The sequence below is a fragment of the Pelophylax lessonae genome (assembly GCF_965119305.1).
Source record: "Pelophylax lessonae genome assembly, chromosome: 10".
Taxonomy (NCBI): Eukaryota; Metazoa; Chordata; class Amphibia; order Anura; family Ranidae; genus Pelophylax; species Pelophylax lessonae.
Genome location: NC_138777.1, coordinates 170,443,769 through 170,587,947, shown reverse-complemented (window position 1 = coordinate 170,587,947; position 144,179 = coordinate 170,443,769). Strand labels below are relative to the sequence as shown.

Genomic DNA, 144,179 nt, shown 5'->3' with positions numbered 1-144,179 from the left:
ATGTGTGCTCCTGATCAGAAGGTGTGAGTACTTGAGGCATACATGAAGAGACAGAATTAATTACATTGGTGGATGTGTCCTTTACTGGGTGAGTGAAGTGTGCTATCAATCCAACCTTTGTTATTTAAAGGCTTTCACTAGTGCGGTTTGCTTTGCCTGACAAGAGACCAGATTATTTGCGGGTAGGGTGCTATAGTGTGCATAATGACCCACACTGACTGTGCTTTTATGAATGTTTTGTCTGTTTGCTGTAATTGTTTTGCATTCTGGCCCTCAAAAGTGGATTTTTTGTGTGTCTTTGTCCAGTGTGACCATGCGTTTCTTGTTTGTGAGCATCAGCTGACCCTTCTCTTTTGATTGTTACTTACAAATCTCACGTGTTAGACAACTCCTAATGTTGATCTAGTTTCCTAAATCGTTTTAATAAAAATGAAGCTTCCTGCTAAAGTGGGGTACACACTAGTAGAAAATCTGCCGAAAATTCCAGTCCGAGGTAAAATCGTACGATTTTCGGCTAGTGTGTACACAACTTTCAGCAGCCGATGCCGACATTTTCAACAAAAAAAAAATGGAGGGACAAACACCAAAATTTTTATCGTCCGTCCCCAGGCGACCAATTTTCATTTAATGTGTATGCAGTACGTCCGTGAAAAATCGGATACGAAAGACCGCGCATGATCTGAAGTTGCTGACGACCCGGAAGTCTAGGAACAAATGTCCCAAAAAAAAAATAACAAATCGTACGAGAAATTTCGTGAACATTATGCACTTGTCAACTAAAAATGGTTATGACCGCTGAGCATGAGAGAGAAAAATCGGAGGATATTTTGTCCGATTTTCGTCAAGTATGTACGAGCCTTAACCCTAACCAGAAATGTATGTGTGTGAATTTGGAGGTGTGTAGTTATTGCGCTGCCTTTTATTTTGCAAATGTTATATCTTGTCTGTTTTGTTTGTTTAATCCTGCACTTAAACTTTTGATGAGGGTGGGATGGTGAGAGCTGTCATGTTATGTTTGACCTAGTTAGTGCTCACCTTATTTTTGTCCCTGCTGTACACTGAAATTTACGGTGTGTCCAATTTAAGTGTTTCTTTTTTGATTGTAAGCTCTTTAGAGCAGGGCCCTTCTAACAATTTTTAAGGTTTATTAAAATATTTTAGAAGTGGAATGTCTTGTTAACACACCTTCCGATCTCTATTAAATCCACTTTGCTACAAAATAATTTTATTCTACACACAAGCAAGTCATTAAATAGAGAAAGTATAAATCCAAAACTAAGAGAGCAAGCTTTTAACAGCTCCAATGCTGATTTTCAGGTTCCAATGATTTTTGCTATGGCCAAGGTAAACTATTGAACATGTCAATTTAAGTATTCATTTTCTCTAATCACCAGTTGCCCATCCCATAAATACCATTTTTTAAAAAATTATTTAGCGCAATAGGCATATTGAACACATTTTCGCAATGGCACACAACTGGTTGCCCGAGCCTGTTCTTGGCCTGGAAATGCATCCTCATGTGTGTGTGAGGACGTTCGGATGCACTTGCAAGCGTTAGTGCTGCTCAGAGTTGTCAGCAAGTTAACATATCATGAGATGTTGCTGATTTGCAAGGTAAGTGTGGAAGATGTCTTGGTGTTCCCAGGGGTTAGGGGAATGTAGTGTTGTTGGAATTTTGTGTTTAGTGATCCTCAGAACACACATCACTTCCTGATTCTATGCACAGTAGACTTCCTGCATTTGTACATGTAAATACAGTATGGAATGTGTGTATGCATTTTAGCAAGTGCTCCACATACTGTTGGCTACAATCAAATCCTGTATAGTCATAATGAACTCTATGCATATGTAACTTAGCTAGCAATTTTCGCCACACCATACATACGTGTCTTGTTTTTGGCTGCCTCGTCCTGGTGATGTTCACATGTCACCCAATCAAAAGTTCACCATTCATAGAAAATGCCACAGATGAGTTATCTCTGGTCACATTTTACCAGTTTTCTTTGACAGCTGTGTGTGTCTACATATGCCTTACTTAAAGGCTAAGTTCACTTTTCATTTTGCTAATTTCCAGCTCCTCTATGTATCAGTATACTATTAATGTACCTCAGTTGCAAAACAATACACAATTTCTCTAATTGAGAGAAGGTCTTACCTGTGCTTTTGCTATATTTCCTTAGAACGCTTCATCTCTTGCTGGTATGTAGATATTAGACATAGAAGCCAGTAATGCTGGCCATGCACTATATGAAAATAGTCCAAACTAATTTTCTAAAAACTAACACTCGGCCGTGAGAGCAGATGATTGTGCCATCATGTAATGACTGATAAATTGTTCAATGGACATAAATGACTCTGTTTTTTCACATATACCTAGTGCAAACAGTTTGGACGAGAAACACATTAACCTTTCAATTTATCGTTCATTTGGTAGAAATTTTCCAAACTTGTCCTTCATTTTTTTGGCTCAAAAACAAATTCACAGCCAATTACCGATTTGTGCTCATTAACTGGCTGAAAAGCAAACGAACTGTCCAAATGACAGAATTTCGGCCAATTTTTCATATAGTGTATGGGCACCATAAGACACATTAATAACCACTTAAGCCCCGGAAGATTTTACCCCCATTCCGACCAGGGGGTATTTTGCGATTCGGCACTGCGTGAATTTAACGCACAATTGCGCGGTCGTGCGACGCTGTACCTAAACGAATTTGACGTCCTTTTTTTCCCACAAACAGAGCTTTCTTTTGGTGGTATTTGATCACCTGTGCGATTTTTTGATCACGCGCTATAAACAAAAAAAGTGCGTCAATTTTGCAAAAATAGCAATATTTTTCACATTTTTTTATATGAAATTCCCCCAAAAAAAAATGTAAAAATCAAAATTTTTAAAAATTTTCGGCCAATTTATTTTATGCTACCTATGTTTGGTAAAAAAAATCGCAAAAAGCGTATTTTGATTGGTTTGCGCAAAAGTTATCGCGTTTACTAACAAAGGGAAAGATTTTTGTCATTTTTGTTGTTTTTTTTTTTTAACGCGTAATGGCGGCGATCTGCGATTTTTTTTGCGGTACTGCGACATTGCGGCGGACAGATCGGACCCTTGACTGACATTTTTGACACTTTTGGGGTTACCAGTGACATTTCTACAGTAATCAGTGCTATACATATGCACTGTTACTGTAAAAATACACTGGTAGTGAAGGGGTTAACTTTATTTGGAAGGGAGGGGCTGTGTGTGTCCCTAGGGGCGTGGTTTCTACTGTGATTGGCTGTGGCTCTAGCTGTAAGGACACTGATCAACGGATCTACATACCAGATCCGTTTTATCAGTGTCTTTGCAGCGAGGAGAATGACAGGCAGTTTGTTTACACAAGCTGCCTGACATTCTCCCTCTCCCCCGCCGATCACCGAGTGACCGGCGGACATCGGGTCCGCTGGTCACACGCGCGGGGGGGTCCGTGACCACGCGGGAGCGGGAGCGCGCCCCGGGGGGCGCGCGCTCGCTCCCTAGACCCTCACAAGCAAGCAACGTAGCCCTACGTTAGTTTGCCTGTGAGGGGCTGACCGCCGACGTAGATAGTCGTGCGGCGATCGGCAAGTGGTTAAGGAATTCATCCACTGACCTCATTAGCACACACCTGTGTCTGCGTTTCCTCCTTCCAGCAGATTCCAACCACCCCCAGCTAGGTGCACGCTTTTCTAATACAAACCCTATTCCAATAAATTTGGGACACTGTACAAATTGTGAGTAAAAAAGGAATGGACTAATTTACAAATCTCATAAACTTATATTTTATTCACATTATAATATAGATAACATATCAAATGTTGAAAGTGAGATGTTTTGAAATGTAATGCCAAATATCGACTCATTGGATTTCACGAGAGCATTCCAGAAAAGTTGGGACAGGTAGCAATAAGAGGCCAGAAAAGTTAAATGTACATATAAGGAACAGCTGGAGGACCAATCTGCAACTTATTAGGTCAATTTGCAACATGATTGGGTATAAAAAGAACCTCTCAGAGTGGCAGTGTATCTCAGAAGTCAAGATCACCAATTCCCCCAATGCTGCGGCGAAAAATAGTGGAGCAATATCAGAAATGAGTTTCTCAGAGAAAAATTGCAAAGAGTTTAAAGTTATCATCATCTACAGTGCATAATATCATCCAAAGATTCAGAGAGTCTGGAACAATCTCTGTGCGTAAGGGTCAAGGCCGGAAAACCGTACTGGATGTCCGTGATCTTCAGGCCCTTAGATGGCACTGCATCACATACAGGAATGCTACTGTAATGGAAATAACACCATGGGCTCAGGAATACTTCCAGAAAACATTGTCGGTGAACACAATCCACCGTCCCATTCGCCTTTGCCAGCTAAAACTCTATAGGCAAAAAAAGAAGCCATATCTAAACATGATCCAGAAGCGCAGGTGTTTTCTCTGGGCCAAGGCTCATTTAAAATAGACTGTGGCAAAGTGGAAAACTGTTCTGTGGTCTGAAGAATCAAAATTTTAAGTTCTTTTTGGAAAACTGGGACGCCCTGTCATCCGGACTAAAGAGGACAAGGACAACCCAAGTTGTTATCAGCGCTCAGTTCAGAAGCTGGCATCTCTGATGGTATGGGGTTGCATGAGTGCATGTGGAATGGGCAGCTTACACATCTGGAAAGGCACCATCAATGCTGAAAGGTATATCCAAGTTCTAGAACAACATATGCTCCCATCCAGACGTCATCTCTTTCAGGGAAGACCTTGCATTTTTCAACATTACAATGCCAGACCACATACTGCATCAATTACAACATCATGGCTGCATAGAGGAAGGATCCGGGTACTGAAATGGCCAGCCTGCAGTCCAGATCTTTCACCCATAGAAAACATTTGGGGCATCATAAAGAAGAAGATGCGACAAAGAAGACCTAAGACAATTGAGCAACTTGAAGACTGTATTAGACAAGAATGGGACAACATTCCTATTACTAAACCTGGGCATTTACCTCTGAAGAAATCAGTTGTGATTAAACTAGTCAGCACTTAGCCTTATGCAGCTAGGATTATGTCACAGATTGCCTGATCTTTATACCTGTATTCACTGCTTTCTTGATCCCGGATGTTTGTAAGTGTACTTTCATTAATTTATTAAAACGTTCAAATAAGAATTACACTATGTTTGTTTTGTCTGGGATTGTCATTTTTATATGATCTGCAGGGAAAGAGGAGACTCGTCTCAACTTGACCCCTTGACTACAAACTTGAATATCCGGTGTTACAGCTTGAAGAATCGCAGGATATACATGAGCCTTCCTGACCCTCTTATCATATGATAAGTTGGGTCCACATGTTCTGGTGAGCGCTTAACCATTACCTCTCCTGTTGGTGTTGGGATCAGATGTCCTATATATATATGAACTCGTGACCTAAGTGCTGCTAGCTAAGATTGCTAAAGAAAGATTAAGCCACTGTGCTGAGTACACTTATACCTAGAATATTTTTCCCCACAAACAGGGCTTTCTTTTGGTGGTATTTGATCACCTCTTCGTTTTTTTTTTGATTATGCGCGATAATTTTGAAAATAAAGCAATATTTTTTACTTTCTGCTATATAACATTACCAATAAAAAAAATTCAAAAATCTAATTTTTTCATCATTTTTGGCCAATTTGTATTTTGACACATATTTTTGGTAAAAAAAAAATCCCAATAAGTGTATTTTGATTGGTTTGCGCAAAAGTTATCGCGTCTACAAACTAGGGGAAAGATTTATGTCATTTTTATTTATTTATGTTTTTTTACTAGTAATTGGGGTCGATCTGCGATTTTTCAACTGCGACATTGTGGCAGACAGATCGGACCCCTAACTGACATTTTTGACACTTTTGGGGGAACCAGTGACATTACTACAGTAATCAGTGCTAAAAATATGCACTGTTATTGAAATAATGTGACTGGCAGGGAAGGGGTTAACACCAGGGGCGATCAAAGGGTTAAATATGTACCTAGGGGTTGATTCGAACTATGTGGGGGCCAGACTTGGTGGATCTAAACAGGGCTCCTGTGTTCTGAGATAACAGGAACACGGGAGCCCTGTTTCAATCAGTGACAAATAAGTGGTGTGCCGTGTTTACTGCCCCTACTGTCCCTGCAGCGATTGCCTTGTTCCCCGCAGCCATCGGGGCCACCGGACCCATTGCTTAGCTACAGGGCTAAAGAGCAGGCACGCGATTGTGCCGCCGGCTGCGCACGTGTGCCCGAGTCCCGCTCCTGCGAGCCACCGTACAGGTATGGTGGTTTGCACAGGAGAGCCAGCCTGCTGCAATATACATTGAATGTCATATTAACTTAACGATTGCCCAAATATACCTCAGAAATACACCAGTCAGAAGTAGCAGTTCACAGTCTGAGTTCACTGAGACTCCTCTACCTTGTAGGTGAACTACTACTGGTCTATGCCATAGTGGAAAATAGGTCACCTTGAATAATAAGTCTAACTAGTAACAAAATGTCTAACTAATATCGCTTATACTCTCTTTCCTAATTGTGATTTTGTGTGAGCGATTTTCACATAATTAAATAATTCTGCGTAACAAACAAACAAACAAAGAGCTGGGGGGAACATGCATTTCTAAAGCTGGTGCAGCTATGAACCAAGCAGCATGCATATTTACAGAGAATAGCGCACACATGCAAAATAAATGACTATCAAATATAAAGGCAATCAATAAAAAAAAATGGGGATTTAGTCCCACCATATGGCCATATCGTGCTCAAGTCCACCACTACGTCAAGGTATCCCATTGTCAGTGGGTCCTACACTATCCATAAAAAGAAGGATGAATCCAGCCTCTCTAAACCATTGGAGATACTTACTCCTTACTGGGAGAGATGTGCAACTGCACTATAAGGGACTCCTTCTATATCTACTTGCTAGTGGACAACGATATAATTCTGCGTGTTGTGCATAGGGCAGCCCATTCACTCTATGCGCATTTGTTGTTGCAAAGAAGCTCAAGGACCAAATTTTGGCCCTTAACCAAGTGGATTTTTACATGCATGTATTATCACACGACAATTGTGGCAAAATTGGAAAGTGTCTGGGGTGCCATTAAGGATGAATGGCATCCAAGCACGCATTGCGCATTTTGGCATGATTTTGGCGCAATTCTACCCGAGATTCCAAAACGCCTTAGTCCATAGGCAAAGTGGGGACAATATCGACATGCAGGCAAATGGCACTGGTAAAGCTGGGTAGAAAGCTGAAACCCCTTTACTGCGAATGAGAACATGTCACTGATCATTAACAGCATGATATATGGGTGGCTGGGTGGTGTCCCTGTTGGCTCTACCACCTTGGACCATGGCCAGTGTTAGCCATGCTAAAATCTGACACTTGATGCCAGATCTGCAAGCCTGACATGACAGTTTCAAAGGCATCACACTTTTCCTGTTGGGTTTTCAACTAAACTTATATCATGAAGAAAGCAAAATGAGTGCCAACACTACAAATGGCACATGAACCCTCAAAACTCTTAGGTTTGCAACCTTGTCTGCTGTAAACGCTTTAAAATATACAATAACAAATTTTCTGTGTACATTACTTTGCATACACTTCTACAAAAAAAACATTGACATTAAAAACTCTGGGGTAGACTGGACCAGAGCCAGGAACTATATAAGCAAGATCTCATTGGTGGAATCCCCAAAGGATAAAGGAAGCAAGTTGATGACTCAGACCACCAGACTCTACCCAGAACTTATTTAGGGTACAGGCCCTTTAAGGTATACTTAAAGGCAAAATTTATTTTTCCCATTTTGGATAGAGTGGAGAGGGACTAGTACACCTGTCAGCTTTTTAATTTTTGTCTATGTTCTCATTAGGGAGATTTACCCTCTATATTTGTCCTGTTTCCAGTTATAACCAAAAGTGAAAGTGGAAGAAAATCCCAAATTTTGGGTTGTCATCAAAACAGGAAACGAGGGAGAATCTTTCAGTGGGCACACTAGTTCGGGTGAACCTGGTGACAACCAGAAATTCTCTTACTTTGGAGAGATTTCAATGCACGTGTGAACATGTGCGAACCAGGGATGTGCAAATTTCTCAAATTGCTAAAACCACTGATCACAAAAAATATATAAATAAATAATCATCGAACATGACCATCAAAGTGCTGGTGACTATATTGTGCAAAAAGCAATTCATAAATGTCCAATCAAGTGCTGATAAATCCTCTGTGTTGATCACTCAGGGTGTACTCCCCCTTGTGGTAATGTACTCACCACAAAACGCTAGGTCATCAGCAGTTTAATAATCCATGGCAGCTTGCCTCACCAATCCTGTTGGAACAGATCCCTTCTGTGGTCCTACTTGCTTCATATGTCCTCAGATAGAAAATAGAGGCCAAACATGATGGTAGGAGCTACAGAGGATGCCGTGATTGGACGGCGAAACGCGTCTAGCGATTGGCTGAGCGGACCTGACGTCACTTCCGGCTGGTGAGGCGCACGCTGCGAGAGCAGCAACCACCGAGCCGAGTCTCCATGTTGCTTTTATTACATGTTTGTTTGTAAGTATCAGTCCCTATGCTAAATAAAACCTAGTGAAACGTACTTCACCATGTTTGGCCTCTATTTTCTATCTGAGGACATATGAAGCAAGAGATCTGTTCCAACAGGATTGGCGAGGCAAGCTGCCATGGATTATTAAACTGCTGATGACCTAGCGTTTTGTGGTGAGTACATTACCACAAGGGGGAGTACACCCTGAGTGATCAACACGTACTTCACTATGTTTGGCCTCTATTTTCTATCTGAGGACATATGAAGCAAGGGATCTGTTCCAACAGGATTGGCGAGGCAAGCTGCCATGGATAATTAGACTGCTGATGACCTAGCGTTTTGTGGTGAGTACATTACCACAAGGGGGAGTACACCCTGAGTGATCAACACGTACTTCACCATGTTTGGCCTCTATTTTCTATCTGAGGACATATGAAGCAAGAGATCTGTTCCAACAGGATTGGCGAGGCAAGCTGCCATGGATTATTAAACTGCTGATGACCTAGCATTTTGTGGTGAGTACATTACCACAAGGGGGAATACACCCTGAGTGATCAACACAGAGGATTTATCAACACTTGATTGGACATTTATGAATTGCTTTTTGCACAATATAGTCACCAGCACTTTGATGGTCATGTTCGATGAGTATTTATTTATATATTTTTTGTGATCAGTGGTTTTAGCAATTTGAGAAATTTGCACATCCCTGGTTCGCACATGTTCACACATGCATTGATATATTTGCACATAATTTGTTATTAATTGTTATTAATTGTTATCAATTGATTTTAAGCAGCGCTGCAGCACTGGTTTCACATTTTAAAGGCACATGCACTTTATTTGCAGCTAGCAGCTTATGATATATTTTGTACTCATATTTTGATTTTATCATTATTTCTTCACAGATTGTTTATAATTTATCTAGACACACCAAAAGCGCGGGGGGTTTTTCCGTTATACATTTGGAGGGATTTTCCCTCACTTTCTGTTTTGGCCATGGGACAGTGAAGAGAAATCTAAAGTGTCCAAGGAACATAGATAGCAAAAATAGAGACGGATGAAGAGGAGGACCTTCTCGCCAAAATGCATTTCCCATGATTCCTTGCAGTTTGGACACAAGCAGGGGGTGATCTGGATGTTTACTTGATGTCGAGGAGCTCATCCCTGCTACAGTATCAGTGGTTCCCTGTGCACTTGCGATGATCAATACTCCTACAGCGGCTTCAGCTTGAGGCTTCAGCTATGTGGCTGTCCACACAGTTACATGCTGATTTTTTTCACCTGGACATGTAAGTATATATTATTGTTTTATTGTTGCTACACCAGATAAAGCTTACTATGCTAAGAGGTTGCTTGGTTTCCTTCTTTTTTCTTTTGTTTTTTAGATAGCAAAAATAAAAATGACAGGAGTTATAATCTTCCCTTACTCTATCTGAAATTGGAGAATGAGTTTGATTTTCCACTTTAAATTACCATAAAAACTGAAAGAGTTATACTCTAAATAAACATTTGCGTTCTGCAATTGCGTCTATCTGAAATTAATTGTTTTTTTTATTTTTTTTAGTAGCACATTTTGCACAAGTTATATTATCAATTTCGCTTGCACCTCTTTTTTTTACCATCGTCTCTTCTACCTTCTTTTCTACTGACTCTCTTTCCTCTCTTCACAAGACGCTGACTTTGTTGTTATTTAATGACACAAAGACAGAGATTAATCTAGCAGATACATTCAGACAGATACTGCACAGTAGTAGACCATTGGTAATGTACGCAGAAGACAGTTGGATTTGTTTCTTATATTTGCAGCTAATTGGGGATTTCACAAAGGTTTTCAAAGCAACTGATAACGTGATATACTGTATCTATAGGCTGAATGTTTAGTAAGTAAAGTGTTATATCATAAAAATGAAATTCATTTCTTAATGCTATTTCATAATATTGGAGAAAAAAGTTAATATCTTCAAAAGTCATACTCGATCATATGTCGGGTACTACAGTGTGTGGGGCCCAAAGTCATAGTACTAGAATCCAATTGTGCTACTGACAAATTTGGATTTATTCTTACTGTGCTTCTGGGAATACCGTCTTATGCCAGCCCCCTCCTTCATCAGTCGACTGGCTAGACTTAGTATCACACTAACAAGATGAGATATTATACCCAAACAAGGCATGCTGAGACCTGGGCATTGATTTAGTATACCAAAAACCAACTACTAGAAAAGAAGAACCCAGCTAGCACAAACAGGCAGTGCAGTAGTCTGGGACATTTTATTATACACAGAAATGCGTTATTGTCTCTGAGAAATACGATGTATGGACGGCTGTGCTTTGGTAGCCCTGCCACTCTTGGCCATGACCAATGCTGTCTGTGCAGAAATTTAGTTTGTATTGTTAGTAGTTCTTTAAAGTATAAGTTTCCTTTTAGCTAAATTTACATCTGGAAAGCAAAAGATGTTACTGTACTGTTTTTTTTTCAATTCTTTATTTAACACGAATAGGTCACATCTGCCAATGGCAATGTTAAATACAAGTTGAAAGTTCCATATGTAGTAACAGCTATTGGATTAGTTAACAAGTAAACATCCGCACAATCCTTCAAAGAGGAAATATGCCAAGCTATCACTAAGGTTATCAAGAACAGGCTGACCAGCTCAATAGGAGACTGCCACTCTGTACACCATAGCATTTGTCTTTTGTGCTCTTTTCTGTTGTGACCAAGTCCTCTATCTCATTGATTTCTTTGAATTCTTGCTAGCCAAATGGTGATCGAGGACGCTTTTTTTGTTTCCAGAACTTTGGGATGCTGCATTAACCAACAGCAGCACAATGGAGCGATGATAGGTCTTAGCGGGGATGGTGATGAAGCAAGAAGAAGGCAGGGTACCAAGGGATTACGTAATCAGTAAATTTCTGTGTTATACAACAGACTTTAGTCCACAAGTCCTGTAGTCTGTGACAGAAACAGAAGATATGAAACAAAGTTCCAGTTTTCTCTCCATACCTCCACCAGGTCTCTGTGTAATGGGGAAACATCATATGCACCTTATTGGGCATATAGTACCATGGCTTCAGAAGCTTGAATCAGGGTTCCTGATACCTGGAGCAAATGGATGTCTTTTAAGTGAAAAGGATGATCCACTTGATTTGTTTGTAAGAGAGAATAATGAGTAGATCAGTTTCCCAATTAGAGTTGTAAGGCAGCTTGAATTACACCAGAGGGGAAATAAGTAGTCGATAAAGGAGTTTTTCTGAGAGGAGCTCAAAGGGAGTGAGCCAAAGAGTGAAAGAAGAGGCTAGTGGTTAGGAAGACAAGTCCGTAAGTAGGAGTTTATGCCAGAATGAAAGTGTGGTGTAGGTCAGATCATCAAGTTGCTGAGCTCTTGAGGGCCAATGACTTCCAGTCAAAATATTCCATTTCTTTTCAAGGCTTGAAAGCTTTTTTCTAGAAGGCCCAGGCTGTTGGATTCCCTATGATAGGGAAGAGTGGAGAAGGGCCGGGGGGAGATTGGTGTTTTCTGAAATATCCAGGAACATATGCACCAGTCGCTATGCTGTTTTACCAGTTTCTGAAATGCAAAATATTGAAAAATCATTTGAAAGGTAAGACACTAAAAAAACATCAACTCTCTTCTTATTAATCACCTTTTATACATATTTGTATAAGTCTTGAAACTATCTGTATGTCAAATGGTAAATGTTCAAATTTGCCAATTAAGGATTACACACAGTTATCTTCAGCTGTCAGTAGCTCCTCAAAACAATCCATGTGTCTGTAATTCCCCCATGGCAATAAGGAATATGCAATATGAGTACATTTCCCACTTTCAGTCAGTGAAGTTCAAGAGCCTGTAAAAATATAACATATTAAACACTTTTTTAGAAAATAAATTATGTTACTCTCTTAGTTAACATTTTTTATTCTGTAGAAAGACTGAATTGCACTTTGATTTGTTGGACACCTTAATGAAAATATTGGTTCACTCTCAACATTTTTAAAAATAAATAATGTGGTTTGATTTTAGAGAATTCTACCAGCTGGAGACACATTTGCAGGCAATATTGAATACAGAAATATAGAATTTTCCAACCTAAACTATATGTTGTCCAGATAAGTCTCTAAGTTCTAGAGAAAATCTATCTTGAACCTCTGAGAAAAACAATTCCCTCTGAGTGATCAATGTACATTGCAAGGAGTTTACAAACTTTGTTACAGATTCCTTCCTGTTTCTGCTCTGAAGAAGAAGCTTTGTTCCACTTTGTATCTTAAATACTGATTCTGAATAGGAGTGACTTTTACATTATTAATCAGCTAAAGCACTTGCAGTGTTCTAATGAGGAAATTTGCCTTGTCAACATCCCTTTAAAAGTGATTTGGGAGTATCTCACCAAAAATTACATTTTTGTTGCAGAGGATGCCTAAAATCTGACTTGTATGTTTGTTCAGACTTCTGGGAAAATCAGTAAGCCAATCACACTAGAAAATTACATTTATGAGGGCATTCCATGGACCAATGGTGCATGGAACACCTTCAGGTTGCCAAATTACATTGAATTTTACATAAAATTACAGTGCTTTAGATTGAAAAGGAAAGGTAATTTTTAAGAATGGTCAATTACAAGTTACCCTTTAATAATGCTGTCATCCTGAGAATATTTAATGCAAGAACACCAGTTTGGCAATTCTTGCTGATGGGCTCAAGCATGTAAGAATAATTGTGAGCTTGCTTAATCACTAGATGGTTTAGCTTTAACCAGCTCAAAAAAAATAAAAAATACGGTACACCTAAAGTTTATACATTTTGCACTAGACCGTCAGTAAGTCACTACAGTAGCATTTGCATCATGATTAAGGCTCCATTTACACTTGGCGGCTCTGAAAATGCTGGCAGAAATGCACATTTCTGCCTGCATTTTCAGAAACACTGCAAAACACCTAACGTGATTTCAGTGCCTATATTTCTTAAAAAAAAAAAAAAAAAATTAAAATAGGGAACTTCACCAGAACACCTTGGAATAGTGATAATCTTTTCCTTTATTTCCATAAAGCAACAGACATCAAAAGTTCAATGTCCAATTACAGCGCAAATGGGTATTAATTAGTGAATAAATAATTATATATATATATATATGAAATTACTATGAATAAATAACTAATAAAGTGCAACGTGCAATTAATGTGCAAAAATCTTGTGGTGCCCCCACTTCGGGGTTAAATAACATGAATACAACTACTATAAATATATAAATAGTGCCAATCCAAGATAAATGCAATATTACTCCTCCAATAAATAATAGCATCAAAAAGTCCAAGTAAGTCCCAAAAAATGCTTGAGTGCCAAAAGAAAGGTGCAAAATCATGCCATCAATCCAGTGCAGTAAATAGTGCCGATCCTCCCCCTTTGGGTGTTCACTTACCAGACAGAGAGGACCCCTAAGCTGTATAGCTGAAAGGGGTCAGCAGAGCTTGTGTCCCAGTAAGGAACCTGATGCAGCAATCCTTAAGGGCAAGGTATCTGTAACCTTCAGTGGCTCTCAATGACCCGATGCACATACGTGGAGAGAAGGAAGCTCACAATAGTGTAACTCCGACTTACAATTTTATTGTATAAAAGCAAGAATAAAACTCACAATTGGCAGCATAAATTCAGGCAGACAATAACTGTAGGCTCCTGTTGAATCCTTCCTGGTCACGGCATACGCTCGGGATGGCTCCGTGGTCCCGGCGTGCATTCCACCACACCGGAAGTGACATACCGCTAGACGTAGACTGGAAATTGTATCGACGAGTTTCACCCTCCTCTTTGGGCGTTATCACAGACGTATTTGACATCAAAAGTTGCCATTTGAACCTTGCAGGATCCCTTTCTCCTCCAGCTCTCTGCAGCACACACTTTCCCCTTGCAGGCATCTCAGCACACTCCCAGCAGTCACAGGACCTTTAGACATAACACCTTTCTCCCCTCAACATAAAAATGACTCTTGCAGATTTCCAGACCTCTCCTTCTGCTTTATGGAACAGTTTTTCTGTGACTTGTAGTCCAACATGATCTTTCTCTGACTTGGGCTACTTTCCTGGGGACTACATCCCCCAAGAGTTCTTGCAGCTTCCACAGTTTCTGTGCAGACCTCCCAGGGCTGCAATCTATGACAGTGTCTTTCTCTCCTTCTGAGTGGTTGGTGGGGCTGCTACCCAATAGGATTCCTCCTACACCCAATCACCCAGTTTTTAGTCCTGAACTCTAACTATTAGATCATAATTCCTTTTGGTATGCTGGCCTTGAACACCCAAAACAGCTTCTGCCCTCTCATGTGTAGTCTTCAGACTCTTCCTGAATCAATCCACATATCCTCTGTAAGTCACAACAGACATCTGGTTGATGGACATACAAAAAGCCAAGCCCACTGGCAGTCAGACCTTTTTCATGTATGGTGAGTAACCAGTAGCATCATTCTCAGAGATGTGCCTTCTCCAATGTGGGTCCCACTGTGGATGATAGTGGGTCGTTCTATACTTCTGAATGCCTAACAGATCTGGCAACACACAGTTTGGTGAGTCAGCTCTTAAAGTATCTGCCTTGATCTGGTAGATTTTTTGGAACAGTCCATAGTGAACAAAGAAATTTGCTACCAGAACCTTTGGCACAGTTAATACTTCTTTAAAAAAATATTTTTTTGGGAATGCCTGGGCATAGCAGGTGAAATGGTCTGTCACCACCAGGACATTTTTCTGTGCACTTATATCGGTTTGACACAGGAAATCAATGTACACCAACTCAATGGGTCCTTGGCTTTAGGGGTGGCCCATTAGGGCAGTTCTGGAGGGTGTGATTTTCTTCTGGATGCAGCATAGACTGTAACCTTCAACTTTGGCCCTCATGTATGGTCACGCCCAATTTTTCAGTTTTTTATTTGTTAAAAAAGTTTGAAATATCCATTAAATTTCGTTCCACTTCATGATTGTGTCCCACTTGTTGATTCTTCAAAAAAAATGACAGTTTTATATCTTTATGTTTGAAGCCTGAAATGTGGCAAAAGGTTGAAAAGTTCAAGGGGGCCGAATACTTTCGCAAGGCACTGTACATGAACAGGTTGCTATCTGACCTAAAAATCTGCACCATACAGACAGTCCTTCAGCTTCATTCAGTTTTTATATCAGCACACAGGCAAGGTTTAAAGATGTCCCACGAGCAGCTGGAATCATATCGCCATTCTAGGCAAGTTCAAATATGTACCAACATAAACTAGCTCTAACATTTTATAAAGTGTTGCAACATTTTCTGAGAATTTTAGCAAATGTTGTAACATTTTATAAAATTTTAGCACTGGTTTATGTTGGTACAGGTCCTTCAACTTGTCCACCACTGCCTGCTTCATAGCAAGGAATTCTAACCTGTGGAAGTGGGATAGGAGTAAGACTCACATAGAGGTTACCTATAGCGCTTGCTGTGGGTGTGCAGTATTGACAATAATAAAGCGCTAACAGTGCACCAAACCATGAATATTTTTGCAAAAAAAGATATGATAGCAAATTGGATGGGTACACCTGTAATGCTTATTGGATAATTGAAAAGTTAAAGTGCTAACAGTGCATCAAGATAATAAATAATATATGCAAAATTAATTATAATGGGCACACCTATAGTGATTACTTTTCTTTCCAAATCCCCTCTCCTTGCGTAAATTCTCCCCGAAAATCCCCACAGAGCCCCGGCAAGGCACCCCAATTTCTGTGGAACTAACTCTATTTTCTGTGAGTCTCCAACAATGGAAGCACATGCATTTAGATGAACAGGTGTAGGGCCGATAAAACTGAAGGGAGCCCACCCCTTCTTAAAGGCACAGGGGCACACTGAACACCCAGCCCATAGCACTATGGCAGCAAAGGTGTCAGTGTGTTGCCTGGCCAATATAATTCATAGTACAAACATGTGGGTACTACCCTCACCTGTAACTGGTCACTGCAGCAAGGAGCATTGGAAATGCAAAGCATATGAAAAAAACAAAGAAATTTCCAAGCTCAACTTACCGACCAGCCTGTGACCAACCAAATTGACCTGTTCAACAGTATGCATTAACAACTTAAGCCCCGGAAGATTTTACCCCCTTCCTGACCAGGGCCTATTTTGCGATTCAGCACTGCGTGAATTTAACGGACAATTGCGCGGTCGTGCAAAGCTGTACCCAAATTAAATTGACGTCCTTTTTTTCCCACAAACAGAGCTTTCTTTTGGTGGTATTTGATCACCTGTGCGATTTTTTGATCATGCGCTATTAACAAAAAAAGAGCGACAATTTTGCAAAAATAACAATATTTTTCACTTTTTTTAATATGAAATTCCCCCCGAAAAAATGTAAAAATCAAAATTTTTTAACATTTTAGGCCAATTTGTTTTTTGCTACATTTGTTTGGTAAAAAAAATCGCAAAAAGCGTATTTTAATTGGTTTGCGCAAAAGTTATTGCTTTTACTAACTAAGGGAAAGATTTTTGTCATTTTTATTGTTTTTTTTTTAACGAGTAATGGTGGCGATCTGCGTTTTTTTTTTTTTGCGGGACTGCGACATTGCGGCGGACAGATCGGACCCTTTACTGACATTCTTGACACTTTTGGGGGTACCAGTGACATTACTACAGTAATCAGTGCTATACATATGCACTGTTACTGTAAAAATGACACTGGCAGGGAAGGGGTTAACTTTATTTGAGAAGGAGGGGTTAAGTGTGTCCCTAGGGGCATGCTTCTAACTGTGATTGGATGTGGCTTGTGATGTAACAGCAGAGATCAACGGTCCTACATAGCAGGACCGTATGATCTCTGCTGTTACACAGGGTAGAATGACAGGCGGCTTTGTTTACATTAGCCGCCTGCCTTTCTCCCGGTGTAACCGACGATTGCGAGTGACCGGCGAACATCTGGTCCGCCGGTCACTCGCGCAGGGGGGTCTGTGAGCGCGCTCGCTCCCTAGAGCCTCACAGGCTAGCGACGTAGACCTACGTCACTTTGCCTGTGAGGGGCTGACTGCCGACGTAACTCGTCGTTAGGCATTCGGCAAGTGGTTAAAAACAGGGGTTTTGTTGTGTTAAAAACAGGGGTTTAATTCCTACTTTTGCAAATACATACATAAGCCACAGAGCCCCGGCAAGGCACCCCATTTTCTGTGGACCTAACTCTGAATTCTGGGAGTCTCCAACAATGGAAGTGCATGCATTTAGATGGACAGGTGTAGTGCAGATAAACCTAAATGGAGCCCACCCCATGGTACAATGTTTATGGGGGGAGGCCTGGGGGGCACAACTGAAATCTCGGGGATTGCAGCCCACCCCAGTACCCCCCTAGATCTGGCTATGTACAGATAGACGACCCCTAGGAAGTGCACCTGTAGGCACATGCCTGGAGTGCCTAATGAGAAATCTGACCCTGCCTATATTGATTTTCTAAACTTTTTGGACCCATTAGCTTGACAGGCCTGCCTGAACAAGTCATCTTCCTTGTCTTTGCTTCTCAGCAATTTATTGAGGGGTTAGGCTATTTGCAGATGAGCCATTTTTCTTCCAGACCACCGTTATAGGGAAAACATAAGGACTCTGGGACACTTGGATGATTCCTGTCCTCTTCAACTCCACTAACTGCTCTTCAACATCACTCAGTGAATCTGGTGAGATCTCTAAAAAGCTCACCTTCTTGCAGGTGGATTCAGTGCTGGACACTCTTTGCACACTCCACATCAAATTCATTCCTTTAAAGCAGTCTCCACAATCTCATGAGTTGAGTTTGGTTCCCCTCCTTCCATTTGGTGTAATTGGGGTGTTCTTTAGGGAAAAATTTAGTGTCATTTGCAGCATTATGAATAGTTATCACAAAACCATAAAGCCAACAAAAATTGTCCCTTTTTTGCAAAAAAAGACTAAGGTGTTAGCATTTGAAAGAATCCATGCTGTGCAAGTCCACGTGAAAGGACCAATGCATACATATTGCATACATGCATGCATGTGCAACAGCCGCCACTGCAACACTCAGAATGTACACATACCAGATGGTGAGACCTAACAAGCCCAGAGGTCTATATGTACTTGTTTCCAGCTGTGAATAAGAGAGGTTTTCCCTATACAGGTCTTCTCTATACCCAGTCCCTCAGGATGGTCTTCAAAAAATGGCTAAAACCATAGGAAACAAAATATAGAAAATCTGGATAGCATATTACTGTACATAAAGTCATTAAAATGTTTGGACAATAAACTAAACCGGCATAAGGCTTACAATGAACGCTGTCAGGTAGCTGACACCTGTAAAATAGCCAATCTATGCATTTTGTCCTACAGGAGATCTTCAGGAGCTGATTGGACGGACTTCCTAATCTAATTAAACCCCCCCCCCCCCTCATAGCCCGCCCATCATCATATTAAGGCCACCAATCAAATCCGCTGTCTAGATCTTGGTGTATCATCCCTCCACAGGCAGATATATTGCCAATCCAGCAGGTTTTAAAACAACTGATATGACAGATTAAAACAATTTAAACTGGTGACCAAAAATTATAAGCATCCACCTACACTATCTGATACTGGGCCAATCAAATATACAAAATCATGCAAAAATGAAAAAAAAAAAAAAAGTGGAACCTTATTCAGAAAATAAGTCCTGTTAGATTTCTTCAGGCTGGCCCTTTTTGAAGGTATAGCTATATAAAACATTAAAAATAGGTGCCTAAACACTGTAAAATTCAGTAATGCACGGTCTCACCCTGCTCTGCTTAGTTGCTCTCTATTCTCTGCACTGTGCCTAAAATCAGAGCCCGTAGAGAATGATCTGCTGACAGCTTTAAGATTTACCATTGCTGAAGGGGAAAGAAAGCTACAGGAATGACACAGGCTGTGCAGAGAGAACTCAGAATATGGAGGTAGAAATAAAAAGCAGGAGAGGTGAATCAGGACAAACTCTGTGCTGCCTGGGAGACACAAAAGTGGTAAAGAGGAAGTAAAGTCTGCTTTTTTTTTTTACCTGCAAAGTAAGGCATGATGTGCTAGTAAGCATCGCATACTAGCACATTATGTGACACTTAACTACAAACGAAGCCCTCGTCATCCCCGATGGAGGCCGCATCCATCTTCACCCGCTTTCCTTCTGGGTCTGTGGACTCTGGCTGTGCTACTGGCCGGAGCCACGTGACATCATAACACATGCGCTCTGAAGGAACAGCTGTCCGTGCCGTTTCTTCAGAGCCCTGTGCCGTGACTGGCGGCTCCCTTCCCTGCAAGAGTCAACATCTGGATGGGAGCATATGTTGTTCTAGAACTTGGATATACCTTTCAGCATTGATGGTGTCTTTCCAGATGTGTAAGCTGCCCATGCCACACGCACTCATGCAACCCCATACCATCAGAGATGCAGTCCCAAATAGGAAATTAGGGATTTCAAAGGCATTGTGCTTTACAGGCCATGCCCCATACATAAAATCCCTTCCTATCTTTATACTGCATCCACCATGGGGATGGAGGTGTAATGCTTTTCAGCTGGTCTCTTCCAGTTTGTACCATCGTTATAACCTAATTATTTGAGTCTTTGAGACAACAGCCAGTCATGGATGAGGGTGGGTTGGGGGAGGTTGGGCTGTCTAACTCTCACCTGTTCCCCCATCCATCCATTAGCAGCCACGTGCCTCCAGTGTGAGGACACTAAATTAGGAGTGTTAGGACTGCAAATTTAATAGGGTGCCGTGAAGTGGCTCTGCAGCTTTCACATGCGTTTGCAAATTGTGTCAACTAAACCCCTGTTCTTTGTACCAAGAGACAGGTCTATTTGGTTAGTGACAGACTGTAGGGTGAGTACATCAGACTGGGGGCTGGCTGACTTTCATGTACCTCTTACAATCCTTCAACCTCATTTTTTTTTCTTGTTATAGGGATGGAGACGCTGGGCAACACCAGCTTGGGTCTCACTTAAAATCCCACCTAGTCCAATATGTTTAAGCAACCAGGGATGGAGACGCCTTGCTTACAGCTTGGTGCCTCATACAAAGTCCCACCGTGCGATTTTCGTGCGTTTTTGGTGGATGCAGTTTTGATTAGACCTTAGTGTTTTCCGTATACAGGGATGGAGACCAATAGCATGACCTGCTTGTCTCACACAAAGTCCCAAAATAGGAAATTAGGGATTTCAAAGGCATTGTGCTTTACAGGCCATGCCCCATACATAAAATCCCTTCCTATCTTTATACTGCATCCACCAAGGGGATGGAGGTGGAATGCTTTTCAGCTGGTCTCTTCCAGTTTGTACCATCGTTATAACCTAATTATTTGAGTCTTTGAGACAACAGCCAGTCATGGATGAGGGTGGGTTGGGGGAGGTTGGGCGGCTCCCTCTCACCTGTTCCCCCATCCATCCATTAGCAGCCATGTGCCTCCAGTGTGAGGACACTAAATTAGGAGTGTTAGGACTGCAGATTTAACAGGGTGCCGTGAAGTGGCTCTGCAGCTTTCACATGCGTTTGCAAATGTGTGTCAACTAAACCCCTGTTCTTTGTACCAAGAGACAGGTCTATTTGGTTAGTGACAGACTGGGGAGTGAGTACATCAGACTGGGGGCTGGCTGACTTTCATGTACCTCTTACAATCCTTTAACCTCATTTTTTTTTTCTTGTTATAGGGATGGAGACGCTGGGCAACACCAGCTTGGGTCTCACTTAAAGTCCCACCTAGTCCAATATGTTTAAGCAACCAGGGATGGAGACGCCTTGCTTACAGCTTGGTGCCTCATACAAAGTCCCACCGTGCGATTTTCGTGCGTTTTTGGTGGATGCAGTTTTGATTTGACCTTAGTGTTTTCCGTATACAGGGATGGAGACCAATAGCATGACCTGCTTGTCTCACACAAAGTCCCAAATAGGAAATTAGGGATTTCAAAGGCATTGTGTTTTACAGGCCATGCCCCATACATAAAATCCCTTCCTATGTTTATACTGCATCCACCAAGGGGATGGAGGTGTAATGCTTTTCAGCTGGTCTCTTCCAGTTTGTACCATCGTTATATCCTAATTATTTGAGTCTTTGAGACAACAGCCAGTCATGGATGAGGGTGGGTTGGGGGAGGTTGGGCTGTCTCCCTCTCACCTGTTCCCCCATCTATCCATTAGCAGCCATGTGCCTCCAGTGTGAGGACACTAAATTAGGAGTGTTAGGACTGCAGATTTAACAGGGTGCCGTGAAGTGGCTCTGCAGCTTTCACATGCGTTTGCAAATGTGTGTCAACTAAACCCCTGTTCTTTGTACCAAGAGACAGGTCTATTTGGTTAGTGACAGACTGGAGGGTGAGTACATCAGACTGGGGGCTGGCTGACTTTCATGCACCTCTTACAATCCTTCAACCTCATTTTTTTTTTCTTGTTATAGGGATGGAGACGCCGGGCAACACCAGCTTGGGTCTCACTTAAAGTCCCACCTAGTCCAATATGTTTAAGCAACCAGGGATGGAGACGCCTTGCTTACAGCTTGGTGCCTCATACAAAGTCCCACCGTGCGATTTTCGTGCGTTTTTGGTGGAAGCAGTTTTGATTTGACCTTAGTGTTTTCCGTATACAGGGATGGAGACCAATAGCATGACCTGCTTGTCTCACACAAAGTCCCAAATAGGAAATTAGGGATTTCAAAGGCATTGTGCTTTACAGGCCATGCCCCATACATAAAATCCATTCCTATCTTTATACTGCATCCACCAAGGGGATGGAGGTGTAATGCTTTTCAGCTGGTCTCTTCCAGTTTGTACCATCGTTATAACCTAATTATTTGAGTCTTTGAGACAACAGCCAGTCATGGATGAGGGTGGGTTGGGGGAGGTTGGGCTGTCTCCCTCTCACCTGTTCCCCCATCCATCCATTAGCAGCCATGTGCCTCCAGTTTTAGGACACTAAATTAGGAGTGTTAGGACTGCAGATTTAACAGGGTGCCGTGAAGTGGCTCTGCAGCTTTCACATGCATTTGCAAATGTGTGTCAACTAAACCCCTGTTCTTTGTACCAAGAGACAGGTCTATTTGGTTAGTGACAGACTGGAGGGTGAGTACATCAGACTGGGGGCTGGCTGACTTTCATGTACCTCTTACAATCCTTCAACCTAATTTTTTTTTTCTTGTTATAGGGATGGAGACGCCGGGCAGCACCAGCTTGGGTCTCACTTAAAGTCCCACCTAGTCCAATATGTTTAAACTTCAAACTCTTTGCAATTTATCTCTGAGAAACCCATTTCTGATATTGCTCCACTATTTTTCGCCGTAGCATTGGGGGAATTGGTGATCCTCTGCCCATCTTGACTTCTGAGAGACACTGCCATTCTGAGAGGCTCTTTTTATACCCAATCATGTTGCCAATTGACCGAATAAGTTGCAAATTGGTCCTCCAGCTGTTCAATATATGTACATTTAACTTTTCCAGCCTCTTATTGCTACCTGTCCCAACTTTTTTGGAATGTGTAGCTCTCATGAAATCCAAAATGAGCCAATATTTGGCATGACATTTCAAAATGTCTCACTTTCAACATTTGATATGTTATCTATATTATATTGTGAATAAAATATACGTTTATGAGATTTGTAAATTAGTACATTTCTTTTTTACTCACAATTTGTACAGTGTCCCAACTTTTTTGGAATTGGGTTTGTATATATATATATATGTGTGTATACCCCTAACCCAAAATTGGCATAGTTGGGTAGTTGGGTCACACTGGCATGGCAGAGTTACGTCACCCTGGCATGGCAGAGTCAGATCACCCTAAACTCCGGTCACCCTGAATAAAAACAAATTTATGCAGCGCTAGCAACTAAATAGTGAACAAATGAAATGAAAACAAATCTATACCGTATAGATTCAATATATGTAAAGTGCTATAGTGCTAAAATCTAAATAGATCAAATTATATAAAGTGCATATAAATTTCTGTAATAATAATATAAGGTGCATTGAATTTTTAGCAAATAAATATAAAGTCCTTAAGTGAAAAGGTATTATAGTGCATTAACTTAATATTCAATAAATATGGTGAAATAAAGTCCTTAAATTGTGATCCGATAGGTGCCAAAGTGCCAAGTGAATAAAGGTGCTTGTAAGGTGGAAGGTGCCCTCTTGGTTCCCCACTCACCGGATTGAGATTGAAAAAAGGCCCTTGATTTTATTGCACAGTAGCCCGGGATCTGGTATAGGACTCCTTCAATGTGACCTCCGAATTAGGTTCGTCTGGTAGCATGTGACCTTACAACTACCGTAAGTATACTCAAATAACGCTTTTGTCCTTCCAGGACTCAATGGATAAATTCCTCAAACTCTCCTTCCCCCGTGCTGCCGCTGAGTTGATTTCCTTAGGTTAGGATCAGCTTATAAGAGGGACATGAGAAATCCTTAAGGAGAGAAGTTTTGTGGCTCAGACTATTCCTGAGTGTGTGAGTCCCAGGCAGAGACTCCTCACAGGACAGCTGCAGCTGATGTCAGATGATCATGCCTGAAATCTGAGCATCTAACAAACTCTTCAGGTAAAACTTGCCTCTCTCGGGTCACCCTGACATTGCATATTGGGGTCACCCTGGCATGGCAGAGTCAGGTCACCCTAAACTCCGGTCACCCTGATATGGCAGAGTGGGGTCACCCTGGCATGGCAGAGTCAGGTCACCCTAAACTCCGGTCACCCTGACATGGCAGAGTGGGGTCACCCTGGCATGGCAGAATCAGGTCACCCTTACATGGCAGCTGCATGACCCCACTCTGCCATGTCAGGGTGACCGGAGTTTGCAGCTGCCATGTCAGGGTAACCTGACTCTGCCATGCCAGGGTGACCCAACTCTGTAGATTTTGGGTTTGGGTTGTTGTTGGTTTGACGACACTCCCCCCCCCCCCCATCGCACATACCCCCCCCCCCCTCAGAATTATCAAGCCAAAACAATATTTTTTTGGGGGTTAAAGAAATAATCCTTTATTTGTAAAGTAGTGTTCACAAACATAACTATTCAAATTCAAACATTATATAACTTTTATTAAAATTTAAACATAACAATACTGAAAAATAGATAAGAGATACCAAATTAGATGTGTGCATCCTGCCAGGGCAAGCTACCATCTGGGGAAACAAAATAATCAGCAAACTGATTTCTAATTGACAGAACTCGAAACAGTGGAGTTCAGGTCCAGGAACTGAATGTTCTGGGCAGGGTTTGGAGGTGCAGGCTCAGTGGATCCTCTCTCTTTGTCAATCACAAAGTTATGTAGAACACAGCAGGCGAGAACTACGTTAATAGCGTTTTCCACATCCAATTGCATTACAGATAGAAGTACCCTCCACTTAGCTGCACATATTCCAAATGCGCACTCGACAACTCGTCTTGCGCGGCAGAGTCTATAGTTAAAAATCTTTTCCTTATGACTAAGTCCTTGTCCACTATAGGGCCTCATTATGTTTTCAGCAAGGCCAAACGCCTCATCGGCTACAATAACCAATGGAAGGCTAGGCTCTGTTGTACATGGAAGAGGCCTCCATCCAGGAATCGCAAAACGGCCTTCATATAGGCGAATTCACGAAAAATTCTTGAATCCCCCTGACGCCCATAGGCTCCAACATCCACACATATGAAGCGTGAATGAGCATCCACCAATCCCAGGAGTACAATTGAAAAATATTTTTTATAATTAAAATATAGTGAACCAGATTTGGGTGGCTTCTTAACTCTAACGTGCTTGCCGTACAGAGCTCCGATGCAATTTGGAAAGTCTGTTTTGATCCAAAATTAATTAATTACTTCTTCCCACATCTCTTCTGTTGGCACTGGCATTACATCTCTATGTAGCTCCTCCCACATTGCAAAGCAGGTTTCACGTGCCACTTTTGCAACTGTTGCAACACCCATCATGAAGTAATAGTGTAGGGATGTGAATGATTGGCCTGTGGCCAGAAACCTTAAAATTAGAAAATAAATAATCATTACATATACAGCATTTACATATACAGCATATATACAGCATATATATAGTAGATGGATGGGGAGGGAGAGATGGAGAGAGCGAGGAATGGAGAGAGAGAGAGATAGAGAGAGAGAGAGAGAGAGAGAGAGAGAGAGAGAGAGAGGGGAAATATATACACATACCTGAGAGTCACCAAGAGACGTTCCTCTGGTGACACTCTCTTCCTCATGTTGTTGTCCATGCAATTAAGACGGGATCACAGCCTTTCCAGGAGATCACCAAACGTGCCAGTAGACATCCTTGTAAAATTGAGGAATTTATTGGGATAATGACGCAGCTGGACATACATATTAACAAAATATCCCGTAGACATGCGTTGAGCCATCAATGGATGAGTCCAGTAGCGGCGAACTCTGCTCCTCCTCTCACGCAATTTCCTACGTCTTTGTAGCCTCAGCAACAGCAACATCAGGAGCATTTCCTCACACATGCTCATGCTCGGATCCATAATTAAAACACCCCAAAAAAATTCAGCTTTCTCCAAACACACTGCTCTCTCTGCCACTGCTCACTCTTCTCTCACTTGAAAATGGCTGAAAAACATATATTTCTGTTGCATTGTGGGTATTTGGGAGGGTCTCCAGTTGTGTTCTGCAAAAAATGCCTCTGAACGCAAACGCCGCTAAACGCGTCTAAACGCGTCCAAACGCGGCACAACAGGCGTTTTTAACGTCGTTCAAGTTCCAGTGTTCAAAGGACTTTTTACAAACATCCCGTGTACATGTAGCCTTACTGTTATCAAACTGTTATGGGTAAAGTTATGTTTTAAGTTAGATTAAATAGAACTAAACCAAATACATAATGTGGACTACCCACAGAAGATATAAAGCATTCTAACAAACCCATGACACATATACTTTACATTTCAAACAATTTGATAATGTGAGCCTAAGCTATTTAATGCTTTTTTTAGATATGATGATAAATTAATACAAATATACATCATCCTCTGTGAGTAAACTATTAAAAGTTTATATAAGTGGCTCTCCAAGAGTTGGAATATACTGCTTACCCTTCCTAAATAACAACATGGGAACAAGATGTCCATTACAATCTCTCAGAAGATACTTCAAATGGCACATGTGTCTTCACTATCCTGTAAAACTGCTGAGATGAACTTTAAGTTGCTAACCCAATGGCACTCTATCCCTGTCCGACTACAGAAATTATTGCCTGACTACCAGCCTACATTTTGGCGACTCCAAAACAATATTCTGTATGGAACACCTTTCTCCTGCGCTCACAATCCAAACCCCCCCTGCCACTCTTCCCACGGGTCTCACATGTGGTGTCTTGGGTGGCTAAGGTCTTGCTGCCGTAAAGAACTGTGGTAGTCCGAAAATACTGCAAACAAAAAACAAAGAAGGGCGCATCAACCTAGTGCATTATCCTCAATAATGGCTTTATTAATAAAACATAAAAATGGCTACTCACAAACAGAGGTGAAAATCGGTCATATCAAAACCAAATGTTTGAGTGTCAGGAGTAGTCCATGCAAGTGTCCATTGTCCTAATCGGATGACGGCTGACACGTTTCGAGGCTTCGCCTCTTCCTCCGAGCCACTGTGTCATGACCAACTCACAAGTTTCACTGGACACTTGCATGGACTACTCCTGCGCCCTTCTTTGTTTTTTGTTTACATTTTGGCAAGGCTGTGGCTTGGAGGCCAACCATGATCATACCTAGTGGACATGCCCTAATTTATGACCATGCTGGTCAAATGCCCGATCTCTTATCTATCTTGATCTCTGGTGTCCCAATACCTGATGAACCCTGGGTCATACTTTCTCATTGCTCTGAAGATACAACTAGGGCCTACAAACAGTCTATAGTCCCTCTCAAATAACAAAAAACAATCCGCGCTAAGGTATAAAGTGAATACATTTGAAGCAGCTAGCTATACATTGTGATACCAATTCAAGTAAATATTAAAACAAAAGCAGCCTTACAAAAATAAAGCAATATAAACATCAAAAATTATCACCAATATAAGATACCAATAATATTAAATGTCACAGAAATTGGTATAGCACCCAAATTGTGAAGAGTGCAAATAATGTTAGAAGGTGCAGAATGTGCAAAAAAGTGCATACAAACAATTATGAAACATTGTCCATAACAGGAAAACATATCATGAAGAATACAAAAAATGGGAGCAGGGTAAATCAAAGGGAACCCACTCACCCGGTGCTCAAGGAAAAGAACCCCAATAAATAGTCTAAAATGTATACAATATAAAACGTAACATAAGCTGCTGCTATTAAACAATAAATGGCAAAGAAGGTGTATTATAAAAGGTGATAAGAGCATAAACAGCTCCACCTCAAAACAGTACACTAGCAGCGCTAATAATTCATGCACAAAAACATAAATCAATGCATAGAGTCTCTGTAATGGGTAAATATGTGAAGAGTTCATGCACACAATCCAAAGAGAAATATACAGGGTGACAGTCCAAGGATGCAGATCATCCACAGTGGTACATCCGAACCACAGAAAAAAGCCTCCACCTCACCGCTGTGCACGCCTTATGGTAATAGACTCACCAGAGGGCAATAGGTATAAGCCAATAATGCCACAACAAACTCGGAGATGGTAGATCCTCAGATCCTTTGGACCCTGGATGGGAGATTATCCTCACTCCAACAACACCTAGTACACTTCCGGAGCCTTGCAAACCCTGGATGGGACACTCTCCTCACATTGATGTACAGGAGCCAATCAGCATACCATGGTGCATGTAAGCAGAGTAATTAAACCACATAGCGTGATACTGTATAACTCCAACTTTATTAACCCAAGCAGACAGACCCCTCAAATATTGTACTCACATAAATCACATAAATTAAAGCGTAGATTAGAAGGGTAAACCTGTGTCCTGCAGCCGTTCCCCGCTGTTTCAGCTCGCCGCTCGGTACCTAGCCGGCCAACTTCCGGGTGTGACGTAGGACGTAGGTAACCCTGGTGACCGCGTGACCACGCCCTTAGGATCTGTGGATCTACCATCTCCGAGTTTGTTGTGGCATTATTGGCTCATACCTATTGCCCTCTGGTGAGTCTATTACCATAAGGCGTGCACAGCGATGAGGTGGAGGCTTTTTTCTGTGTTTTTCGGATGTACCACTGTGGATGATCTGCATCCTTGGACTGTCACCCTGTATATTTCTCCTTGGATTGTGTGCATGAACTCTTCACATATTTAGACATTACAGAGACTCTATGCATTGATTTATGTTTTTGTGCATGAATAATTAGCGCTGCTAGTGTACTGTTTTGAGGTGGAGCTGTTTATGCTCTTATCACCTTTTATAATACACCTTCTTTGCCATATCATGAAGAATCCCTTGTGCAAAATGCTCCAGAAGATGTCATCTGTATGTGGGAAAAGTGAACTTCACCACCAGACAGCAGTAATTATTACCTCTATCCCTCATTACACCCTACAATATGAAGAGGTGGAGGATCTTGTGTAGATATGTAATGAAAGTTGACAACATCTCTCCCTCTGCTTGAAAGATGTGCAAGATAAATAAGCTAAGCACAATTTCCCACTGTTCTGTTTCTAGAAGAGCTTCCAACACTTTGCAGAAGTGCAATCCAGCTCATCTCACTTTAGGTTACAAATGACATCCAAAGAAAGGGTTTAAACTTTTGATTATTCCCTGTGTTTTTAAGCTGTCTGCCACCTCTCATTCTTCCATGGCCTGTACTGCTTGGTCAATTCAGGTGTCAAAGTCCTTGTCCTCCAAGGGTACAGGGATCTTCCCAGAGTAAAACTGCAGCTTTCTGTACCTATAGTAGATGGGCACAGAGGAGTTTTTCAAGAAGCTCTCCATCAACCTTCCACATCCATGAAGGGGGAGGTTGGCAGGAGTCCAGAGGATGGTGCAGAGGTTATAGCAAACACCTCTGGGTCTGGTGCCACCTGACTGGGATTCTCTGAGGAACTTGCTGAAGGGCTTAAATGGATCAGTTTTGACTTAAAATCATCTGTTAATTTAAGGCTCCATGGTAACTCTTCTCTCATCTCCATCATCCTCCACTAGCAGGACAAGGGAAGTCCTAGAGGAGTCTCCACTTTTAGTGCTTATCCACTATGGTGCTGCAGATGTTTGAGTTCCCCTGTTACTGGTGTTAACAACCCACTAGGCAGTACTGCACTCTCTGACACACTGGTGCTGAAAGAAGGGTTGTTTATTTGGTGTCTAACCTAAGAGGTTGCCCTAAAATATTGGAGATACAAACAGGACTTAAAAAACACAACCCTCCTTACCAGTGGAACATAACTGTCAGTGTCCAGCATTGGTGTCCTTAGGTCTACATGGAGTGTTCTAAACATAGTTTTGAAACCCCAGCAGGACCCAGAAAGGGGTAGTGCTGTTCCCTTAAGCATGAATGTAAAAAAGATGATGGCCAAAGCCCTCTCACCACTCTGGCATTTAACACTGAGATCAGTTCTTGGACAGCAGCTTTGAATTCAACTGTAAGCAATTCCCCCAGTCCCTGACATGATGGAAGCAGAATTTGCATGTTGCAGCAGCGCCCTGCTCAATAGGAGGACAGCAGGGTGGATTTAGGTTAACACTCAGATCTCCACAGATTGGCAGTAGCAGTCCCAGAGACTGCTCATTTTTGCTCAACACTCATTATGCAGCAGCAGGAGGAGGGGTCTAAAAGCATAGTCTTGTAGGCTATATGGCAGTCTAGCCTACAATACACACAGGGAGAACATAGGGCCCCCTTCTCCTTCAGCAGTGCAGTGTTGGTTCTGCATTCTCCCAGCATTAATCTGTGTCCTTTTCCACACACTGGGGTTGATTTACTAAAACTCGAGGGTGGAAAATCTGGTACAGCTCTGCGTGGTAGCCAATCAGCTTCTAACTTCTGCTTGTTCAATTAGGCTTTGACAAAAAACTGGAAGCTGATTGGTTTCCATAAACAGCTACACCAGATTTTCCACTCTTCAGTTTTAGTAAATCAACCCCACAGTCCCCTTGCAGGCAGCTCAGCACTCTGCCAGCAGTCAAAGGAGACTCAGCCAGTGCACCTTTTCTTCCTAACTCCGAGTCCCCACCAGACTGACTTCCACTTGCAGCTTTCCACACCTCTCTTTCTGCCTTCCAGCAGACTTCTCCTGCGATTTGTAGTCCCTCACTGTCTTTTTCTGATTTGGACCACCTTCCTGGGGATCCCCAAGGAGTCCTTGCAACTCCAATCAGTTCGGGGTGACCATCCCAGCCAATGACAGTGTCCTCCTCTCATTCTAGGTGATGGGAGTTCTCCTACTCTAACTAGCTCCCTGTGATGTTCTAGCAAACTCTATTAAAGTCTATGGGACATGAACACGAATAATCAAAAGTCCTTATTTTAAAGGTTTATATGCAAGTTATTGCCATAAAAAGTGTATCGGGACCTGGGAACGGCCCTGGGGGACATGTATCGATGCAAAGATTTTTTTTAAAAACAATAGTTTTTACATGAGCAGTGATTTTAATGATGCATAAAGTGAAACAATAAAAATTAAAAATTCCTTTAAATATCATGCCTGGTGTGTGTCCAGTCTGACTTCCTTCTCGGTTCCGATGACGGTGGGGGTCTGTCTTCTTGGCCTGGTCGACCAGTTGGCGACGGCCAGGGCGACGAGGACCCTTATTGGAATATTACTGTTTTATGCCAGAAAGGCTATAGTCCTCAAGTGGAAGTCTCCCCATTCTCCGATCTTAGTCTTTTGGAAAGGGTTGGTTAATGCGGTGGTTCCGCTATACAAGGCGACCTATATCTCCAGGAATTGCCCTAAAAAATATGAAAAGGTCTGGCGAGCATGGGTGGATTCTAAATCCACTGTCGACGAGCGAGACTCTGAGTCTGACGCGGCTTAATCTCTGGTGGGACCTTGGGGAGAGAGAACAGAGACTAGGTGTTCCTGTATAAGTATTGGTTTATTTTGCTACTGTTGATTCCTGACTGAGGGTGCTGAGCAGTGTGGTTGCGGGTTGTTTTGGGTGGTTTTCTTGGGTTATGTTGTTGTCTGTTGGCCGGGGTATGCCCCCTTCTGGCCTTGTCTTTTTATGTGTTTAAACTCAATAAACAGAATTTTCAAAAAAAAAATATCATGCCTGGTGGGTCCCCTTAATATGCCTGAAAAGTGGCGCATCTGTATGATGTATGGAGCCTGCTGCAGCAATACTGACATTTCTAAAGGAAACAATGTAATTTAAATTTGTTCGCATCTGTAATGTATTGCTGGCTGCCGGCAATACAGATTAAAAAAATAAAAAAAAAACAGTGCCAAAATTTAAAAAAAACCTGGTGTGGTGTCCTCCCCAAAATCCATACCAGACCCTTATCCGAGCATGCAGCATGCAGGTCAGGAAGAGGGGGGGCGAGTGAGCGCCCCCCATTCTGAACCATAACAGGTCACATGCCCTCAACATGGGGGTGGGTGCTTTGGGGCAGGGGTTGACAAGGGCCTTTTCCCGACAACCCTGGGCTGTAGTTGTTGGAGTCTGCGGGTGGGGAGCACACTATAGACGACTGCAGTGTAAGCAGCAGCCTTATATAGTGTGGGGTGTGGACATAGCCCCTGAGCCATGATTGGCCATAGGCACCTTGCCTTTGGCCAATCATGGCTCTGACAGTACATTGTGCTGTGATTGGCCAAAGCATACAGGTCAGGCGCATGCTTTGGCCAATCATCAGCAATCAATGCACTGCAAAAGTGCGAACACATGAATACAGAGCCCATCCCTACTGAGCAACACATGTCTTCTCTTAAAGGACCAAAATTGAGTACCTACCTATATAAGTGCATTCATTTTTATTTTTAGATATTTGCTTCGAGTTTTGCTTTAAAACATTGTTTAATACACAAATTTGTACTCATGTACAAAAGGGCTTTTCTACAGTCACACTCTAGTTCTGCAATCAGCTCAGAATGGAACTTTTGCCTTTAGGGTGGTAGTTGTTGGTTAGCCTGCATAGAGAAAAACAAACTTGTACACAATTATGTATATTTTATTAAAAAAACTAAATATAGATAATAAAACTGTAAGAAAAGCAAACCTGTCTGTATGCAAAAGGTTCTTTATAGACAGCACTAGGGATGATTGAACTTTTCAAAAGTTTGGTTCGACCAGAACACCCGAACTTCCCGAAAGTTCGGCCCGGATTTCAGAACCCCATTGAAATCAATGGGACCCGAACTTCGGTAATCAAAAAACACAATTTTGAAGCCCTAAAACCCAATAAATGCCCCTAAAAAGTGCCTAGGGTTCTGGGTCATGCCCCAGGGACTATTAATCACACAAAAAAAGTTCTTAAAAATTGTCATTTTTGATAGAGAGACAATTATTGAAAAAATTATTGAAAAAAAAATGAGATTTCTTTGGATTTAGTGTCTGGGGGGTCTAAAAAGTGTACCTGTGAAGTTTCAGCTCTGTAGCATGTCCAGAACCAGAAAAAAAGTTTGTTTGTATTAGAATTGCAATAGAACAGGATAGTGGCTCCGCTATTTTCACACCTTGCCGGTTTTGTAGCAGGCGTTTTTTTGGGCATTTTTTGGGGGTCTTTGGAGGCAGGCATAACATCAGAACTTCTGTGTAGGGGTATATATACACACACACACACATGTATATATACACATACACATATATAGGTGTTAAAGTAGCAGAAACCTATGCTTGCATTAATGAAATAATTAACACCTATATGGCTTCTCTCCTTTCACACCTATATGTGTGTATGGGTATAAATACATATAAGTGTGTGTGTATATATACCCCTATACAGAATTTCAGATGTTTTGCCTGCCTCCAAAGACCCCCAAAAAATGCCCAAAAAAAACGCCTGCTGCAAAAACACACCTGGGTGTTTTTGTAGCTGGCGTTTTTTTGGGCATTTTTTGGGCACCTTTGCAGGCAGGCATAACATCTGTACTTCTGTGTAGGGGTATATACACACACACACATGTATGTATATATACACATACACATATATAGGTGTGAAAGTAGCAGAAGCCTATGCTTGCGCTAATGAAATAATTAACACCCATATGGCTTCTCTGCTATAACACCTATATATGTGTATGTGTATAAATACATATAAGTGTGTGTGTATATATACTCCTATACAGAATTTCAGATGTTTTGCCTGCCTCCAAAGACCCCCAAAAAATGCCCCAAAAAAAACGCCTGCGCCAAAAAAAAACGCCCAGGTGTGTTGTTGCAAGCGTTTTTTTGGGCATTTATTGGGGGTCTTTGGAGGCAGGCATCACATCTGAACTTCTGTATAGGGGTATATATACACACACACTTATATGTATTTATACACATACACATATATAGGTGTTATAGCAGAGAAGCCATATGGGTGTTAATTATTTCATTAGCACAAGCATCGGTTTCTGCTACTTTCACACCTATATATGTGTATGTGTATATATACATACATGTGTGTGTGTATATATACCCCTACACAGAAGTACAGATGTTATGCCTGCCTCCAAAGACCCCCAAAAAAACACCTGCACCAAAAAAAAATGCCCAGGTGTGTTGTTGCAGGCGTTTTTTTGGGGCATTTTTTGGCGGTCTTTGAAGGCAGGCATAACATCTGAACTTCTGTATAGGGGTATATATACACACACACTTATATGTATTTATACACATACACATAAATAGGTGTTATAGCAGAGAAGCCATATGGGTGTTAATTATTTCATTAATGCAAGCATAGGTTTCTGCTATTTTCACACCTATATATGTGTATGTGTATATATACATACATGTGTGTGTGTATATATACCCCTACACAGAAGTACAGATGTTATACCTGCCTCCAAAGACCCCCAAAAAATGCCCAAAAAAACGCCTGCGCCAAAAAAAGTCCAGGTGTGTTGTTGCAGGCGTTTTTTTGGGGCATTTTTTGGGGGTCTTTGGAGGCAGGCATAACATATGAACTTCTGTATAGGGGTATATATACACACACACTTATATGTATTTATACACATACACATATATAGGTGTTATAGCAGAGAAGCCATATGGGTGCTAATTATTTCATTAGCGCAAGCATAGGTTTCTGCTACTTTCACACCTATATATGTGTATGTGTATATATGCATACATGTGTGTGTGTGTATATACCCCTACACAGAAGTTCTGATGTCATGCCTGACTCCAAACATGTCCTCAAAAAAGCCCTATAAACGCCTGCAACAAAAAGCAGGGTGACAGGGGCGACACCACTATCCGGTTCTATAAGTGTTCTAAGAGAAACGATCTTTTCTCTATAGCAGTCACCCTGACATGGAAGGGTTTTGTCACCCTGCCATAGCAGTCAGAGTCAGTTAACTCTACACTACACTACGGTCCCCTTACACTTAACACTTTCCCTACAGAAACTAGATTATTAAATCTAACCAGACTTGTATAAAGTACTCAAAATTTCTACTTGAGTAAAAGTACAAGTGCTCGATCAAAAAGTGACTTGAGTAGAAGTGGAAGTGCTCGCAGAAAAAGTTACTTAAGTGGAAGTACTAAAGTATTCAACATTTTTTTTACTTAAGTATTGCAAGTAGTTTTTTCAAAAAATTTGCTACTTAAGTACTAAAAGTAAAAAGTACCAGTAGTTTTGAAAAAAAAATTCTACTCAAGTACTGAAAGTAGAAGTACAAGTACTGTGTTATGTAGTTATTAAAGAAAGAAGTCAAAAGTTTGAACATCATATTGTTTTTTATTAATTCAAATGATTAACCTGTGTTTGTTAGTAGTTTCTTGATGCACTTTAAGCGCAGTAGCACCATTTATTTGTTTGTTTCATATTTTCTTTTTATTGGAAAGATTTGGTATAGCAGCTTTTATTATACACAGCCTTTATTTTCGTATGCGCTGATTTACAAATGACATTATACGCATTTTTTTGAGCTTTATGCAACCTGTCATCTACTGTTCTGGCAGTGGTAATTTTTTTTAAAGTAACGAGTAACTAAGCAGCACAAAAAAAAAATATTGGAGTAGAAGTATTGAAATCATCGAAAAAATGTAGTGAAGTAAAAGTAGAATTAGGAGAAAAAAATTCTACTCTAGGAAAGTACAGATACCGCATTTCGGTACTTAAGTACAGTACTTAAGTAGTTCTACTTCGTTACTATACATCTCTGAATCTAACTATAGTGGAAAATAGTACCCTAACTACACTAGATATCCCTTTCCTCACACTAATAATTGCTAAATGACACTTTGAGAGCAGAAGTAACAGAACTGCTTCCACTCTCTTCCACAGCCCTGTATTAAAATGGTATAGATTTGGTGGGGCTATCTTATATACTGGGGGGCGTATTCACTAATCATTGGCCTCTGGACCCCCTAGTCACTCCAATCACATTCCTAGCATTCTCCTGCCCCCTCAATTGGCTTTTACTGATGGATCTGGTCCAATCACTGGCTTTTAAAGCCCAGTTCCTGTCCCATTGCATTTTGGTCGGTTCTGGTGGCCGAATTCCGAACTTTTTCAGCAAAAAGTTCGGAATTCGGCCGAACCTCGAACAGTCAATGTTCGGGTCGAACCGATGGTCGACCCGAACCGTTCGATCATCCCTAGACAGCACTAGAATTTGGGTAATTTTTGGTTTGGATGGTTTTAACAGCTTTTGAGTATTCTGAAAACACTTGCTAAGAGAACTGAGTGCTGGACTGGCTGAACTACATTCTGCACATCCTAATAGCTACTTTAGCCGGCTCTCAAAGTAATGGCCCAAAAGAAAAGTAGGGAATGCAAGGAGGGTGGACTAGCACATAACACTTTAAAACTGCTTCAAAATTGAAACTCTCTAAGATTAAAGGCACCCATCGTTTTAGAGCAGTGGTCCCCAACCTTTTTGGCACCGGGGACCGGCTGCATGGAAGAAAATCATGCCAAGACAGCTTGTCACTTGCCACGTCACCTGCCTCCAGATGCAGCTTGTCACTTGCCACGTCACCTGCCTCCAGATGCAGCTTGTCCATTGCCACGTCACCTGCCACCAGATGCAGCTTGTCACTTGCCACATCATCTGCCTCCAGATGCAGCTTGTCACTTGCCACATAACCTGCCACCAGATGCAGCTTTTCACTTGCCACGTCACCTGCCACCAGATGCAGCTTGTCACTTGCCACGTCATCTGCCTCCAGATGCAGCTTGTCACTTGCCACATAACCTGCCACCAGATGCAGCTTGTCACTTGCCACGTCACCTGCCACCAGATGCAGCTTGTCACTTGTCACATCACCTGCCACCAGATGCAGCTTGTCACTTGTCATATCACCTGCCACCAGATGCAGCTTGTCACTTGTCACGTCACCTGCCACCAGATGCAGCCTGTCACTTGTCACGTCACCTGCCACCAGATGCAGCTTGTCACTTGTTACGTCACCTGCCACCAGATGCAACTTGTCACTTGTTATGTCACCTGCCACCAGATGCAGCTTGTCACGTCACCTGCCACCAGATGCAGCTTGTCAATTGTCACGTCACCTGCCACCAGATGCAGCCTGTCACTTGTCACGTCACCTGCCACCAGATGCAGCTTGTCACTTGTTACGTCACCTGCCACCAGATGCAACTTGTCACTTGTTATGTCACCTGCCACCAGATGCAGCTTGTCACGTCACCTGCCACCAGATGCAGCTTGTTACTTGTCACGTCACCTGCCACCAGATGCAGCTTGTCACTTGTCATGTCACCTGCCACCAGATGCAGCTTGTCACATCACCTGCTGCCAGATGCAGATTATAACTTACCACGTCGCCTGCCACCAGATGGGGACCCCTGTTTTGGAGTATACATCTAGGAATATGTGCAGAGAGTGCTAACTGCATGAACTGTATTGCTATTTCCTGTGCATTACCTTTTTTTTGAAAGGTGTTTATTTAAATTTTTGCATAACAGTAACAAAAAGAAAACACAAGGGCAACATTGCCCATAAAACAAGTGTAAGGCAAGCATGTATATTACACAAGGGTTTCAGAAGACATCTTAACCTAACACCACAGAAGGGGGGGAAGGGGGGGGGGGAATAGAGAGGGGCCAAACGGCCCAAATCAAGGGGGGAAAGGGGAAAAAATGGGATGCGTACCACAAAGAGCCAGGAGGGCCAAGCAACTGCGAGGCTACACTCCCAACCGGTTGTCACAGAGATGGGGGGGGGAGGAGAAAGGAACACACCAACAAGACTAACCACACCATACACACCCACACATCCACAATCACACACCGTCCCCTACCTCCAGGTACCCACCCCCCAAGATAAGGGGGGGGGGGTATAGAACATACAACTCATGTAATGAAACAAATATAAACCGCATGACATCCGGGGCTACTCAGACTCAGTCAAGAGATAAGCTGGAGGGCAAAGGGGCATCTGCCCAATACGAGTCTTCCACATCAAGCCAGGGCTGCCAAACATTAGTGAACTTTTTAGGACACCCTCTACTCTTATAAATTAGCTTATAAAGCGGAACATCACTGCGCCCCAAAGTATAGAACTCCTGTATGGTAGGCGGTTCAGCCCTCTTCCAATGTAACAAAACAAGTTTCCTGGCATAGAACAGTAAGATGCGGAGCAGGATCCTAGGGCGTACACGATGTACAATGTCATTCAACACACCCAGCAGGCCTACCTCAGGAGTAAGAGGGACCGACAGGTGCAGTTTATTAGTAAAAAAGGCAAAAATAGATGTCCAGTAACCTTTAACATGGGGACAGGACCAGAACATGTGGAGCAAGTCCGCAGCAGGACAGCCGCACCTAGGGCAAGCAGCTCCCGGGGCTACCCCCATACGGACCAACTTCTGGGGTGTATAATGCAGATGATGGATAAATTTAAACTGTATTAACCTATTGTTTGAACTAATAAGATCCTGAAAGCAAACCTCCGTGGCCTCCTCCCATGTCTCCTCTGTCAGGTCGGGCAAGAGCGAGACCCACCGGCCCATGGCCGTTTTAAACGGGTCAGCACCCGCCGCCTGCAGCCTCATATAAAACGTAGTGACCATTTTATTTATCCCTTCAATAGACAATAACAGCTCCATCGGGGATTCCCCGAGCTCCAGGGTCAGTCCCGCAAACTGCGCACGGGCGGCGTGGCGTAATAACAGGTATTTAAAGAAAAAACGGTTGCTCACACCATGGTGGGCCTTCAGGTCATCAAAGGAAACAAAATGAGACGACCGAAAGACGTGAGAGACATGGGTCACCCCAAGTCCAGACCACCAGCCCGAATCCGGATGACCATAGAGCTCGGGGAAGTTGTGATTATCCCATAATGGGGCATTGGGAGATACAGCAGGCGTCTCCACTAACAACCCATTACCAGCATGCCAGGCCAACCACCCTACCTCCATAGGAGAGTTACGGGAGCAGCGTCTAGGGACAGATCTGTGTAGGGCATCCGTAGCCTGTGCCTGCGAGCCATGCATGGCCAATACGAGAATGGTGGAGGAGTTACCAGGAGAATCGCCAAGGCCATCATACAAGTACGTAAGCTGGGACGCAATGAAGTACTTATAAAGGTCTGGACACGCCAGGCCCCCCTGGAATTTGGAGGCCTGGAGAGAGGACCTGGCTATGCGAGGGCGGGAGCCCTGCCAAAAAAAGGAGGTAAGGGCAGAGTCAATTTTGTTGAACAACCGCCTAGGTAGAAAAACTGGGGAAGCCCGAAAAACATAAAGGAATTTAGGTAAGTAAATCATCTTAAAAATGTTAATCCTGCCAATGAGATTCAGTGGCAGCGAAGACCAGGTACGCAACCGAACCTCCATGTGGGCGATAATAGGCTGTACATTCAAAGAGCTATAGACCTGGAGATCCGTGTGTACCTGTATCCCTAAGTATTTAAACGCTGTAGAGAGGGAAACGCCAAAACGCTGCAAAAAACTATAATCCGCGGGTGGGCCAAGCGGAAAAGCCACCGATTTATCCCATCCCACTCTAAGGCCGGACACCCCGCCGAACTCCTCCACCACTCCCAGCAAGGCTTCAAAGGAGGACTCGGTGCCATCCAGATATATGAGGGCATCATCCGCGTACAGCGAAATTTTCTCCTCCAGGCCACCACAAAGGATACCACCCACCGTCACCGTCTGTCGCACCGCCAGAGCCAATGGCTCAATGGCAAGGGCAAACAGTAGCGGCGACAGAGGGCAGCCCTGCCTAGTACCACGGTGGAGGGAAAAGGTCGCAGACACATCCTTATTCGTACAAATTCTGGCTAGCGGCCGTGAGTAGAGCAGACGCACCCATCTGATAAACTGGAGGCCAAACCCCATCTTCGACATAACCTGCCAGAGGAAGTCCCATCTCACAGTATCAAAGGCCTTCCGAATATCGAGAGACAACACCAGGCCACTCCTCGCCTCCTTAGTTGCAGTGTATTGGTGTATATGGAGCCTGCGAATATTATCATACGTGCTCTTCCCAGGCATGAACCCATTCTGATCGGGATGGATAAGGGTAGTTATAGCTTTAGCGAGGCGGGTAGCCAAAAGTTTTGCCAGAATCTTCACATCACTGTTAAGCAGCGAAATAGGTCGATATGAGTCACACAGTAAGCCGTCTTTGTCCGGTTTGGGCAGTACCACGATGAGTGCCTCCCGCATAGATGCCGGGAGTTCACCCTCATCCAGGGCCACCTTATAAAGGTCCCGCAATCTACTGGCAAGATCCCCGGGGTACTCCTGGTACCATTCCGCGGGCAAGCCATCGAGTCCTGGTGTCTTATTAGATGGCAGGGAGCCAATAGCCGTCTCGATCTCCTCAGTTGTCAAAGGAGCGTCCAACATCAGCCTGTGGGCATCGGACAACACCGGAAAGACCAACGAGTCCAAAAACCCCACAAGCTCGGTCTCGTCAACCGCCCCCCGCTCCGAATACAAATCGGAGTAAAAGGAGCGGAATGTCTCATTAATTCGCAGTGGGTCCGCCACTACCGAACCATCAGTCGTTCTAATCTGGGCAATCGATCGGTCCACGTAATCCGCCCTGGAGAGAAAGGCCAGAAGTTTACCATTCTTCCCACTATGTTCATGCAGTCTAGCAGCAAGATACAGTTGCTGTTTACGAGTCATGTCAATCAAGTGTAGTTTAAGGGCCGTATGAGCCCCAACCAGGGCATCCCGGAGCACCGGAGTAGGGTCGGCAGCGTAACGAGCACGCGCAGTAGCCAGGGAGTCTTCCAGCTCACGCAAAGCAGCCCGGCTGGAACAGCGATGGGCCGCGATGCGGGAGATGTAGGCGCCCCGAGTAGAGGCCTTAAAGGCATCCCAGCGGGACCCCGCGGTAGAGGAGTGAGCATTAAATTCCCAGTAGGAATTCATATCCTGGAGGACCAAGTCCCGCAGTTCAGGCGCAGAGACCCATAAAGGGCTGAGCCTCCACGTTCGAAAAGCGACCCTGTGGCCCAACATCAATTCAACCGTAAGTATAGAATGGTCCGAAAGCGTCTGAGCAACGTAGTCCACAGAGTGAACCAAAGGTGTCATGTCAGAGGAAGTCAGGGCATAGTCAAGCCTGGAAAGAGCATTGTACGTTCTAGATTGGCAGGAATAAACCCTCGCCACCGGGTGGCGCAGGCGCCAGACATCAACATAGTTACACGAGGCACACCACTGACTGAACAGCCTAGACTCATGTTGGAGGGGCCGCAAGCGGTCCAGGACAGGGTCCAGAACCGAATTAAAGTCCCCCAACAGGAGAGTAGGAACACAGGGAAATTCAGCCAACCCCACACTCAGGTCCGAGAAGAAGGCAGCCGTAACAGGAGGAGACACGTATACCACCACCAGGAGGAGCTGTACCGCATGTATTTGGCAATGTAAAAATATGTAGCGGCCAAACGGGTCCGTGAGCACCCTGGAACACACAAAGGGCAACCCCTTACGGATCAGTATGGAGACCCCCCTAGCGTAATTAGAGTAAGTGGAGTGGTAGGAACTGGAGACCCAATATTTGTGTAGCGCACGGATGCGAGAGCCAGTCAGGTGCGTCTCCTGCAAACACAGGACATGCGGCTTATGGCTCTTCAGGAGATCAAACAACATGGCCCTCTTAAATTTTGAGTTCAGACCCCTCACGTTCCAGGAGACACACGTGACCCGTGACATAGATAAATTATCAGATAAGCAATGAAGGGCTGTAAAACCCAACAAACCATATCCCCAGATACTGCAGCGTGATCCCGGAGGCAGAGGAAGGCCACAGAAAAACAGTCACACACATACACCTCATACACACAGACACACACCGAGCCAAACAGAAAAGACATAAGACAAGAGGGGGGGCAGGGCTCACAAAAAGAACAGCCCCAGCCCCCCAGCACACAAACAATCAGGGAGAAAAAAGGAGGGGGGAGGGGGGAAAAAACAAAATAACCCCTCAGAATTCCCTGCCCGGACGCCCAAAAGAAAAAGAACAAAAAAAACAAACTAGGCGCGGGCTTTATCCCAAAAACTTGTACTGGAAGCGAGAGAACGTGGCCAGCCAGGGTCAGTCGGCTAAGACCAACCTGGGCAGTGTCCCCAGCATGTAACCAAAGGAAAGTACACAACTGTTATGTTCAACAAGTCAAGGGGAAAAAAGATGTAGAACAAGGGGGAATCAAAACAAGGCAGCCCCTAGCTCTAGGAGGGGGAGCTCCCCTCACCAGAAGGGCTGTAAGGCATCCTAACACTCCCGGAAAAAAGAGTCCAAGTGGTCCTGGGCGGGAGACGGCCATCACCAAACTGAACCATAACAGCATCCGAGAAGACAGATCAGGTATCAGGGGCTCGGTGTCCAGACCCCCGGTCTTGGCGAGGCAGAGACTCCAACCAGGAAACAACAGCAGCAGGAGACTGGAAAAAATGTGCTTTATCTTGATAGGTGACTCGAAGGGTAGCAGGAAACATCATGGAGTATTGCATAGCCCTTTCCCGGAGCATCTGCTTGGCTTGTTGATACTTAGCCCGCAGAGTGCGGACCACAGGAGAGTAATCCGGGTAAAGAGAGACCACCGCATTGTTAATCTTCAGGTTCCCTTTAATTCTGGCAGAACGAAGGATAGAGTCCCTGTCCCTGTAGTTCAGGAAGCGAATTATCACTGTGCGGGGGGGGGCTGCCCACAGGGAGAGGCCTACCTGGAACCCTGTGAGCCCGCTCAATCACAAAGCATGTGGACAGGGAATTTTGGCCAAATTCCTCCTGGAACCAGCTTTCCAGGAAGGACACAGGGTCAGACCCCTCAACCCACTCTGGCAGCCCCACCAGCCGTACGTTATTACGGCGTAGACGGTTTTCCAAATCGTTCATCTTGTCCTCCACACTTTTAAGCCTCTTCCCGCACTGTCTCAAATCAGGGACCAGAGGGTGTACAGTGTCCTCCAAGTCACTAATGCGACGTTCCGTTTCAGTAACCTGGTCCCGGACTTTGCTCATGTTCTGGCGCATGATAGTAATGTCCAGCTTGAGCTCTGCCACCTTCCCCATAAGATCGGAGTGATTTACCTTGAGGGCCTGCAGAACGTCCTTCAGGGTGGGTTCCCGCACCGGATCGTCATCCATCCCATCCGCGCTGGGGGACGTCTGGGAGAGAAGCTCCGGAGGAGCCGAGGCACCCGGTGAATGCAGTGGAGAGGCTCCGGATGCCTCCCCAAACAGATCCGGAGTGGAGGCCGGGGAAGGCAGAGGCATGGTGGAGCGGCGGCCATCTTGGCAGGACCGGGTGGTAACGCTCATCCTGGCCGGAGGCTGCTTTTTCCTCTTGCCCATCCACCGAAATGGCAACCGGAGGCACCCAGAACACTGCACCGAACTCCCGCAGCAAGAAAAAACGAAAAAGGAGCGTAGGATTCCAAGGGTGGAGCAGGATTACAGCGAGGGGAGCTCAGAGCCGCCGAAAGCACGTCCGCTCACATGTCCCGCTAGCCACGCCCCCCCCTCCTGTGCATTACCTTTAGTGTACTGACAGGTTTACATTCAAGCTGTACTATATTTTTTATTTTTTTAATCTATTGACCAGCATTAAAAAGCAGATTTTTCTGCAATTCTCGTGTTCTTTCAGAGCTGTCATCTTCTTTGGTCCCCCGCCAGCATTCTCCGCTCCTCCTGTTCTCTAAGTCCAAATTATGCTCCTGAGCTGGGCTGTGTGCGTCCATAGACACACAGCATTGTTCGCCCCACCCCCCTCTCCCTCCTCACAGGATTTGATTAACAGCAGCAGGAGTTGATGGCTCCCACTGCCATTAGAGCATTCTGTGAATACAAGAAGAGGGGAGAAGAGCTGTTGCAGTTGGGACAGCACTGGATTGAGAGAGGACTCACGTACGTGTTTAAGGGGGGGGGAGGGGGTGGAATGTTTTTTTTTTACCCTAATGCAGAGAGTTTTCCTAAACTGTAGAGAGAAATGCATTGATTAGCAGAATTTTGTCTGGAATGTTTGCACTTGAATAAGTGTGAAAGAAAAGTAAAAGGACTATCAGCAGATGTAGCATGTAAAAGAAGTGGATATTAATAAACAATCATATCTCTATAGTGCGACACTGTACCTAAAAAAAAAATGATGTCCTTTTCTTTCCACAAATAGAGCTTTCTTTTGGTGGTATTTGATCACCTGTGCGATTTTTATTTTTTGTGCTATAAACAAAAAAAGAGCGACAATTCTAAAAAAAAAAACAATATTTTTCACTTTCTGCTATATAACATTCCCCTCCATAAAAATGTAAAAATCAATTTTTTCATCCAGGAGTCCTTGAAATACGTCCTGTGACCCCACTTTTACAGGAGACCATCGTGCACTGAGAGCTGTCCTTGGGATTGAGCGAGCTGAGCAGGAGCAGCAGAGACTTCTGGCATCCAGCCCAGCTATTCACCTGTCAGCTGGCCACACAGTAATCAGGAGTCAGGACACTGGCTCCTCATCCATCCTTTCCTTGTCACTGTGTTGTGTGTTGAGTGGGCTCTTTCTCGAGGACTATATGCACTCTTTCACATTTTATATTGTGTTGTGAGTACAGTGCATCTGGAAAGTATTCACAGCGCTTCACTTTTTCCACATTTTATTATGTTACAGCCTTATTCCAAAACGGATTGAATTCATTATTGTCCTCAAAATTCAAACAATGCCCCATAATGACAACGTTAAAGAAGTTTGTTTGAAATCTTTGCAAATAAAAAAAAATCCCATTTACATAAGTATTCACAGCCTTTGCCATGACACTCAAAATTGAGCTCAGGTGCATCCCGTTTCCACTGATCATTCTTGAGATGTTTCTCCAACTTGATTGGAGTCTACCTGTGGTAAATTCAGTTGATTGGGCATGATTTAAAAAGGCACACACCTGTCTATATAAGGTCCCACAGTTAACAGTGCATGTCAGAGCACAAATCAAGCCATGAAGTTCAAAGGATTGTCTGTAGACCTCCGAGATTGTATTGAGGCACAGATTTGGGGAAGGGTACGGAAATGTTTGTGCAGCATTAAAGGTCCCAATGAGCACAGTGGCCTCCATCAATTATAAATGGAAGAAGTTTAGAACCACCAGGACTCTTCCTAGAGCAGGCCACCTGGCCAAACTGAGCGATCAGGGGAGAAGGGCTTTAGTCAGGGAGGTGACCAAGAACCCAATGGTCACTCTGTCAGAGCTCCAGCATTTCTCTGTGGAGAGAAGAGAACCGTCCAGAAGAACAACAATCTCTGCAGCATTCCACCAATCGGGCCTATATGGTGAGTGGCCAGACAGAAGCCACACCCTAATAAAAGCACATGCCAGTCTGCCTGGAGTTGGCCAAAAGACACCTGAAGGACTCTCAGACCATGAGAAACAAAATTCTCGTCTGATGAAACAAAGATTAAACTTTTTGGCCTGAATTGCAAATGCCTTGTCTGTAATAAACCAGGCACCACTCATCACCTGGCCAATACCATCCCTACGGTGAAGCATAGTGGTGGCAGCATCATGCTGTGGGTATGTTTTTTTACTGGCAGGAACTGGGAGACTAGTCAGGATCAAGGGAAAGATGAACGCAGCAAGGTACAGAGCCATCCTTGATGAAAACCTGCTCCAGAGCGCTCTGGACCTCAGACTGGGGCGAAGATTCATCTTCTAACAGGACAACGACCCTAAGCACACAGCCAAGATAACAAAGGAGTGGCTTTGGGAAACTCTGTGAATGTCCTTGAGTGGTTCAACCAGAGCCCAGACTTGAACCTGTTTGAACATCTTTGGAGAGATCTAAAAATGGCTGTGCACCCCATCCAACCTGATTAAGCTTGAGAGGTCCTGCAAAGAAGAATGAGAGAAACTGCCCAAAATAGGTGTGCCAAGCTTGTAGCATAATACTCAAAAAGACTTAAAGCTGTAATTGGTGCCAAAGGTGCTTCAACAAAGTATTGAGCAAAGGCTGTGAATACTTATGTACATGTGATTTTTTTATTTTTTTTTATTTTTTATAACTTTGCAAAGATTTCAAACAAACTTCTTTTACATTGTCATTATGGGGTATTGTTTGTAGAATTTTGTGGAAAATAATAAATGTAATACATTTTGGAATAAGTCTGTAACATAACAAAATTTGGAAAAAGTGAAGTGCTGTGAATACATTCCGGATGCACTGTACATAATATGTTGTTTCTAATAAAACCCTTTGACCCTTTTACTACACCAGAGGCCTGCACTGTTTTTTTCCTTTCCCTTGCTTATGTCAGCATAATAGCCAAGAAACTAGTACCTGTAGAAAAAAGTCACTAAAGAAGTTTTCATTAATGAGGTTCTTTATGAATTAGCCCCAGAGTGGCTAATTAGACAATCTTCAGTGTAACAAACACATTGACGCCTCAAACTATTCAACCATGTGATTCTAGAGACAAGGCCCATTAGTATTGATATTATCTTCATTTTCATACACTATATGCCCACATTTATGTAGATGCTCCTCCAAACTATTGATTTCAGATATTTCCAGTGTAGAGATGTAAACTTCATGGAAATTTTCAAACAATGAGAAAAAAAAATATTTTCCCTGCTTTTTTTTCCCAGAAAAAAAATTAGAATTTTGGAAAATTTGAAAAAAAAAACAGTGTGGAGTAGTTTTACAAATTGAAAGATAATTTGTTACTTTGGGAAGGTGAAATGCAGTGTATATAAAAGTATTATACTTAAAATAATATTCGATAAATAAACTAAACTTACTTTTTTTTAATTCTTTATTACAAATGGAATAACAAGGACTGTATATGTTAAGAACATTTCAACTATACAGAAGAACAGGTAAACATCCCCCTTTTCCCTCGTAATAATATAAAAGCTTTCTGCCAATATGCATTTTTAGTTATTGACAAAGCTGATCCAGAAGCATATATTGCTCTTACAAGAGCTTGATGAATTTTCTTCTGATTTTCAGGTAGCATTTTCTCTGTAAATGAGGGATTGTGTATTTTGGGAGGTGATGGTTTGTAAAGCTTCTTCCTTGAAGATGCTGCTGGTGAAGAAACACATAGGAGTCGATTCCCTAAGAGTTAAGTACCAGCAAATAAAACGCAGTAAAATACTGCATGCGGTAAATCAGTTGCGAAAGTTCAATTCACTATGAATTTAGCGTTAAATACCGACAGCGGTATTCTTTCGATGTGGTAATTTATTGCACCTGTCGGTGGTTAAGGGTGGTTTAAGGTCATTTCCTGTGGGCAGAGCCGGGCATTGCATAACATGCTCCTATGTGGGTTGAATCAGGCTCTTTGTGGGTTGATTTATGGTCTTCTGTGGGTTGATTAGGGCTCTCTGTGGGTTGAATTGTGCTCCTATGTGGGTTGAATCAGGATCTCTGTGGGTTGATTCAGGGTTCTCTGTGGATTGAATCAGGCTCTCTGTGGGTTGATTCAGGGTCCTCTGTGGGTTGATTTGGGCTCTCTGTGGGTCCTTTGTGGGTTAAATTAGGCTTTTTGTAGGTGGAATTTAACTTCTTTCAGTAGGTGGAATTAGGCCTCTTTCTGTAGGTAGTATTGCACCCCTTTATTTGGGTGGAATAGTACCCCTCCCTTTCGGTGCAATTAGGTCTACTTTATGTGGGTGGAATCTGTGGGTCGTAATGTGCCCTTTTCTGCAGGTAGAATACTATCCCATTTTTGTTGTATTTGTGAGGAACATGTATGAAACTGAATAGTACCCAATTGTGTGGGTGAATGTTAAAATTCCTATTTGTGTGGGTTTAATGGGAAAGAATATTGCCCCTTTGTTTGGGTCTCAGGGGTAACAGAGTGCCCTTTTTAAATGTCACATGTATATTGTTCTTTATTTATGCATGTCATAGTACTACTGCTATGTAAAGACCACCTTAGTCCATTTTGTGTTATGTTGTGTTCACCATTTGGTAGGATGCCTTGCCCAAGAATTGCAGTATAGCCAGCAATTGGGTCATGCCCGGGATGGCATGACTCCTCTGGGTGGTGGTCTCCAGTTACATCCACAGACTCACGTACAGCATGAGAATCAGCTCCTTTGTTAGTTGAAACTTCATTAGCGCCTCACGCTCACTGAAGTCATCCAGCAGGGTCCTCTCCAAAAACTGACGGGGAGCCATCCCCACAACCCTCCTCCTTCTCCTCTCACGCCTTCTCAGCAGCTTAAAGTGTAAAAAGGTTGCTCTCAAATGACTCTATTGGGGACAAATAACCAGCAACTCGCTCTCTCCACTCCCTTTTAGTCCAACAGGAAATACCGCACTGGTTACCATCAGCTAAAGAGAGGTGTTAAGTATCAAGCCTTTTTTTATAGTTCCTGTTTCATTTGTGAATTGGACCTAACTGATTACCACATGATTTTTTTGAGATATTTACTAACAATTCCTTATTTACCGGAAAATTGTAAAAAAATTTTGTGAACTGAACGTAACTTACTACATGATGGCAATAATGACAATAATTTATGCAAATGAGTAACAAGATACCCTTATCGCGCGGGTAAAAGTTAGTGATTGGACCCCTTTGTGATGATCCAGAAGAAGCAGAAAGAGTGTTTCTGGAATGAGAACTCTGGAGGAAAAAGCTCTTGAATTTTCATTATGGTCCTCATCTTTTATTCCATAAAGTATTTTTCAATGTCTTTAGGGCACCTCTGGTATGCCAGGATGTGTTTTACCCTCCTTGTAGCATTTGGAAAAGAATATTTCATCTCACAATATTTGCAAATTGCAGCTTTGCTCTGAGCAAAAATTACACTGTGGAAATGTTTTCAAACTCTAGATGTTGGTCTCACCATTTTACTGAGAGGAGGAAAAGAAAAAACAATTTACTGAGTAGACTATAGGAACGCTTTATACTGTGATGGTGGAGAACATTAGTAGAAATCATTTCAAGGTTAAAAAGATAAACAAATTTACATTCTTACCTGTCAAATAAGGCCTGATAGGACAGAAACTATTACCTACTGTAGGAGGCACAAGGTGGAGCCCACAAGCAAACTAAATTGGAGCCTTTCCTTTGCAATGCCCCCTAGAGGGCAGAAATGCATATTTCTCTTGTTTGAGAACTGCATTGAGAAGTACAGTGTTACTTGAATTTTATTCCAGGATTTTATTGTTTTCAGCGTTAAGTCTCAGAAACCTTTTAGTAAGGTATTCATAGATAATTTTTTTATCATTGTAATAGAACATATTCCACACTTTTTTTTTTCCCAATTTTTGCAGAAAACAAAAAAAAAAAACGGGTTTGAAATAAACAGGAAAAAACATTTATTTCTAAATGTTTCATTTTTTTCAGGCCTTTTCATCTCTATTTCAGTGTAGTGTACAATTATGTACACAACCTGAGTGGCCTACACTGGGCCTACACTGGGCAGTGACCACAATCCTACTGAAGACCTTCTGTATGAATTGGAATGCCAAAACTAGGTCCAGCATCAATACCTGACTGCGCAAATTCTCTTTTGACTGAATGGACACACATTTCAACACACACACACTAAAATCTTGTGAAAAGCCTTACTAGAAGAATGAAGGCTGATTTAGTCTCAAAGAGAGATCCAACTCTATATTAATGCCTATGGTTTTAAAATGGGATGTCCAACACATTCAAATCGGTGTGATAATCAGATGTCCACACACTTTTGGCCTTATAATGTATTTCTGTATATTCTTTGGAATACACATGCATCCTAAACTTTTTATATTTAGGGGTTGATTTACTAAAGGCAAATAGACAGATAGACAGAGCTTAGTGAATTAGGTAAAACTTCACTTTGCAAAGAATACCCAATCATGTGCAAGGAAAATAAAAAAAACTGCATTTTTGCTTGCACATGATTAGATGATTGAAGTCAGCAGAGCTTCTTCTCATTTACTAAGCTCTGGAGCAACTGCACTTGCAGAGTGCAACTGCACTTTCCAAATTGCACAGTCTATTTGCCTTTAGTAAATCAGCCCTCTAGTCTCTTTCCAACCAACTTTCTTTTCAAGCTGACGTTTTGACAAATGAGGGTTGTCACAACCTAGTTTGTAGATCAGCAAATGTTGTGTAGAAATGTCCATATATGACTGGATCGACAGATAGACACAAATAATTATTTTTCTGAGTGTCTATGTACTACTACTACATGTGTAAATATGAGTGGATATCTATATAAGAACCATATTCCCTGTCCCCAGACACACTCTGATGATAATATGGTTATTGATCGCCATTGATTGCTATCACTTATCTGGAAATGCTGATGGAGCAGGGAAGGGGGTTTAACCCTCCATTATCCAGTAAACAGCTGAAGAGGGCAGTATGGGTAGCTCTCCCTCACTGGGCACTGTGACTGTAATATGGGCAGGGAGCAAATTTTGGGTTTTCGTATATAAGGTATTAGGTAGCACATATTCTCAGACTGCAGCAAACCCCCACCGTGTATGGTAGGGATACCCAGACATTGTTACTTCAAGATTGTGCTAGGTAAACTCCGGACACCAGCATGGAAGGGGTTAATGGGTTAATGTGCTTTGTACATCTCTGACAGGAATGGCATTGAGTGAAGGTTTGTATATACTAGATGGATCTTTCAAGGCAAAAGGTAATATTCTGCATGTAGGCAGGAAATGGGTTAAGGCTGGTCTCAGCACTCTGATATTATATATTTTGCTTTGTGTCAACCTGTCTGCAGAAGCTATGACAGACTGAGAATACAGAGCATCGCAGAGTGCTGTACCTGAGGAGCAGAGAGTTATGTGCCCAAGAAGCAGAGAGTGCTGTGCCTGAGAAGCAGAGAGTGCTGTGCCCGAGAAGCAGAGAGTGCTGTGCCCGAGGAGCAGAGAGTGCTGTGCCCGAAAAGCAGAGAGTGCTGTGCCCGAGGAGCAGAGAGTGCTGTGCCCAAGAAGCAGAGAGTGCTGTGCCTGAGAAAAATAGAGTGCTGTGCCCGAGGAGCAGAGAGTGCTGTGCCCGAGAAAAAGAGAGTGCTGTGCCCGAGAAGCAGAGAGTGCTGTGCTCGAGAAGCAGAGAGTGCTGTGCCCGAGAAGCAGAGAGTGCTGTGCCCAAGAAACAGAGAGTGCTGAGCCCAAGAAGAAAAGAGTGCTGTGCCCAAGAAACAGAGAGAGCTGTGCCCAAGAAGCAGAGAACATTGTGCCTAGGAAGCAGAAAGTGCTGTGCCCAAGAAGCAGAGAACATTGTGCCCAAGAAGCAGAGAACATTGTGCCCAAGAAGCAGAGAGTGCTGTGCCCAAGAAGCAGAGAGTGCTGTGCCCAAGAAGCAACGAGCACTGTGTCCGAGAAAAAGAGAGTGCTGTGCCCAAGAAGCAAGAGATTGTTGTGCTCGAAAAGCAGACCTAAGAAGCTAAGATTGAAGCTTAACATAAACAGTGAGAATGAGGCATATTCTGTGTCATCTTCTGTCACCCTCCTCCCTTTACTACCTCTTCCCTCTCTAATTGATTCACTTTCCTGCTGACTGCCTTTCACACCTTCTTCTCATCAATACTTCCCCCCACATTCCCTCTCTTCATCAGTTACAGTCACTTACTTGGAGGCTATTAATCTATTTCCTTATTGTTTTGTTTTTTCAGTCATTTTTCTATCATATGCACATCTGTATTAATTATGCTTAATGATATTTATCATTCTGACTTATGATAGCACATTTAGGCAAGCAGAGGAGAATATGTCCAGTAGTAGCTTCTTTTGCTTAACTTTGATAGCATCATAGATGCATTGACTACTTTTATAATTCTAAGCATATTCACATGGCATTTACCATTTACGTCTGCCATTTTGTTGCTTGCTAAATGGTTTGTAAAGATATTGTAGGTATTTTAGTCTCAGATCATCCCATCTTTCTTCAAGGAAGGATGGTCATGGTGCACGGAAAAAAAAAAGGACATATATGTAACTTAGAGATCCTTTTAAATGGTCAACATAGACCACACGACATGACGTTGAAAGATTTGAATATGCATGGACATGCCCAAATTTGCAAAACTGAAATGTTTAACTGCTAGCTTATGAAGAGTCATCATTATCCTTATCATCATCCTTTTCCTCTATACTGATTTCTTCCCATCTGAGTGTATAAAGAGCAAACATTAAAACTCTCTCTGTGCACCAGCAATTGAGGTCTAAAAAAATCTGATCAGTTAGGTATTTGTCCAGTATATAGCTGGATACACACTATACAACTTTCGTTGTCTGATTTCCTTTAGAGTTACCTTTAATTATGTAGTGCAAGGGCCTGCTTGACTGCATACAAATTGAAAGAGTTTAGGTTTGACCTCATATTATATGGTTTTGGTAAATCTAAAGGAAAAAATCTAAAAACAATTGTATAGTGTGTATCGGCTTATGGCTGGTTTTTTTTTTAGTGTGAATATGAAGATTGTGTTTTCACTAAATGTTTGTGCACCATAATCAGTGCACTGGTCAGTGTATCTCTGCAGTACAGATAGAAAATAGAAAATGTATATGGTGACACAGACAGATAATCCAGCACATGTGTGATAATGTGTGTTCCAAAACAGCATTCAGACATGACCGTGTGTGGAGGATTGACTAAACATTATCCGTTGTTTGGCTTCTTTTGTCCTGTGAAGGGGTTAAGTTGTAAGGTTAAGTGGCAAGTACTCCTGGTACTGCTCTTTATTGATTGTCATCATCATCATTTATGAGAGTCTTGAGAAAATGTAGAGCGTTAACCCCCTGGCTGCCAACAATAAGCAAGGGTAGTAGGAGGGGTGAAATGACACTGCAGGTTCCATCATCAGGGATATTTGCTCCCCTGCATTTTACCAAGGTGGGTGGGGTTGCTATGCAGTGTTGTATGGCTCCAGCAGACAAGAGGGTGATGCTATGCAATGCAAAAGCATTAGATGATTTTATATGGCTTCTAGAGGAAAGAGTTAAGAGATTATTTCTAGACAGGGGCTAAGTTGTGTCCAGCAAGTCTTAGCAGAGTAGTATTAATTGAAGCATTTGACATTCATTTGGACTCTTATATTAATACTGAAGATGAGCCAGTCTAGCTCAGGAGCACTGTGTTGTCTTGCATGGCGCAGAAGAAAAAGATTAACTTCAGCTTGCTCAGACTGTAAAATGCTATCACACTTTGTAGTATAATGGTATCAAGAAGCTTAAGTAACTAGATTGTGCATTGAATGAGTGGTGTTATGCATAGCAGTGTAGGGGCTGTCCTATACTCTACAGTACACTTGCAGAATAAGCAGAAGTGAGAAGCTGTGCGTCCGAACAACTGCTGGTAAGTGGAGCAGGTCTCTTGGCCACTGGCAAAACAGTGGTTAATGTATGCATTATCTTTTGCATTTCTTTTGTGATACCTCTTTGCATCCTGATGATTATTTTCCTGTGTCATAATGCTCTGCATCTGCATCCTTCTGCCTGTGCCTTTCAATTTGCAGCCTGCTTTTGCAATCCTCATTTTTCCATCTCTCATTGCTATCCAGCCTCATTTACCTTCCCCTCCTTCTGTCTCAGTGCCTATATCTGTATGACTCCCTCTGTCTCCTATTCAGTCCTAATTTCCACGCCCATGCAGTGTGTGGATAGGAGGGAGGAATCAGTGTGGTGGGTATCACTCTTCTTAGGACATCTACAGCACAGGCTGAACTGCAGGCCCTGCTGTAGGGGGGCATACCTGTCTGAGTGTGTGAGTGTCTACCTGTATGCTCATCATACCCTATATATTTTCTCATACTTGTGCTGGGACCCGGTAAGACTCAAGAACCCTTACTTAGGAAGCTTACAATCTTTTACTTGGAGATGCTCCTATAGTCATTTGTATATACAATATGTCTCTTTTCTTCTAGGAATATAGGATTGTATAGTTTTCTGAAATATATCTCTTTTATATATTTTTTATATACTGTAGTATAAGTGCACAGTATATTATGCCAAACCTGAGGATGAGTCTGACTAGAGAATATGAAAATCTTTTTTTTTTTTTTAAGGAAACAAGAACAGATTCCTTTAAATGTGGAAATGCTGTAGAAATCTGTGTGTGTGTATATATATATATATAGATAGATAGATAGATAGATAGATAGATAGATAGATAGATAGATAGATAGATAGATAGATAGATAGATAGATAGATAGATAGATAGATAGATAGATAGATAGATAGATAGATAGATAGATAGATGTTTTAATTTGTATTTTAAGTTAATTAACCAATATGTGTAATTGCTTCTAGTTTTATGACTCCAGTAAACACTGAAAAATCAATACAGGTGAAGCTGTTTGCGAAACTTGGATGCCATATATTAAAGCTTTTTTAAAAGTGCAGATTTACAATGATCCACTAAATTTGTCAGATTAGATTTAACCATGCCCTTGAAGCATTGAGAACTTAAAAATAATTGTTATAATTTAATTCTAGCTGTAATAGTAAACACTTTGCGTGTATTTATGCAGCCCATTTACAAGCAATATATAAAATGACTACTGTACAATTACGCTGCATAAAAAAAAAAAAAAAAAAAAAAAAAACATACAATTAATCTGAAATCTGAGCATTTGTGAATTAAGTTTTTTTTTTTTTTTCCAAAAAGTTTATTGAAGAAACATGGTATAACAATAGTGAATTAAGTTATATCATATTTGCTACCCTTCAAACTACTTCACTAGTATACAAGAGTACCTATTGGTGCATCTATACTTTTCAGCCAGATCAGTTGGGTATCAATTGCTACAATTCTAGATAATGTAGTTGATTTTATGTACTAATATTCTGACCATTCAGTAGTTACTCTAATCATCCTGACATAAGTTAGACTACTAAATTGATGTATTTGCTATTACCAAGTTTGTGTGCATATGAAACCTCCTTGTTTTCTTTTTCTTCTAGTGTCTTGTCGCTCCCCAGTAGGACCACTTCCTAGCGGCTTCCTGTACCCACTATCCTGCTCCTCCCAGGATTCCATATTACTGGGAGATCAAACAGGAGCTGAGGAGGTAGTAGTAACCAGCAAAAACGTCATGAAGAAGAAGACCGTGTTGGCGTTGTTTGGTTTAGTGCTGGGGTACCTGGTTACAGGAGCGGTGGTCTTCCAGATGCTTGAAAAACCCTTTGAGGCTATGCAGCAGGACCTACTCACAAGACACCGAAATGACTTCCTTACAGAAAACTTCTGTGTTAAGGAGGATTCCCTGGACAAGTTTGTGTTGGTGAGCAATAGACATAGAATGACACCATTTGGATTCATAGAAATCTGTACGAATGCTTAGTTTACTAGACATATAATGGCAAAAAGCTATATGCAAACAAATAAAGAGCAGTCATCTTTCATTGTTTGGGTTAACCTGAACTGATGAAAGGTGGACTTGAACTGAAGTCCCTTAGTAATTGTACATTGTTGCTCTTCACTCTGCCATATTAAATTAAGACCGTAGACTCCTGTGGAAAAAGTGTGCTCTGCATTCTTAATGTGGCAACAAGTATTGCCATAATATATTATACGGGTTGGGGGTGTTGTATTAAGTAAAGAAAGTTTCCATGTTTATCTGTCTTCCAGTTGCTAACGATATAGTAAATAGAGGCAGTGGGGGTTATTTATTAAACCTGGAGTGTTCCAAAACTGGTGCAGCTTTCCATAGAGACCAATTAGCTTCCAGGTTTTATTGTCAAAGCCTAATTGAACAAGCAGAAGTTAGAAGCTGATTGGCTACCATGCACAGCTGCACCAGATTTTGAGTGCACTAGCTTTAGTAAATCTCCCCCAATATTCCATTGTCTCAATAGTTAGAATATGCAGGTTTTAAGGTCATATGGACTATCTTAGCTGTAGGGCTTGCAAAGAAAAAAAAAAAGATTTTAGCAACTTTCCAAAAAAAAATAAAGATTTCAAAGATGCTGGGGACTAGAACTGAATGATTTCATTATTATAACTCTTCTTCAGCCATATATACAAAATATATCAAAAGGAACACAGGAAGATTAGTTATAGTTATATAAGGTATAAAAAAACTTGACTGTTCTAATGTTGACTTGACTTCATCCTCTTACTTCATAATCTGCCATAGCAGAAAACTGGTTGGAATTGAATAGCCAGAATGTAATTTGGACAGACTCCCTCTCGTATTCTGCATTATTTAGTAACACTCATGTTTTGACTATGTTTTTTTCTTTGGTAACACTTATGGCATTGTCTGCAGGACATGCAAGGATAAATCTTTCATGCGGGCCCGCATCCATACTCCTCTGTGTTTAGCATCATCGCTAAGTAGGGTGGAGTCAGGATCATGGCAAGGACTAAATTGGCATCACGGTAGGCACACAAACATTGACACTGAAAGCAACACAACTGAGTTAGGGTTATCCCTTTTACACAGAACATTTTCTTGTTCTATTGGTCTTAAAGTGGTTCTAAAAGCAGAAGTTTTTTTTTTTTATCTTAAGGCATATAATGCATTATGATAAAAAACCTTTTGTATGCAGCACCCCCATCTCTATCCAGCAATGTTACAGAAGAGACTCGGCTGCCTGGGACTCTCCCTCTTCATTGGCTGAGACAGCAGCGGAGCACCATTGGCTTCTGCTGCTGTCAATCAAAGTAAGTGAGCCAATGAGGAGAGGGCAGTGTCACTGTACTAATGAAACTGTCCAGGAAGGGATTAAACATCTAGGGAAATCAAAGGGTTAAATGTGTGCCTAACCAGTTTTTTTGTGTACTGTGTGTGCTGTTTTTTTAATAAGGGATCTGATGGATTTTATTCCCTGCATTGCAGGGAAAGAATATCCATCACATCCCTGCTGACAGAACAGAACTCTGCCTTGTTTTCATAAGCAGAGCTCTGTTCTGTGTCTCTCTGCACCAATCAGCAAGTGCCGGCGGACATCCATTGGCTGGCACCCGCTGATCGGCTTGTGCTGTGTCTAATCACAGCACAGCCGCAGCACCGGCAGCACGTGTTCGTGCCCCCTACCTGAAAGTGCCGGGTCTATTGCTAGGTACGGGATCCAGCTCAGGGGAGGCGCTCTACCACCATATTATTTATGCGGTCGGCAAGTGGATACATTTTTGCACTTTTACTTGTAAATGTGCAGGTGTAATTTTCTCTGTAAGCAACAGTTTGGAACGAATCATGTTCTTTACTAAGCTAATTTAGCTTGATAAAGAACCTTGGTTTGTTTGAAACTGTTGCTTTCCGAGAAAATTTGATTTATATACCTGCACTTGGATTTACAAGTAAAAGAGCAATATGAAAGATTTATGGACTATATATCCCTTGATTCGTTATATATAAACACATGTATATATAAATATATACACATATACACTTTTTTTGGTAATATTCTTAGCCAGATTAAGACCAATAGTACAAGAAAGTGTTCTATGTAGGATGACCCTACACACACCTATATTTTGAATGATGGTAGGAAACAATTCTTGCCTATAACTAGGTGGAAAAGCTTCCTCTTTCCGTTCCACTGCCGTCAGGCGGAGCTCTACTGTTTCTAATGGCAAATACACTCTAATCAAGACGTTCCAATACATCTATTCATGTCAGTGATTTATAGCAAACCACTATTTACTATGATCAGGTCCTGACTCCTGACTAAAGACTGCAGTATGGAATGACGCAGACCTTTTCTCGATTGTAGTCAACCCAGTCTATAGAAGATTTGGCCATCCATCCTGAAGACCAGGCTTGTCCTACACCAGCTGTGTCCAAACTATGGCCCTTCAGCTGTTCAGGAACTACAATTCCCATAATGCCTAGTTATGTCTCTGAATGTCTGAGATTTACAATGCCTCATGGGAACTGCAGTTCCTGAACAGTTGGAGGGCAATAGTTTGGACACCCCTGTCCTACAAAGTCTTTGGGGGACAATGGAAACAAATGAAACAATGTTACATGCATGCTGATGTGTTCACATCTTATATATACTAACGGTTTGACATCTAAGTTAATATCCTTCAATTTCAAATGTTGACAGCTGCCAATAGCAGGGACATCACTCTTTTAGAAACCCTAAAAGCTTATTCTAACAAGAATGTATGTTTGTATGGGAGATTTTTACCATTTTCAGCTCACGGGGAACACCCAAAAACAAAGCAGCCCAGCCCTGTTCATCTGACACCCCTATTTCTCTTATTGGAGTATTCCAAAGATTCAGGTCTGAATATACTTTATAGTTGTTTAATAGAAATGTTTATTCTAAAATAAAAATCCATATAGAAAATAAAACATTCCCACCGGTGTTATTTGTATGGATAACCGAAAAGTTAAATAATGGCACTTTTAGTGTCTGTAACTATGCAAAATGACATGAATATAATATAAGAAAGCAGTGACACTTTTACCTAATTTATAAAGGAGAAATCTAAAATTGCTCCAGTCATTCTTAGATGATGTGGCAGGCTGCAGTCCAGTGCAATGTTGTGTGCAAGCCAAAGCCACTCCTCTTTGGAAACAAATGTGCATAGGTTGACTGTGCACCATTCATATCTTTGAGTCATTCATTGAGTTTGATTAGATCATCTGTTGCATACACATTTTACTGCAATCTGTATTATATCTATTTTTCAGGCAAATTACTTAGCTGCTTGGACTGTATGAATGTATTTAACTTGGACAAAATATAGAATGAAAGGGGCATACTATGTATACATACAATGGGGAAAATAATTATTTGATCCCCTGCAGATTTTGTAGGTTTTCCCACTTACAAAGAAATGAAGGGTCTATATTTATCATAAGTGTATTTTAAATGATAGAGACAGAACATCAACCAAAGATCCCCATGATACAAATGTTATAAATTGAATTGCAGTTCAGTGAGTAAAATAAAGTAAATATTTGATCCCCAAGCAAAACATGACTTAGTACTTGGTGGAGAAACCCTTGTTGGCAAGCACAGAGGTAAGACGTTTCTTGTAGTTGATTACCAGGTTTGCACACATCTCAGGAGGGATTTTGGTCCACTCTTCTTTACAGATCTTCTCTAAATCCTTAAGGCTTCTGGGCTGCAGCTTGGCAACTCAAATTTTCATCTCCCTGTATAAATTTTCTATAGGATTAAGGCAGGGCCAGCCCTATCATGGGTTCCGCTGGGTCCATTGGACTCAGGCAGAACTTGGACAGGGGCAGCAAATTGATGTCCCAGATTTGTTTTTCAACAGTTTAGTGTGTTACTAGTTTGCGTCTCATTAAGTGTGGCATTTCCCTATCTCATACTGCCGTCCATAGTGAAAACTGATGAGTATGAGGAGGCGGAGCGTCTCCTCTGGGGAACGTGGTATGCACAATGACGTCAGACCTCAGGGCACTCCATCCCACGCAGGGCAGGCTCGATCTTCTAGGGCGGTGGGCGTGGCAGATACAGGAAGGACAGGACTGATAGTGGGTGTTTGGTGGACCGGTCTGGTGGTGAGGTATGAAAGAAGATAACAGTATATATAATATTTTCTAAATTTGATATTTAAGTTATTATTTTTGTTTTTGTTTGTTTGTTTGTTTGTTTTTTGTCCCCATACCCCACAAAGCAGCCCCTTAATCTACCCCACAAAGCAGCCCCTTAACCCCCCCACCCCCACAATGCAGCCCCTTAACCCCCCACCCACCCCCACAATGCAGCCCCTAAAACATTTTGCATATAGACAAGGTACTGTTGCATGTAAATCTGACATCCTCATAAAATTAATTTTAGTTTTAATTATCACGATATAATATAATAGATGTGGGGGCCTTTTGGTGGGCGTGATTTTTATTTTTGGAGGGGGCAGCATTTCATTCTTGGACCCAGGCCGCACAATGTCTTGGGCCAGCCCTGGCTTAAGGTTTGGAGACTGGCTAAGCCACTCCATGACCTTGGGCAAACTTACAAAATCTGCAGGGGATCAAATAATTATTTTCTCTACTGTATTTTATATAGGAATATATATATATATATATATATATATATATATATATATATATATATATATATATATATATATATAAATACAGGATATAAAATACAGGACTATGGAAATATAAAAGTATTATTGCTAGTTGCCTATCCTATAAGTTAGTTATTGTACATGGTTTTTATTTTTATTTTGATGCTTGGGTGTTTTAAAAATGTACTGTGCATGATTAAACTGAATAAAGCAATAACATGTATTATTTTTTGTCTATAACAACCAATCAGGTTCCAGCGATTTTTTTAGTCAAGGTAAATATGAAAGTGGTATTAAACCTGAAAAACATAAATGTAATATATTGCAGCTTACCAATCAATAAATGTCATGGCTGCCTTGGTTTTCTTATTTTAGGCTTTTTTCCTTTATTTGATCCTTCCAGTAACACACTCCCTGTCTTAAGGGATGTCCAGTCTGGACATAGGAGCAATGGAGACACCTTTCCACAGCATTTTTGTCAATTTGGGTAGAGGTTAGTGATAGATGCACTAGCAGATTCAATTAAAGCAACTTGTTCTAATGAAAGAATAAAAGTTGGCCATTGTAAGCACACTTGTCAGTCTTAAAGTGTAGTAAACTCCAGAAATAGATTTATACCTAGAGGTAAGCTTATAATAAAGCTTACCTCTAAGTAAAATTATGCATCGTTTAGGAGATATTCCAGCGAGCAGCAGCCGGTAGATCCAGAAGAGGCAAACCCCCCCCCCAAAAAAAACAATTAAGCTTGATCCAGATTGTTCCAGTTGGGAGAAAAAAATTCCTTCCTGATACCCCAAGAGGCAGTCGGATGCCGGGAATATAACTGTTTTTTTTAACAGTTAAATCAATGGGTTTAGTTCCGCTTTAAAGAAAAGTGAAAAATAACAGACCTACTAGCAGGCACAGCAGGTGAAAATCTTAGGATTAGTAAACTGCAATAGAATACATTTTTATTTTAGGGTTTAATACTGCTTTAATTATCTAATTAACTGATATCAGAATCAACACTGTCTTCTATTACATTTAAATATTCCATGCTTTCCTTAAAGTGACATAGTTTGATCCTACTATTTGCTATAGGCTTTGGCATAGCTATCGCATTCATTTTTTTTATTTAAAGGGTCAGTCCACCAAAAAGTGATATTTAAGTTATTGGTAGACCCTGTTGGGTTGATTCAATCCTTTTTTTCTTACTTGTCTTGGGTGCTCTAAAAAGGCTAGTTTACATGAGCAATTAGCACACCCTGCGATTTCCAGCGGCAAGAATATGCAGATTTTTCCATCTGGAATGAAATATATATGTGAATAGCTGTGGCCCGTACAATGTAATGACAGGCTGATGGCGGCTATTCTTGACTGTTCGCATAGCCATTATCTGCTGTGATCATGGCTGGACGTGTTTTGCCTGCATCCAGCCACAATCACAACAGGTTGGTAAATAGACTCTTACACTGAGTTCTCTCCACTTTATTTCAGACATTTTCCCAATCCACCTGGAAGTTTTGGGTGTTCCAACCTTCATTCGTTTTGTTTAGCCCCTCTTGCTACATCCTCCATAATAAAAAATACAAAGCTTTGTAGAGGGTATAAAGAGATACAAGTGTGCAAACCCAGATATCCAACAATGAAAATCTCACTAATTTAGTCCCCAGGAGACATTATTAGATAGTTTTGGATCAGTTTTGAGTGGACAGACCCTTAATAAGGCAAAGAACGATGTGTAAATGAAATAAACCATAACAACCAATCAAATAATTTGAAACGTTTCTGATAACTCTAACCTGATGAAAGATAAAATGTAACTTGTTGCTGTAATTTGCTGTATAGGAAAACCTTACCATCGCTAAATATTAAAGAGATTTACATGGAACGTAAGCAAACAGCATATGTTTTTTTATAATTTTTGGTATAGCAAGGATGGGTTAGAACCCTTGTTAAATAATCATTTTTGTCTATTTGTAAGTTTTCACGAGGACAGAAATTGAGGGAAAATCTAAGAAACAGGGACAAAGCAGAAAAAAAAAAAAAGTTGACAGAGAGTCTAAAAGCCTTGTACACACGATCAGATTATCAGTAGGGATGATCGAACTTTTGAAAAGTTCGGTTCGGCCAGAACATCTGAACTTCCCGAAAGTTCGGCCCGGATTTCAGAACCCTATTGAAATCAATGTTGACCCGAACTTCGGTAATCAAAAAACACAATTTTTAAGCCCTAAAACCCAATAAATGCCCCTAAAAAGTCCCTAGGGTTCTGGGTCATGCCCCATTAACTATTAATCACACAAAAAAGTTCTTAAAAATTTTAATTTTTGATAAAAAAGCCAATTATTGAAAAAAAATTAAAAAAAAAAAAAAAAAAAAGAGATTTTTTGGATTTCAGATCTGGGGGGGGGGGGGGGGTATAAAAAGTGTACATGTGAAGTTTCAGCTCTGTAGCATGTCCAGAACCATAAAAAAAAGATCATTTGTATTAGAACACTTTCAGCTCAGGGGGTTAGCTTCTCTTCTCGGTTTTCACACCTTGCCGGTTTCAAAGCAGGTATTTTTTTTGGGTTCTTTGCAGTCAGTAAAAACATCTGAACTTGTGTATAGTGGTACTGTGCACAAGTTCTGATGTTTTGCCTGCCTCCAAAAACTCCCAAAAAATGCCAGCAAAAACACACCTGGGCATTTTTTTTTGACGCTAGCGTTTTTTTAGCATTTTTTGGGGTTCTTTTGAGGCAGGCAAAACATCTGAACTTGTGTATAGTGGTATATATACACACATAATTATATGTATATAGACACCTAGCCATATATAGGTGTGATAGTAGCAGAAATATATTACTGTAAATGATTTCATTAGCGCAAGCATATATTTCTGCTACTATCACACCTATATATGTCTAGGGGTATAGATACAGACATATATGTGTATATATACCCCCTATACACATGTTCAGATGTCATGTCTGACATCAAACATGTCCTCAAAAAAGCACTGGCAGTGGCAGCCCCTGCAGCATGAAAAATGCTTGGCTGGTGAGAAGCCATATTCCTGTCCCGAAGCAACTCAGAGAAATGATCATTTCTCTATAGCGGTCACTGTCAGTTAACCCTACACTACACTACGGTCCCTTTACACTTAACAATTTCCCTACAGAAACTAAATTTTTGAAGCTAACTTAAGTGTAAAGGAGCACTCTAACTACACTAGATATCCCTTTCCTCACACTAAAAATAGCTAAATGACACTTTGTAACACATTAGAACAGAACAGCATTCCACTCTCTTCCATGTCCCGTACAAGAATGCTAGGAATTTGGCGGGGGCGATCTTATATACTGGGGGGCGTATTCACTAATGATTGGTCTAGGGACCCCCTAGTCACTCCAATCACATTCCTAGCATTCTCCTGCCCCCTCAATTGGCTTTTGCTAATGGTTCTGGTCCAATCATGGGCTTTTAAAGCCCATTTCCTGAAGCATTGCATTTTGGTCGGTTCTAGTTGCCGAATTCCGAACTTTTTGGGCAAAAAGTTCTAAATTCGGCCGAACCTCGAAAACCCAATGTTCGGGCCGAACCGATGGTGGACCCGAACCGTTCGATCATCCCTAATTATCAGACCACTTTTCGTCCATTTTATGTTGCATGCTAGTCTCATATGGAAAGTGAAGAGGTTACTTTCATACGAAAATTCGCGTACGACAGAATTCAACTTCAGAAATTATGTCATGTGTCGAATTGTTTTGTATGTGTTCTTTCGTTTCCAAGCATTCCTAGTCTTGCTTTTACAATTATTTTATGAAAACTGTACTAATTAAACTAAAATCGGATGTTGTGTTCATGTACGATAAAAATTTTATAGCCTGCGCATCAAGTTTTTGTCGTCTGAAAATTCGTAATGGGCTGTCAAAAGCACCATACTAACAATCCGAAAATTGGCAGATCGTTCGACAGACGAAATTTTACAGAAAAAGTATGATTTGGCTAAACATATACATTAGGGAGCAACACCATGCGCAATGTTCTTTTACAACTGATGTGTGCATTAAACTTTACTAATTTAAAAAAAATTAAATGATTAAAAAAAGAAGAAAATGTCATATACTTTAGTGAATTGACGCTTGTGTCTTTGCAAATCAGTCTCTCTAGTAGGACTATATAACTTACCTTTCAGCAATATTGCATAACGTATCTGACATTTAATCCTTTTTCATCGTTTGAGTGTCAAACTTGCAGTGTAGAACACTGTAGCCCCTTCTTTGATAAATTATAATTTTCTGAAACTATGCAGCTGATGTATGTCATTGGTACATTTCAGTTGTTTATGTTTTAGTTTAGCTCTTTTAAGGTGATATATGATATATATACTGTGGGGAAAGGGAAATGATGGCTTGCACAGTTAAGTGACTGTTTGGCTCTACAGCAGGTGAAAGAAGCCCTGGGTTCTGGAGCTGATATTGCAGTAAATGGCACCAACGTTACCTCACGGTGGGACATTGGGAGTTGCTTCTTCTTTGCGGGAACCGTCATCACCACAATCGGTAATGATTATTATTTACCATAGTTCAAGAAATAGATAGCACAATAATCTTATTTAAGTTCAAATGCAGCAGACCCAGAATAATTGAACTAATTGTACTCATATTTATTCAATTTTTTACTGATATTAAAGTGTACAGTGTATTACAATTTTGAACAGAATAGGGAAGAGTTAATAACACTATCGGCTTATATTTTTTTGCTGTCTGTGTCCCTTTGGAGAGATTTCCCCTCCTCTCCTGTTCTGGAGGCAGAAGAGGACGTCAGGTGAAATCTCTGAAAAGGGAGGGTCATTTCCCTTTTAGACAGGGGACAGGTCTTCCTATTGGATAATTTACCCTCACCTCTCTTTCCTCTGACAACTCAAAAATATTGGATTTCTTTTACTTTTTGTCTTGTCTGTTCTGTTTAGTAATCAGTACCAATTGAGAACGTGAATCTGTCCAAAGCAATAAAAATGTGATAGGGGTTTCAATCCTTTTCTACTCTGTTTAAAATGAAATAAAACCGTTTTGGTTATACATAAACTGTAATAAAAACACATTTATTTGATATGGTCATAGTGTACATCAGGGCTATGCAACACCCACATTCATGGGTGAGGATTGTAATGCAGTTGTAGGATTTCCCTGATTTAAAAGGTAACTCCACTTTCGTGGGGAATAAAAATAGCAAACAAAGAAAAAACAATATAGCGTATACAATTGCGACATGAATCATTGTGATTGTAATCAAATTTTATTAAAAATGCCCTTTCCTTTTCAATCTGCAGCTGTTGTGATTTTCTGAAAGTGCAATGCAATATGGCTGCTTGTATGATTGGCTCACCGATTTTCCCAGAACATAGAAAGAAAAACCCCAATGGGAATTTGAAGGCAGAATTAGGTATAGAGGTGTTTTAAATATTAAACATTTATTTCACATATAAATATAAAATTGAACAATTATACAAACGTGTTGTATAAAAAGTATTGGACCATGAAGTACATAGACAAATGTGCCGTGGGATCAGTTAGGGAGCTATACATGTGGGGCAGGGGCGTAACTACAGGGGTTGCAGGGGTTGCAATTGCAACCGGGCCCCATGCTCCAGGGGGCCTGTGCGGCTACCCTGTACACCTGGACAGGAGGGGGGCAGGGGCAGCATGTAGAGAAATCACTGTCCTTCTTTGCGGAAAGTTATGTAGACAACTAGAGGGTATGCGTTACCATAATCCCTAAACAAGGTTTAGAAAGGTACCCCCCTCACTGTCCTTCTTTTTCCTCCTGTAGTTGCAGGAGGAAAATGGAGGAGATTGGTTCCTCTGTATGCTTCCCCTGCCACTCCTCCTATCCAGTTCACTTGTGTTCTGCTATCTCTGGGCCCCTGTGTGCTCCCCTGGTCCCCCCCTATTGTGCTGCCCCCCCCTACTGTGCTCCCTTCCTTCTCCTGCCGGCTGCTGCAGGGGATGTGTCACAATAGAGAACCAGGAAGGCGGTCAGTAAATATGTAATTTACCAGCTCCTTCCTTTTCTGAATGGACAGAGTCATAGTCAGTGACATTGTAAAAAAATTAATAAGATTCCAAAAAATAAAAACTACTGACACCAATGGGTGAACTTCCAGGATCGCAAAGGTCACACTTGTGACCGGGCCCTGGCATTCCACCACTGTGGGGAGGCCCCAAGATGGCAGGAAGGGGGACCACTGCAGAACTTGTGAAAGGGTCCCACAACGAGAGTAAAGGGTCCCAGGATCAGTGGGAAGAGCCCCAGGCTTGAAGGGAAGGGAAGGGCCCCGGGGGGCCCTTCATGGTTTCTTGCATCGGGGCCCTGAAGGTTCTAATGATGCCTCTCATGTGGGGGGATAAGACTGTCCAACCCCAAGTTCCCACTGATGCAACTATTCCAACATGTTTCGGAACTCTACATGCCTTCTTCAGGTAAAAAAGACACAGCACTTAGGTCTAAAGATACACGAAATATATATATCAGTAAATATCAAAATATATCATAGTAAAAGAAAAATCCATATCATAGTTAACAACATGGCATATAAACTGCTGTATACTCACATAGGTATAATTAGATCAAGAAACAACTGCACTTGTGCTTCAAGATAGATGCCTCAATATAAAGCATACAGATACTATGACCCTATAGATGTGAGCCAGATGTATAGAGGACCGATTTTCCCAGAAATCTGCCTAAGATACAAGTCAGATTTCTGGCATCCCCTGCAACAAAAATTTCACTTTTGGTGAGATAATCCTAATATGAACACGTCTAAAGGGAGGTTTCCTCATTAGTGCCCTGCAGGTGCCACAACTGATTGATAATTATGAAACCACTCCCATTAGATTCATTTTCCCACAGGGCACAGAGAAACACAGAGGGATTTCTTCAGAATAACAAAAGGTAGGAATCTGCAACAAAGGTTGTTATAATCCTTGCAATGTACATAGATCACCCAGAGGGGAATGTTTTTTTTCTCAACAAAAGTGGAGTTACGCTTTAAACTTTCACTAAAGTGTAAGCTCACCTTTTCAGAAAAAATGAAAAGGTAAACTAATCCTGTACATCCTTCCCTGCTGCATTTACCTCCATGGGTGTGAGCTGTCAATGCCCACGAAGCAGGTGCAGCAATTCAGGGATCTTGTTTCTGTGGCACTTCCGGGACAGATCAGAGCAATTCTGAATGGACAGCGCCGGCACAGAGCATCGCTCTGATCTGTCCTGGAAGTGCTACAGAATGCAGAGGAAAAAGAGTGAGGATTATGAACACCCGGACCTCTTCACTGTCTGCGTGGTCACAGACAGCTCATCATCCGTGGAGGTAAGTACAGTGGGGACCGAGGGGGTGGGGACCGAGGGGGTGGGAAGGGTGTACAATGTTAGTACACTTTTTCATTTTTTCTGAAAAGGTGAACCAACCCTTTAGGTGAAATGGTCACGGCCCATTGACAGACCTTGAGGACTATAGCTGGTGGTTGTAGCCCATATAAAGCCCTTGAGGACTATAGTTCACATGGGTGTGCACAGCCTATTGCATTAGGGCGTGCACCCCAAAGCTCAAACACATATGCGTGTGTGCATGTGTATATATACTGACGGTGTCTGTAGGACAGAGATTGGTGTTAGTAGGGCACAGTGGACTGTGTCAGTGTTATTTTTTTAAATTATTTTTTACAATTTTATTTTTTTAAATTATTTTTTGTCCAACTTTTCTTTTTAGGAGCCCCGTTAGGGGGCTTTGGTGAAATAACAAGGGTCTAAGCAGGGGGAATCTGCACCACACGGGGTGATTAGGGTGTGCCCAGGCACACCTGGCACACCCTGTGTGCACACCTAAAATAGTTCATAGAAACTATGAAAATGCCAGAAAATGAACACAAAATACATTAGAAATTACAGCAAATGCATAACACTATCCAAGTCATACTACGAGGTATGGAATAAACATAATACATAACACCACACCAACCATAATACAAGTCAGCATAGCGGATTTACCAAAGGAATAAGACATGTTCACTTTGGAAAATACATTTTCACTTTACAAGGGAATTTTCACTAACTTAATGAATAAGGGAAATTTGTGTCGACATATCATCCAATCACATGCAAGTAAAATCCCATTGCTGTTTATTGAACTTGCATATAATTGGGTATTCTTTGCAAAGCTTTTTACTTTGCACATATTTGGGAATGCTTTGCAAAGTGAATTTTTACCAAAATGACTAAGCTACGTGAATTCATTTGCAAAGTAATGCTTTACTACTTTAGTTGCATAAACATAATAAAACATGCATATTACAAGTCATAAATTGATTTACTAAACTATTATAACTTTTGTTTATCTTACTGAATGTTCATCTAGCTTAGTGAATAAAATTAAGCTGTATTTAGTTCAACCACCCAATTATGTGCTTTTTCTGTTTGCCCTGCATTAGATTGGGTATTCAGGCTAACCACAGCTTTAACTTATTCACTAAATAAAGTGAACATTGACTGTGCTACGTCAGTGGTCTCCAAACTGTGGCCCAGGGACCAAATACGGCCCTTTGTTTGCCTTTATCCGGCCCTTTGACTTTAACAATGGGGCATTCCTGCTGCTGACATCAACTATGGGGCACTATTCCTCCTACTGACACCAATGATGGGACACTATTGCTCCCACTGACACCAGTAATGGGGAATGGTTACTGACAAACAGGAAATTTTCTACACCCACCGGCCACAGTCCGGCCCCTCTAAAGTCCAAAGGATAATAAACTGGCCCTTTGTTTAGAAAGTTTGGAGACCCCTGTGCTATGTGAAGAAAATAGTACACAAAGTATATGACAAGTCACAGTAAAAGCTTATTAGAGAAGATATCACAGAACACTTTGTATAAACTTTGCACAGTGTATATTCCAAGTCTTTCTGTAATAATATGTATCAATTGAACTGAAAAAAATGTTGGTGTTCAAATTCAAATAGCTTACGCAGTATATATATAAAAAACATATGAGTAGTGTGACTACATGTTAACACTCACAATTAGGGTTGAGCGGACACCTAGATGTCCGTGTTCGACGGGTTCGGCCGAACTTTAAAAAAAAGTCCGGGTCCGTGTCCCGGACTTTTACCGAACTTTTCCCAGACACCGAACCCCATTGAAGTCAATGGGGACCCGAACTTTAAGGCACTAAAATGGCTCTAAAACACCAAAGGAAAGGGCTAGAGTGCTGCAAATGGCAGCAAAACGTAATTAAGAGCATGGCAAGTGCTCTGCAAACAAATGTGGATAGGGAAATAACTTAAAACAACAAAAAAAAAACAGAAAAATAAAACAATGTTCTTCTTCATCTCTGAAGGACGAGGCCCATATGGAGTAGGAGGGAGGTTGAGGTGGTGGTGGATGTGGCGGTGACATAGGCATGTGCACAGGGTGTGCCGGGTGTGCCTGGGCACACCCTAATCACCTAGGGCACATAGCATTGCCAGTGAGGAGATGGGAAAGATCTCCCTCGGACCTGCTCTGCTCTATTTCTCTTTGCCTACAGGTACATGGCCCCGATACATTACTCTCCCTGCTGGCAAACACATGCATGTGTATTTCAACTTTGGGGTGCACACCTTAATGCAATAGGCTGCGCACACCTATGGGTGGTGTAGGTGGAAGCGGCGGTGGAGGAGGACCAGGGCCGGATTAAGAGCATCATGGGCTTGGTGCTGAGGATTTTGAAGGGCCTTAAGGGCCGTGCCTTGCCATGCACCCAGAGGAGGAAGGGTGCAGCCATGCATGCCTAATTCAACATGGGATGCTGTCTCTGAAGCCCATAAACACATCCATGCATCGGCAACTGTCCCTCCTTGTCCGGCCTTCGCGCTGTGTGGGGAGGTTCTGAGGGTGCTGCCTGGGGAAGCGAGCATAGAAGCCAGACTTCTGTGTTTACAAGTGACAGAAGAGCGGTAACAGTGAATATGGCCAACCCGGGGGCCTATTTAAAAGGTAGGGGCCTGGAGCTGCAGCTCCAATAGCCCCTACGTTAATCTGGCCCTGAGGAGGAGGACGAGGTAGCCAACACTGCTTCTTTTCACAAATTTTAAATGAGGGTACACCCCAAAAGAGTGAGAAAGAGCAAAAATGGAACAATGGGTGGGTAAGGTCGGTATCCATTGCTATTCTGCACAAGGTACGGAAAAGTCCAGTGGGATCCATGCCTGGTTCATTTTAATGAACGTGAGCTTGTCCACATTGTCTCTGGACAGGCGGCTGCGCTTGTCTGTTATAACGCCCCCAGCCGTGCTAAATACCCGTTCAGATAATACACTGGCTGCAGGGCACGCCAGCACCTCCAAGGCGTAAAGGGCAAGCTCAGGCCATGTGCCCAATTTGGAGACCCAGAAGTTGAAGGGGGCAGACCCCTCATTCACTACATGTAGGCGTGTGCACACATACTGCTCCACCATGTTGGTAAAATGCTGCCTCCTGCTAAGACGTTCCATCTGAGCTGCTGGTGCTGCTGTTTGTTGTGGCGTGCTGACAAAGCTTTTCCACATTTCGGCCATGCTAACCCTGCCTTCTGAGGTGCTGGCGGTGCCCTGGTTGCGTTGGCGACCTCCTCCTCCTCCTCCTCCTCCTCTGCCTTGTGCTTCCACTGCGGCCCCGCTGTCAGATGGGAATGCCAGCAGCATGGCGTCTACCAGCGTGCGCTTGTACTCGCGCATCTTGCGATCGCGCTCCAGTGAGTGAATTAAGGACGGTACGTTGTCCTTGTAACGGGGATCCAGCAGCGTGGCCACCCAGTAATCAGCACAAGTTAGAATGTGGGCAACTCGGCGGTCGTTGTGGAGACACTGCAGCATGTATTCGCTCATGTGTGCCAGGCTGCCCAGAGGCAACGAAAGGCTGTCCTCTGTGGGAGGTGTATCGTCCGTGTCCTCTGTATCCCCCCAGCCACGCACCAGTGACGGCCATGAGCTGGCCTGGGTGCCACCCTGCTGTGAACATGGTTCCATCTCCTCCTCCAGCTCCTCCTCCTCCTCATCCTCCTCATCCTCCAGAACTGTGCCCCTGCTGGACAATTGTGTCCCTGGCGTTTGTGTGTGCAGGAACCCACCCTCGGAACCCCTTGCGAATGACTGCCCTGAAAGCCTTGGAAATGTTACCTCTTCATCCTCCTCCTCCTCCTCATCCTGTGCCACATCCTCTTCCATCATCGCCCAAATTGTTTTTTCAAGGAGGCATAGAAGTGGGATAGTTAAGCTGAGAACGGCGTCATTGCCACTGGCCATGTTGGTGGAGTACTCAAAACAGCGCAACAAGGCACACAGGTCTCGCATGGAGGCCCAGTTATTGGTGGTGAAGTGGTGCTGTTCCGCAGAGTGACTCACGCGTGCGTGCTGCAGCTGAAACTCCACTATGGCCTGCTGCTGCTCGCACAGTCTTTCCAGCATGTGCAAGGTGGAGTTCCACCTTGTGGGCACGTCACATATGAGGCGGTCAGCGGGAAGGCCGAAGTTTACGCTGCAGCGCTGCCAGGCGAGCAGCAGCAGGGTGAGAACGCCGAAAGTGCGCACAAACGGCCCGCACTTTCTGCAGCAGCTCTGACATATCGGGGTAGTTTTTAAGGAACCTCTGCACCACCAAATTCAGCACATGCGCCAGGCAAGGGATGTGCGTCAAACCGGCTAGGCCCAGAGCTGCTATGAGATTTCTCCCGTTATCGCACACCACCAGGCCGGGCTTGAGGCTCGCTGGCAGCAACCACTCATTTGTCTGCTGTTCCATGCTCCTCCACAACTCCTGCGCGGTGTGTGGTTTGTCCTCCAAACAGGCAAGTTGTAAAACTGCCTGCTGTCGTTTACCCCTGGCCGTGCTGAAGTTGGTGGTGAAGGTGTTACGCTGTCCGGATGAGGAGGCGGTAGAGGATGAGGAAGCGGAGTAGGAGGAGTTAGGAACAGGAGGCAAACTCAAGCGCCCTGCAATCCTCGGTGGTGGAAGGACATGCGCCAAATTGCTATCCGCCTCAGGCCCATCCGCCACTGCATTTACCCAGTGTGCCGTTAGGGAGATATAACGCCCCTGACCGTGCTTACTGGTCCACGTATCGGTAGTTAGGTGGACCTTGGCACAGATGGCGTTGCGCAGTGCACACCTGATTTTTTCCCCCACTTGGTTGTGCAGGGAAGGGATGGCTTGCCTGGAAAAGTAGTGGCGGCTGGGCACGACGTACTGTGGGACAGCCACTGACATAAGGTTTTTAAAACTGTGCGTCTCCACCAGACGGAATGACAGCATTTCAAAGGCCAATAATTTTGAAATGCTGGCATTCAGGGCCAGGGATCACGGGTGGGTAGGGGGTACTTCCTCTTCCTCTCAAGTGTTTGGGAGATGGAAAGCTGAACGCTTCCACGGGACATTGTGGAGATGGTTGTTGGTGACCCAGGTGGTGGTGTTGCTGACAGATCGTCTGTTTGCGGGGTGACAGGTGCCGGTATCACTACAGATGTGGCTGGAGCGGCCGAGACTGCAGCAGAAGAGGAAGCAGGATGAGCCAGAGACGTTTCTTGGTTTTGAAGGTGTGTACTCCACTGCAGCTCGTGCTTTGCACTTAGATGCCTGATCATGCAGGTTGTGCTCAGGTTGAGAAGGTTTATGCCTCGCTTCAAGCTCTGATTGCACAGGGTGCAAACCACTCGTGTCCTGTCATCAGCACATTTTCTAAAGAACTTCCACGCTAGAGAACTCCTTTGAGCTGACTTTGGTGCGCTCGTTCCCTTGCTGCGTTGGGCAGTAGCGGGCGTAGTGTCTAGGGCACGGCCGCTCCGCTTCTGCACCCTGCTCCCTCTTCTGCTGTGCTGGTGGCTCTGTGCGACCACCGCCTCTTCCTCCAAACTACTCAGGTCACCTGCATGACGTTCATTCCATGTGGGGTCGAGGACCTCATCGTCCTCCACATCATCTTCCACCCAGTCTTCACCCCTGCCCTCCTTGTCGGTCTCCACAATGCTGAACGCCGCAGCAGTTGGCACCTGCGTTTCGTCATCATCGGAGACGTGCTGCGATGATCCTTGCATGTACTCATCTTGAGAAATAAGTGGTTGGGCATCGCTGCACTCAATCTCTTCCACTTCTGGGGCAGGGCTAGGTGGATGGCCCTGGGAAACCCTGCTAACAGAGTCATCAAAAAGAAGAAGAGACTGCTGTATGGCTTGGGGCTCAGACTGCTTGCCTGATTTGCAAGGGGGTGAGGTGAAAGATGGTTGGACATCGGCTGCAGGTGCCAACTGTGACCTTTCTGCAGTAGACTGGGTGGGAGACAATGTGAAGGAACTGGAGGCACTGTCAGCAGCAAACCAATCTACTATCGCCTCCACTTGTTCTGGCCTCATCACTTCTAGGGGCGTATGATGCCCTACCAAATACTGATGCAGGTTCTGTCGCCTACTCACACTTGAGGAAGATGTTTCACTTGTGCGTGTAGCTGGCACAGATCGACCACGTCCTCTCCTTGCAACAGGAGCTCTACCAGCAGCACCACGACCCAGGCCACGGCCCTTATTTGACGGTCTCCTCATATTTCTGTAATTTAAGATCTTGCCCTAGAAAGGTTTTTATTGAATAGCGGAATAGGAAATATGATCCAAAAAAGTGTATGTATCTCGCACGTACAAAACCACACTAGGCCCCAATTACTATTGTTTCTACCCCTAAAAGGATGGTTTAGCAGTAGGAGGAGGAGTATGGAACAGGCAGCACCCTCAAATCTTCAGAAGTATGAGATGAACCCCAAAAACTTGGAAAGGTGGATCTCACACGTACCGACACAGACTATCACGCAATTTAATTGATCCCCAAAGGTTTTAATTGAATAGCGGAATAGAAAATATGATCAAAAAGAAAGTGTATGTATCTCACACGTACACCACCACACTAGGCCCCAATTACTATTGTTTGTACCCCTAAAAGGATGGTTGAGCAGTAGGAGGAGGAGTATGGAACAGGCAGCACCCTCAAATCTTCAGAAGTATGAGATTGTGTTCACTGTACCCCACAAAGATTGTGTTCACTGCACCCCACAAAGATTGTGTTCACTGAACCTCAAAAAGGATTTTGTTCACTGCACCCCACAAAGATTGTGTTCACTGCACCCTAAAAGGATTTTGTTCACTGCACCCCAAAAAGATTGTGTTCACTGTACCCCCCAAAGATTGTGTTCACTGCACCCCACAAAGATTCTGTTCCCTGTACCCCACAAAGATTGTGTTCACTGCACCCCACAAAGGATTTTGTTCACTGCACCCCAAAAAGATTGTGTTCACTGCACTCCAAAAAGGATGTTGTTCACTGCACCCCAAAAAGGATTTTGTTCACTGCACCCCAAAAAGATTGTGTTCACTGCACCCCACAAAGATTGTGTTCACTGCACCCCACAAAGGATTTTGTTCACTGCACCCCAAAAAGATTGTGTTCACTGTACCCCCCAAAGATTGTGTTCACTGCACCCCACAAAGGATTTTGTTCACTGCACCCCAAAAAGATTGTGTTCACTGTACCCCCCAAAGATTGTGTTCACTGCACCCCACAAAGATTCTGTTCACTGTACCCCACAAAGATTGTGTTTACTGCACCCCACAAAGGATTTTGTTCACTGCACCCCAAAAAGATTGTGTTCACTGCACCCCAAAAAGGATGTTGTTCACTGCACCCCAAAAAGGATTTTGTTCACTGCACCCCAAAAAGATTGTGTTCACTGCACCCCACAAAGATTGTGTTCACTGCACCCCACAAAGGATTTTGTTCACTGCACCCCAAAAAGATTGTGTTCACTGTACCTCCCAAAGATTGTGTTCACTGCACCCCACAAAGGATTTTGTTCACTGCACCCCAAAAAGATTGTGTTCACTGTACCCCCCAAAGATTGTGTTCACTGCACCCCACAAAGATTCTGTCCACTGTACCCCACAAAGATTGTGTTCACTGCACCCCACAAAGGATTTTGTTCACTGCACCCCAAAAAGATTGTGTTCACTGCACCCCAAAAAGGATTTTGTTCACTGCACCCCAAAAAGGATGTTGTTCACTGCACCCCAAAAAGGATTTTGTTCACTGCACCCCAAAAAGATTGTGTTCACTGCACCCCACAAAGATTGTGTTCACTGCACCCCACAAAGGATTTTGTTCACTGCACCCCAAAAAGATTGTGTTCACTGCACCCCAAAAAGGATTTTGTTCACTGCACCCCAAAAAGGATGTTGTTCACTGCACCCCAAAAAGGATTTTGTTCACTCCACCCCAAAAAAGATTGTGTTCACTGCACCCCACAAAGATTGTGTTCACTGCACCCCAAAAAGGATTTTGTTCACTGCACCCCAAAAAGATTGTGTTCACTGCACCCCACAAAGATTGTGTTCACTGCACCCCAAAAAGGATGTTGTTCACTGCACCCCAAAAAGATTGTATTCACTGCACCCCACAAAGATTGTGTTCACTGCACCCCACAAAGGATTTTGTTCACTGCACCCCAAAAAGATTGTGTTCACTGCACCCCAAAAAGGATGTTGTTCACTGCACCCCAAAAAGGATTTTGTTCACTGCACCCCAAAAAGATTTTGTTCACTGCACCCCAAAAAGGACGTTGTTCACTGCACCCCAAAAAGATTGTGTTCACTGCAGCCCAAAAAGATTGTGTTCACTGCAGCTCACACACAGAAAAATGGATGTGGATCACTGACACCTGCCTATCTCCTATCCCACACCACACAGCAATATCGATTGTAGTTTGTAGAACACAGTTTCCCTAAAATTCAGCAGCAGCCTCTCCCTAACAGGATTGAGAAGAGATCGTAGATCGGGACTAAGTGCAGACCCCACACAGCAATATCGATTGTAGTTTGTAGAACACTCTGACCCTAAAATTCAGCAGCAGCCTCTCCCTAACAGGATTGAGAAGAGATCGTAGATCAGGATTGAGTGCAGACCCCACCCCCCACACAGCAATATCGATTGTAGTTTGTAGAAGACACTGACCCTATAATTCAGCAGACTCTATCCCTAAAATGCCTACAACTCGCCCTGCCTAAACACTCCGACCTGTCACTCAAATCTATCCGGACACAAATGGTTTTTTCCTGCCTGTCTTTCCCTAATCAGCAGCCAGCACGTTGATGTGTGCTCTGTCCCTGATCTAAGCAGCAGAATGAAGACGCTGCGGCTGCCTGGAACTTATAAAGACTTGGTCACATGCTTCAGACGGCCAATCACAGCTACTGAGACATTTGCAGGCATGGCTGGGATGGCTTAAGGCACACCAGTTAAACGATTGTTGATTGGCTGTTGAAAGCCCGCCATGAAAAGAGCGCCAAAGCATGCAAAACCCGGAAATAAAACGACCGAACACGGATTTTTACCCGAACATACAGTAAAGTGTCCGTGTCCGGGTACAAAAAATCCAATTATTCGGTACGAACACGAATAATACAGTCCGTGTTCGCTCAACACTACTCACAATCACTCACAATCTCAACTAACCCTCTGCTATCCACTATTACCCACTTTTTGCAAATATTTGCATAAAAACAGGGATTTTCGGTTCGCATATGTTGCAATACACGTTCAAGCTGGTCAACAGTGTCAAAGTGATTCCTCTCTGGCCAGACCCTACTCTACCTTACAAAATACCAAATAATGACTTGCTTATAGCAGTGTTTCTCAACCTTTTTAGAGTTGGGGCACCCTTGAAAAGTATTTTCTGTCTCGAGGCACCCCTGTCCAAGGCTTGGTTCTCATTACTGTGTGTCATAGAACGCACACAAAATCACACTCGTTCCTGACATGTAAATGCTCTGCTCTTTAGGGATGCCATTAATTCTTATTAGTACCTCACACATTAGCAAACGTGGGGTGTTTGTGGTGCGGTACAGTTAAAGAAAAGGGACAGGGACTTCTTTTTCTGCATTTCTGCAGGTAGGACAGCCCATTGAAATGAATGGCCTGCCCTACAGGCAGCACGCAGCCACATAGATATGAACCAAAGGCCTGCTCCACGTGTGAGGTTGGAGGGCAATAAAATCACATGGTTGAGCTGTGTTACCCCCCCCCCCCCAATGCTCCTCCTTTAGATGCAGATGCAGCAGCTGGGGGTTTACATATGCTGTGGCCACTGCTAAAAAGTATACCCCCAGGTGAATGAGGCTGCACTGAAACCACCCGCCATCATGCTGCATTTACAAAGGTAAAACAGGTTGTAAGGAGGCAACCTATTGCCTCTTTACCACCTGTCAAATGCCTCTGAAAAGCAATCTGAGCTGCTATTACGAACAAGCCTTAAAGAAGCAGTTCTGACAATACAGGAATAGGTGGTCAAGATTAAAAGTAACATACATATACACACACTTATAAAAACAAACACACACACATACACATATTAGGCCTCATATACACTGCTGCTGATAAACGGACGTTTAGGAGCAGTTGAGCATTTTTTTTAGCAGCCCCTAAACTCTCCTCAATGTGATCTTATCTGTCCATGTACACTGAGACATTTATAGTCATTTAGAGGCAGTTGAGTTTAGTGGCATTTTTTTTAAAGCAAAAAATGCTTTCAGATGGAAGTTTATTGGCATTTGAAACGCCAAATACTTGTAACAGCGTGCAAACGGGGTAACTCGCTTTTATAAGCCATACTTTTATAGGGGTTTTCAATGGGGATACATTTTTGACCATTTTAAAATGTAAAAATGCTTCTAAACGCAAACGCTGCTAAAGGCAGCATGTAAACGCGGCATGTAAACACGGCAGAATGGATGTTTTTATTCATCCGTTGCTAGCTGCATTCAGGAGGGGTTTTCAAACGTCCCATGTACATAAAGCCTTAAAACACACACAGACAAACACATGTACCATAGGCGTGCGCAAGGAGTGTGCCAGATGTGCCTGGGCATACCCTTATCCTGGGGTTGGCAACCTGTCAATTGTGAGCAGGTGACCAAGATCCTTTCTTGCTGACCCCCAGAACCTGGACAGGAGTGGTGGCGGGGCTGGAATTTAGTGGAACCGATCTTTATTTTCCTCCTACAGCAGCTGAAAATAGGCTTTTCCTCCTCTCCCTCACGCTGACATTCAGCTGCAACAGGAGGAAAATACAGGGGATTCAGTACCAATATATGTCACCCCCGCCACCCCTTCTGTTCCTGATCCTCTTCTGACTGCTGGGGTCCCCCTGCGTGCTCCATTGCTTCCCCTTCCCCCATTGCTTCAGGATGGAGAGCGGGGAAGAGGCCGGTAAATATGTCACAAACGCATATGTGTTGGAGCTTTGGAGTGCACACCCTAATGCAATAGGCTGTGCACACATATGACATGTACATACACCTGCAAATACATGTACACACACGCAAACACATGTACACACACACACGTATACACACATACAAAAATATGTACAAACACATACAAACACATGTGCACACTCACACACACATACAGACACATGTGCACACACACACACACACACACACACACAGACACATGTGTACACACACACACACACACACACAGAGACACATGTACCCACACACAGACATATGTACATGCAAAAACACATACACAAACAAATATATATGCAGCCCTTTAAAAAGTTGCAGTACAGTACCTTCCCTCATGTAGCTGGGTGCTGCACTGTAGGGGGAGGCAGAGAGCACAGTGCACACTCCCCGTCCCTTTGCTTTCACTTTGTTGAGTGTATTTAACAGTCTGACTGAGCTCCCAGTGCTGATGTATAGTCTGGCTGGGGATCGGGAGCTCGGTCTCATTTGACAGATTTCTCTATCAGGATGCCGTGGTACCCCAGTTGAGAGAGGCTGGCTTATAGCATACTTCAATAGCTATACAGTGTTAAAGCCTAGGTTTAGGTGTTTTTCTTTAAATATTCACAAGTGAATGTACTTACATTTAATGAGAACTGTCCCTTACATTAGCGACTACTTCGTTAAAATTTCCCATCCTCTTGCCCCCCTTCCCCCATAGCGGTAATCTGCTGCAGGGGTTAAAGGAGAAGTGGGGCCAAAGCTCTTTTAGCCCTACTGCACTTCATTCTGCACATCTGTGACTCATATTTAGCCAACGGTGGGTTAAAGTCTGCTGTTAGCTGACGTCACTCAGCCGGTCCAGGCTCTTGATTGACCCTGACTTTAATGCCTGAGCCACCTGCTCCAACCCCTTCCACACACCAGTGCTCCAGTGAGAGCTGGAGGGGCAGAGAGGAGAGCCGGTGACTGAAGGTCACTGGTTCTCTGCTCACTAAAGACCAAGAACTGAGCAATCAGAGGTCTTTGATCACTCTGTTCTCGATCTTAGAGGCAGCGGGAGACAGATGTATGTTTATTTATTTTTTTTAATTCCCATACTTCTCTTTTAATACAGCTGCTAGACATTGGCACTCATCAAGAATGTCCAATATGCCTTCCTTTTCCACCCCCTCATCCATTTATAGGAGATATACTATAGTTTCCATGAATGAAAAGCAATCTATGAATGGAGGGCCACCTCCTTCGTTTATAGAGAGTTTTTTTATTGATGGAAGCTATAGTACAGGTTCCATAAATGGAGTGGGAGGGACAGAAAGCTTGAGAAAAGTTGTAACTTCTGAGGAGTGCCTATGAGAGGTCCAGCACAGCACCAGAGTATTGCCTTTGCAAGGGTATGGGGGGGGTTGAATGTGGAAGATTTAATCATTTAAGCCCCGGAGGATTTGGCTGCAAAAAGACCAGGCCCTATTTTGCGATTCGGCACTGCGTGACTGCAACGGACAATTACGCGGTCGTGCGACGCTGTACCCAAATGAAATTGACGTCCTTTTTTTCCCACAAACAGAGCTTTCTTTTGGTGGTACTTGATCACCTGTGCGATTTTTACTTTTTGCGCTATAAACAAAAAAATGAGCGAAAATTTTGAAAAATAACAATATTTTTCACATTTTTTTTAAATTCTCAAAAAAAAATTAAAAATCAAAACTTTTTAACATTTTAGGCCAATTTGTTTTCTGCTACATATTTTTGGTAAAAAAAAATCGCAATAAGCGCATTTTGATTGGTTTGCACAAAAGTTATTGCGTTTACTAACTACGGAAAAGATTTATGTCATTTTTATTGTTTTTTTTTAACTAGTAATGGTGGCGATCTGCGATTTTTTTTGCGAGACTGCGGACAGATCGGACCCTTTACTGACATTTTTGACACTTTTGGGGGTACCAGTGACATTACTACAGTAATCAGTGCTATAAATATGCACTATTACTGTAAAAATTACACTGGCAGGGAAGGGGTTAACTTTATTGGTGATCAAGGGGTTAAGTGTGTCCCTAGGGGCGTGATTCTAACTGTCAGGCGTGGCTTGTTAGATCATCACAGAGACATACAATCCTACATACATACAATCCTAGCAGGATCGCATAGCCTCAGTGATGATCTAAGGGAGAATGACAGACGTCTGTGTTTACATCAGCCGTCTGTCTTTCTCCCTCTCCTGCGGGAGATCGTGAGTGGCCGGCGGACATCGAAGCTGCCGGTCACACATGCGGGGAAGTCAGGGAACGTGCGGGGGCGGGAGCATGCCACCGGGGGCAGGAGCACGCCACCGGTGGCACGCGCTCGCCCACTAGAGGCTCGTGGGTGAGTGACGTACCCATACGTCACTTTGCCCAGGAGAGGCTGACTGCCGCCGTATATAGTCGTGCGGCAGTTGGCAAGTGGTTAAACTAAGACGGTAGCTACTAATGATAGGCCAAACACCCCCCTATTCGGTTCGCACCAGAACATCTCGAACAGGGGAAAAGTTCCAGCGAACATTCAAACTCTATTAAAGTCTTTTGGACATGAAACATCAAAAGTCCTAATTTTAAAGGTTTATTTAAAAGTTATTGCCATAAAAAGTGTATGGGGACTCGGGTACTGCCCTGGGGGACATGCATCAATGCAAAAAAATGTTTTTAAAACAATCGTTTTTACAGGAGCAGTGATTTTAATGATGCTTAAAGTGAAAAAATAAAAATGAATAATTCCTTCAAATATCGTGCCTGGGTGGTCCCCTTAGTCTGCCTGTAAAGTGGCGCATTTGTACGATGTATAGATTTTGCTGCAGCAATACTGACATTTCTAAAAGAAAAAGGGGTCATTTAAACTTGCTCGTGGCTGTAATGTATTGTCGGCAATACAGATAAAAAAAAATGAAAAAACTGCATTGGGTTCCCCTCCCCCCAGTTCATACCAGGCACTTTTAAAAAAGGGTCCCCCAAGCTGTTTTTACCCCAATTTTTTTTAATTTACATTTTTTTTACAATTATTTTTTTAAATTCAGCTATCAGCAGGGAAGCCTTAACAACCTATTGACTGTGAGCACGGTGGGCGAACATCCTGCTAAGTGCCAAGAAAGTTCAAGTGTTAGGTGAGTACCTGTTTAGGCCAAACTTTTCCTCCCAATAACCCCTCACAGTTACTCTTGCTGGGTGCAGGAACGGGCCCTGCTGTTAAAAATTAGAAACAAAAATTGAAATGACATATATTTGTCATATAGGAGCAGAAAAATTGGGTCTTCGGTGTTAGTGGTACCTGAACACTTTAACCCCTCACAGTTACTCTTGCTGGGCACAGGAATGGGCCCTGCTGTTAAAAATTAGAAACAAAAAATGAAATTATATGCACCTGTGATACAGGTGCAGAAAAATTGGGCCTTGGGTGTTGGTGGTGCCTTAAACCAAAAACATTGTTGGAAGCTAGCATAACCAAGATTCAGGAATAGGATAGGCAGCAAATGCAGTCTTCAAGGGATCCCAGATACCTAGCAAATTCAGTCAGTTACGTCAGCATCAGGGGCTTGATAGCTGCTGTTGAGCCAGGACTGATTCATTTTGATAAATGTCAGCCGGTCAACGGAGTCTGTGGACAGACGCACTCTTTTATCCATCACAAAACCTCCAGCAGCACTGAATGACCATTTGAAAAGCACGCTGGAAGCAGGACATGCCAGTAGTTTGATTGCTTCTTAAACAAGTTCTGGCCAGTGGTCCATCTTTAAGACCCAGTAACCCAGTGGATGCTCAGTTGGAAAGGTCTGCGCTTGCCCCTAGATAATCCTGCACCATATGCTGAAAATGCTGCCAATGGTTGCTTAAACAGCCCTGGGCGCTGAGAATTGTTTAACCGCTTCCATACAGAGCAGTTAGACCACCTTCCTGCCCAGACCAATTTTCAGCCTTCAGCACTCTCACACTTTGAATGACAATTGCTCGGTCATGCTACACTGTAACCAAACAAAATTTTTATCATTTTTTCACACAAATAGAGCTTTCTTTTGGTGGTATTTGATCACAACTGGGTTTTTTTTTTTCCTGATATAAGCAAAATTATCCCCCTGATGACGTCAGCGCGGCTGACGAAACGTGCGTCAGGAGTGTGAGACCGTAGAGTTCCGGTGAGGTGAGGCATGGAGCGCGAGCGGCGTCCCATCCACCAGACCAGCTGTATACTTTGTACTACAAGCGTTGAAACACCGCTATGATGTAAGTGCAATATATCTTTTATTAAACCCAGTATCAAACGGTAATGCACTATTGGAGTTTCCTTTATCTTTCTTTGCACTATGATGTCCGGAGATCCGGAACCTTGTCAAAGCAATTGGGTATAAATCCTTTGAGGTGATAACAGCAATGAGGATAACCTTGAGCCAGTGTGGAGTGAAATGCCCTATTTCACCCCCTGTAATTAAGGGGTCATCGCATTCTGGTAAGGAGTATATTATCTGACCACTGGGTGGAGGTGTTTGTGGTGGAGGTTCCCATCAAATCCAAGATTGCTGAAGATTTAGAGTTGCACAGTTTGCACAGAGCACTTTAAGGACATTTTAGCCTAATTGATGTCATTATTCATTTATTTATATAATATTGTATGTGTATACTATTAGTTTGTGATCTATCACATATGCACTGATGCACTAATAGCACTTTTTCAACAATCTATTGCTGAGCGCAATTTTCACTTTTGCTATCATGGTGAGTTTTTTGAAGTTATAATTTTTTCCCACAATTCTTGGGAAAATTAAGAAAAATTTTTTTTTTATTTTTTTTCCCACAAAGTTGTCAATTTATAAGCTATTTCTCACACATACATAGAATGTACACAGCAAAAATGACACCCCAAAATACATTCTACTACTCCTCCTGAGTATGGTGATAGCACATGTGTGAGACTTTTACACAGCCTGCCACAAAAAGAGACTCCATATCCAAGTAGCACCTTCAGGCGTTCTAGGAGCATAAATACACATATCTATCACTACCTATCACACTTTTGAAGGCCCTAGAGCACCAATACAATGGAAAAGTCCACAAAATGACCCCATTTTGGAAAGCAAACACTCCAACGTATATTCTATGAGACATTATGGGTCGTTTGAACATGTCATTTTTTTCCACAAGTTTTTGGAAAATGTGGGAAAAAAATAAAAACTTTTTTTTTTTTACACAAAGTTGTCAATTTATAGGATATTCCTAACACATAGCATGTACATAGCAAAAATGACACCCCAAAATACATTCTGCCACTCCTCCTGAGTATGGCAATACCACATGTGTGAAACTTTTTCACAGCCTAGCCATATAGAGGGGCCCAACATCCAAGGAGCACCATCATGCATCCTAGCCACTTGCCTAGGCCTATTTTTGACATTTGGTGTTTACAAGCTAAAATCAGTTGTTTTTGCTAGAAAACTACTTAGAACCCCCAAACATGATATATTTTTTTTAGCAGAGACCCTAGAGAATAAAATGGAGATTATTGCAATATTTTTTATCACACCGTATTTGCGCAGCGGTCTTCCAAACGCAATTTTTTTGGAAAAAATTCACTTTTTTTAATTAAAAAATAAGAAACCAGTAAAGTTAGCCCAATTTTTTTCCATAATGTGAAAGATAATGGTACGCCGAGTAAATAGATACCCAACATGTCATGCTTCAAAATTGCGCACGCTCATGGAATGGCGACAAACTTTGGCACTTAGAAATCCCCATAGGCGACATTTTAAAAATTTCTACAGGTTGCCATCTTAGAGTTACAGAGGAGGTCTAGGGCTCAATTTATTGCTCTTGCTCTAATGATCGCGGCGATACCTCACATGTGTGGTTTGAACACCATTTACATATGTGGGCGGGGTTTCCGTATGCGTTCGCTTCTGCGGGCGAGCTCACGGGGACAGGGCGCTTTAATGTTTTTTTGTTTTTTTTTTACTATTTATTTTATTTATTATTTTTTATTTTTACACCGTTTTAAAAAAAAATAAAAAAATGATCATTTTTATTTCTATTACAAGGAATGTAAACATTCCTTGTAATAGAAAAAGGCACGACAGGACCTCTTTTTTGTGAGATCTGGGGTCAAAAAGTCCTCAGATCTCACAAGTACACTAAAAGATAGAAATAAAAAATAAATGAAAAAAAAAAAGGGACCTTTAAACCGGTTGCTAGGCAACGACATTTGCCGTAGCTCCGGTCCTCCAAGACCATAGAGTCGAGTGAGGGCAAGCTTGCCCTCACTCGACATCCTGTCTGTGAGGATCCGGGACCGGATCATTTTCCCTGCTGCCGGCGGGTCCGGTAAGCGGGGAGAAGGACCGGAACGCGGCGGGAGGGGGGGGCACCTCTTCCGCCATTCCGGAAGGGTGATCCCGCGACGAATCCGCCGCTGGGACCACCCTTATCGGAAAGCTATCTGCTGCCATAACACCGGTATTTAGGTTTAAACGGAGGACGTATATAAACCTTTTTGGACTTGGACATGGTGGCTGTATGAAGGGTGACAGGTACTCGGGTACTTTGCTGGGCAGGTGACAGGTACTCGAGTACTCCGATAGGCAGGTGACAGGTACTCGGGTACTCTGATGGGCAGGTGACAGGCAGGTGATGGGTACTGATGAGTAGTACTGATACTGATAGGTGATACTGATACTGTACTGATGGGTACGGATGATCAGTACTGATACTGATAGGTGATAGGTACTGATGGGTACTGATGAGTACTGATGAGTAGTGATGGGTACTGATGAGCAGGTGGCAAATACTCAGGTACTTCCGGTGTCAGGTACTCTGATGAGCAGGTGGAAGGTACTCGGGTACTCTGATGGGTAGGTGACAGGTACTCGAGTACTCTGATGGGTAGGTGACAGGTACTCGGGTACTCCGATGATGGGTACTCGGGTACTCCGATGACGGGTACTCGGGTACTCCGGTGAAAGGTACTCAAAGTACCTGAGTACCTGTCATCAGAGTACCCGAGTACCTTTCATCAGAGTACCCGAGTACCCTTCATCAGAGTACCCGAGTACCTGTCATCAGAGTACCCGAATACCCATCATCAGAGTACCCGAATACCCGTCATCAGAGTACCTGAGTACCCGTCATCAGAGTACCCGAATACCTGTCACCAGCCCATCAGAGTACCCGAGTACCTCACTGTATCCCATCAGAGTACCCGAGTACCTGTCACCAGCCTATCAGATTACCCGAGTACCTGTCACCAACCCATCAGAGTACCCGACTACCTGTCACCAGCCCACCAGAGTACCCGACTACCTGTCATCAGAGTACCTGATGGGCTGGTGACAGGTACTCGGGTACTTTGATAGGCTAGTAACAGGTACTCGGGTACTTTGATGGGCTAGTGACAGGTACTTTGATGGGCTAGTGACAGGTGCTCTTTATTGGGGGGGGCAATCAGTGTGTTTGGGGTGCACTGTATTTGGTAACTAGCTGTTACCACAATCTCCTCCTCACACAGGATCAGTGTGTGAGGAGGAGAACAGCTAGTTACCCTGTTCACTGTTGACATTTGTGACCGGCTGTGATTGGACACAGCCGGTCACGTGGTAAAAAGCCAATTTCATTGGCTCTTTACCTAGATCGGGGATGGGCTTTATCCGAGGGACGAGCCTCATCCCCGATTGCCACGCTGCGTGCCCCCGGGGCGCACAGTAGCGGGGAGATCTGGGCGCCGTCATATGACATCTGCCCGGATCAAGAAAGACTTCCTGCCGCTGTAATTTTATTATGGCGCGGTATGGAAGGGGTTAAAGGCATCGATCAGCCGGCCGCCTTCTCCACCGCTCCTCATTTGATCAAACGAAGCCTCAGAAACACGTTGTCTAGGAAATGGTAAGCTCCCAGTGTCTGGAAAGGTGTTACACAAATCTTTCTTCAAGGCGTTCTCAAGATGTTTCATCCTCTGCTCCCTCTGAGAAGGCAGGATGATCTCTGCAACTTTACCCTTGTAACGTCAATCAAGAAGGGTTGCCAAAGAGTAATGATCCCTCTACTTGATACCACAAATCCTCCGGTCATTTTGCAGGCTTTGCAACATCAGGGAGCCCATGCAGCGTAAGTTTGAGGAGGCATGAGATTCTGAGTCCTCTGGGTCACAAGAGAATGACAATGTCATTCTCCCCAGCCACGTACAACTCCTGGGGTTTCCACCAAGTGTGTGCTCCAGCAGGAAGACTAGAGGGACAGTGTCACTGATGCATGCATCATCATGGCTCACCATCCTTGTGGCCTCCTCAAATGGTGACAGGACAGTGCATGCATCGAAGAAAAATGCCAAAGCCAATCCTACCAACACCACATTTATTTAGTCGTAATTTTTAGTACCCGACGGGGGAGCTCAACACCTTTAAAGTCCCGGTCTTTCATTCCTTTTACATTTTTCACAGTGCATGCATCCTTTATCAGCAGCCACTGGCGTGGCAAAAAGAAGCCAAGCTCTCCTGGGTCTGTCCTTGTACCATACTCAACCAGGTAGCCCTCTGCTGTGTGTGCAGCCGCTGCAGCATTGCCAATTTTGAGTTCCACCTGGTGGGCATGTCACAAATGAGGGGGTTGGTGGGCAGATTGAATTCCCATTGAATGTCAGGCAGCCAAGCACTGGTATCGTAGGACCGCCGGAGATGACCACAGACTTTTCTGGCCTGCCTCAGAAGATCTTGTAAGCCCGGGTACCTGTTCAAGAAATGATGCACCACCAAATTCAGGACATTGGCCAAGCATGGGACATGTGTCAAGTGTCCCTGTTGGAGGGCGGAGAGAAGGTTGGTGCCATTGTCGCATACAACCATTCCTGGCTCAAGCATCTGTGGCGTCAACCACCTCTGAGCCTGCCCCTGCAGAGCTGACAGAATCTCTGCCTCGGTGTGGCTCCTGTCCCCTAGACAGACCAACTGAAGCACTGTCTGAAATCTTTTAGCCTGACTGCTTGTGTAGCCCCTTGAACACTTAGGGAGCACTGCTGTTTCCGAGGACAATTCAGCAGAAGAGGCCATAGAGGAAGAAGAAGAGGAGGGGGTGGAGCAGACAGATGTGGCAGAATCCCCACTAATGTTTTGGAGGCGTGGTGGCGGAACAAGCTTCAGCACTGAACCCTGTCTTGCATCCTTCCCAGCTGCCAGCAGAGTTACCCAGTGCGCCGTGAAGAAAATGTAAAGGCTCTGACCATGCCTGCTGGACCATGAGTCAGCAGTAATGTGAACCTTCCTGCTGACTGCTCTGTCCAACGAGGGCAACAACATTGTCTTCCACATGATGATACAGAGCTGGAATGGTCTTACATGAAAAGATATTTAATTTTGGAACCTTCCACTGGGGTACAGCACATTCCGTAGAGTCTACCAGATGAAAAGGCAGCAGTTGTAGTGCTAGCCATTTGGCCAAGCTAGCATTTAGGCGCTGAGCATGTGGATGACTGGAACGTTATTTTTTTACAGTTCAGCAACTGGGGTAGTGAAATTTGCCAGCTGGGCAAATCAAAAGGTGGTGTACTGATAGCAGATTGGGTGAAAGTACCTGTGGCACCCAGTGTTATACCATCATCCCTCTCAGTGCAGGTTTTTGAGAGGACTTGAGGTATAGTAGGGGTAGAGATCCCAGATGAGGAGCAAGGAGAAGTCTGCATTTTAATATGATGTGGGTCTTTCAGGTGCTGTTGCCAATGGATTGCATGGCAGGTCGTCATATGTCTTGTCATGGATGTAGTACCCAAGCAGCTGGTGTTCTGGCCATGCTTGATCCGCTTCAGACAGAGATTGCAAACAGCAACGCTGTGGTCTGCTGCACATGTGTTGAAAAAAGCACACACTAATGAACTTTTGGAAGTCAGCGGGGAGTTAGCAGAGCCCTGCACCTGTGGAGCTCTGTGGTGTGTTGCAATAGGGTGGCTGAGCTTAAGCCGGCCCCTGGAGAACATTCTGCTTCGTTGGAGTTGTGCTGCCTCCTCCTCCACCTCACTTTCCTCCTCTATTCACTCAGACACCCAAATATGATCAGTGACCTCATCATCCCCTCCCTCCTCGTCACTGGAGCAAACTTGGCAGTATGCTGCAGCTGGGGGACCATGACTGCTAGTTTCTTGTCCGTCATTGTCACAACATCTCTAGGCTCACGTTATTCCCTTCCTCAATCTGGGAACCAACATTGGAGCCTTCAAATTCATGCGCATCCTCCAGCATCATGTAACTGACACTATGATTGAATAATTCAGGTGACTCCTGCATGATGATGAGGCTACGGAAGGAGTAGCTGTGGACAAGGAGCCTGTGGAATAGGCCACTTTGGCAGCTGCGGTGGAAGGCAAACTAGTATGAGCCTGGGTGACAGAGGATGAGGATGGCTTAGTTATCCACTCCACCAACTCTTCTGCATGTTGTGACTCAATAACACGGCCAGCACTGGAAAAAAAGGACAAGCATGCCCCTCCTGCAGGGGACGCACCATGTCCACGACCACCACTTTTCACTGTGGACACAGAGGCTGCTTGCCCTCTTTTAGTGGCCTGTGAGCGTCTGCCTCTCCTTGTTGGCCTTTCGAACATGATGAGGATTTTTTTTGAGGGGGGGGGGGGTTTATAACTTCCTGTTATAGAATGTGGAATGGAAATATGATGCTTGGGTGCAATACTTTTGTGCTTGGTGCACTATAAACTGTTTTAATATTCTTTTTTATTTTTTTTTTGGGGGGGGGATTTGTATAACTTTTTTATTATAGAGTGTGGGAAGGTAATATGGTGCTTGGGTGCAGTACTTTTGTACTTGGTGCACTATAAACCGTTTTATTATAGTTTTTTTTTTAATAAAGAAAAACGTAATAAAGCCAAAATAAAAAAAAACCCTTCTGATACAGAAGGAATAGCACCTACGATGCAAAAAGAGGGACAGCAATTATTCCCTAAATAAAATGAGTGCTAAAGTGCTACAAAAAAAATCACTGCTGACACAGAAGTAATAGCCCCTGCGATGCAGAAGGGGGGCAGAAATTATGACCTAAATAATATTAGTCCTGCTGTGCAACGAAAAAAAACCCCCCACTGCTGACGCAGAAGTAATAGCATCTGCGAAACAGAAGGGGGAATACTAATATTGCAGCAACAATCCCCAATGCTGCAAAAAAAAAAAAAATTGAAAAGAAAAAGAATCACAGCACAGCACTACACCGACTGTACTACACTGTGTTACACAAGAATCAGCCCACAACTACACACAGCTAGCTTGAAAAAGGAGCGCACTCTGGTTCTCCATCGCAGTGTGCATGCTCCAAAATGCGTTGTAAGCACACCGGAAGATCCCAGACGGCAATGTTGCGGCTCACAGTGCGGTCCAGGCCTCGGATCCAGCCTCCCACGTCACTCCCTGCCGGACAGGAACCAGATGCCAGTGGAGACAAGCAAGCTCAGCCGACCCACAGATAGTGGCCCAATGCCGTTCTAGGACACCAGGCAACCCCTAAACTTCAATGAAACTGCTTTCATCTTACCTACATGTATGTTTTTTATGAACTTTGTATAATAAACTTTCACAGTCTTTACTCAAGAGGCGTCTGTTTTATCTTTGTTCCTTCACATTTTTGAAGATGGCTTCTGCTCCCCACTAGGCTGGCCCTGAACTAGAGACTGTTTACCTATATATCTCAAGCACTTTAAGGGTAGTCTACATGACCACCTCATAGAAATGATTACTACACTGACTGAAGTACACTGTGTTACACAAGATGAATCAGCACAGCACTACACTACACTGACTGAAGTACACTGTGTTACACAAGATGAATCAGCACAGCACTACACTACACTGACTGAAGTACACTGTGTTAAACAAGATGAATCAGCCCTAAACTACACTGCACTAACTACCCTGCCTAATCTCCACTCCTAACACACTCCACACAGCTGCCGTGTAAGCAGCCTTATATCATGTGGGGTGTAGACTTAGCCCCTGAGCACTGATTGGCTCAAGGCACCCTGCCTTTGGCCAATCATGGCTCTGACAGGACATTGTACTGTGATTGCCCGAAGCATACAGGTCAGGTGCATGCTTTGGCCAATCACAAGCACTTAATGCACTGCAATTGCGCACTGCATTAGGGGGCGCTCATCGGTGGGCTAACTTCCTGCTGAGGGCCCCATTTGTTCGTGTGGTCGGCGAACACACGAACATCCGATGTTTGAGTCCAACGTTAAGCCCATCACTAGTAGCCTCCAACACACTTCTCATTGAATGTAAATACCACCTCTTGTGCTGATTAAAAAAAAATAAACTTAGGCTTTATCATAGGAGAGGGGAGAGTTACAGACCCAGGTCTGGTCATTGACCTGCACTATGCAACAGAGCTAAAATAATTTGTGTGCACAAACCCAAATTGCTTGGATACTGTAAAGCATATAAGGATCTAGAGTATAACAATATGTATAACACAAGATCAGGGGCTTCTATAAGTATTATTAGTAGCACCGTATGATACAGAGGTAATAACTATAAAGTAGCTATTCCGCTGATCTGACAGCTCTATGTACGTGCTCTCAGTACTGTATGTGAGTGAGGTCAGTGTAAAACACATTTTCCTATTGATCTTGTATTCACATGCTTGCCTCTGTCATGTCTTCAGAAGAAATTGAGTACTCTCATGGGGCTCTATCTCTGACAGATAGTCATACTTTGTATTCCTGTGTTGAGAGATCCTAAATATTTTGTAGAAACACTTACATAAAAGGGCATAGGTATGTGGCATAGAGGTCACAAAACTATAAATACTTTAAACACATTTGAACAAGGTTACTTTTTCTCTAAATAAAATACAGTGTGTCTTCAGGTAGCCAATAGTAAACTCCCTATTCTATTACAACCAACCTGAACTGACTGCATTCTTGCATCAAAAGATTTTGTGTGTCCATGCATGCTATATTTAGTCATTTCAGACTAGAGTTAAAATAATGCAGGCTTTCAGTACTGTACATCTTTTGGGTTACAATAGAATATAAAAATTATTAGCATGAATCCCTTAAAGTGGATATAAATCTGATTCATGAAATTTGACCTGGGCACATATATCTGTAGTGTTTACTTATCTCTCTCCACAGCACTAAGTCCCATGATTTTCTGCTGCTCCGTTCTTCTGTTATCAGCATGATAACTTCTCACAAGTTCTCCAACACAGGAGATAAAAGCAGCTGGAAATTTGGGTTGGGGTGGGTGCTATAGATTAGCAGAGAGCTTGTCTATTCACAACCCAGCTCTGTAAGTATCTTCGTTCTTCTGCCTATGTGGAGGGGGGGGTACCTTTCCTCCAATCAGCTGTCACACAGTGTATGCCAGGACTGCACTCCTACAGCTGAAACAGGAAGTACAAATTGTAACACGATGTTGTCACATTCTAAAGAATATAGCAAGCTGAAGACTGCAGATGTACATGTAAAACCTATGTAGGGAGATTTGTTTCCTGTGTATCCTGAATCCCTGTGTATGGTCTGAGGCTGTTCACTTCACTGGGTATATGTGAGGGTTTATATCCACTTTAAATTGTGAGCCTAGCCAAAACAGACATGTTTATTACAGATAGACTCTGGTGGGTTGAATAATCGATTGGTGAAATTACTATCAGATTAAAGTTCCAGACAAATGGCTAAATACACAGATGAAATATATATATTCGGGGAGGGGACCTGATCTTACTCGGCTGTAGTTTCACTTTCACTCTCAGATCTACTTCTCCATCCCGTGAGTGGACAGTGAAAAGAGAAGCAGCACATTAATAAACCCATCTCTCTTTCACTCTGATCTCTTCTTCTATCAGAATGATATTCCCACTGCCGCATACCTGGCTCATTTTTCTGCTTCTCCCTCCCCCACTCTGAGCTGTGCTGTACAGTTTATACAGTAGACTGTTAGAGGCTGATATCAAGTTGAGTTCAAGTACTTACACTTCTTGCATTAAAAAGTACAGTTAATGATGTACTAATTATTACAGAGCTGCACTAATTTGTCATTTATATCTGCCCGGAGTTCAGCTTTAGTGAAAAATCCTATGAGAATAATGAAAACGTAAATTTGTAATGGCCACTTTAGGTTTATTGGATCAGGAACTCCTTCAACGAGAGTTCCTCAGAGATACAGTATATGTTGATAAATAAGTCATCCTGCCAGCATCTGTCTAAACCAGAAATGACATTTTTGCCTGAACTGGCCTATAAGGGCCTGTTCACACTAGAGCAATGACTGGTATTTTTCCGCACTGGAAAAACAATTGATTTCTTTGAGTGCCATTCTCACTATAACGCAGCTAGAGCTGCGATGCAGTGTGATAAAATGTAGACATGCTTAACTGACCACCTTGCTGTGCGGTAACATGAATGAAGTGTTACTTTGTACAATTAAAACAAATTTCCCGAAAAATAGGGATTGGACTCTGTTCATAATGTATGATGTGGTAAAAAGTGTATCATTCTGCTCCCCTGCTGCACGTGTGGGCAGGGCCTACTGCGCCCTACACACAAGGGTACCCTTTACGCTGAACACGCTCATCAATGCCCAGGACCAGACAGGGACTGCAGTCATGTGAAGAATCTAACATTAGGGCAGTTCCCCGACTCAGAGATGAGCCTTCCCTGTGTGCAGTAAAAGTACAGAATTTCTCTGATAAAGTACTGTACCATGTCACTACACACTGTAACTTGTAGGTTTCATTAGGAGGGACATGTTGAGCTTATGCCCCACTCCACCAATCCAGCGTACCTCTATTAACTCACTCCCAGTAACAGAATGGGGTCTGCCATGCACATAGCATGGACCTCATATGTGCACTTTGTAATTCTTTCATTCCCGTACGCATGTAACCAGGCCTTGGATCTCCATAATACAGATTCAGTTTCAGTTGTTACTGGAAACCAACCACTAAGGAGGTAGCCAGATCACCTACCCCTTCGTTACTGGAGGACATGTCACCTTTACCAGATACCCCGCCTAGTGATTGGTTGCTTTGTGTCTTGAACTTTGCTTTGTTACTCATAGCAACTACATTTCTTCTCCTTGTCCCGCCGAGTTAACCCTTTTTTTTAGTAGCTGAGCTACATACCCCTTTATGCTCTTCAGACCCTGGTTCATTAGATATGCCAGAGCCAGCATACAGCTCTTAAAATAACTTAAGACCAGGCTTAGAACAGTTTGTGCAACTTTACTGAAGAGATTGCAACATTAGAGTCCAGTGTGAACAGAGTCCAATCCCTAACCCTAACTATAGCTGTGTGCCTGCCCAGGCAAAGTGGTAGCCCATGTTGGTATTCTCCGTGACTTGGATGTTCTCTGGAACCCTGCTGCCTCAAACAGACTGCAAGGTGCAGCAGTTGAGAGGAGTGTCCTGGACCTCAGCCTTCCCCCTATTTATAGCACAGGTGGGCTGGCTTGGGAGCCTTCCTGCCCCAAAGCACCCACCCCCTCATGTTGAGGACATGTGGCCTGGCATGGTTCAGGAGGGGAGGTAGGCGCTCACTCGTTACCCCCCCTTTCCTGACCTGTCAGGCTGCATGCCCGAATAAGGGTCTGGAAAGGATTTTGAAGGCAACCCCACCCCGTTTTTTAATTTATTTTTTCGAAATCCGGGTGCTGGAAATAAAAGTGTGAGTCATTTTAAATGGGATTTGACTCGTTTTTTTTTTCTTTAGAAATGTCATTTTTGCTGTATAATATTGTATGCATGCTACAGATGCGCCACTTTATAGGAACATTAAGGGGACGCCCCAGGCACTAAATTTAAAAGAATTTTTAATTTTTATTGTTGCACTTTATACATAATTAAAATCACTGCTCCTGAAAAAATGATGTTTGTTTTTTTTTTTTTTTTTACTGATATATGTCCCCCAGGGCAGTACCCATACCCCCATACTCCTTTTATGGCCATATACCTGCATATAAGCCTTCAAAATGGGCACTTTTGATTTTTTCTGTTCGGCTCCCATAGACTTCAACAGTCTTTTTTTTTTTTCGTTGGTTGAACCAGATGGACTTGTGTCTTTTTTCAACCTGACTTACTATGTAACAGGGTTCACCATACAGGTTAGAACATTTTCCCTGTTCGAGAGTTCTGCTGCGAACCAAACAGGGGGGGTGTTCGGCCCATCCCTAACAGCTACACCTTACTTACTAAGCTAAATGAACATTCACTCTGCCAATTTCAAAAAATTCACCCCTTTTGTAAATTAATCCCAACGTGTCGGGGGGAGCAAGCCATGCTGTTATACATCGCGGGCCGTTCTGCATGCGGCCGCGACTTTTCTTAAAGAGTTACTGTCCTGCGTTTGCGATTCCAAGTTGAGGTAAGTGTTTGTCTATTCATTAAACGCATATTTTAAGGATAATACACTTTATTTTTTCATTTGGAATCCTTCTGTTGGTTTACCTGCCACTGATTCAAATGAGATCCACATGCACAAGGAGCGGATAGGTTTTGGAGAGCCATATATTGGGAGTCCAGTTTATGCATCTTCGGCCAAAGGTTATCTGTCCACCAGTTTAAAGCTCCAACCTCCCTACCATCTGGTAAGAAGTTATTGCTACCATTGGGTGTCACTGGCTTAATTCACTGCCACCGTGAGAGATAAAGTTGTCACTTGATTTTACTGCGGTAAGGGGCCACCTATATGCACAGGATTATCACCTGGTGTACATCCTATTTAAACTTTTGACCACATCACTTCATCGCTTCATTACTGGGTTTTTTTCATCACCTTATCTCTGAAGTTGAAGGAGTCACTGTTTTCATTCATTTGAGAGACTTTATTTTGTCACTGATTTTATTTGGTGATTTCCATTTGAATATTTATTTCACTTGTATTTTGTTCACATCATGTTTATTAATGTAATTTTTAGAAGCGCACTATTTTTTTCATTCATATATCCAATTCATCATTTCTAGTGCTGCCTCTACCTTTGTTAATGGTAAGCGCACCCTTTTTTCCTTTATTTATAAATTAATCCCAATAACTACAAGATATTTGGTATACATTTAACAATTATTTTAGAAGATACACAGTTAATTTGCATACAGCTATTTTTTACTCTATTAGCCTCATGTAAAAAACTGCCTGATAATTCGATGTTGGACATTAGCAGGCAGATCATAAAGAAATGGGTTTCTTGCATGTATCTTTAAGAATTGGTCAATACAGAGCAGAGTTTTATGATTTAGAACTCATGACAATAGCACAGTATGGGCACCCATGCACTAGGGCTTCTGAATGTTCCATCAGACACAGTCTGATTCACAGAAGATTGCTTTTTCACCTATCATGGACATCCATTGGACATGCCAGTAAGTTATTAGCACGCTTTGACAGCTCATCTCTGCTTAATCAGCAAAGATGACATATTCCAACTATATAATCAGAGACATAAAATTGGCTTTCTCTCTGTACATGCTCACACTGATGTTTGGATCCTACTCCAAATTACCTTTGCTTACGGTTAGCTTTAGGCTTCGCTGCATATAAGATTCTGAACGTTGAGCATAATAAAATTAATCACTTCTGAAAAATATCTCATTTGCAAAACTTCAGTGAGATGAAATTGGGTCAGTTTTAAACAATCTCATGCTACAATAACCACAAAAAATGTTGTTAACCATTAGAGTAACTATACAACTTCATATTAAAAAACACATCTTTAGCTCAGAACATTTTCCTTAAAGTGGTTCTAAAGGCAAGACTTTTTTTTACCTGAACCCATTCCCTGAGTTCTACATCAATCCAGCTCTGTGCTGTCTGCCACCAGGGCTACTCTCCCCCCTCATCTCATAGGCATAGAGGCAGCAACAGTAGCCATTGGCTCATACTCCTGTCAATCAAATGCTGTCAGGAGGGGGCGGAGCCACACCGCACTGTGTGTCAATAGGCACACACAGCCTGGCTCATGAGCGTACATGCAGGTGTACCCCCATAGTAAGCATCTTCCTATGGTGGCACACCAAGAAGAGGAGTAGCCTAGGCCCTAGAGCACCGGCGGGGGACCCCAGAAAAGGAACATTGTGACCACTCTGTGTAATACCATTGCACAGAACAGGTAAACATAACATGGTTTTATTTTAAAAAAATTAGAAGCCTTTACAATCACTTTAAAGCCTTTGTGATAAAAAAACTTTTTCTTTTTTTTCTTTTTAATAATGCTTAAATATTTTACTGTAATGAAATCTTGACTAAACAGCAGATTACTTCTTTTTTTTTTTTTTTTTTTAGGAATGTGTTGGAATCAGTGAGATATAGGATAAGAAATAAATAGTATAATAATACTATAACAATCCTTTTTTAACCAAGTCAATATTTTTTTTCATGGTATATTACAGGTTTTGGTAACAATGCCCCAAAGACAGAAGGTGGACGGATTTTTTGCATTTTTTATGCGCTGTTTGGCATTCCATTGTTTGGCATCCTGCTGGCAGGTGTTGGTGACCATTTAGGATCTGCTCTCCGGAAAGGAATTGGAAAAGTGGAGATGATATTCTTGGTAAGGAGATGTATATTTTTTAGTACAGCATGTACATCAATATTCAGCAATTCCAGCAAAGGAGGAGATTTATTAAAACTCCAGCACTCAGAACCTGGTGCGGCTTTGCATTGTAGCCGATCAGTTTCGAACGTCAGCTTGTTCAGTTAAACCCTGACAATAATTCCCTGAAGCTAATGGGTTCCTATGCAGAGCTGCTCCAGATTTTGCACTCTCCAGTTTTAGTAAATCAACCTCAAAGAGTGATACCAGCAACGACTAAATAATAGAGGTAATACAAAAATGTACCCACTGAAAATACAGTATACTTTGCCTTTAAAAGGTATGTAAATCCTATCAATGACCATTTCTTTTTGCTCACTCTTGATCTTTTAAATATACCATTAAAAGCATGTGTTATATCTGTTTGATAAAAAAAATACCTGTTTATCCTGTCAGAAATATTGTAAGCTGATAACTTTTTGTTCTCTTTCTGTTGACTTTTACTAGTTAGCATTATTTCCAACTATCTCTGTGGATTGAAAAACACTTCCCTTCTATGTTACAGAGAAAAGGAGGGTGGGGGTGTTGTGTAGTCCTGTTCTAGAGTGACAATTATGTTCTATTATAGATACAGTAAGTTGACTGAGCATTGTTACTCTAGGACAGATAGTATGTTACTGGTAGGATCACCAGGTGATAAGAAAAGAGAAAACGCCAAAAAATGTAAACTAAGGCAGCCACCACATCTAAGGATTGGTAAGCTGAATATACACTATATTACCAAACGTATTGGGGTGCCTGCCTTTACACACACATGAACTTTAATAGCACCCTTTGCAGCTATAAGAGCTTAACTCTTCAGGGAAGGCTGTGCACAAGGTTTAGGAGTGTGTCTATGGGAATGTTTGACCATTCTTCCAGAAGCATATTGGTGAGGTCAGGCACTGATGTGGGTGAGAAGGCCTGGCTCGCAGTCTCCTCTCTAATTCATCCCAAAAGTGTTCTATCGGGTTGAGGTCAGGACTCTGTGCAGGTCAGTCAATTTCCTCCACCCCAAACTCTCTCATCCGTTTCTTAATAGACCGTGTTTGTGCACTGGTGTTCAGTCATGTTGGAAAAGGAAGGGGCCACACCCAAAGTTGGGAGCATGAAATTGTCCAAAAAGTCTTGGTATGCTGATGCCCTAAGAGTTCACTTCACTGGAACTAAGGGGCCAATCCGAGCCCCTGAAAAACAACTCTACACCATAATCCCCCCTCCACTAAATTATTTGGACCAGTGCACAAAGCAAGGTCTATAAAGACATGGATGAGTGAGTTTGGGGTGGATGAACTTGACTGGCCTGCACAGACTCCTGACCTCAACCCGACAGAACACCTTTGGGATGAATTAGAGTGGAGACTGCAAGCCAGCCAACATCAGTGCCTGACCTCACAAATACACTTCTGGAGGAATGTCAAACATTCCCATAGACACACTCCTAAACCTTGTGGACAGCCTTCCAAGAAGAGTTGAAGCTGTTATAGCTGCAAAGGGTGGGCCAATTTAATATTGAACTCTACGGACTAAGACTGGGATGCTATTAAAGTTCATGTACATGTAAAGGCAAGCATCAAAATACTTTTGATAATATAGTGTATTTAATTTTTGTTCTTGGATTAGGATACACTTTAGAAATAGTTTGGGGGTCCAGTGTAAATTACAGTCCTGTCTTTTTTCAGATGCGCAACATATACCTGCATTTTACTTGTGCCACTGACTTTTTCTTTTAAGCATTTACATCTATCTGAAAGTATAGGTTTGTGCCGTTGTTTAGTTTTGTTAACTTTTCTCTCCTTACACTGTCCCTGGAGGTATTTGCATAGAGATACATTAACTGAACCTTGTCTCAGAAAGAGCTTGATCATTGATTTGCCGCACTGAAATTGAATTTTTTGTGCTTTTAAAATTAGATTTTGAGTTGTGCTTGGGACTATGTGCAGACAGAAAATCACATGAGACAGTCTGTTAGTATATTAATTTGTAGGAGGGCAGAGCTGTGTATAGAACAATACGTAACAGGGCAGACATAACTCAGTCTAAAGACAGAGCACAATGACCTATAGTTAGATAGTTAGATAGATAGTTAGAACAGATTTTCAGATCCCAAAGGGGCACCACAGTGGTGGTAAGATGGAGTCTTACCAAATTATATTGACCCTCATTGAATAGAAGTCAGAAAAGGCATTTATGGATATATAATGGCTAGACAGGACCTCTGGTTTGTTTTTTTCTTTACAGCAGAGCAATCCACATTTCAATGTGTCACTACATGCGCTGGACACTTTGACAGTCTCAGCCTGGAAAAGACTTTCTTGCATACTAACCAGGATTCAAGTTCTTAGTTGTGATGTCTGCATTAGTTTTCTTTTTTGGACTTTCTTCTGCTTTTATCCGATGATCATGCCAGTAAGTCAGCCTTAGGCACCATGGGATTCACTGGATCAACAGGTGACTCCAAGGAAGAGGACATAATCAGGTGGAGAAATGGTGTTCAATGTGGAGGGGTTGTACAGCAGATTCCAACAAACTGGTGCACCATTGAACTAGTGTTACTGCAAAAAAGTATACATTTTATTTCATAATTTGTCCCATAAAATGACGTTTCTTGTGCAAAGCTGCATTAAAAACAATTCAAGATATTTTTTTTTTCAACTTTGTACATTTTTTCATGTAACCCTAAAAAAAGGAATAATTACACCAGACAAAAAAAACTAGGGACTTTCTAGGACACAATAAAAGAACAAAGAGAGGGTTTTGTCCTATCTCATTGCCATTAACCAATTATATTGATAAATAAAACAAGTGATATACTCACAAACTCATGACAATAACAAGCGTATTGTGACATTCAGATGAGATTGCCTCTAGATCCACACCGCTCAACTGATGGCTTGGGAAGACAATGTGGTTTATGTGTTTTGAGGGATGAACCCTCTTCTTCAGAGCCAAAAGAATGTATGACTGGAGACTAGTTTATATAATGCCCCGGTATGAACTAAAATGACAAATCCAACCTCCTGCCCTTTCTAGGACGGCACCCAAGGTCATAAATTCATGGGACTACAACTTCAGTAATGTGTCTGGTGGGTCTAGAGGTGCTTAAAAGAGAAATTCAGGAATACACAAAAAAATAAACCATCATACTCACCTAGGTGGCTGCAACACCACTCCCAACTGCAGTTGCCCCCCCCCCCAACCTCTACACTGATCAAAGACTGCTGATTGTTCAGTTCTCATTTTTTCAGTGAGCAGAAAGCTGGTGACTGTCAGTCATAGGGTCTCTGCTCTGCCTCTCCAGAGCGGCTGGCTCAGTCTCCCAGGGACTCTGTAAATTCAGGATCTTTCCAGAGCCTGAACCAGCTAAGTGATTTCAGCCAACAGCAGGCCTTAGCCCACTGCCAGCTGAAAACGGGACACAGGAGTGCAGAACAACGTGCATAGAAGAAGTAGGGCCAAAATAGCTTTGCCCATACTTTTAAATGTGTAGGCAGCTATCTGGTGATCTGTGTTAATGGTCCTTGAAACAAAAGCTTCAAGTAAGAAAATAGAGAGTGTAACTAAGTTTTACACCTTGAAACTTTGTGGTGCTTTCTTCTTTTTCACATTAAGCATAATTTCTGCCTAAGACAAAGTTACTTGACTGGAGTTCAATGACTGATTTTTAATGATAAATACAATTAAGTGAGTACTTATTCATTTATCAAATAAATAATGCTTATAGCTAATAGCATTGTCTGATACTTTTACACGTGTATAGCTTCCATCTTTCTGTCTTTTCACAGAAATGGCGGGTCTCTCCTACCATTGTGCGGGTCATCTCAGCAGTGCTCTTCCTCCTCATTGGTTGTGTCCTCTTCGTTCTTATACCAACGTTAATCTTCCAGGAAATTGAGCATTGGTCCCTGCTGGAGGCAATATATTTTGTAGTCATCACACTTACTACTATTGGATTTGGAGACTACGTAGCAGGTAATCAATGTCTTCAAAAGTGTCTATAGTAATGGTGTAAAAACATAAGTAAATATCACTGCTCCACAAGGAGAAAGCCTCGCAAATGTAAATAGCTCAATTTTACCAGACTTGGGTCACTAATAAGAAAAATTAGGTCCTGAGTATTAATTGGCTCCAGCTTCCAAGATACAGCTTCAGGTCAAAATAGCATCAAAATAATTCAAAATTAAGGGGGAAATGTGAGGAATTATGCTCTCTAACTTTTCTGCAAAATGTGATATAGCAATGAGATTGGTGCCACACCAATCATAAATTTATCTTTTTATTGATACCAAAAGTTACATTTTGGATCCACTGATATTGACAGCCCCAGGTCAGCTGCATCCTGCTCATCATCTTTATCATCATCTGAGTCTAGAGAGTAGGATTGTGGTGGATCTGGAATTGGCAAGTCCTACCTATGGGGTAAAGGACGCAGTGCAGATGGAATGTTTGGATATTCCATGCTCCACTTCATCTTTCTTAAGATCCCTTTTGCAATAGGGGGAACCATGAAAAAAATAGCAGTCCCTACTATGATTGGTGGGTTCCCTCCACACCTTTGGGACTGCGAAAGGCATGGACGTTTTCTTTTTGTTTAGCCAATGACGTAGATAAGTTGCACATGTAATGCAACACTAATAAAGTGCCCAACTCTTGTCCTGATCCCCGATTTTGCACATAAAATATAGATGGTATGCCTTTTTTGCCACTGCCATATCATACTGCACTTTTGAGATGCAAATGTAACCTTGTCAAAATGTAGCAGCAGTTATCTGTGTTGTTTACACAGTTTCGAGGCATCTTGGTTTCTGAGGAAAAATGTCACGCAACTGTCCCTTGGAAATGTTAGGCAATGACACTTTCACAAGCCACCAGAAAGCTGTAACTGTATGATGCGTAGATCTGACCAAGACAACTGTACCTTGTAATAAAAGAACAATAAATTACAGTTAGGTAATAATCTTTAGTCTTAAATTGAAGATAAATTTATACACTTCTATGTGGTACTATTTTCATTGTTCTACCGTACTTTGCTGAGAAGTTATGAAAGTCCTACCAGCGCCCACAATACTTTTATTCATATTACCTCATCTGTCTGGGTCACTGAGGCATCTGTGGGATTGGGTGTTAGTACCACTGCTCTATATTTGTATATTTGTATGTGTTGGAAGACATTTTTTTTCATGATGGTAATTTTTTTTCATGAATTAATTTTTTTACTTTGCAAATTGAACATACACTTACAGTGGGTACGGAAAGTATTCAGACCCCCTTAAATGTTTCACTCTTTGTAATATTGCAGCCATTTGCTAAAATCATTTAAGTTCATTCTTCTTCCTCATGAATGTACACATAGCACCCCATACTGACAGAAAAACACAGAATTGTTGACATTGTTGCAGATTTATTAAAAAAGAAAAACTGAAATATCACATAGTCCTAAGTATTCAGACCCTTTGCTGTGACACTCATATATTTAACTCAGGTGCTTTCCATTTCTTCTGATCATCCTTGAGATGGTTCTACACCTTCATTTGAGTCCAGCTGTGTTTGATTATACTGATTGGACTTGATTAGGAAAGCCACACACCTGTCTATATAAGACCTTCCAGATCACAATGCATGTCAGAGCAAATGAGAATCATGAGGTCAAAGGAACTGCCTGAAGAGCTCAGAGACAGAATTGTGGCAAGGCACAGATCTGGCCAAGGTTACAAAAAGATTTCTGCTGCACTTAAGGTTCCTAATAGCACAGTGGCCTCCATAATCCTCAAATGGAAGATGTTTGGGACGACCAGAACCCTTCCTAGAGCTGGCCGTCCGGCCAAACTGAGCTATCGGGGGAGAAGAGCCTTGGTGAGAGAGGTAAAGAAGAACCCAAGATCACTGTGGCTGAGCTCCAGAGATGCAGTCAGGAGATGGGAGAAAGTTGTAGAAAGTCAACCATCACTGCAGCCCTCCACCAGTCGGGGCTTTATGGCAGAGTGGCCCGACGGAAGCCTCTCCTCAGACACATGAAAGCCCGCATGGAGTTTGCTAAAAAACACCTGAAGGACTCCAAGATGGTGAGAAATAAGATTCTCTGGTCTGATGAGACCAAAATAGAACTTGTTGGCCTTAATTCTAAGCGGTATGTGTGGAGAAAACCAGGCACTGCTCATCACCTGTCCAATACAGTCCCAACAGTGAAGCATGGTGGTGGCAGCATCATGCTGTGGGGGTATTTTTCAGCTGCAGGGACAGGACGACTGGTTGCAATCGAGGGAAAGATGAATGCGGCCAAGTACAGGGATATCCTGGACAAAAACCTTCTCCAGAGTGCTCTGGACCTCAGACTGGGCCGAAGGTTTACCTTCCAACAAGACAATGACCCTAAGCACACAGCTAAAATAACGAAGGAGTGGCTTCACAACAACTCCGTGACTGTTCTTGAATGGCCCAGCCAGAGCCCTGACTTAAACCCAATTGAGCATCTCTGGAGAGACCTAAAAATGGCTGTCCACCAACGTTTACCATCCAACCTGACATAACTGGAGAGGATCTGCAAGGAGGAAGGCAGAGGATCCCCAAATCCAGGTGTGAAAGACTTGTTGCATCTTTCCCAAAAAGACTCCTGGCTGTATTAGATCAAAAGGGGGCTTCTACTAAATACTGAGCAAAGGGTCTGAATACTTAGGACCATGTGATATTTCAGTTTTTCTTTTTTAATAAATCTGCAACAATGTCAACAATTCTGTGTTTTTCTGTCAGTATGGGGTGCTATGTGTACATTCATGAGGAAGAAGAATGAACTTAAATGATTTTAGCAAATGGCTGCAATATAACAAAGAGTGAAAAATTTAAGGGGGTCTGAATACTTTCCGTACCCACTGTAAGTACTAATGTTTGTCCCCATTCCACCTAGCGTGCGCAATTTTGAAGCATGACATGTTGGGTATCTATTTACTCGGCGTTTCCATTCTCTTATTTCCCCAATCTTCTGCAATTCAACCAATTTGTTATTTTTCCATAAGGGGGAGAACATGATAAAACCTCTATAGTTCAGTTTTGTCTTTATACTGTCCCACACTTTCGTCATCAGGTCCAGAGTTGGGAGTTTTAAGAAGGATCCTGCCTCTAGGACCTCAACTATCGAGCCGTGTGGTGTAGTCTGCATCAAAATCGCTCTCTCCCCCTCTCGTTCCGTCAAGTCACAAGCCCCTAGTTATTGCAACTGTGATGCTAGGAAGTAATTAAAGGGGTGCGGAAGCGCCAGTCCTCCTTCTTGTTTTTGTAGCTGAAGAATACTTAGCTGGATTCTGGCATTGCCGCCCTTCCAAATTAATTCTCTAAAAACACTGTCAATCTTTTGAAACCATTTTTTATATATCCAAATTGGGGAATTTTGCAAGACATAGAGTAATTGCAGCATCCAAATCATTTTTATTAAATTACAACATCCTGCCGCTGATAATGGCAGGTGTTTCCACAGCATTCTGTAGAGAGTCCTATGTATCACTTAAGAATAGGAGAAGGTCGTCTGCATATAATGCTACCTTATCCTCTAAGGCCCCTCTTTTAAACCCCTTCACCTTATCTGAGGCTCTCAGAGCTATTGCCAGTGGCTCTATTGCAATGGAAAAAAGGAGGGGTGACAAGGGACACCCCTGTCTCATTCCCCTCCCTAAGCCAAATTTTTCAGAAGTTTCATTGTTTACCCTAGTTCTGGCTTCAGGTGTCTTATATAGCATTTTAACCCATTTGATAAAAACTGGCCCAAACTGTAGCCTTTCCATTATTTTCCAAAGGTATTGCCATTCTACACTGTCGAAGGCCTTGGCGGCGTCCAATGACAGAATCGCCTTCTCATCCCTACCATCTGTTGGTATCTGGAGATTCAAAAATACTCATCTAATATTTGTACTTGTGGTTCTTCCAGGTATAAACCCCGATTGATCAGGGTGGATAAGCCCCACTATAGCTTTGTTCAGCCGGGCCGCCAGGACCTTCGACAGAATTATAGGGGTATTTTTAGTTAAAAAATGTATTTGAGGCCGGAACTCCGCTTTAAGTGGTTAAATAGGGACCGTGGCCAGGAGCTGTGTGAACCGGCTCCATTGAGAGCCGGTCACACTCTCCTGTCTTGGGAATTTGGTGCGGGGAAACCTGGTAACCATGTGCATAACACACTCCCTGTCCTAGCGTGGCTGTTACTCACTCTCTTTACTGCATCTATGGAGGATGCCATGGTTTTAACTATGCTCCTCTTCTAAATTGGACTAAAACCCATAATCCACTCTTTATCACCAGGTAGCTGGGAAAACTGATATATCAGTTTAGTGCACAGGAAGTTACAAAGACAGATGAATTTTGGCAACATCACAGTTATTTTTTGTTACTTCCACAAAATATACTTAGCCTGAAAAAGGAAAACGAATGCGGCCACCATATATAAGAATTGATGAGTTGCAATAAATTACTTTTTTGTTTTTGAGTTTAGATATTCTTTAGCTGACACCTGTCACAAAACTATTCAGAGATCATGTTATGTGCAGTACACTATCAAACAACTTTTCCCAATGGAGAAGGGAGGCAGGGGCCTGTCCCCACTGGGAGTTTTTTGGCTGCACAAGACTAAAAGCTTCTAACTCCCACAGGATCAGGAAGAAGACCAAGCACCCTGCAAAGAGGATTTCTACAGTATCCAGCTGCCTGCACAAAGGGGGACATACTTCAGTTAGGTCACTAAAGCTATAGCGAATATTATTTTTTTCAGCTAAAATGCAGCTTTAAATTATACATCATACCCCAGAGAGCAGGGAAACCTGTCTCTCTCCCCTGTCCCCTGTATCTGCATCACATGATCCTGTGATATATGACATGATACAGAGTCACAAAGGAAGAAGGAAAGTCTCTTTGCACCCTGCAGTGGGTGCCCCATCTGATAACAGACCCTGTATGTTTTCTAGAGGTGACATTACAGTTAAAACATTAAAGTTATAGTGGGATCACTGCAGACCCGTGAGCAGTGAGAACAGTGATTTAGCAGTGACCAAAAATGCGCTACCAATGAAGTGGCTAAATAATGTGGCAAGGGAGATTCTAAAGGTCCCGAAATTAAACTGTAACTTCTGTAACTCCTTTTTGTACACCACTGCCACCATCAGAAGTTGCAAAGTTGCTTATATGGATTTTTGTTTTTTTTAAACTGACTTGATGGCAATATGAAACTAACTAGTGAAAGTGGGAACAAACTCCCTTGGTTGATTTTTATCTATAGGTAGGCCTATAGTAAGGTTTACCTATAGGTACAGTAAATATCTCCTAAGCGTGCACTGTTTAGGAGATATTTATTTGCGAAGCCGCCGGTGACGTCACTGGTGCATGCGCTCTGGAGGAAAGGCATACCCGTGCCCTTCCTTCAGAGTCTTGTGCTGTGAATAGTGGCTCCTGCACACATGCACGGGAGTGATGTCATCGCGGCTCATCCAATCAAAGGACCGGAGCCCGTTAGCCCGGAAGGAAGACTGGGGGAAGATGGAAACCCTGTCAGCGGTGACAGTGCGCTGCTGGAGGACTTCGTTTTAAGGCAAGTTTATTATTATGTGCTAGTATGCAATGCAATGCATACTAGCACATTATAACTTTGCCTTGCAGGTTTTTAAAAAAAAATTTAAAACTAAATGGCGGTTTACTACCGCTTTAACATCATGGTATATATGGCTAACAACAAAATCAAACTGTTGTTGTGCGATGACTTCATAATCATCACACTAGCTTCAATTTTTTTTCAATGACCATAGGAGTGAGCTGGAGGCAAAACTGACAATGACATAATGCAGTGGTGGGTAGACAAAACAAAAATGTCAACAATGGTTCGAGATTAATATTTGACAAAGTGTGAGTAGCTTCAATGTACTCAGGAAGAAGCAGCAGGTGTTACTGTACAATAGGTGCGTGCAGATGTTAGGAGTCCTGTCAGGATGCAATTCGACATGTGTAGAGTTTCCAAAACAATCTTTTCATTTGAATATCACTGTTTTGGTGCCAACAAACACCATGATCACAACAGAGCCTTCCGTTTATTGGGCGGTGAGCACAGGGCGATGATATGACACTGGTATATGACTTGTTACATTTACATTTAAACTAGAACCACATTTTTTTTTTAGTTTTGAATAAAGTGGAGACATTTTAGAGGTGAAAATGTTTTTGTTTTTTTATAATTCAAACAAAGGAAACAACACAATAGGAAAATATCCATAAGTCAACAGTAATGGCTATTGCCCAAAACATGCCATACATAAATCAAAGATTCCGAGTTGAGGGATGTGTCAAGTGGAGACATTTTAAAACCCCTATCCTTTTTTAATTGTTGTCTGAGTCCCTGTTGAGAAGATTTACCCTCCTTTCCTGCGTGGTCACAAAAATAGGAAGTTAGCAGAATATTTCTAAGCCAAAGTAGGTAAGATGTAGCCCCAAAATGGGGTAAATGCAGAGGCGCCCATGTGGGCAAATGCTCTAAAGAGAGGTCTTCTACCTTAACTTACACATTTTTCAATAAAAACACTATCAACGCATTTCATGGCACTGAATGGCCAATTCTTCAGGGTAGGTGCACAAAAACTAAAAATAAATAATTAAAATGATTGTATTCATTGTATGTTAAAAAAACATACTATTTACAGCAACCATTATGGGCCAGTTCATGCCAGAAAGTGGTGCGGGAAAGGAGCGTTCCATGCGCATTTTCCGCACTGCGTTCAAAACTCAATGGTTTGCAATCTGCTGCGGGTGCCAATGCATTGTTAATGGCACCCCAAATGTAGATTGCAAATGCAGTGTGTTTGCCTGCAACAGATCACATGGTACCGCAGTAGTATGTGATTTTGGGTGGTGCATTTTTAAAAAGTAGCCCATTCTAGGTGTGAACTAGCTGTAAGTTATTAGTATTGTGAATATTGTAAACAGATAAAAGGGTACATTGCTAATACATATGCTGTGTATATAAAAAAATAACCTCCTAATATAGGCAAATAAAAAAAAAACATCCAGGGAAAAATGAAATACATTTTATATTAAAGTTGATCTTCAGGGAGATATACAGTGCCTTGCGAAAGTAATTCGGCCCCTTGAACTTTGCGACCTTTTGCCACATTTCAGGCTTCAAACATAAAGCTATAAAACTGTAATTTTTTGTGAAGAATCAACAACAAGTGGGACACAATCATGAAGTGGAACAAAATTTATTGGATATTTCAAACTTTGTTAACAAATAAAAAACTGAAAAATTGGGCATGCAAAATTATTCAGCCCCTTTACTTTCAGTGCAGCAAACTCTCTCCAGAAGTTCAGTGAGGATCTCTGAATGATCCAATGTTGACCCAAATGACTAATGATGATAAATAGAATCCACCTGTGTGTAATCAAGTCTCCGTATAAATGCACCTGCACTGTGATAGTCTCAGAGGTCCGTTTAAAGCGCAGAGAGCATCATGAAGAACAAGGAACACACCAGGCAGGTCCAAGATACTGTTGTGGAGAAGTTTAAAGCCGGATTTGGATACAAAAAGATTTCCCAAGCTTTAAACATCCCAAGGAGCACTGTGCAAGCGATAATATTGAAATGGAAGGAGTATCAGACCACTGCAAATCTACGAAGACCTGGCCGTCCCTCTAAACTTTCAGCTCATACAAGGAGAAGACTGATCAGAGATGCAGCCAAGAGGCCCATGATCACTCTGGATAAACTGCAGAGATCTACAGCTGAGGTGGGAGACTCTGTCCATAGGAAAACAATTAGTCGTATACTGCACAAATCTGGCCTTTATGGAAGAGTGGCAAGAAGAAAGCCATTTCTTAAAGATATCCATAAAAAGTGTTGTTTAAAGTTTGCCACAAGCCACTTAGGAGACACACCAAACATGTTGAAGAAGGTGCTCTGGTCAGATGAAACCAAAATCGAACTTTTTGGCAACAATGCAAAACGTTATGTTTGGCGTAAAAGCAACACAGCTCATCACCCTGAACACACCATCCCCACTGTCAAACATGGTGGTGGCAGCATCATGGTTTAGGCCTGCTTTTCTTCAGCAGGGACAGGGAAGATGGTTAAAATTGATGGGGAGATGGATGGATCCAAATACAGGACCATTCTGGAAGAAAACCTGATGGAGTCTGCAAAAGACCTGAGACTGGGACGGAGATTTGTCTTCCAACAAGACAATGATCCAAAAAAAGCAAAATCTACAATGGAATGGTTCACAAATAAACATATCCAGGTGTTAGAATGGCCAAGTCAAAATCCAGACCTGAATCCAATCGAGAATCTGTGGAAATAACTGAAAACTGCTGTTCACAAACGCTCTCCATCCAACCTCACTGAGCTCGAGCTGTTTTGCAAGGAGGAATGGGCAAAAATTTCAGTCTCTCGATGTGCAAAACTGATAGAGACATACCCCAAGCGACTTACAGCTGTAATCGCAGCAAAAGGTGGCGCTACAAAGTATTAACTTAAGGGGGCTGAATAATTTTGCGCGCCCAATTTTTCTTTTTTTTATTTGTTAAAAAAGTTTGAAATATCCAATAAATTTAGTTCCACTTCATGATTGTGTCCCACTTGTTGATTCTTCACAAAAAATTACAGTTTTATATCTTTATGTTTGAAGCCTGAAATGTGGCAAAAGGTTGCAAAGTTTAAGGGGGCCGAATACTTTCGCAAGGCACTGTAAAGGTACAAATTAATGCAGCTCTGTATTTATATCTTTAAATGTATTTTTTTTTAAATGCAAGATATGCAAGTACCTACATTTGATCTGGTACTAGCCTTTTGCAGCCCCTGTTCAGCAAGGCCTAGAGGAAAAGAGGGTGGGGCATCACAAGGAACCAATCCGTTTTGCTGTAGTACACATGTTAACAAGGAACATGCTGATTGGAGAAGAGGGCTGAGTGACAGAGAGATGAATTCTTTATGGGAAAAAAAAAAGATGAATTCATCAGTATACTGCTTCCCCTGTCATTGTTTAGTCATGGCCGGGGGGGACAGGGCCTGTAAGTGTAACTTAAAGTGATCGTAAAGTCTCGTTTTTTTAAATAAAAAAAACGTGTAATACTTACCTCCTCTGTGCAGTTGGTTTTGCACAGAGTGGCCTGGATCCTCCTCTTCTTGGGTCCCTCTCCTGGCCCCTCCCTCCTGTTGATTGCCCCCACAGCAAGCTGCTTGTTATGGGGCACCTGGGCTGAGTCACAGTATACTGTGTCCATTCAGACACAGAGCCACAACCCGACCTCGCCCCCCTCTCACTCCTGATTGGCTGAATGATTTTGATTGACAGCAGCGGGAGCCAATCGTGCCGTGCTGCTGTCTCAGCAAATAAGGAGGGGAGTCCCAGGCAGCTTAGACACTCCTGCAACATCGCTGGATAAAGACGGGCTCAGGTAAGTATTTGGGGGGCTGAAAGGGGCTAATGCACACAGAATTTTTTTTATCTTAATGCATAGAATCATTAAGATAAAAAACCTTCTGTCTTTACAGTGGGGATCAAAAGTTTGGGCACCCCAGGTAAAAATTTGTATTAATGTGCATAAAGAAGCCAAGGAAAGATGGAAAAATCTCCAAAAGGCATCAAATTACAGATTAGACATTCTTATAATATGTCAACAAAAGTTAGATTTTATTTCCATCATTGACACTTTCAAAATTACAGAAAACAAAAAAATGGCGTCTGCAAAAGTATGGGCACCCTGCAGAATTTATAGCATGCACTGCCCCCTTTGCAAGGCTGAGACCTGCCAGTGTCATGGATTGTTCTCAATCATCGTCTGGGAAGACCAGGTGATGTCAATCTCAAAGGTTTTAAATGCCCAGACTCATCTGACCTTGCCCCAACAATCAGCACCATGGGATCTTCTAAGCAGTTGTCTAGAAAACTGAAACTGAAAATAGTTGACGCTCACAAAGCTGGAGAAGGCTATAAGAAGATAGCAAAGCGTTTTCAGATGTCAATATCCTCTGTTCGGAATGTAATGAAGAAATGGCAGTCATCGGTAACAGTGGAAGTTAAAGCAAGATCTGGAAGACCAAGAAAAATATCAGACAGAACAGCTCGCAGGATTGTGAGAAAAACAATTCAAAACCCACGTTTGACTGCACGATCCCTCCAGAAAGATGTGGCAGACACTGGAGTTGTGGTACACTATTCCACTATAAAGAGATACTTGTACAAATATGGTCTTCATGGAAGAGTCATCAGAAGAAAACCTCTTCTATGTCCTCACCACAAAAATCAGCGTTTGAACTTTGCAAATGAACATATAGACAAGCCTGATGCATTTTGGAAACAAGTTCTGTGGACTGATGAGGTTAAAATTGAACTTTTTGGCCAGAATGAGCAAAGGTACGTTTGGAGAAGAAGGGGCACGGAATTTAATGAAAAGAACTTCTGTCCAACTGTTAAGCATGGGGGTGGCTCAATCATGCTTTGGGGTTGTATTGCAGCCAGTGGCACAGGGAACATCTCACGAGTAGAAGGAAAAATTGATTCAATAAAATGTCAGCAAATTTTGGATGGTAGCTTGATGCCATCTGTGAAAAAGCTGAAGTTAGAGAGGATGGCTTCTACAAATGGATAATGATCCTAAACACACCTCTAAATCCACGGGGGATTACATCAAGAGGCATAAACTGAATGTTTTGCCATGGCCTTCAAAATCTCCTGACCTCAACATAATTGAAAATCTATGGATAGATCTTAAAAGAGCAGTGCGTGACAGACAGCCCAGAAATCTCAAAGAACTTTTGTAAGGAAGAATGGGCAAAGATACCTCAAACAAGAATTGAAAGACTCTTGGCTGGCTACAAAAAGTGTTTACAAGCTGTGATACTTGCCAGGGGGCAGTACAAGATATTAATGGCACTTTTCCACTGCAAGTACCGGCTCGGCTCTACTCGGCCCTGCTTGGTCCGGTTTGGTTTTCCACTGCATGGTATCGCATGGTATGGTGTTGGAACGGTTTGGTACGGTTTGCTTTTCCACTAAAGTAGTACTAAAGTAAGTGGGTGGGATAACAACGATTCTCTGACCAATCAGTGGCTAGTAGTGACAAACAGTCAAGGCTGCATGCAAAGGTTTGCGGGATATGGTACCGGTACGGCCCTCTTGGGACCACAACCGAGGTGGTACTGTTTAGGCAAGCCGTACCGTTCGGTTCCATGTAGTGGAAAAGCGCCGCCGTACCGTACCGAACCGTTCCTACACCGTACCGTCCGGTACCATGCAGTGGAAAAGCACAAAAGCAAGCCGAACCGTTCGGTTCAAAGCAGTGGAAAAGCGCCATAACTCTGCAGGGTGCCCAAACTTTTGCAGACGCCATTTTTTTTTGTTTTCTGTTTTTTTTGAAAGTGTAAATGATAGGAATAAAATCTAACTTTTGTTGACATATTATAAGAATGTCTAATCTGTAATTTGAGCCTTTTGGAGATTTTTCCATCTTTCCTTGGCTTCTTTATGCACATTAATAAAATTTTTTACCTGGGATGCCCAAACTTTCGATCCCCACTGTATAATCCCTTTAACAGCAGAGAAAAATCAAGTATCCTCCTCTGCCAGACAGAGGAGTCAGTTCTGTATGGCAACACTGAGTAAATCCCAAGACTGGATAAACTGAAATACAAATCCTGTGGCAGGAAAAATCCTTTGGCTCCCATATATGTAATGAATCTGCATATTTCAGGCTAGACTGATCAATGGGTGTAAAGTTTGTACAGGAGTGATCTGCTTGCTGTAGGTACTGAAAGCTGACTGGAGGGAAGGATCTGTGTATGCAGGGCGGGCCCTACCATGGATCTCCCAGGCAGCACTTTGAGAGGGGCAGCAAATTGACTCGCAAGATTTTTTTTCCAGCAGTTTTGTGTGTCATCAGTTTGCAGCGTGTTACGTGCGCCATTTTCCCATCTCATACTGCCGCCCATAGTGCAAACTGATGAGTATGAGGAGGCAGAGAGTCTTCTCTGGGGAACGTCCCTCACGTGATTGTGGTGGTGTGCGCAAGGACGTCAGACATCAGCGCACTTCATCTCACTGAAGCAGTCTGGATATTCTAGGGCGGTGGCAGACACAGTAGTGATAGGAGGACTGAGGACAAACAGTGGCTGTTTGGTGGACCGGTCTGGTGGTGAGTTATGGAAGAAGATAACAGTATATAAAATATTTTCTAAATTTTATATTTATATAAATTTATGGATGTGGGGGCCTTTTTTTGGGTGTGATTTTTTTTTTGGGGGGGCAGCATTTTATATTTGGACCCAGGCAGCACAATGTCCTGGGCCAGCCCTGTGTGTATGCGCTCACTGTATTTGGCTGACATGCGTTTTAATAACTGTACCAGTTCCAGCAAGTTGAACTCTAGCTGCTGCAGATAATGCTTAGGGATTTTTGGCAGTATATTTCATTAGTACATGAAATAAATACAACAAATATTGGTTAAAATAGTGTTTGTTTCAAAAGAAAACATTTATTGTATTGCAGCTTACCAATTCTTAGATGTGGTGGCTGCATTTGTTTTCTTTTTTTAATGCTTACTTTCTTCTATTTTCATCTGGTGAGCCAGCCAGTAAGTCTGTTTTTTTTTTTTTTTTTCAAAAAAACAAGCTCTCTTGAAAATGTATCAGGTACAGGTATGAGACATACCATTAACACTGACAGGGATACTTGCAATGATGAGATTTTATTTATATATATAAAACACTTATACCAATAAATAAGGAATAAAACTGTTTGCTGTAGCTGATTATAAAATATTTGCTGGAGTTTGGCTTCAGTTTGTTAGTGTATTTAAATCTGCTAGCCTATCTAACACTATCCTCCCCCCACACTGACAATGCTGTTGTCCAAATGTGCCCCCTATGCCCTTTCTTCTAGAGTCAGGGGCACTCTAATACAGGAGGTGTATTACTGGTCAGACCACCAGGTGAAGAGTGGGGAAAAAGCCTAAAAAAGAAAACGAATGCAGCCACCACATCTAATGACTGGTAAGCTGCAATAAATTACATTTTTGATTTTGGGTTTAATCGTTAAATGCTAGTAACACATTTTGATGAATGAGCTAGAAAAGTATAAATGTGGTATACAGATGTAGCACCCTACAAGGTAGGTGCTAGGCAAAAGTATAGTGGGCCTTGGCTGCCTAACAGCAGGGCCTTGATTTTCAGCTGGGCTGTCATGTCTCCCAGGTGTGGTTGCTGAGAGGGGAGTTTCCCCACTGGCTCCATGAGAGGATTCTCATTGGGCAGTGGAGGAAACCCAATCAGTGGCCCATTCAGGCCTGTATCTACCCCAGAAGGCAGATTCTGCCGCAGAGGATTCTGGAAGTGGGTATAAGTTTGAAGGGAGCGCATGACGCAGCATCTTTGGCGGGAAGCAGAGTCCCAGGAGGGAGAGTGCGGCTGTCTCTCCTCCTGTCAAAGGGATCGAGTGTCTCGGGCAGCTTGCCTGAGAGTACAGAGAGAGCTGAACTGAGCTGCAGAGAGGATCCTGTGTGCCGAGGACCAGCAGAGAAAGAGGGGCCCAGTTCCAGGAAAGCATTCCAAGTTCATGAGTACTGTGAACTACCCCTGAGGGTCTGCCTAGCTGAGAGGGGACCACTCCGGTGAAGGTCCAAGGGTCCAGGAGCTAGCTAGTGGTAAAGGGGGTGCCAGTGTGACCCTGAAGTGTCAGAGGGGGTGACTAGTCAGACGACCCTGAAGTGTCAGAGGGGGTGCCTAGTCAGAAGACCCTGAAGTGTCAGAGGGAGTGCCTAGTTAGAGGACCCTGGAAGTGTAAAGGGGGCGCCAGCGGTTGGGCCCTGAAGAATTAAGTGTACAGCGTGTGCAGTGTACAGTGTTGAGAGTTGCAGCAGCACAAGCAGTTACACGGAGCTACCTCAGTCAGTGAAGGGCTGGAGGGAGCGGTTTACAGGACTTGAGCTAAACAGAGTGTCAAGAGTCAAGTCTCACTACAGTCCAGGATCTTTTGAGTTAACCAGAGTGTTAAAGTTAAAGTTCTTGCACAGTTCAGCAATTCAGTGATTTCAAGCACCAGGAATCGTTGGTTGGCATTCAGCTGGAGTCAAGACAGCGCTAACAGGCATTTTTCTGTAAAGAGTCCCAGTTAAACCTAGTTGAGCCAGAGGAGTATCCCACTCATTCCCTTCTCCCATTCTCCCATCGGAATGGTCATTGTCTCAAATCTCACAGTTGGGTTTTCAGCTTAAATGTGTTGGAAGTGTTATCGGTAACAATGGCAGACCCACATCAGGCTCAATGCCTGGAAAAACCACTACACATAAAAGGCCATAAACATCAATGATGATATTATTATCAACAAGTATGACACTGGAAGTCTTCTGATTCAGTGGGAGAAGAACAGGAGGGTGCATACAGTTACATTACTAACATATTAAAAAGACAGGCAGAGCTCACAGGTTTTCTTCATACACCTGAGGGGGGTCTTCTTGATATTTGTGTGGCATGGGAAACTTGCACAACTGGCATATAGTCTAATAAATAGACAATATTCGAACAGTGAACTGGGCCTACCTAATGTGGCTCTCTATTATACAGTAAGGCCATGACTTTACTGCGGATATTAAATTGGCAGCATGGTTCCTCAGACAAAGTATGGGTCCCATTGGAAAAAACTATGGTGGGTAGAAAATTAGCTGGTGCCTCGTGGATACCTACAGCCAATAAGGGACAATCAGACTGGACATCCCCCCTGACGTTGATTACCCCTTTTTCTATGAGACAGATTGGATGAAAACAATGACATGGCCACGAAAAAGTCTCCTATGGCGCCTCTAAGAGGCTTCCCTTGGATTCCACCTGGAGAGGGTGTACACTTCTTACAAACTTAGGGGGTTGATGGCGACACATCTTGTGCCAAATATGAATCTTGTGGGCAGCTCCCTGGAAGCTTTGCGACTCTCTTACTGGAATTTCCCAATGGATACATGGAGGTACCGCCAATTATTTTACTCTTTCAGTAAATTATAACCCAAATTATGGGCCTCCAACTCCCTTTCCCTGCTTGAATCCATGTGTAAAGCAAATCTGGAGGCACTAGGAGCACTAGGATCATCGGTTTGAATTTCAACCACAGCACTCCCTGCCTGGAGTTTGCATGTTTTCCCTGTTCCTGCGTAGGTTTCCTCTTGCTGTTCCAGTTTCCTCCCACACTCCAAAGACATGCTAGTATGTCTATGAATAATGTGACCTTAGATTGTAAGCTCCTAGAGGGCAGGGACTGATGTGAATGTACAATATATATATGTGAAGAGCTAGGTAAATTGACAGAGCTATATACAGTAAGTGTGATTAATAAAATACATGTATAGGCTTATACTGGGCACTCACTAGGTCACTCTGTCACTTTTTCAAACAATGGGAGAAAGAACTCAGAACTAGATGGTATAGGATCCTTCCAGTACAGCACAAATGTTTCCAGAATTAAGATCTAGGTGTAGTAACGGTTAGTACCCTTTCTCCACCTTTGGTGGTCTTGCCCCAAGACAAATGTGGCATATGTGAGGGGAGGAGTGATTAAAGCGGAACTTCCCCTTTTGGATGAAGCCTTGCTTTAATGATGTGCAATCCTCTTGCCTAATATATATGATCCTCGACACATACCGTTCAATTCTTTTCATTGCCCATTTCCATATAGTTCCCACATGTATTTATACTCCCAACTTCCTCTTGTGTGTACAGTGCATTTTTGTAATTTCCTGGTTTATTGTATCAGCTCTTTTCTGTATTGTAAAAATTCAATAAAAATTGATTATAAAAAAGAAAGACAGGCAAAGTATAAACATAATCCTCAGAATCCAAACCAGAGTGTGCTTTGGCATACAAATATCAAATTATATTTAAAGTGATGTAAATTGTAACCGCACTGTACCACCCTAATGGGTTCTAGCAGGGTTATTGAACTGATATAAAAATTGGAATAAAAAAGGAAAAGAAAAATAAATATATCTAATACATAAAAAAAAAAAAAGAAAATTTGTTTGGCAGAGAAAAAATATTACTAATAATACCAACGATACCAGGGCAAAAAATTCTTATAATCATTCATAAACTTGTTAATTTCTATGTGCAAATGAATAATTAATGTATCCATAAATAAATTATGAAATAGTTGTGTAACCAGGTTGGTAGGCGACTGATAAGGTTGGGGGAAAGGAAAGGGAGGGGAATGAGACAAATGTGGGAGTAAATATACCAAACACTTAATGTGGGGATTTAAATGAGCCTATACATCAGCAACAGAGAGCAAAAAATATAAAAAAGAAAGGATATTTCATATTTACTGAAGATTACAAACGATAAAATATAAATATTATTTCTACAGTAAACCCCCCTCCATTGCGGGGGTTACGTTCCGGAACCAGCCGCGAAAATTGAAATTCCGCGAAATAGAAAAACCCTATTAAAATGCATTGTAGGCATGTTTATTTTACTGTCACTGTACGTGTGGAAGCATTTTAAGGTCTTTAAACACACTTTTAAAACAATAGAGACTAATTTAAACACATAAAAGATACTAAGAGACAGAGCAAGAGCTATGGAAAACACAAAAATATTTCATTTTTAATGATTTATATAGTAAAATAACAGCTGTATAGTCTATACTGTATAGTCATATAAATGTAACAATGTATGTCTAAAATGCATCACATGATCTGCTTGTGGATCTACATCTTTCGCTCAACAGAGCTTCTTCAGGATCCAAGAATATTTCCCTCCCTTTCCTTTCCCCCACCCTTATCAGTCACCTACCAACCTGGTTACACAACTATTTCATACCTTACCCCAGGGGACGGTGCCAGTTGATTTACAGACAGACCATTTCTCTCCATACAATCTCCATACATAAATTAATTGAATGTGTAAAAAAGTTAACATAAAGCATAGTTCATGAATACCATATATTGAACCTATTATCTTCCAAGTGCTGCAGTACAAATCAATACAAAAAAATTTAAAAGGATAGTCCAAATAAATCACCTCATGACTTTCCTTTGAGCACAAAACGTACTCACCAAAAATATCAGTTCGTATGGTACAACGTCTCTTTGATTAAGTGAACACACTTTTCTTGATAGACAGAAAATCCTCTCTAGCACATAAGGGGTTAATATATATCGTCCGTATTCAATACATTCTTTCACATGTATGTGGAGGAAGAAGAGAGGCATCCAAAGTGTAAAGCCCTGTTGATATTTATTGAACATCACAGAAAATATTGCATTTACACTTCGTGAGTGTCAACCCAACACACTAAGTGCCGGTTCACACTGATCTGACTTGTCAGGCAACTTGACTTAGAAAAAGGTTCCTGCACTATTTTTTTGCGAAGTCGGAGCGACTTGCATTGACTTCCATTTTGAGAAGTCGTTGCAAGCACACTGAAAAGTGTGGCATGCCTTTGTATTCAGCTCCTCTAAATTAATAATTTGTAGAACCACTTTTTGCTGCAGTTACAGCTGCAAGACTTTTTGGGTATGTCTCTATCAGCTTTGCTCATCTAGAGAGTGACATTTTTGCCCATTCTTCTTTGCAAAATAGCTCAAGCTCTGTCAGATTGGATGGAGAGCGTCTGAGCAGCAATTTTCAAGTCTAGCCACAGATTCTCAATTGGATTTAGGTCTGGACTTTAACTGGGCCATTCTAACACATGAATATGTTTTGATTCCATTGTAGCTCTGGCTGTATGTTTAGGGTTGTTGTCCTGCTGGAAAGTGAACCTTTTCCCAGTCTCAAGTCTTTTGCAGACTCTAACAGGTTTTCTTCTGAGATTTCCCTGTATATGGCTCCATCCATCTTCCTATCAACTCTGACCAGCTTCCCTGTCTCTACCAAAGAAAAGCATCCTCACAACATGATGCTGCCACCACCATGTTTCAAGGTGGGGATTGTGTGTTCAGGGTGATGTGCAGTGTTGAACAATGGCTTTACTCTTGCTACTCTTCCATAAAGGCCAGATTTATGGCGTGCATGACTAAGTTGTCCTGTGGCCAGATTCTCCCACCTAAGTTGTGAATCTCTGCAGCTCCTTCAGAGTTTCCATGGCTGCTTCTCTGATTAAAGCTCTCCTTGCCCGACCTGTCAGTTTAGGTGGATGGCCATGTCTTGGTAGGTTTGCAGTTGTGCTATACTCTTTCCCATTTTCGAATGATGGATTGAACAGTGCTCAATGAGATGCTCACAATCATGTGCCACTTTGTGTTGGTCTATCACATAAAATCCCAATAAAATACATTTATGTTTTTGGATGTAACATGACAAAATATGGAAAATTGAGGGATATGAATACTTTTTTAAGGCACTGTATGTGCTGCCAGTAGCAGCCTAAAACTGCTTTACAAGCAAAAGCTACCATGCAAGAATCAGCAAAAAATAAACAGTAATATGAAATCTATTGTTTGCTTGAGTTAATACACTTTTCTCTGCATTATTATTTTTTGAACATCATCTAGTGAATAAGCTCTGTTATGTAGGACATATTTGAATAATAAACACCTTCACATTTTCAAGTACTCAAGGGGAGATCTATTATTGGCAAGTTGTTTACATTGTTATGATCTAACTATGGTACCTTATATCAGAGGATAGTTGTCTAATTCACATGTCAATTTGCAGGAGACAGCGCTGGTAAGGAGCACACGTGGTACAAACCGCTGGTCTGGTTTTGGATTTTGCTCGGCCTTGCCTACTTTGCTTCTATCTTGACAATGATTGGGAACTGGTTGAGAGTTTTGTCCAGAAAAACACGAGCAGAGGTATATGATATATGATATTTTATCCTTACAAAGTGTTTTGGAAACCCATGAATTTGTACAAAAAGCAAATATGCAGGTAATTATTAGTGCAATAGGAGCCAAAGCTCTAGACACTGAACTGTGATTGTCTAGTAGTCCTCCAATTGTCGTAAAATAGGCTTTTTCAATAAAGAAAGAAAAAAATGCATTAACCCACAGCAACCAATAAGATTTCAATATTTAGTGATCTGCCGTAAATCTAACTGGTTGCTGTGAGATGATGCACTTTTCACTATCTTACTGTGGTTTACAAAATAATCCCACTATTTTTGTTTAAAAAGTGTTAATAATTAAAAAATCATATTAAAGGGGACTTTAACCTTCTTTATATACTTTACAAATTTTTCCTCCAACTCCCTCGTATTACACATTGAGAGAATACATTTTTTTTGTATAATACATTTTTAGCGGGTCCTGTCCAGTACATTCTGGTTTCTCACCTTAGCAATAAAAATGTCTCCCTCCTTGCTGAAGCTTCCTGGGATACTTGCATTACCCACCCCAGGAGGCTACAGGGCAATTTCCAGCACACTGCTCATGCAATCTCAGGCACAATGCACTTGTACAGTGGTGTGTCATCAGGGAGTTGGGTACAAGTACCCAGTAGAGACACCTTGCCCCTGATACAGTATTTCACATTGCTTGTTTTAATGAACTGAAAAATAAACAATGTCAATAAATGAGCCTCTCACTGATGGTGGGAAATGTGTTTGTGTGATAAAAATGTGTTCTGTGCCTTTAAATGCTAGTCCTACACCTGCAGTTCCCTTCCCTGTTTGTTATCTCCCTCTCCCTGCTGTTGCTAGGTAAATTAGAAAAAAAGAGTCTAATCATGATTAGACTTTTTTTTCTAATCTGCCTAGCAACAAGCTGTCCGTCTGAAAAATAATTTACAACTATATTTAGAACCCTTTAGAGTAAACAGTTTCGCCACACTTACTGGCTGCCTGCTAGTCCTTTATTGTGTTCAATGGAGCTCGTTAGGGCAGGCCGAAATGCCAACCTGGCCCACCTATTAAGCTCCCTAATTTGCTCCTTGCAGGAGGAAGTTCACCCTACAAACTTCCTCCTCCCCTTTCCTCTCAGTGGCATAGTGTGAGGGGGCCAGCCGGCCCAGGCGTGACACTTAGGGGATGCAAAATTAGTCTGTGCTGAAGCTTAATGCCTTCCCCGGCCCCTACACCTCTTATGAGGTGTTCAGGCATTCCTCTCTGTGGCACACTATTCTAACCACCTCCCCCCCCGACCCGGGACACCTTTGGTCCAGTCTGTTCCTCTGGTGCGGCCTGTGTGTGAGAGCAGCTGTTAGGAACCTGTCAGGAAGGCTCTGGCAAATGATGAGTTAAGACTCACAGTGTTAGGAACCTGTCAGGAAGGCTCTGGCAAATGATGAGTTAAGACTCACAGTGTTAGGAACCTGTCAGGAAGGCTCTGGCAGATGATGAGTTAAGACTCACAGGCTATTCCGGCTCCACCCCTCTCATCTAGAAAGAGCTCTATTTAAGCTGGATCAGGACACAGGTTCAGTGCTGTCTTGTCTTCAGCTCCTGCCATTGTTCCTGAACCTGTGACCTGTTTGCTGCTGATTTCCTGTTGACCTTTTTGGCTTGTTCCTGACTCCGCTTGTCTGCTGCCCGTCCTGACCCCGGCTTGTTTGACCATTCTCTCGGATCTCCCTTGTCTGTTTACCCGCCTTCGGACCTTGATCGGTTCACCCTTGGTGGGGTGACCCTGAGGACCGCGACCTGGTATCCACACGCAGCGAACTCCATCCTCACCACTAGAGGCTCTGGCGAAAACCGGTGGATACTTAGACTCCGCACCTCAGGCTAGCCTGTGTCACTTACCTTGGGGGTTCGGTCCAAGCTCCCCCCTCTAGCGGACATCGGGGCCTATCTCTGTCGCCAGGTTACCACCAGCACCCTAACAGCAGCAGGGGTGGTGGGGCAATGCTCGATGCAAATCATGGGAGAGGTGCAGTGGCTGGATCGTGGGGACTCCTAAAAAATACTGTCCGCCTGGTGCTGGGGAGAGCTCTGTTTAGATAGACGAGGAGACTATGAAGAGGTAAAGAGGATGATGGATCCACAGATTAGGTAGGTAGGTCAGTGTAGTGGTCAGGTAGGTCAGTGTAATGGTCAGGTAGGTTAGTGTAGGGGGTCAGGTAGGTCAGTGTAATGGTCAGGGAGGTCAGTGTAGGAGTCAGGTAGGTGAGTGTAATGGTCAGGTAGGTGAGTATGGGTTAGGTAGGTCAGTGTAGGTTAGTTTAGGGGTCAGGTAAGTCAGTGTAATGGTCAGGTAGGTTAGTTTAGGGGTCAGGTAGGTCAGTGTAAGGGGCAGGTAGGTTAGTGTAGTGGTCAGGAAGATCAGTGTAATGGTCAGGTAGGTCAGGGAAGGGGTCAGGTAGGTCAGAGTAGGGGTCAGGTAGGTCAGTCTATGTAGGTCAGGTAGGTCAGTGTAGGGGGCAGGCAGGTCAGTGTCGTAGTGAGGTAGGTCAGTGTAGTGGTCAGGTAGGTCAGTGTAGGGGTCAGGTAGGTCAGTGTACCAGCCACCACTGGTGGAACTTCACAGAATATGATGCTGATCATCAGAGTACAGCATGTACTGTAATTGTGGAGCTAATGCTATGCTACAAAGAGGGTGAATGGGGGCCGCAGAAAATGTAATTCACTGTATAGTCATTTGCAAGCTATGTGCTGCTTTTTTTTATTTAATTTATTTTTTTTTTTTTAATTTGAAATTTTAGTTATATTTCATCTGCCAGCTGTATGATGCATGTTATTAATTGTATACCAGCGTTTCATAACAAACACTTTATATCTACAGTGCAATCTCTTATTTTACACACTAATCAATGTATAGTATGAGGAGGACCTAAGAAGCTAACATGCCTGGCGGCAATTTATTCATAGTTCCCCCACTCAGTCTGCATACAATACTAATACAATATTGTAAAAACTTTACAGAGGTTCTACCCCTTTTCCACTCTAGCTAAAACATTGGCTGTAACTTCATTTTATCACTCTGATTTTCTCTTCAGATATGTTTTCCACCCCTCTCTATCTATGACTATGCTATTTTTTAACCACTTCCTTACTGGGCCTATTCTGGCACTCCTCTCCTACATGTAAAAATCACAATTTTTTGCAAGAAAATTACTCAGAACGCCCAAACATTATATATGTTTTTTTAGCAGAGACCCTAAGGAATAAAATGGCAGTCATTGCAACTATTTACATCATACGGTATTTGCGTACCAATTTTTCAAACACGTATTTTTTTTTTTGAATGAATAAAAAAAAAAAAACTAAAGTTAGCCCAATTTTTTTATATAATGTGAAAGATGAGGCTACGCTGAGTAAATAGATAACCTGTCATGCTTTAAAATGGCACACACTCGTGGAATGGCGCCAAACTTCGGTACTTAAAAATCTCCATAGGCGACACTTTAAAAATTGTTTACAGGTTACCTTTTTGAGAGTTACAGAGGAGATCTGGGGCTAAAATTGTTGCTCTCACTCTAACGTTCATGGTGATACCTCACATGTGTGGTCTGAACGCAGTTTACATATGTGGGCGTGACATACATGTTTTTGTTTATTTTATTTTTATATTTTTACACTTTCTCTTTAAATTTATTTTTTTTATCACTTTTATTTCCAGTCCATGGCAGTATTTACAACTGATATGCTGGACGTGATGTCATAACACCGCGCCCGGGCCTCCAAAAGTCATAGAGACTGGCGGAAACCATCTGGTCCTCGGTATGCTCTATAGTGAGCTTCCGCCGCTGGCGGATTCCTTTTCTGGTTAGTTTAGGGGTCACTGATCGCACAAGTGAGCCGGTAGAAGCACCTGTGTAATGCCAGATTTTGCATTATAGGACTGTAAATAAACAATCCACCCAGTGGTTGTTTGAAAAAGTATGAAAAAACACCATTGTTGACCTTGACCTTCTGAAAAAGCTAATTGATTGTCTGTTTTATTAGGATTAGAGGTGTTTGGGGAAGCTCTGGACACTAGTTTAAAAAAGAATTCCTCAGGATCTGTGAGGAATAGTCTTCTAAGTCAAACAGGAAAGGCATCTATCTGGGTGTCTTAGGTCCAGGTGGGCCGTAGAATGCCAACAGTGAAAAAAGTGCGAAGTGCATTACTAGTTCAAGGGGGAACCTTTTCCTTCTCTATTTATTATGAAAAAAAAAATTGTTGGCTTTACATATACTTTATATACTGCCTTCCTTTGGATCAACTGTGGGTATTGGATAGTGTATATGGAGGTTTTCTATTTGAGGGTGTTGGCTTTCTTTTTTTTTTTTCTTTGTTGATTGAACTGGATGAACATGTGTCCTTTTCCATGTAACTATACTTTAAATGAATCCTAATGAATATAAGTGAATGGTTTGTGTAAATTGTTTTATATTCTAGCGTTATAAAAAAAAACGGAATTATGTCATGCTACAGGTTTTCTGCGCATTTGTATACTGAGTGCATAATAATATGGAAGTACTCTCACTTGTTCAGAAAAAGAAAATGAAGACTCACCACCTTTACCTTTTCTTTCAGATGGGTGGACTAACAGCCCATGCAGCAAACTGGACAGCAAGTATGACTGCTGATATTAAACTTCCCCACCGTGGAATAAGCCTTAACTTTCAAGAACGAATGCTTCGGCAGAAAGGGGCTTCACGAGATCCAGAACAAGAGAAAGATGACGAAATGGATGTGGATGGAGAGGAGGAGGTCGAGAGAGAAGAAGAAGAAGAGGAGGATGAAAATGAAGAACCACAAACACTTCCAACGTCTAACCCAATCATTCCACAGACACCCCCACTCACTCCTGCAATGAGAACAGAGGATGCTGGGAGACGAGCCAAGGAGTGGGGTGAAAATTTGGCTTTCATTGATGAATCCTCTGACAGTCAGAGTGAGATGGGGAAAGAGGAAGGAGAAACAGGGGATGAAATTGTAGCAAAAGTGTTGAAGACCAAGAAGAGGAAAAGGCTAGGTGGACGAAGCAATTCTGCCCCACGGAATCGAGATAAAGGGGAAAGTGGTTAAGAGAAATTACCCTTACTCTTAAAATTCTGCTTTAAAAAAGTTCCAATACTACCAAAGTGCCACTCTTTTCCCTATAATGCACTACCATAGTTCCCATGAAATAATGATAATATATTGCAAGTATATAAACTAAAGTTATTGAGAATGTTTTTCAAAGTTTTTAGTCTCATGGCTATTGTTCATCTACAAACTGATTTTTTGCCTTCAGCCAGATTATTTTGATATTGTACTGGCTATTTTGAAAAATGTAATCAATTTTCTAAGTCCATCCAGACATATCCTAGAAAAAGTATAGGCTGCATCAATGTTACAATCTCCTGTACCACTACATTGAAAGGTTAAAGACCAATTTAAGCAGTTGTATAGCCTGCTTATTGATTTTTACCTACAGGTAAGCCTAAAATAAGGCTTACCTGTAGGTAAAATGAATATCTCCTAAACCTGCACGGTTTAGGGGATACTCACCTTGTATGCAGCTGCTGACATCAACGGCGCATGCGCTCTGAAGGTCCGGCGTGTCGTGCCGGAACTTCAGAGATCCTTGCCGAAATGGAGTCGCGCGCATGCGACTTCATCGTGGCTCCGGCCTCTCAGATCGCCGGAAACCACGAACCCGGAAGAGACACCGAGGAAACATGCCAGCTCCCTCATCGGTGACCGGGTGCCGCTGCGGAGGCTTTGTTGTAAGGTAAGTATTTCATAATGTGCTAGTATGCGATGTATACTATTACATTATGCTATTGTCTTGCAGATTTTTTTTTGGGGGGGGGGGGGTAGCGGTTTACTACCGCTTTAACTATCCCAGTGTATCAAAATAGTTGTGCAGATTCTTACAATTAACTTCCTTTAAAAAGTAGCCAAAACCTGAGTAGAAAAGACTGTCCTCGGATATCCACGCTGCAGAGAAGGACTTCTCTGTATGAGGAAAAAGTGGGCTCTCTGAAGAGATCCAACATCTCCCTACACATCAGAGCTTTAACTCCCCAATTAGCAGGGAGCATGAGTTTTGTTGATTGCAGAGTTGTAAGTCTGATTTAGTAGGGGGTTTGTCAGACCTCTGCTACCACACAGAGCAAGGGTCCTTTCTATAGCATGCTAGCTGGGGCCAGGGTTTTCTTTTCCTCTAATGCTCTTTCTGTCTTTAAAAGGAAATTACCTATAAAACTCTGCACACTTTTTGATGTACCTGGAATGTATTTACCAGGTTTAAACTGAAAGTGCCCGTAGGCTTTAAAGTGCATTTGTGATTCGTTTTGGACAGAGTGGTGAAGTGTTACAATATTTTTCAGGTTTATATTACTCTCTGTGTCCCCATTCATGTAAACCACTTATAGTAAAATATGCATCTGCCATTGCTGACCCCTTCTGAATACACCACTGGACTCTCTGTCTTTTAGACCCAGGAACAAGAATGCAACTCAGGAAAGTCAGGGGAAAATCTAAAATATTTATCAGCATACTTGTTCTGGGTCAGTGACTTAAAGTACTGAAACAAGAATATAGATATGACAGCCATTAAACTAGTATTTTCAGAAGAAAAGCCCAGCACTGGCAGCAACCATGTTTCTCACTAAAGCCTCGTACACACGATCAGATTATCGAACGATCTTGCGTCCAATTTTAGTTGCATGCTAGTCTCATATGGAAAGTGAAGAGGTTACTTTCATACGAAAATTCTCGTACGACAGAATTCAACTTCAGAAGTGATGTTATGTGTGTTGAGTTGTTTTGTATGTGTTCTTTCATTTCTGAGCATCCCTAGTCTTGCGCTTACGATTTTTTTTTGGTGAAAACTGTACCAATTAAATTAAAATCGGACATTGTGTTGACGTACGATAAAAATTTTATAGCCTGCACATCCAGATTTTGTCGTCTGAAAATTCGTAATCGGCTGTCGAAAGCACCATACTAACAATCTGAAAATCGGCAGATTGTTCTTCGGACGAAATTTTACATCCGATTTTCGTATCGTGTGTACGGGCCTTAAGTTTCTTTTTCAATACAGAAGCATGTTTTTTTTAAACCCCCCTGTAACGTTAAAAAAAAATACGTACATATCTTTTTCCAATAGTCTCCAGGCTGGTTCAGTTACATCATGTGCCCTTCTTCTCCTGCAGTGGTGGGTGATCCTGAACAGTGCTCACGCAATGAGATGTAGGAACCATTGAAGGCAGTAGTATTCTGAGCCCATGTTGGGTTCAGAGGAAGTGGGTTGAATGACGCTGACTGTCATTCAACATGAAAGACTGAGGACATGTAGTGAGGGAAAAGAAATAACGTGGAGGACAACCCTGGATTAAATCCTAACTGAACAACAAACCACAAGGTTAAATGCTTGCTATATGTAGGGGTGCTGGAATAAAGAGAAATAACTTATTCACACTCCAGAAGGGTCCCTGCAGCCTCTAATGTAAATCTCTCACAGGCCACTTGCTTACCCCCTCCATATACAATGCACAGTGAATAGCCTTGCATAATACTTGATGTCGCTAGGAGCCCACAGAGCGGAGTGTCAGGGAGTGGAAAAGAGCAAAACATTGAAGCCTGCTGGAGTGGGGGGATTGGGTAGGAAATAATGCCTGTTTATAAACCCCCTAGACATAATGAGCATTTAACCTCTGCAGTGTCAAGGGACCCCACTGCAAGGGTGGATTTTTTTTCTAATTTCTGGAGTTGGGCTTTAAGGTATTGCAACAGAATGTGCTTTTTAAACTTTTATTGAGTATTTATTTATTTATTTTGCTGTAACCTCATGAGTTTCAGAGAAATTTTTTCACGTCCGCTCAATTCTACACATAATGTCCTTCAAATTTTGCAGTTTACTCTAACTTATTAAACTTTGCTTTTTTTGGGACAGATAGGTTTTTAATTTGGTACCAAATTTGGACAGGTATATTTTTTATCTCCTTGGTATTTATTGGGAATAAATAGGAAAAAAATTGAAAAAAATAAAATTTGTTCTCAAGGCGATGTTTACATAAATTTGGACAACCCCATAGTTTTACCACAAAAAATATTTAAGAAAGTCTGCTGACTAAATGTATATCACATTAGTCCAACTTTTATCCAGTGTAGCCGAATGGTAAAGTTCAAAGTGAATGTATGTGTTTTACTTTTGGAAAACATTATTCCTTTTTTTGAAGCATGTAAAAAAAAATGGTTTGTGTAAATTGTTAGCAGAACATTAGGATAAGATTAAGTCAGGTTAAGAAAGGTACTAAATACCACAACAGTGACCTTTTCACAGGTTTGCAATCAGTAAAAATCTGAAGGACATTGCGTTCACTTATGTGAGTGATCCACTGCTATAGAGAGAGGACAACTCTGCTTGAGCCTCTGCACTGACCTGACGTGGGGTGAAATAATTTGTAATATTACTACATTCCTGATGTAAACACTATGCAAAAGCATCTGGCTTTTACAGCATGTTCCTATGGAGCAAACTGCCGGAGCATCAGAAGCCCAAGAGCATCTAGGCCAGTGATGGTGAACCTTGGCACCCCAGATGTTTTGGAACTACATTTCCCATGATGCTCATGCACTCTGCAGAGTAGTTGAACATCATGGGAAATGTAGTTCCAAAACATCTGGGGTGCCAAGGTTCACCATCACTGATCTAGGCTTAGTAATGGATGCTGACAGCCACCAGTTCCAGCCTGAATCCTTGCTAGGACCTGTAGGATAGCTTATTTCTGGTGCCCTATTAAAATGGCACTGAAATAATTAGCCGCTGTTCTAGCACTGTTTAAAAATGGCATTCGTGAATCAGGGGATTATTTCCCCTCGCCCTGCTACCAGAACATAAAGTGACGGCCTCAAAAAAAAAAAAAAAAAGGGGACACAAACAGCAATAAACACCTGATACTACACTTTGTTGAAGAGATTTCCTCTCCAATCCTCCCATGACCACCTGTCACCAAAGTAGAAATGGATACATAATCTCCCCAATGGGGGGAACAGACAATAACGAGAGTGTGACAAAAGTTCTAACCCTGCTCCACTCGATTGAAAGTAAATAAAAAGGTTAGCTGGGGTTCCACTTAATACAGTTGTTACAGTGTCAGTCCTAAGTCACAAATATGAATTGCAGGTTTTTACGTGGACACTGGCATCCAGCACTTACCAATTATCACCATATCAGCAGGGATTAATTCATAGGTAGATTTATGAGCTCATGTTTTTTTTATACTTTCTCCACAGTCATCTGATTGGCTTGTGAATCTATTGCCTGTAGGTGGGGAGGTGAATGTGATTAATAAATGGTCTGCAATAAAGAGCTTTAATGAGCTGTCTGTGCGGCTACAGATTAAATGCTGTTTGTCTTATGTGCTGCCAAGACTGAACCAGTACTCTTACAGTTTCTATCCTCTTTGCTACAGAGCGTGCCCCACTCTCCATTATGTTTCTCTAAGCATCATAATAATGCATGGCATCTTTCCAGCTATTGTTTCCCTAGCCTGTCCTTACATCTTTTCTCATCACTGGATCAATTTGTGAACTTTTATACTCTCCGCCTGTCCTTAAATACCCTAATCTGGAAAAAGCTTAAAGAGACATTCCCATAATGCAAAGGGTCTTTGAAAACACAAGCTGGTATTCATTTCTGCATTTAACCGGTCTAGTTTTCAATGTAAGTTATTAATATGGTTTATTTGAATAATTTTCTGTGTTTCCCTTGTGCACCATTAATTTACATATAGAAGATTGTATGTTATGAAATGGTTTTCCTTCTAAAGACAAAAGGAACTAACATGACTTAAAACAAATTTCCAGCATGAATAAATATGGAATATGTCTTCTGACTGATAAGTGAAAAAACACAAAGGAGCTCCCATTATATGTTTCTCTTTTCAGTACTTACCAATCCACCAGTGGTGACCAATAGACTGGCTTCCACTCTGTTGATCTTTTGAGAAAGATCAACAGTGTGGAAGATTGCAGAGAATTTATTTAGCAACTTTTGAGGGAGGGTTAGGGCACAGGACACTCCAAGAGAAGACACCAGAAGCTAGACCAACAAATGAAAAACATACTTTCACCCTTTAAAGAACCTTTAAACTGCCCCCCCCCCCCCCAGAATTCTGCGAGTTTACAGAGGAGTTTCCGTCTCCCCCCCAAAAAATTTCAAATACTGAAGCTGCTGACTTTAAATGTAAATATAATTATCTAGTGGTCTAGCATTGTCCTCACTCGAGCCGTTTATTCACTGGACTTTGTGTCCCTAGTGTTGGCATCTTAACTAAGGGAAACCGGCTGTGAAGCCTTGTGGCTTCACAGCCAGCATTCCCACTGTGCATGCACGAGCCATGCTGCACTTTGTGAATGGTTCTGCAGTCTTCTGGGACCTGGCTATAACCTAGAAGGCTGCGGGGGAGGGGGGGTGAACTTCCACTTAGATCGTCTAGGCCAGACATCACTAAATGGCAGACCGCGGTCCAGATCAAGCCCGGGTCACTGTTTGATCTGGACCGGCCGCATTTAGGAGCTGATCAGCTACCCTCACTCCTGTCATCCTTATAGAGTTGTTATCGGTAGTAGGAAATCTCTGCATGGACAGCAGGAGGGAGACATCTGAGGCAGTACAGGTCTGGATGGAGGGCAGTAGCTGGCAAGCTAATTATCAGTTGATTGGTTTCTAGTAAAAGTTGTGCAGCTCCTGTCCTGCTGCCACCGATGTCCCCTAGCTGCCTCCTGAGGTCCATGCAGATCTGTCCTGCCACCAATGTCCCCCTCCTGCCTCCTGGGTCCATGCGGAGCTGTCCTGCTGCCGATGTCTCCCTTCCACCGTTTAGGTGGAGCTGTCCTGGAGCTGTTCTGCCTCCTATGTCAGCTCTTGATGTGCCTTCCGCCTTCAGCCCTGTGTACGTAGGACATCAAAATGATATGTGGGAAGCCGAGGATGATGTGAAGGGGGACCGAGGCAGGAATCTGGAGGAGGGGGATTTTAAAGGGAGGGGGAGCTGAGAAAAGGAATGTAAAGGGGGGTGAAAACAGGAATGTAAAGGAGGGGGTGAGGACAGTAATGTAAAGGAGGGGGGGTTAAGGACAGGAATGGGAAGGGGGACTGAGGACAGGAATGTAAAGGGAGGGGGCAGGAATGTGAAGGAGGAGGGGGTGATATTAGGGGGAACGTGGTAGCAAAGTAAAGGGTGTTGAGGACAGGAAAGTGAACGGAGAGGGGGTGTGATGACAGCAATGTGAGGGGGGGGGACATGAAGGGGGCTGAGGACAGTAATGTGAGGAAGGGGGGCAGAAATAAAGGGGATAGAGAACAGAAATGTGATGGGGAGGTGAGATTAATGGAGGGGAGTGATATGAAGGGGGCTGTGAGGTAGAGGGGAATTGTGATGGGCAGGGGGGGCTGAGAACATTGTTGTGATGTGAACGATCTGAGGCTAGGTTTATATCACTACTACCTGTGTTCTGCATTTAGGCTGTTTTAGATGCAGAAATGCAAAAAAAGGAGTCCCTGACCCTCTTTTTTCAAATTGCGCTGCACCAAGCTGGTTTGGCGGTCACAAAAATGTGCAGCGTTTGCTCAATGCTTCAAGGTGCCATTAGGAATCAAACATGCGATTCAGACCCCTGCTGGAAGAAAATATTAGTTACTGGACCTCCGTGAATTTTAATTCAATACCCCTGATCTAGGCGATCCAGGCAGAAATGGGAGTAGGTACCTTACAAAACTAGGTACCCATTCCCCTCCCACAAAAAAAAAGTGCCAAATGCTAAATGTGAGGGGGGAGGAAACAAACAAGTGAAACTTCCCCTTTTGAGTGAAATTCTGCTTTAAGCTCCTGGCTGTAGTGTAGGTGAGGTAATAATAAGTTCTCATGTAGGACACTTTGCTTCTGGCAAGGTCTCAGCTATCCCAGCCAAAGTTTTTTAATGGTGTTCCTTGTTTAGGCACAGATTCACTCCCCCTGGAAAGACCACATCTAGCAGGGCAATGTGAGCCTAGACGCCAGACTCTGACCTAGTCTACTGAGCACATGGTTGCCCTCCCCTAGGCAAGAGGAGCCCTGTAAAAAAAGATCCTCATAAGGTTATACCCAAATATTCATGTCCTCTCACAGCCTGCACCACTGGCAAATAACTCCTAGTGGTTGGCCTGGGGGAACATAAATATTCATAACCCAACATTATTAGATCCCTGCGCTCTAATGCCAGGGACACTCCCTAGCAGCAAGCAAAGGCAAACAATAACATCGGGCTTAGGGATGATCAAGTGAATGCAGAACTATCAATTTTCAGCTTAGTCCGATTACGGCCAAGCAACACTATAATAAAATAGTCACTTCTGCTTATGGAAGGGTCCTAAAGTATAAACCATAACTTTTGAGTTAGTCTGCAGTGTCAGTGACAGTTGAAACTTACTATTACAGCCCAGCTTCAAAACAAACAGTGTTAGTGTAAATCTGACTCTCTGCACCATGTTAATATAAACAAAGTTTTGCTTTTTGCACAGGGGTGGGGTGTGATAGACAAGGTGCTGCCCAGGTTATAAAACAAATGCATCAGAAGCATGGCTCCAATTTCAGTTTTTTTTTTTTTTAAATATAAATGTTAGAGATGTCATTCTAGGAGAACCATACAAAGTCCACTAGTAAAAAAAAGGTGTACAAAAATTAGGAAATAAACTGTTATGTTCCATGGCCTGCTACCAAGGTGGGTTCAAATAAATCACTTTTTAGAGGTGGACACCATTGACAGGGATCAACCACAATATTTTTGAGTTCATTGCATTTAGCTGATAAAAAGTGGTAAGCATGTAAGAAATTAAGAAATCTTAAACCCCATAAACACGGGCCAAATGCTGGCCATCATCGGCCAGTTCAATAAAAATCATTCAACATTCTGTGTGTAAGGCACTTGGTTCGACAGAAGATGGCCGTTTGGCTGGCTTCTGTCGGAATAGCATGCTGGAAAATCTACAGCTGACCAGCTCCTGATCAGCGCTCTCAGCTAACGGAGGATAGGGCCAATCAGAGTGTTCTGGAGATGGGACCGTCTCTTCAAGCCCCCTCCCCCATCCCCAAATCCCCCTCCCAGCAAAAATCCCCACTTTAGCCCCCCACATTTGAGGTGCCTTAACTTTAACGGCACCCCAAAAGTAGGTCACAAATACAGTGTGTTTTTCTGCATTAGATCACATGGTACACTAAAAAAATGCAATCCTGTTGCACTACTTTTTTGTGCGGTCTGGCATGATTTCAGCTCATTCAAATGAATGAGCTGAATTCGCACTTCACCTGGATTGCATATGAATCACACAGGAATGCATAAGTGGGGCATTATTACATACCAGGAGTTCGGGAGTGCGCTATGTACAAAGTGCAGGGTTCAGAAGTACACTATATACAGAGTGCAGAGTTGAAGGGTGTGCTACATACAGAGTGCAGGGTTGAAGAGTTCGCTGCACACAGAGCGTAGAGTTGAGGAGTGCACTACATACAGAGTGCAGGGTTAAAGTGTGCGCTACATACAAAGTGCAGAGTTAAGGGGTACACTATGTACTAAGTGCAGGGTTGAGGGGTGCGCTATGTACGAAGTGCAGGATTGAGGGGTGCATGTTTTATGGAGTGCAGGGCTGAAAGATGCACTACATAAAAAGTGCAGGGTTGAGGGGTGCACGTTGTTTGGAGTGCAAGGTTGAGGGATGCGCATTGTATGGAGAGCAGGGTTGAGGGGTGTGCTATGTACTGAGTGCAGGGTTGAGGAGGTATGGTCACGTTAATAGAATTTCTGTAAACTCAAAAAAGCTGTTGTGTTGTTCTCATTCAAAATAAGTCCTGCTGTATAAAAGGACATAGAAATGCCATACACAATTTTCTTTATTACCTCACAGTGCTACTGGCAACTACAGTGCTAGTCTATAAGCCTTTTATAAAAGCCAGGCCTGTGTTTTACTCTAGCCTAGCAGTTTCAATTATAGAAACCTGAATAAAACAAAGTTCTACAAAAGAGTGGCCAATCAGGTTTTAGGTTATATTCTCTGAAAAATTAAACAACACAACAGGATACTATGGTCTAGCTCTCCAGTTTTGTGAATATCCTTCTTGTTCTATTTTTTTTTTTTATATTTTACAATGGCCACATAATGCTGCTCTAACTACCTTTTTTTTGTCCATGAAGCATTAAATAATAAGTTAAACAACATGGAATTAAACCACATGGTCCCACGGTTTTCTGAGGGCTTCAGTATAGTTAAACCATTTTGCAAAACACCCCATACTTATAACAATAAGAAACATCTTTTACTTTTTTGCAGAAAACTCCCATAATACAAAATTAGGGGAAACTAGCAAATGTGTGCACGATCATAGAAGAGTTAAATCCCAACTCCAGGCTTTAACCCTCACCCCCCAAACAACCCCTCTCCCCTCCTTAAGGCCCATCCCCTGGCAGTATTTTATGATCTTTTTTTGTTTTTATTCTTACATTTAAAGATGTCCTCAGGCATCTTTGGATCGTCTCCCAGTGCTAGAAAGTCCACAATAATGCAGAGAGTGGTAACTTAAGCCCCGTACACACGTACTGATCGTCGGCCGAACGATCGGCCGTCTTTTGTCTAGGGCTGTCGGTGTCTGTTGAAAAGTGCAAAAGACTGCACAAGAATTTTGTCCGCCGACTACAGCCAAATGCAGAAGTGATGTCATGTAATGGTTAACTTTCCCTGTGTTTTGTCTTTTCTGAGCATGCCCAGTCTTGCAAATCTGCGGTCTGTCGGCCGAAATCTGTACTGACTGGCAAACAATCGGCCGCTCTGGTGTCGGCATACAAAAATTTTAATGCTTGCATGACAGATTCTTTTCGGCCGAATGTGCGCTGTCGGCTGTCGGAGGCATCATACTAACGAACCTACAATCGGCAGATCGGTCGTCGACCAAAGCTTTTCGGCCGACGATCAGTACGTGTGTACGGGGCTTAAGTGATGATGTTTGAGCATCTCTCTGCATTATTATACTATGAGTGCAAGGTGCTGAGGTGACCACCGATTGGGAGCGGGTTCATGATGCCCTGCATCTACAGTATGATAAAACCCCTATAGACTGAGGACACCCTTTTTTCATTCTACAACTACATCTTTAAAAAATGATCTCAGAATTGGGATTTAATTCAAGTGGAAAGGTTTGGTCCTCATTTTCTAACATGCTGATGTGCATTAACCACTTGCCGACCGCCGCAAGTACATATACTGCGGCGGTCAGCCCCTCCTGGGCAAAGTGACGTACCGGTATGTCACTCGCCAACGAGCCAATAGGGGGCGAGCGAGCAGCGCCGAAGGCGCGCTTCCACCCCCGCTAGTTCACAGGATCCCCGCGCGAGTGACCAGCGGCTCCGATGTCCGCCGGTCACTCGCGATCTCCCACTGGAGAGGGAGAAAGGCAGACGGCTGATGTAAACAAAGCCGCCTGTCATTCTCCCTGGTGTAACTGCAGAGATCATACTATCCTGCTATGTAGGATCGTATGTCTCTGTGGTTACATCAAAAGCCACGCCCCTTGACAGTTAGAAGCACGCCCCTAGGGACACACTTAACCCCTAAATCTCTAATAACCCCTTCCCTGCCATTTTTACAGTAACAGTGTATATGTATAGCACTGATTACTGTAGTAATGTAACTGGTACCCCCAAAAGTGTCAAAAATATTAGTCAGGGGTCCGATCTGTCCACCGCAATGCTGCAGCCCCGCAAAAAAAAAAAAAAAATCGCAGATCGCCGCCATTACTAGTTAAAAAAAAACAATAAAAATTACATAAATCTTTCCCTTAGTTAGTAAACGAAATAACTTTTGCGCAAACCAATCAAAAAACGCTTATTGTGATTTTTTTTTACCAAACATATGTAGCAGAAAACAAATTTTGATTTTTAATTTTTTTTGGGGGAATTTCATTTAAAAAAATATGAAAAATATTGTTATTTTTTCAAAATTGACGCTCTTTTTTTGTTTATAGCGCAAAAAATAAAAATCGCACAGGTGGTCAAATAACACCAAAAGAAAGCCCTGTTTGTGGGAAAAAAAGGATGTCAATTTCATTTGGGTACAGCGTCGCACGACCGCGCAATTGTCCGTTAAAGTCACGCAGTGCCGAATCGCAAAATAGGCCCTGGTCTTTGAGCAGCCAAATCCTCCGGGGCTTAAGTGGTTAATGCTTATTTAGTAAATATTTTAGTTGGACACTAAATACTTGGTCATCAGTAAGTTGATCAATGGGGTGACTGAGTGTAAGTTAATTTGGAATGGGAGGGAGTGAAAGATGGAATGGGAATACTTTGGAGATCAAAAGAGAATGCAGAATGGCACCTAGGAAAAGCTTGGGAGGGGGAAACAAAGGTCAACAGAGGTTGATCGTGGACAAGACAGGAAGAGGCTAAGTGAGATATAATCATTGACCATTGGGTGAATAGATAAAGTGCGGTTGAACATTGTTGGGAGCAGAGGGGAATATGATTGTGTCTGGGGACTCGGGGAGGGGTGGAGTTAGAGTGGAAACCAATCATGGACAAGAGAGAGAGCAGCAAAATGAACACTGATTTTTGCCGACACAGTATTGTCAATGGAGACTGCAGGGTGAACAGGTGTAGACAGGATCAGGGTATAGAGCAGAAAATGGAGAGAAGATGCTGTGGAGAAATAGTGTTAGCTGCCAGAGAAATTAGTGCAGATAATGGTGGTAGGGCTGCTAGAACATAGTGTGGACAGTGGGGGGACAAAATTCCAGAGAATGAAGAATGCACAATGGGGGGGGGGGGAGAGACCAACAAAACAAACAGTGTGCAGCTAAGTGTAGTATTAAAGGTTCTTTAATTTAAACAAAGGTGATAAAAATTGGCCATGCACAAATATGAGGAGGAACAGCGCATGTTGGAAACCAGATGCTTGTCCATTCCAGTCTAGTACAGCAGGCGGATGCAACTGGCTTAGATCACTGCTCTAAAGTGGCTCCAAACACATGAAACCCAGTAGAATGGGGCTTGATAAGAGGTGTCCCCTGAAAAGTATAGGTATGCCTACTTCTGGAATTCCACCTGTGTTGTCTCTGGCTGTTCCCTACTGAATTCAGCAGCGTGCAGTGGGGTGCGTTTAAAAGAGAAGTATGTGGTTTGGGGTTATTGCATATTTATACTTACCTAGGTGGATGCAGCACCTCTGCACTGAGAACCTAAGCGATCAAACACTGCCGATTGCTCAGTTCTGACAGCTCCTGCCCCCGCTAGGCAGCAGGGATGCCGATCCACAGGGCGGGCGGCCGCGATTGCCGCCGGGCACCCGCGATTGCTCCCCGCTGAGAGAGAAGGACGGTCAGCTGTTCCAACCGTTCTCTCTGAAATGATCCCAGAGCGCCTGCGGACCTTCTATTTAGGATCACAGGTTTCTGTGGTCATTTCAGAAGCCCATCCCCCATACAGTTAGAAAGCACTCCCATAGGCTCACACTTAACCCTTTGATCACCCCTAGGTTAACCCCTTTCCCTGCCAGTGTCATTAATACAGTAACAGTGCATATTTTTAGCACTGATTAATGTAGTATTGTCACTCGTCCCCCCCAAAAGTGTCAAAAATGTCAGTTAGGGGTCCGATCTGTCCGCCGCAATGTAGCATTCCCGCTAAAAATCGCAGAGCGCCACCATTGCTAGTAAAAAAATAAATAAATAAATAAGAATGACATAAATCTTTCCCCTAGTTTGAAGACACTATAACTTTTGCGCAAACCAACCAAAGTATGTTTAATGCAATTCTTTTTATCAAAATTATGTAGCAGAATACAAAATGGCCTTATGGATGAAAAATTTTGATTTTTTTGGGGGGGGAATGTTATATAGCAGAATGTGAAAAATATTGTTTTTTTTTTTTTTTTCAGAATTGTCGCTTTTTTTTTTGTATATAGCACAAAAAATAAAAATCACACAGGTGATCAAATACTACCAAAAGAAAGCTCTATTTGTGGGAAAAAAAAGGACATAAATGTTATTTGGGTACAGCATCGCATGGCTGAGCAATTTTCTGTTAAAATAACGCAGTGCCGAATCAAAAAGAATTGCTTGGTCATTTTAAGGGGCAAATCCTTCCGGTCCAGAACTGGTTAAATATCTTTAAACCCTGAGTTTTCACTCCGTACCAAGGGAACGCTGTATGTAGTTAGTCTCCCCCTTCTTCTTCTTCTTCATACTTTAGTCTCTATTCACCATATGTACTGTAATCTCATCGCTCTGCATCTAAGAGACACTCCTCCCGATCCGAAGATGAAAGCAGAACGCACACAAGAAAGCAGAGGCAGAAGCAGCGCTCAAGAAAGCAGAGATGGATTGAGAGGCTGCAGAAACCGCATGTAAAAAAGCATTGATGGAAGCAGAAGCCACAAGCTAGAAAGCAGAGATGGAAGCAGGAGCCACAGAAACTTCAGGCAAGAAAGTACTGATGGAAGCAGAAGCTGCACACAAGAGAGCCAAGACTGAAGCTTTCGAGAAACAATGTGATCACCCCACAACCATGGCAATGGTTTTAGAGCAGGCTACTTGGGAAAGTAAAGGAAGTAACAGACTTAGACACTCGGGTTTTATTATATGCTTTATATTCCTCACACTCTCTCCCAAAACTTCAGCTCCCAGCCACAGCAACTGTATCCCTCAACCAGGGTCAGTACACTGTGGCTACCACCTGTCAAGACAATCTACCTACTCATCGCTGAGTACACCAGGTCCTTGCACCGCAGCAAACTGTAGGCAACAGTATAGAACAGTCATTTAATCTCAGCACACCAGCCAATGTAACTGACTTTGTTCCACATGCAGTTGGGCATCCCAAGTCTAAAAACACAGACATATCACAGTTCCCTATATACATACTTTGCAAAAAGCTCACCGAGATAGGTCTCACTACGTTTGATGAGAAACCTGAAAACTACAGAGGCTGGAAATTCACCTTCAAAGCCACCATCAGTGAACTAGATGTCATAACCACAGTAGAACTAGATCTGCTTACCAGATGGATGGGTCCTTGATCTGCTCAACGTATCAAAAGACTCAAAACTGATCACATAGACAACCCTACCGGACATCTTAATGCTGCTTGGAGCAGACTGAGCTTAGCTTCAGTAGCCCAGAAGCGATTGAGAATGCTTTATTTAAAAGGTTGCAAACCCTCCCAGAAATATCTGGCAGACACATTGTAAAGTTTCAAGAGCTCAGTAACCTTCTCCTAGTGATTCAACTTACCAAAGCTCATACTCACCTACATGGCCTCATGTGGGGTTAACCAAATAGTATCCAAGGTTTCTTTTGGCGTACAGGAAAAATGGGCACCACTTGGATCAAAGTACAAGTAAGAAAGTAAAGTTTCCTGTCCTCCTTATTCCTACTTTGTGAGTTCATTAGGAGAAGTGAAGATATTAAGAATGATCCAAGTTTCTCCTTCGGGGAGTCCAACCCTCTCTGCCTACCTTCTCCAAGACCTGCAAGCCCACTCATTCCACATAGAGACCACAGAGGTCCAGTGTCTTTGAAAAGGACTGATATTCTACCAAAACCTACTCCAGTCCCTGAAAAGACTGGTCAGAACAAGAAAATATAAAAAAAACTCAATACCCCGATGTCCCATACATAACAAAACACACGCGCTTAGGAAGTGTATCGGCTTCAGAAAGAAACCCTTGCAAGAATGTAAATTTTTAAGAAATTTGAGGTCTGCTTCAAATGCTGTGCTTTTACAGCATGGTAAAACTGTAAGGCTACTATTAAGTGCAAAGCATGCGGCATTGATGATCACGTGCAAGCGCTTCATCTATTTCAAGACAGTTCCACTCTGTCTACAGTTAATCCTCCCAAGGCACAGCATTCCAGAGAGAGTGCACACTAAACAGTGCCTTATACTCCAGTTTTCTCAACATGTACAGGTGTCTGTGGAAAAGGACTCTGACAAAACATGTGACAAAATATGCTTAGCTCGTGTATACCTTCAAGGGTCAACCTAAAAAAGTTGTAAGACTGTATATTTTTCTAGATGATCAGAGTAACTCTCTTGTAAGATCAAAACTTTTTGACCTGTTAAACATAATAGTAGATGTCCTACCATACATTCTGGGTACCTGTGCTGGCATCAAAGAGGTTTCCGGCAGGAGAGCCACTGGTCTTGTATTAGTTCCCCCGAATGACAGTGTATTAATACAATTGCCTACTCTCATCAAGTGCAGCCAGATTCTAACCAACAGAGAGGAGATTCCTATTCTTGCACCTGCCTCTCCCTACTTTCACTTAAGGGGTAAAGCTGACCACATATTAGCTCTTGCAATAAATTCTGACATTTTCCTGCTTCTTGGCATAGACATTCCAAGGGTACACAAGGCTTGCCAACAAATCAACAGGCCACATGATGCACCATGTGCAAAACACCTGGGCCTAGGCTGGGTCATCATAGGCAATGTCTGTTTGGGTATTGTCAGGAGGTCTTCCACAGTTTCTTCTTTTAAGACAGGTCTCCTGCCAAATAGACACATGATTTATTTCGAACAATGCCTACATCATTGCCATGTCAAAGAAAGATTTTGCAGTTAATGCATGCTACAGTTCTTCACACAAGATTTCTGGGATGATAATGTTGGCACCACAGTGTTTGATGTAACGAATAAAGATATTGAGCTGGCAGTAATCATGGAAGACAGAGTTCCTAAAAGTTTGTTTAAGGAGTTCTATCAGGACAATTCCAACAGCTGGATGGCACCACTACGATTTTGTGCCTCAATTAAGAAACTACCAAAAAACGTTCAGCATGCAGAAGCATGATTAACTTCTTTACAACACATCCTGAGCAAAAAAACTGACATGAAAAAAACATTTTGTTGGCTTTTTGCAGAAGGTGTTAGTGACTCGGCGAAAAATAATCCTGAGCCTACAGCACCTCTCAAGAAAGGAAAGGAAGGTTGGTACCTCCCATGCTTTGGCATGTGCCATCGTCACAAGCCAGATTAGATCAGGGTTCTCGATATGAAGATTTTTCCCTCAATGATGTTCTTCTTATTGGGCCTAATCTGAACAACAACTTTATAGGAGTTTTTCTCCACTTCAGACAAGAACCAGCTGGTGTTATGGCCAACATTCAGCAAATATTCAATTTTTTATTTGTTTGAGAAGACAATGGAAACATCCCTCAGGTTGAAATGGCAATAATGTTGTCAGTGATTTAGTCATAGACTACTGAATGAAAGTTTATGCTTGCGGTAACAGTCCTTCTCCTGCTGTAGCAATTTATGGGCTGAATAGAACAACTCAAGAAAGTGAAAAATAATTCAGAACTTATGCACAAGAATTTGTGGAAAATAATTTCTACATAGACAACGGATGCAAATCTCTGCCTACAAAAGAAGAAGCAATTGTTCTTCTCTAGAGAACTCAGGATATGCTTGCCACTGCCAGCCTCCGGATTTACAAAACTATCTCTAACAGTGACCCTTTCATTTTCCATGCTGTTTTTGTAAAGGGATTTCAGCTAGGAATTGATCTTTCCCATATGCAATTTAGCCTCGGACTGTTTTGAGATGTCAACTCAAGACATGTTTAAATCTCAAGTTTAAGTTGTGACAAGCCCTTCATGAAACAAAGAGTTTTGTTTGCTGTGAACAGTGTCTACAATCCTCTGGGCTTTATAGCACCCTTTACTGTTCAGGATAGGATACTAAGACAGTGTACTTCTGAAAATAGAGATTGGGATACACGATTACCCATAGAGAATCAAAAAAGATGGTAATCATGGAAAGAGTCCCTGAAAGCACTAGAACACCTTCAGATTCCGTCTTCTTATATTTCTTCTTCCCTAACAAATGCCACCAGATGAGAGATCCATGTTTTCTCTGATGATTCCATTAAAGCAATAGCTGTGGTAGCCTACCTCAATGTTATAGATCCAAAGAGAGACAAAGTAAATGTGGGTTTTGTCCTCGGTAAAGCCAAGCTAACCCCAAAACCAGCACATGTCACTCCAAGACTTGAACTCTGTGCAGCTGTATCAGCAGTTGAAATTGCTGAGCTTATAATAGACTTTAAAATAGACTCTTTTCAGTTTTACACATACAACAAGATAGTGTTGGGATAGATACACAACCAAAAAAACAGTTCTATGTGTATGTCAGTAGCAGAGTAGAATGCATCAGAACGTTCCCCAACCTCGATCAATGGCACTATGTGCCTACTGACCTCAACCCAGATGATCACAGCATCTATGCAGTACCAGCTGCTGCATTTCTTGACATTTCATGGTCATCCTCATCTAACTTCTTGAATGAGGATCCCCTCAAAATTCCCACTGATTCTACATTTGAACTAGTACTTCTTTTGCCTAAGAAGAGGATTCATCTTCTAACCCTACGACTTGATCAAAGGGAGTGTCACGATCAGGGGTCAGGCTCGAAGACCAGTTGCTATAGAAGGGGCAGCTCTCACAATAACCAGCAGGATAGGAATACAGGCAGGTCACCCTGGCAGATGACGCAGGTGGGGAATCTAAGTACTAACCGGTGTTCACCAGAGCTCCTGATGGTGGAGATAGATTTTGCTGCATGTTAGCACCAGGCCGCAGTCCTCAGGATCACCCCACCAGGTAGGGTTGCCACCTTATCCCTTTAATCCAGGACACATATTATTATTATAACATATTACCACCTTAATCAGCCACAGAACCTGTGTAATTAATGTGTGTTCTGGTTTAAAGGGATGAGGTGGCAACCCTACCACCAGGAGGTGAGCAAGTCAGGGTCCAGTAGCAGATATAGCAGGTAGGGATCATGCAGAAGCGTAGTCGAGGAGCAAGCCAAATGTCAGTAACGAATGGTAGCGAAGATACGGACGGCAGCAAGAGAGACAAAAGTGAGATATTGGCTGGAGAAGGCACGATATTCTGGCAACCAGTAAGTGCAGAGACATGGCTTAAATCAGGAAGTTAATGGGAGGAGCAAAGAGTTCAAGGCAACTAAGATTCACGGCAGGATCATTCAAGGATTTGTCCAGGGAACTGTCCAGCATTCCAGGTGATTCAGCATACAGAGACATTGCCAGACACAGCAGAGGTCCCAGGTTCAGGTCCAGGTCCTGACAGGGAGGTAATAAGGGCTGGTGCAAACTGCTGCCATTCCCTCTGAAGACAGACTCATGGATTGTCTTCTGTGACATCTTACAAACACCACTAGTGACCTTCAAGTTTTTAAAGTATGTTAACCTTTACATTGCTATTCTCTTAATCGCCTGTTACTTCCGTTTTTAGCTGTTACTGGAATAGAGTCTTTACTTAACCTTTTTTACAAGATCCTCAATTGTTAAATATTTGAAATCATAGATGTCGCTAGGGAGTATCATGTTACACATGCATTGTGTCTTTGCCTTAAAATAATTTTCTCCTTTCCTCAAATCTTTACCAAATGGATGGTCTTTGTAGCTAGTCCCATCCTTCGTCTTCTTCATGCTTTAGTCTCTATTCACCGTATGTACTGTTTTCTGCTAGAGCTAGACACACTATGATTTTTTTGACATATCTGATGTTCATATGTTAAGATCTGCACAAGTTTTTTTGGAATAAAGCTTTCTAGGATCTGCAGAATGTCATTTGGATCAAGTCCACTGTCTGACAAGCTACTGAGACTGTAAGTAAAGTTATCTCACCATAGCTGGACCAGTTATAGAGATCATACTTTCAGTGCTTATATTGGAAGCAGAACAGCATGCATCCTGACCACATTACAGTGCAGAAGGTTCAATTTTACTTTAATGGTTGGGCTCCAGGAGGTACTGGTGGTGACAATTGAAGTTCTGCCCTAGAATAAAGATAAAAAGCAGTAGTAGAATTCTGAAATATTTTAGAAATCCTGCCAGCATCTTAGGCTCCTATGCAGGTGCATTTTAGTGTGATATCGTACATTATGTTTAGATCAACTCATTCACTTAATTGGAAAGAGAAATAGTGCAGCGCTCATAGGTCACAATAAAAACACATAAGTGACTAAAAAAAACAATCATGCTAAAATAGATGATATAGAGTCCATGCATGAGCCCGTGAGGAAGAGGTGTGGATGATAATAATCCTACGATGTGCTCTTCAGTGAACAGACTTCCCACCACCACATAAAATGGCCTCTCACTTTAGGGCTGAAAATACAAACACTCTTCACTTATAAGGAACCAAACAGCACCGCTCCCTAGAGAAGATACATCCAGACCTCCAATGCTCATAGGACTAAAAGCACAGACACTCCTCCTAAGAATGGGACCAAGTAGCATCGCTCCTTTGGAATGTTATACCCAGACCTCCAATGCTCTGTGATCAGAACTCCCTGGGCTTTTTCTGGTAGAAAAATGACAGCCGAGCGGCTTCTCAGCCGCATTGGTTGTCATTACAAGTCAGCCGACCGTCAGCTATGAACACAGGTACCGGGGTGATGCCTCTAGCTGCAGGCATCACCCCAGGACATGCACTTTCCCTAAATATCTGCAATATTGGTAACCTCAGGGGCCAATTCCGATATA

At 42.5% G+C, this 144,179-nt stretch overlaps 1 protein-coding gene across 3 annotated transcripts; it reads left to right on the top strand.

Moving 5' to 3' along the window:
• Positions 1-52,981: 52,981 nt before the first annotated feature.
• On the top strand, positions 52,982-125,019 carry KCNK4 (potassium two pore domain channel subfamily K member 4). 3 transcript variants are annotated; one of them, XM_082269585.1, is made up of 7 exons: positions 52,982-53,272; positions 54,881-55,200; positions 64,327-64,444; positions 96,602-96,762; positions 100,569-100,755; positions 119,435-119,574; positions 124,177-125,019. In XM_082269585.1, the coding sequence occupies exons 2-7, from the start codon at positions 55,012-55,014 to the stop codon at positions 124,669-124,671; spliced, it is 1,290 nt and encodes a 429-aa protein (XP_082125711.1). In that variant the 5' UTR covers positions 52,982-53,272; positions 54,881-55,011; the 3' UTR covers positions 124,672-125,019. The 3 variants fall into 3 exon arrangements, with proteins under 3 accessions (XP_082125711.1, XP_082125712.1, XP_082125710.1); XM_082269586.1 differs by lacking the exon at positions 52,982-53,272 and adding an exon at positions 53,595-53,680; XM_082269584.1 differs by lacking the exon at positions 52,982-53,272 and adding an exon at positions 53,607-53,743.
• The last annotated feature ends 19,160 nt before the right edge of the window (positions 125,020-144,179 follow it).

Bases quoted from the DNA above. Each gene is read 5' to 3' on its own strand.
- KCNK4 (XM_082269585.1), top strand. From the start codon at position 55,012: ATGAAGAAGAAGACCGTGTTGGCGTTGTTTGGTTTAGTGCTGGGGTAC. The intron at 55,201-64,326 runs GTGAGCAATAGA...TTGGCTCTACAG, and splicing joins CCCTGGACAAGTTTGTGTTG to CAGGTGAAAGAAGCCCTGGG. The intron at 64,445-96,601 runs GTAATGATTATT...GGTATATTACAG, and splicing joins AACCGTCATCACCACAATCG to GTTTTGGTAACAATGCCCCA.